Raw genomic sequence first — 144,179 nt, 5'->3', positions numbered from 1 at the left:
GACCTTGCCAAAAGAGAACTTTCCAGCCGGCGTCATCATAAAAGCTAACTCGAAGGGATGGATGGATGAAGAAAGGATGAGCGAAGACACCGGGTGACTTTTTTCACGCAGCTACGTCCCTGTTGATCTATGACTGCATGCGCGTCCACTTCACTGATGGTGTCAAAAAACAAGTGAAGCACACTGAAGAAGAATAATTCAATGGATTTGTGGAGGAGTAATAACTTCAGAAAGTGAGATTTAAATGTTTATTTTGTGTGTTGTGTAACATTAACGTTCGAGCAACGTTGAGTTATTGATGTTGCTATTGCTCTGCACTATTTTGAGTGTTACTATTTTTGTGATTGCACATTTGCACATTACATTTTGGGATTGAACAGAGTTGTTAGAACGCTGGTTTGTAATATATTATTAAAGTTTGACTGACCTGACTGTTTTGTTGACATTCCCTTTAGCGTAGCGTAGGTGCGGCTAATAGCACAGGGCGGCTAATAGGTAAACAAAGTTTTGAAATATGCCGTTCATTGAACGTGCGGCTAATAACACGGGGCGCCTTATGGTGCGGAAAATACGGTACTTACTTAGCAGACGCCTAGCCGATGCTTGCCGCCAAACCCACGGATTAAGTCCTTCGTCGCGCCGTCGATCGCTGGAACGCAGGTGAGCACGGCTGTTGATGGGAAGATGAGGGCTGGCTGGCGTAGGTGGAGCGCTAATGTTTTTATCATAGTTCTGTGAGGTCCGGTTGCTAAGTTGCTAAATTAGCCTTAGCGTCGTTAGCAACAGCATTGTTAAGCCTTACCAGGCTGAGAATTTTTAACCGTGTAGTTACATGTACATGGTTTAATAGTATTGTTGATCTTCTGTCTATCCTTCCAGTCAGGGGTTTATTTCTTTTGTTTCTATCTTCATTTGAGAACGATGCTATCACGTTAGCTCAGTAGCTAAGTGTGCCACCGATGTATTGTCGTGGAGATAAAAGTCACTTTAAATGTCCATTTCGCGTGCTCGACTCTCATTTTCAAGAGGATATAGTATCCGAGGTGGTTTAAAATACAAATCCGTGATCCACAATAGAAAAAGGAGAGAGTGTGGAATCCAATGAGCCAGCTTGTACCTAAGTTACGGTCAGAGCGAAAAAAGATACGTCCATCACTGCCTCTCTAGTCATTCACTGTAACGTTCCTCATCTACGAATCTTTCATCCTCGCTCAAATCAATGGGGTAATCGTCGCTCCGAATCTCTCGCTCCATTGTAAACAACGGGGAATCGTGACGAATACTAGCTCCTGTGACGTCACGCTACTTCCGGTACAGGCAAGCCTTTTTTTTATCAGCGAGCAAAAGTTGCAAACTTTATCGTCGATTTTCTCTACTAAATCCTTTCAGCAAAAATATGGCAATATCGCGAAATGATCAAGTATGACACATAGAATGGATCTGCTATTCCCGTTTAAATAAATAAAAAATCATTTCAGTAGGCCTTTAATGTTTGTTGTAATTTAACCTATTTGTTCTTTAAGATTGATTTACAGCAAGTGTCAATGATATGGCAATAGGAAATATTTTAGTAACAAGCTAATTTAAGTTCAACTCATGAAAAATTAGGAGCAAAAACAAGTGTTGCCGACTTCAGCTGCATCAAGTCTTTGTGAGGTGTGTCTTTTATGCCGGTGTAATCGACATGTCATCTTCAGTATTTGTCCAGTTCATTGACAAGTACTTTGACTTCACATTGTCGATACTAAATGTTTTGTGTTGTCAGTTTTCGGTGTCCCAAACAAATTAATTGAACACGAAATACTGTCATTGAATGTGTAATTTTTATCTACTTCCTTTTTGAAATGTGAATTGCAACCATTCAAGGTGGTCCATGCCCTGTCGCTACACAGACAAGATGGCAATGATTGAGGCTGAATAGAGTCCATTGCTGCATACGTTATTCAATTCAGGTGATGGGGGACACGGCATTGACTTCGTACCCACACATACTTCCAAGTGCACTTCTGCAAGTACGAAAGTGCGCCAAGACACCATAATTGAGATCGAATCAACAGCGCCTCTGCTGGTTGCAGCCAAGTAGTGCACTCTAGACATATTTAAACATCCATCCATCCACCTTCTTCCGCTTATCCGAAGTCGGGTCGCGGGGGGAGCAGCCTAAGCAGGGAAGCCCAGACTTCCCTCTCCCCAGCCACTTCGTCCAGCTCTTCCTGAGGCGTTCCCAGGCCAGCCGGGAGACATAGTCTTCCCAACGTGTCCTGGGTCTTCCCCGTGGCCTCTTACCGGTCGGACGTGCCCTAAACACCTCCCTAGGGAGGCGTTCGGGTGGCATTCTGACCAGATAATAGAACCACCTCATCTGGCTCCTCTCGATGTGGAGGAGTAGCGACTTTACATTGAGCTCCTCCCGGATGGCAGAGCTTCTCACCCTATCTCTAGGGGAGAGCCCCGCCACCCGGCGGAGAAAACTCATTTCGGCCGCTTGTACCCGTAATCTTGTCCTTTCGGTCATAACCCAAAGCTCATGACCATAGGTGAGGATGGGAAGGTAGAACGACCGGTAAATTGAGAGCTTTGCCTTCCGGCTCAGCTCCTTCTTTACCACAACGGATCGATACAGCGTCCGCATTACTGATCCGCCTGTCGATCTCACGATCCACTCTTCCCTCACTCGTGAACAAGACTACAAGGTACCGTATGTTCCGCACTATAAGAGGCACCTAAAAACCTCCAATTTTGTCAAAAGCTGACAGTGCGCCTTATATGGACAATTATTGAGCCACAACAAACTTCATTTTCATAAAGTTAATGGTCTCGCAACTACGGTAAACAGCCGCCATCTTTTTTCCCCCGTAGAAATATATATATATATATACACATACATATACACACACACACATATTAGTGTTGTCCCGATACCAATATTTTGGTACCAGTACCAAAATTATTTCGATACTTTTCTAAATAAAGGGGACCACAAAAAGCTTTATTTTAACAAAAAATCTTACAGTACATTAAACATGTTTCTTATTGCAAGTTTGTCCTTAAATAAAATAGTGAACATACAAGACAACTTGTCTTTTATTAGTAAGTAAGCAAGCAAGCAAAGCCTCCTAATTTAGTCTGCTGACATATGTTAAGTTAAAGTACCAATGATTGTCACACACACACTAGGTGTGGTGAAATTTGTCCTCTGCATTTGACCCATACCCTTGGGGAGCAGTGGGCAGCAGCGGCGCCGCGCCCGGGAATCATTTTGGTGATTTAACCCCCAATTCCAAGGTTGGAGTTCAAATCCCAGCCGAGTCATACCAAAGACTATAAAAATGGGACCCATTACCTGCAGTAACATACTGTGTCATTTTCCATTCTATTATTTTGTCAACATTATTAAGGACAAGTGGTAGAAAATTAATTATTAATCTACTTGATCATTTACTGTTAATATCTGCTTACTTTCTATTTTAACATGTTTTATCTACACTTCTGTTAAAATGTAATAATCACTTATTCTTCTGTTGTTTGATACTTTACATTAGTTTTGAATGATACCACAAATTTGGGTATCAATCCGATACCAAGTAGTTACAGGATCATACATTGGTCATATTCAAAGTCCTCATGTGTGGGGGCGGACCGGTACTTTTCAGAGGCGGTATAGTACCGATACTGATTTATTAGTATCGTGGTACTATACTAATACCGGTATGTCGAAAGCGATGATGTCATGTTATCGATGGGAAAATGCATTTTTAGACAATATGATTTGCCTGAGTGGCTAGGAGACACCGAGAGTAACAAGCGGTAGAAAATGGATTAGAAAGGACAGATAAAAAAATAAACAATTTTTTAAAAATAAATTTAAAACTTTTTTTTTACTTGGGACTTCCCGCGGGCCGTATTTTGGACACTGGTGGGCCGGATTCGGCCCGCGGGCCGTAGTTTGGGGACCCCTGATTTTAAGCATAGTACTGTGCCAAATTCTAACAAAATAACTAGGGGTGTAATGATTTATTTTAACGATTCCATTTGGAATTTGTGGTTGCCGATACGATTCAGGGACAATATATATTTTTTGAAGGTAACTGACTTTTTGCAAAAAAAATAAACCAGTGTGACTGTGAAATAAATGGTGGATACTAGAGATGTCCGATAATATCGGCCTGCCGATATTATCGGCCGATATATGCGTTACAATGTAATATCGGAAATTATCGGTATCGTTTTTTTTATTATCGGTATCGTTTTTTGTTTTTATTAAATCAACATAAAAAACACAAGATACACTTACAATTAGTGCACCAACCCAAAAAACCTCCCTCCCCCATTTACACTCATTCACACAAAAGGGTTGTTTCTTTCTGTTATTAATATTCTGGTTCCTACATTATATATCAATATATATCAATACAGTCTGCAAGGGATACAGTCCGTAAGCACACATGATTGTGCGTGCTGCTGGTCCACTAATAGTACTAACCTTTAACAGTTAATGTTACTAATTTTCATTCATTACTAGTTTCTATGTAACTGTTTTTATATTGTTGTACTTTCTTTTTTATTCAAGAAAATGTTTTTAATTTATTTATCTTATTTTACTATTTTTTTTAAAAAGTACCTTATCTTCACCATACCTGGTTGTCCAAATTAGGCATAATAATGTGTTAATTCCACGACTGCATATATCGGTTGATATCGGTATCGGTTGATATCGGTATCTGTAATTAAAGAGTTGGACAATATCGGAATATCGGATATCGGCAAAAAGCCATTATCGGACATCCCTAGTGGATACTGGATGTGAAGTTCCCTATATATCTGTTATTTATTGTAAGGGAATTAGATACAAATTAATTTAACAGAAAAGCAAACAATTAATGGCCAATGCATTTACATCTTATTTGAATAAAGTGCAACAAACACTTTAGGTTGAATTAAAAAGAGGAACTTTTTCAACAATCGCGCAATTCTTAAGTACAGTAAGTAACATTTTAACAGTTGCTTTACCTGCTAAATTAAGTTCCTTAACCCGGCCATACCTGTTCTCCGCCCTGGCATCACAGATGGCGGACAGTGTCCCAGGTGTGTGAAAGCATGTAAACACCCTCAACCCTGTTGATTGTGTTGGCCCCTCGCTTCCTAATTTGCATAGCTCCCTTGATTGATCTCTTCTATTTCTTTCTTTCATATTAAATTACTTTTCCTTGGCTGTCAGTTGCCGTGTTGTAGCTTCATGGTGTGTTAGGAAAGTCTGTCCGTCGTCTTAAAGTTTTGTTGCGGCCTCATGTTATTGTATTTGTTGTGGCTTTTGCAATTGTGCTGTAGCTGAATGTTTGAGTGGTGATTAATGATATTTTATTGTGGCATTTGTTGTGACCTTTCTCAACCAACATAACTATTCAACATTTTTGTTTTGATGATGCCACAGACAGGCAGACAGACTTGAATAACGTTTAACGTCCTTATGATTACAAGTTTTAAACTTCATATGAAGTGTGTTCTTAAATCCAATGTTTTCCTTTTTCAAGTATCGTTAAATTGACTGATTCCCTTTTGAAACAATCGATATCAATCTTCCAAAAGGCAAACTTGCCAAGCACCCATTGATGTAGTTTAATCTATGGAATATAAATTGATATATCGGTCCTGGGCTCGGGATCTTTCTGTGTGGAGTTTGCATGGTCTCCCCGTGACTGCGTGAATTCCCTCCAGGTACTCCGGCTTTCTCCCACCTCCAAAGACATGCACCTGGGGATAGGTTGATTGGCAACACTAAATTGGCCCTAGTGTGTGAATGTGAATGTTGTCCGTCTATGTTGGCCCTGCGATGAGTTGGCACCTTGAATGCAGCGGAGATAGGCTCCAGCACCCGCCGTGACCCCGAAAGGGACAAGCGGTAGAAAATGGATGATGGATGGATATCGATTAATCGTTACACCACTACAAATAATACATGTAAAAGCTACCATCTTATTCCATGGGTGCAAACTTACACTTGGCAAAGTGGAAGGCTTCAGGGAAACCAGTGCTGCTGTGACCTTCTGACCGTCTGAGTCTTCTCCTTCGATCTCTACCTGGTGAAACTCATCTTTTGTGGTCGAGTCAGCACACGCCTGCACAGGGCGGAAGTTGTAAGGGGGGTTGCTTATTTCCCTCACTTTAGGTTTTCTCTTAATATGTAAATTAGAAAAGGGGTTTACCATCCGCAAATCCAGCTGATGCTCAAAGTCATCTTCCTCTGGATTGAAAAACACCTCCTTCCCAGGTTCAAGCACACAGCCTGATGAAGACAAATCAAGTCAACACATCAAAGAGTAGCATTAGCATGTGAAGCAAATTTTGGCCATTAAAACTTAAGTTCCACCACACTATTACCTTTTCTCTACTTGGATTAAAAGACGCGTCAGTGGATGCATTCAATTTTAAATTGGCGCCTTGTGCAGAATTGACTATTTTTGGAATTCCACCAAACTATCAAAAAATTAAGCAGACTTTTAGGGATAGTCGCTTTTGCATCATTAATAGCTCGCAGAAGGATTTTATTGGAGTGGAAATCACAGTTTGCCCCCAAGGCCTCCCTGTGGTTTAAGGACCTCATGTTTTTCTTAGATTTAGAGAAAATTAAATATAATCTGAGGGGTACACCACAAAAATTTTACTTGACCTGGAGCTGCATAATTAGTTACATAGCTGAATTAAAGACACTACAGGATAAATGTGACACTCACTGTTGACAATGAACCTTTTCACTTAACTCTTTTTTATTTGTTGTCGTTTTTATTCAGTGACACTTCTCTGTAGGTTTGTGATTTTTATTTTATCCCGTTCTAGTCAGTTATTGTGAGTCTATCTGCTTGTGGTGAAGAGGAAGGTAGTATATATTGCTACCCACTGTGACTGAAATGTAGGACGGGGGTGGGAGAGGGTGTTATCATCATACTTATGATTTTTCTGTAAAAAATGTTTTGGGGGGGACCAAAAAAAGGGTTTTTTTCAGTACCTGTATTATGATTTCCCTATTAAATGAATAAATATATACAAATAAAAATAGACGCGTCAGTGTATAAAAACTGCAATTCATCGGACGAACAAAGGGGGGCGTAGTGGTAACAACGTGGTTATTTCCACATGGCTGGGCCTACTTTTAAACATACGTGCAAGACGAATGATTTTAAACACAGCAGTTCAAACTAAATGACGTGTTTTGAAAATCAAACCTCACGTCTATTTTAAGACGAAGAGACAAGCAAGATGTAAGGCTGCATCGAATACAAGAACACTGCAGTTGTTACATCGAATCAGTCCCAAGAGCTTTTAAGAAGTCACTTCTTGAACATAGGAGTAAAAAGAAGGCCACTGCTGGGTGAGCAAGAATTGTTTAAAGTCAATTTAATAAAAAACAAAACGGTAGGCCACACGTGAGAGCCCACGCACGAACATTTAGTCAATTAAAAGCATAGCAGTGTGCTCACCCGCACTGAAAGCCGACACAAAGTCAAAGCTAACGTTTATTTCAACGAGTGTGGTTGAAACACCAAATATGTATTGATAACATCGTGGAAAACAGACGCCATGTTTAAGGGCCAAACCACGTGTGTGGCTGCGCCGGGCTAGTTACACGCGCATGCGCACACATTATAAAGATACACTCACAATATATATACTCAATAGCACGCATAACAGTAATTATGTATCATTACGCATCTTATATGGTATAATAAAGGTTGCGACTAGCTGCCTACACTAAGACTAAAAAAATACAGTTTTCCCACACACATGCATTGGGTAGTCTTACCGTAAAGAAACGTCTGCGTAATCATGCGTTCGTCGTTCATGTTGTATAAATGAAAAGAGATGATGTCAAAGATAATAACCGTTGAGCCACACAGAAGTTGGAGCAACAGAAAACGCGCACTTCTCTGTTAGCTGCTGACCAACGTGTGAATTTCCCCCTCCCACCTTTTCTTTTTCTTCTTTTGCTCTTTGGAGTTGAGGAGTGAGGCAATGGGCTCAGTAGCGTCACCTGTCGTGGGTAATATATATTGCATGTGGGGAACGTAACCGCACACGCGCGCTCTATTACAACCTCACGTTTCTTACCTCATTGGCTTAGTTTTATATTCATAAATGTAAGTTTCTCAATACCCGACCTGGTTTTTTTGTGCTTTTAAAAAAAAAGAATTGGAAATTTACTTTCAAACGCTTTTGACCTCTAACAACCAAAAAGCTGTGAAAAAACTATGATGCTGGATTACGGAACTTGTGTGAGCCTATGGCGTTACCCTTTGTTACATATATATATTTTGCATTCTATTTTAGTTGCTTTATTGAGTTTACAACCCCCTGGCGTTTGCCCCAATCATCACGCACATAATAAACCTCTCAATTTCACAAGGCCAAGTACCAAAAGATTTTAAGATAGCAAGAGTAACTCCCCTCTTTAAAAAAGGAAGCAAATTGGAACCTGGCAACTACCGACCTGTTTCTATTCTCAGTTCCATTTCGAAAGTGATGGAAAAAATAATTTATGAACAGGTCGATAGTTACCTTGCCACTAATAAACTCTTGTACAAATTCCAATCCGGCTTCAGAACTAACCACTCTACTGACACATGCCTTCTCTATCTGACCGACCACATCAAACATGAGGTGGACGCGGGCAAATACTGCGGCATGGTCATGCTGGACCTTCAGAAGGCCTTTGACACCGTTAACCACATTATACTGTTGGATAAGCTCAGAGCAATCGGATTCAACAAAACCTCACCGAGCTGGATGCAATCTTACTTGGAGGGGAGAGAACAGGTGGTAGAGGTGAACGGCACCGTGTCCCCCCCCCCCCCCCCCCCCAGTAAGCTGTGGAATCCCCCAAGGCAGTATATTAGGGCCTTTACTGTTCTAATATACATAAACGACTTGTCATCGGCATGCGACTGTGAATTGTTCTTGTTTGCGGATGACTCTGCCATGCTGGTATCAGACAGGGACAAGTCACAGGTGGAGAAAATCCTCAGTGCTGAACTCTGTAGAACTTGCACCTGGCTCGCTGACAACAAGCTATCCATACACTTGGGTGAAACGGAATCCATCCTGTTTGGGTCCCACATCAACCTTAAGAAAGTCAATGACTTCACTATAAAAGTGGGTGACATTGTTATCACCAGGAAAGTTGAGGTCACCTACCTAGGTAGAGGCTAATCTTTCCCGTGATAAAATGGCAACCAAGGTAATCAAAAAGGTCAACCAATGAACGAGATTTCTCTATAGAATCTCCTCTCTGGTCAACAAAAGCACCATGAGGATTCTGGCGGGAACTCTCGTTCAACCCTTTTTCGATTACGCATGCACCTCCTGGTACACTAGCACCTCCAAAACTCTCAAATCTAGACTCCAAACATCCCAGAACAAGCTAGTCAGATTACTTCTAGACCTCCACCCCAGATCACACCTCACTCCTACCCACTTCTCCAAAGTGGGCTGGCTCAGGGTGGAGGACAGAGTAAAACAACTTGCACTGAGCCTAGTCTATAAAATCCGCTACACCTCCCTGATACCGAAGTACATGTCAAACTACTTCCTTAACGCAAATGACCGCCATAACCACAACACCAGAGGGAGCTCCACTAACCACGTTAAACCCATATTCCGATCTAACAAAGGTCTTAACTCATTCTCTTTCTATGCCACATCAATGTGGAATGCGCTCCCAACAGGTATAAAAGAAAGGGCATCTCTATCCTCCTTCAAAACCGCAATAAAAGTTCACCTCCAGGCAGTTACAACCCTAAACTAACACCCTCCCCAGATTGTTAATAATCAAATGTAAACAATCAAATGCAGATACTTTTTCTTATGGCTTCTGATCTCTCTCTCTCTCTCTCTCTCTCTCTCTCTCTCTCTCTCTCTCTCTCTCTCTCTCTCTCTCTCTCTCTCTCTCTCTCTCTCTCTCTCTCTTTATGTCCACTACTTGCTGTGCATATCCTACCAAGTCAGACCTACACTGTTCCAATATCCATTTCTCTGTTCTCAATTGTTGATGACTGATGATAACAACCAAACCTACCCCCCCCCCCTCCCACACACACACACACCCCAGATTGTAAATAATGTAAATAATTCAATGTGATTATCTTATGTGATGACTGTATTATGATGATAGTATAGATAGTATATATCTGTATCATGAATCAATTTAAGTGGACCCCGACTTAAACAAGTTGAAAAACTTATTCGGGTGTTACCATTTAGTGGTCAATTATACGGAATATGTACTTCACTGTGCAACCTACTAATAAAAGTCTCAATCAATCAATCAGTTTTGTACTGTTTTTGTACTGTTTCTGTAACGTGTTTTGATCATTGTTATTCTTTTGCTTGTATGTAAATGTTGCATATAATAAATAAAGGCTTATACAAAACAAAAACAAAAAACATGTTCCTTGTAGAACATTCTTAATGAAAAAAAAAGAAAGAAAACAAATCAGATTAATTATTTGTTGTTTTATTTCCCCCCAAAATGTTCACCTATTTTATTTCCTTAATTATGGCACAACAGATAAAAGTGATTACTACACTGTCTTTTTTCCTTTCCCTGCAAAATACATACTTTTGAACACAGCATGTGAATAGACTTTTAATAACACAATATAAAATAAGTATTGTAGCTGTTGCTGAGAGTTTGCATGCTTTAAATACGTGTCATAAATAAATAAATATTAATAAATAAGTTAATGATGCAGAGTTATAAAATATTATTAGAAAATGTGTAATTGTAAAATCTCCTCAGCAAAATGTACCGGTAAATGTATTGTGTTAATTGTGTTGCAAACGGAACTATTGTTGTGATGTTGCGACCCCACGGACAGTAAACAAGGCAGAACATGCAAGAGGGGAGGGTGCTTAAGCACGTTGTCTTCAGTTTAGGGATGGGCGATACCACACTTTTAGGATTCGATACGATACCGATACTTTTTCTTGCATTTTCATCGATACCGATACCATTAATTTCTTATTGGCAATTTTTGTCAGTCAAAAATATTATTACTATTATTATTTAAGACAAATCACAAGACAAATACAGACCATTTATACCACATGTATTATGGTCAATATATAATAAAAGTAAAATTAAAATAAATAACATAAATATGAAAAATAAATTAAATATTATATATAATAATAATTATATATTATATATAATAATAATTAGATATTAGGGCTTTCCAATTAACTGTCAAATCCGAATCGCAAGAAGCTGCAGTTATTTTTTAAAGTTTGTGATATAATTAGCAATTAATGAAATATGAAATAGGCTAATGTTTTCGAAATGTAAGAAATCATGTTACAGATTAAAACCAAAATCACATTCAATCATATATTTCAAGATTTTCTTGGAAAAAAATAAAACTGTAATGCAAAGATGAAGAATCTCCAAATTGTATCTCTTTCTTATCTTGTTTTAAATACTCAAGCAATTTTCAACTAACAGTAAATTCCCCTGTGTGGAAATTATTTGAATTTAGGATAATAATTTAAACAAAAATATTCAGTAAAAAATTAAATAAACAATGCCTGACACTGGATATGCCTGGCTGCATCGCTGTCGGCTGGCGGTGTGTGTGTTGCACGTTGACGACGCTCATTCGCTGTCTCCTGTCACGTGACTGGGCCAGCTCTATACTCTGCCAGGTACAGGGGTGTACCAGCACATAGTAAGTTAAGTAAGTCATCAAAAACATCTGAAAGTGATGCTTGCACCCCCCACACGCCGTTTTTTGGTTTATATCGATACTTTTTTCAGAAAAGTGATGCCAAATGAGTAGCGTGTGAGTATCGATATATCGATACCACAGGATCGATACGCACATCCCTACTTCAGCTCCTCGAAAGTTGTAAGTGTATTCGACGATTTGTGTAAAACTTCAAGCAAGTGATTATTAGAACCTCTTTTCGTTACAAGCAGCCAACGAGTTCTCACTGTAGCTCCTTTCGGTACACGGCAACACAGGAAAGTTATTTTATGTAAAACGGGTGTTTATTGACTCCTCCTCGGCGTGTAGGCGTGTTGGCAGTTGTGTGTGAGGTTTGCCCTGGTCAACAGAAGTCTCACTGAGCACTAGTTTCAGCTTGCGCACCATGCCATCTCTTCCAGGCTGAGCTTCGACTACTCTTGCAAGCTTCCATTCATTTCTTGGGGTACACTCGTCCTTTAAAATCACAATATCGTTCACTTGTGAGTTCCTTGATGGGCTATGCCATTTCTGTCGCTGTTGTTGGTTCAGCAGATATTCTCGCTTCCATCTTTGCCAGAATTCATTCGCCAAGAACTGCACCTTTCTCCATCTTTTGTGCAGATACAAATCCTCTTTACAGAACTGGCCTGGAGGTGGCAGTATTACTGCAGATTTCATGGTGAGAATATGGTTTGGTGGGAGTGTAGCTGTTGCTGAGAGTCAGAGGCCCCGTGCAAACAACTGACGTGTGATCAGGGAACACATTTTATGGGCGCTAGAAGATAATTTGCAGAGTTACTCAAGGGCATGGATCAAGAGCGCCAAAGAGCAGTTGGTTGTGAGTTCATTGTGAACATCCCATCAGCAAGTCATATGGGTGGAGTCTGGGAGCGTCAAATTCGGACGATTAGAAGCATTCTGACGACCATGCTTGACAAGTGGGCAAACAGACTCGACACCACAAGCTTGAAGACGCTCATGTATGAAACAATGGCCATTATCAACAGCAGACCTTTGAGTGTTGAGCATCTTCACGATCCAACAGCTCCAGAGCCTCTTACACCAAACCATATTCTCACCATGAAATCTGCAGTAATACTGCCACCTCCAGGCCAGTTCTGTAAAGAGGATTTGTATCCGCACAAAAGATGGAGAAAGGTGCAGTTCTTGGCGAATGAATTCTGGCAAAGATGGAAGCGAGAATATCTGCTGAACCAACAACAGCGACAGAAATGGCATAGCCCATCAAGGAACTCTCAAGTGAACGATATTGTGATTTTAAAGGACGAGTGTACCCCAAGAAATGAATGGAAGCTTGCAAGAGTAGTCGAAGCTCAGCCTGGAAGAGATGGCAGGTGCGCAAGCTGAAACTAGTGCTCAGTGAGACTTCTGTTGACAAGGGCAAACCTCACACACGACTGATTAATCTAGAAAGACCTATTCATGAAATAGTAACATTAGTAGAAGCCAATTAAGACGCACACACATACAGATGCTTGAAACTGGTTTTGATAAAAAGGGAAAATCCCACATTTCAGGTCAATGTGTGATTTGGTGGGAGTGTAGCTGTTGCTGAGAGTTTGCATGCTTTAAATATGTGTCATAAATAAATAAATATTAATAAATAAGTTAATGATGCAGAGTTATAAAATATTATTAGAAAATGTGTAATTGTAAAATCTCCTGAGCAAAATGTAAATGTATTGTGTTAATTGTGTTGCAAAGCGGAACTATTGTTGTGATGTTGCAACCCCACGGACAGTAAACAAGGCAGAACATGCAAGAGGGGAGGGTGCTTAAGCACGTTGTCTTCAGCTCCTCGAAAGTTTTAAGTGTATTCGACGATTTGTGTAAAACTTCAAGCAAGTGATTATTAGAACCTCTTTTCGTTACAAGCAGCCAACGAGTTCTCACTGTAGCTCCTTTCGGTACACGGCAACACAGGAAAGTTATTTTTTGTAAAACGGGCGTTTATTGACTCCTCCTTCTTGGCGTGTAGGCGTGTTGGCATGTTGGCGTTTGGCGTGTCGGTGTGGATGGTGTATACAGCAAGAAGGAGGAGTCAATAAACGCCTGTTTTACAAAAAAGAACTTTCCTGTGTTGCCGTGTACCGAAAGGAGCTACAAGTATTGTTTCGGCATGCATGCTGACCGTATGAATGAATTATCAGTAATAGAAGGGTATAGGATTAAATGAGCAAGAAATGTGTCGTAATTGTCCAAAACAAAGTGATGTCACTATTTGGATTTGAAATTGTAGAACAAGAACAATTTTACAATACAGAAAAAATACACAAATAATAAGCAGTCATGAAATGTATTTTTGTAAATAAAAACTACAAATACAACTATAATAAAAACTAGGATGAATAAAATAAATACAATCAATCAATCAATCAAAGTTTAATTATATAGCCCTTAATCACAAGTGTCTCAAAGGGCTGGACAAGCCACAACGACATCCTCGGCTCAGATCCCACATCAGGGCAAGAAAAATCTCAACTCAATGGGATTACAATGAGAAACCTTGGGGGGGACCGCAGTGGTGCAATGGATGTCGAGTGGATCTAGTTAATAGTGTGAGAGTCCAGTCCATAGTGGGGCCAGCAGGGGATCATCTTGAATGGAGACAAGTCAGCAGCTCAGAGACGACACCCAAATGATGCACAGATGAGTGGTCCACCCCGGCTCCCGACTTCGAACAGCTCGCGGTCATCTGTGGTCACCTGTTAACCTCTCCCATAGGAGAGGGGGGAAGAGCAGAAAAGAAATGGCAGATCAACTGGTCTAAAAGGGGGGTCTATTTAAAGGCTAGAGTATACAAATGATTTGTAAGATGGGACTTAAATGCTTCTATTGAGGAATCTCTAACTGTTACCGGTAGGACATTCCAGAGTACTGGAGCCTGAATAGAAAACACTATAGCACGCAGACTTTTTTGGGGTTCTGGGAATCACTAATAAGCCGGAGTTCTTAGACATATGGTACAATACAATCAGCAAGATAGGATGAAACTAGACCAGGTGTCGGCAACCCAAAATGTTGAAAGAGCCATATTGGACCAAAAATACAAAAACAAATCTGTCTGGAGCCGCAAAAAATTAAAAGCCATACAGATAGTGTGTCATGAGATATAAATTGAATTAAGATGACTTAAAAGAAACTAAATGACCTCAAATATACCTACAAATGAGGCATAATTCTGCAATATGTACATACAGCTAGCCTAAATAGCATGTTAGCATCGATTAGCTTGCAGTCATGCAGTGACCAAATATGTCTGATTAGAACTCCACACAAGTCAATAACATCAACAAAACTCACCTTTGTGCATTCATGCACAACGTTAAAAGTTTGGTGGACAAAATGAGACAGAAAAAGAAGTGGCATAAAACACGTCCTAGAAAGTTATACTTGTAAACAAACTACGGTAAGTTCAAGGACCGCCAAAATTAGTAGGACAAAACGGCGCTCGCCAAATACTCAAATCAGTGAAGCATGTTTAATATAAACAGTGTGCTTTATAACAATTAGGGAGGTTTGCGTCATGTTTGTCCTCCTACGGAAACCATATTAAAACAAAAACTTTTTTTTTTTCCTCATCTTTTTCCATTTTTCATACATTTTAAAAAAAGCTCCAGAGAGCCACTAGGGCGGCGCGAAAGAGCCACATGCGGCTCTAGAGCCGCGGGTTGCCGACCCCTGAGCTAGACTGTCTAGTATTTTATACGTAAGTAGTCAAACCTTAAAGTTGCATCTTAAGTGCACAGGAAGCCAGTGCAGGTGAGCCAGTATAGGCGTAATATGATCAAACTTTCTTGTTCTTGTCAAAAGTCAAGCAGCCGCATTTTCTACCAACTGTAATCTTTTAATGCTAGACAGAGGGAGGCCTGAAAATAATACGTTACAGCAATCTAAATTAAATACAAAATTGTTCCCGGCATGAACTACTTACTTACATATTCTAATCAAACAATAAACTACAAAGTGTGTCACGACCTATCAAACAATAAACCAGAAAGTGTGTCAGGACCTAGCACCCTGGTCTGACAATATTCTTGTGTTTCCTTCGTTTTGTATCATATTCCTTAATTTACTGTTATTTCCTGTCCAGCACTCTTAGTTTAGTTCTACTTCCTGTCTGGCTCCTTGAGCGCTGGTTCCCTCACCTGTCCCTGATTGGTAACCTGAGCACACCTGTTTGTGGTTGCCAATCAGGCATGTTTGTATGCCTATGTCAGTGGTTCACAAAGTTTTTTCACCAAGTGCACCACCTCAGAAAAAACTTAACTCTAAGAGTACCACCTAGTGATGGGTTGATGAGGCCTCATGAAGCGTTTCGACACATTGCAAAACTGTATTGATACTGTGTCGATACTGTGTCACTAAATACTGACATCTGCTGGACATTAAAAATCCCTACAGGCAACCTATGGACCGACTCAACTGACACTGATTTTATGACCTAGTATATACAATAATATAAACCAAGTCATTGTATTTCATTTAGGATTATTTCATATCTTAATTTAAATAAAAATATATTTGTATCTTTTTTAGATAAAGTCAATAAATAATGTGAACATGTACCATGACTAGGATGGTAGAAGGTGGGAATTGAACTCCAGTAACCAGCAACCCTCCAATTGCTAAAACGGCCACTCTACCAATTTCGCCACGCCATCATTCCTGTACCTTTCACTAGTAACAGCATTCCATGATTAATATCAATAAATTAACATTAATAATAAATGGCAGAAAAATAAGCACACGCATGACTGAGGAGCCTGGAGTCATAGTGTAACTTTGTGTGGTGTTTGAGTTGTCCGACTTTTTGTGTGGCCATAAACGCACCAGTGGCTTAGTGGTATGCATGTTGTTGACAAACACCGTTAGGGCCGCTTGTTGTCACTTTCACTCAAAGTTGCATTTCAAAATTACACAGAATAAATGTGTTTATTTTGTTTAGAATTCAGATGGGTTTGATTTGGTGCGCGGCATATATTTGCTGTGCGGCGCACAGTGTGTGCAGAGGACGCTTGAGCAGTGCGCAATTGCGCAGGCGCGCACCTTAGAGGGAACGTTGCTCACAGAGCACAGAGGAGGCGTCAGTGCGATACAGTTCGCGTATTGGTCACATGACCGGAACAGCTCATGAGCGGGCACGTGACCAGAACAGCTCATGAGCGGGCACGTGACCAGAACAGCTCATGAGCGGGCACGTGACCAGAACAGCTCATGATCAGTCACGTGACCAAAACAGCTCGTGTTCGGTCACGTGACTTTCTAAAAGCGATACGCGCACCGACACAGGGTATCGCTCTATGAGCTCGACGCATGCGCCGATGCATCGGTGTTGCCGGACCCATCACTAGTACCACCATATGTCACGGCCCGGGAGCATTCCAATGCGCACTCATCTGTGCGCTCTGCTGATTGCGCCTCCAAGAGCGCACCTGCTGAGGCTGCACCGGTGCACAGCTGCAATCAATCACCGGCAATCAGCACACCTGCGGCTTGATCAGAGAACCACCTTCATAAGCCTGCACAACCTGCTATCCCGGGCCTGAACGTAGCTACCTGTCCTGTATAGTAAGCCAAACCTGTCTAGCTCAATGATATACTCTCTCTGTGTTTCTCCCTCTTCGTGTTTGGTTGGTCCTGTGTTCCCCCTTGTCGTATCTTACAGCAATCCTTCGTTCCCACGTGATGAGCTGTGTCTCGTCTTCCCCTGTGTTCCCCTCTGGTTCTCTGACTGCCCCCTGGATCTTGACCTCCCGCTTGAACACGGACCTTCGACGCCTCTCTGACGCCCCCGACTTCCTGCCTGTCTCTCGGATCTACGAGCCTGCCCTGCCCCTTTTGGACTTGCCTCTTGCTCAACGCTCCGGTAACACTCAACAGCTAATCCCCACACATAGTCACACACCATACACATAGTTTGGATTTATTACACACTTCATGTTATTATTTATATATATTGTGTGTGAATATATATATATATATAGTGCTAAATACTACGCCCATGTTGTCTGTGCCGTCTCCTCCTTCTGTACATAACACCATAATGACCAACATGGTCAACATTACGGGGACGGCGTGGCGCGTTTGGGAGAGTGGCCATGCCAGTAACCTGATTGTTCCTGGTTCGATCCCCACCTACTACCAACCTCGTCACATCCATTGTGTCATTGAGCAAGACACTTCACCCTTGCTCCTGATGGGTCGTGGTTAGGGCCTTGCATGGCAGCTCCCGCCATCAGTGTGTGAAAGTATGTGTGAATGTGGAAATAGTGTCAAAGCGCTTTGAGTACCTTGAAGGTAGAAAAGCTCTATACAAGTATAACCCATGTACATTAAAATACAGTAGTGCAGTACGCCTAAGTATTCATTAAAAACAAAACAGAGGTTTTGTTAAACAATTGTGTTTAATATTTTTGAACATAGGTGTATAGGTAAATATAACACTGTACATATAATCAAATGATTATTTGGTGTACGACTAGATGGAGCCCATATTTTAAGAATCACTGGCCCATGTTACTGACTATCATCTTAGTTACTGACTGCGAGCTGTATGCAAACTGTTTCATGTTTGTTACGCTGCTTGACTATGCTTTTGTGCACATGCCTGTTGCACTAATATAGTGAAATTTAAAGACTTTCTGGCAGGTCGCCTCGTGTCTCCAGGATTTTGAAGTCACAATTACCGCAGCGTTGGGTGTTTGTGACAACTTGAAACCAAATGCTGTTATGTTTCTTTTGACTGACTAATTTTGTAGCCCATTCGCCAGTTTGGTGGCATGCACATCTACATGGGCTCTATTTTTATGTTTTTTAGGCGCTTAAAGTTACTCACATTCCTCTTATTTGTATTCTCCTATCCAGCCTGTGAACACTGCCATCCAGCGTAGGTCAGAAAAAGGTGCTTAAAAAGGGTCATATTATGACATATTTCATTATTTAAAACACTTCCTTGTGGTCTGCATAACATGTAGTCGCGCTTCTTTGGTTTCAAAATTTTGCATGGATTAGGTTTTACAGATCATCTTCGAGCTGATTTATGACCGCCTCTTCAGGATGCGTCGTTTTGTGGGCGGTCTTTTTTACGTGCGTGCAGTTCGACACAGTCTTCTACCCGCCAGCCATGGTGTCGTTTTTAGCACCTCTATATGAAGTCTACTTACAGATATAAGTTACACCTATACACTACTTTGTATTAAAAATGGCAACATCAGAGAATGCATGAGCATGTACGAGCCAGTTTTTCCCATAACAAGAGAATAAAGGGGCAGCGTAGCTCGGTTGGTAGAGCGGGCGTGCCAGCAACCTGAGGGTTCCAGGTTTGATCCCCGCGTCTGCCATCCTAGTCACAGCTCTTGTGTCCTTGGGCTAGACACTTCACCCATCTTCTCCCAGTGCCACCCACACTGGTTTAAAAATGTAACTTAGATAATGGGTTTCACTATGTAAAGCGCTTTGAGTCACTAGAGAAAAGTGCTATATAAATATAATTCACTCACTCACTCACTAAAGAAAACTAAGGAGCTTATTGACTACAGCGTCGGACTACAATGGCGGACTCGCACAAAGCTCTTCAGGTAAAACTTTAGCATACATGATATGGGAAAAAACGTCACAAATTGGGCAAATTCTAAACGTCCCGTTTAGAAGAAGTATGAAGTAGGGCAAGATTGTTTTATAAATATCTACGCTATTCCTCCATGGTTTCATTTCAAATTTAAATTATTTTTTTTCAAATTTATGAAGATCCCAAAAACACAAAAAAAGGTACCGATAAGTAAGAACAGTTTGTTTTGCATAATAGGTCCCTTTTAAGTCTGGAATTAAGGTGGGCTCATTACTAATGAGGCAGACTGTACATGACACCTTTTTTTCTTGGCTGCATAAAAATCATGGAACATGGAGTTTTACTAACACTTGTGAATGCCATTGAAATCCATTAAAAAGGTAACACTTTAAATTTGAAAAGGCCGTATGAATCCAGGCCATGCTTACACATGTTGCCATGGTGATGTCGTGTGTGAACATACGCTGAAACAGTGTCTTCTTCCTGGCTGGATGTTATTAAAAATCTAAAGTTGAAACTTTATTTACATGTTATTATAACCACTGTGACGTTATTCGTGATGTTAAGAGTTCTGTTTAGCACAAATGTCTGTGAGTCACAGGGGCTTGACAGCTGTTTGTGTGTACCTCGTACATATTTATATATATATATATATATATATATATATATATATATATATATATATATATATATATATATATATATATATATATATATATATATATATATATATATATATATATATATATATATATATATATATATATATGTGTGTGTGGTCGGAGAGTGACAGTTTTACAATAACTGTCAAAAAATCAACCAAATCAATTAATAGACGCTACTTCATAAATGTATGTTTTTAATTAAATAGTCACATAGTTCAATGATCACAGTTCAGATGCATTGAAAATCTGTTAGTACCAGGATGTCGATATACGTGTAGTCCCCTTCCGCTGTAGTCACACTCACAAAACGTTTTGAAATTTTGATAGTTATTTCAGAGGGAATAAGCGGTAGAAAATGGATGGATGGATGGATGGATTTCAGAGTGGCATTATGGTCTTTTCATACTCATATAAATGGATGTTTCCAGGTGTCTCAATTAAAGCGAGCAGAAGAGATTTGATAGTTTTCTGGAAGTGTTTTTTGTCATGTTATAAATGTGTGGCGTAAACCTCATCCAAATTTCAAGTGCAATAACATGTTTCACCTGCCAGGGGCGCTAGACTTATTCCAGCCTCACAGGGGCGTTAAGTAAAAAAGTACTTAGGTCGACGGGAAAATACGCGGAAGGCCGGATTTGACAGGGAACGCCCACATTTAAGGCTTGCCCCACCCAAATTGCGCATCTTGGATGAAGTCGCACTCTGACAGACTTAAGTCAAGAGGGAGAATTCTGCACAGCCTGAACCCGCACTGTTGCGCACCTTTTTTGACTTAAGTACACGGGAGAACAGGGCCCCATGTGCTCAAAAAAAGCAACTCACAAACAGCTCGCAACAGCGAACCGTTTCCCATCGTTCGCTTAAGAGTTGTTCAAAAGACTCGATTCGTTCGTGAATCACCAACAGCTCAGCATCTCATCAATCACATCTCTATGTCCTATTGTTTTTATTGTAGGTCCTAAAGTATATGTCTTTTTCTATTGGTTTTGTCTGTCATTCTACTACAATTGCAACTTGAAACTGCCTGATACTATACTAAGCATGATATTGTTTATGGGGACAACAATCCTGCAAGCATATCTTATGCACAACATTTACCAATTCATTAACAACTAAAAGGTACACACAACATCATCAATACATTAAAATGTTTTATATGTGGCCATTTTGCCTACACAGTGATAGACTGTGATTGACTGGTGACCAGTACAGGATGTACCCCACTTCTTGCCGTTAAGTCAGCTCGGATAGACTCCATCTTAACCATTACCCTAATGAGGACAAGAGGTATGGGTGGATAGATTTAAATTAGGGCTGTGTCACACCCCTGACTGGAGTAATGGTAATGTGAAGCCTTTGCTGACAACAAGACTGACACAATGGATGGCAAGGCTCACAGTTCAGCCGAGTATGACACGTTTATTTTCTCGCAAGTGAACAAAAGGTGGCAAAACAAGAGGAGACTATCACCTTTGTAAATACAAATAGACAATATTAAACATCAAACACATCAGGTGATTCAATGTACCGTATTTTTCAGACTATAAGGCGCACCGAAAATCCTTTCATTTTCTCAAAAATCGACAGTGGGCCTTATAACTTGGTTTACCTAATGTACGGATTATTTCTAGTTGTGCTTACCGACCTCAAAGCAATTTTATCTGCTACATAGTGTAATAGTAAGTGTTACCGGTAGATGGCAGTCACACAAGAGATACGTGTAGACTGCAAGATGACGCCGGCAAGCAAAACCAAAACTTTTATGTTTCATTGAGAATATAAAACATTACACACGGCACTCAAAAATCGTTCAAAATGTTTTAGTACGACTTTGGTAAGCTACGAAGCCGCACCGCTTGATGGACTGTCGGCGCATTACAGCTACCGTAGTCAGACGTACTTGGCTTCAACACACGGGTATTATTATGGTGTGTGTATAAGGACCGCAAAATGGCACCTATGGCGCCTATCTGGCGTTTTTTCTTCACTTACTTATTGGTACCTGCTGATAGGGACGACGTGGCGTAGTTGGTAGAGTGGCCGTGCCAGCAATCGGAGGGTTGCTGGTTACTGGGGTTCAATCCCCACCTTCTACCATCCTGGTCACATCCGTTGTGTCCTTGGGCAAGACACTTCACCCTTGCTCCTGATGGGTGCTGGTTAGCGCCTTGCATGGCAGCTCCCTCCATCAGTGTGTGAATGTGTGTGTGAATGGGTGAATGTGGAAATACTGTCAAAGCGCTTTGAGTACCTTGAAGGTAGAAAAGCGCTATACAAGTATAACCCATTTATCATTTATTTATGTCTATGAAGGTTCTGCATAAGTCCTGAACATTTCCGTGCTTAAGCCATTGTAGCCTGTGCCTACGCCATAGTCGATAAGCTTCTTTTTCTCTATCAGCTTGTTGTGGAGCATTCATCCTTCGCTGTTGCCATTTCAAATATAAAGTAGTGTACAGGTGTAACTTAGATCTGTCAGTAGACTCACTATGGAAGCGCCAAAAACTATCGGCACAACAAAGAGGACAGGGAGAATGCGCTGTCAAAGTGGAGCCACGTAAATAAGACCGCCCACAAAACGGCCCATCCTGAATAGACGGTCAGAAAGCGGCTTGAAGATGGTCTTTAAAACAATCTATGCAACATTTTGACCAAATAACCACCATTACAGTACATGTTATGTAGACCACAAGGAAGTGTTTTAGATGTAGAAAATATTTTTATTTATAATTTTATAATGAAGAATTTGTAGTCGCTGTCAGGGTGTTGAGGGCATCTGGTTTGGTGGCTGTATAGGATTAGGTCCCTGCTTTTTGCAGATGATGTGGTCTTCCTGTCTTCATCTGGCCAGGATCTTCAGCTCTCACTGGATTGGTTGGCAACCGAGTGTGAAGCAACTGGGATGAGAATCAGCACCTCCAAGTCCGAGTCCATGGTTCTCACCCGGCAAAGGGTGGCGTGCCATCTCCGGGTTGGGGAGGAGATTTTGCCCCAAGTAGATGAGTTCAAGTACCTCTGAGTCTTGTTCACAAGTGAGGGAACAGTAGATCATGAGATCGACGGATCGATGCGGCATCTGCAGTGATGCGGACTGTATCGATCCGTAGTGGTCAAGAAGGAGCTGAGCCGGAAGGCAAAGCGCTAAATTTAGCGGTCAATCTATGTTCCTGTTCTCACCTATGGTCATGAACTTTAAGGGTTTCCCCTAGACTGCCAAGATACCTGTAACGGTGGGGGTGTGGTTATGGGCGTGGTTATGACGTAATAATTTGCCTTTTTTATGATATACTATATTATATTTATTTAAAAAAGCTACACAAATGTAGACATACATTTAAAAACAAATATGTTATTATTAATTAGAATGAACATATACATATATACACATATATTCATATTTATGTATTGTTTTGCCATATTTTCATTTGTTGCTGCTTACTGTACAATGTACTTTGTGGAGATTTTTTTCAAGTAACTATAAACTTTTAATTCTTTTTTTAAATTAAAAACAATTAGCAACAAATCTAGCATCTTTTTCTAGTGTTATAAAATGTACTCTTGTTAAGAGACTCTTTACTTCTGTCCCTCGATGTCCCTGACGAAAGAAGCTAGCTGCAGGAGCATGACGTCACGTTTGCGTTGCGCTGTTGCTCCAGATGGACTCTCTTCTTAATATTTGCACATTTTTGTAGATGGGGTATATCTGGAATATATTAAAATTACACCCCCATGATGCCTCTCTGGGGGGAAGACCCAGGACACGTCGGGGAGACCATGTCTCCCAGCTGGCCCGGGAACGCCTTGGGATCTCCAGGCAGAAGCTGGACAAAGTGGCTGGGTAGAGGAAAATCTGGGCTTCCCTGCTTAGGCTGCTGCCCCCGCCACCCGACCTCGGATAAGCGGAAGAAGATGGATGGATGGGTTGTCGAATATGTGGACTAATTGTTGCAGCCCTAATTTGAATGCATTTAAGTCAAAGTTTCTACGGACAAATGTGTAAAGTATAAACGTTTGTACATCTAAATCTAAGTAAACAAAAGAAAGGGATTTATAAGACAATATGTCATATTGTTGGTGGTGCATGTTCCCTTTTAATATGTAATTATTGTTGATGCAAAAGTTCAACGACAGGGTAAAATGAAAGTAAAACACAAGTCAATATAGGGATTTATTTGTATGGCTTAGAATAACTTTTTTCCTTGAAAAAATGAATCATTTTCAAACTAGGACCTGAGGCTATGATGTTACACAAAACAATGTCCAGTAGCAAAAAAAAGCTACATTTACTGCAAAAAAACAAACATGATTGGTATTTTAGTGCCCTGTTTACTATAGCCTGTGCATATTCTATTGCTGTTTCACTTTGACCAAACACTACACCTTACTGAAATTGCAGGCAAATACAGTAGTCACCCAGCTGTTTCTATACTTTTGCATTAGCGTTACATCATAGATAAGGGTTGATGAAGGACGTAGCGCTGACTGTTCAGCAGTGATGTTGGATTATTACATCCAGTTCCAAAGCTGCCATTCATGGATACAAAAACAAAGCTTTTTCAAGCATTTTGGCTGTATAATATGACACAATTGTGCAAATAAAGGATCACAAACATCTTCCTGATTTTGCATCGGGAAACATCTTCATGTTACACATATAGGATTTACATTTTCCACATGTTAAACCTTCAAAGACACACATAAGCAGAACCAAAAACTACAGTATTGAAAGAATATGTTCCTAAATAGACAGACTGGTACACCAAAACACACAATTGTTTCACGTTATGCTGCAAGCTGAACATCGACTAAAAACAGCAAGCACGTGACAGCCAGACAAGAATACGGCATGAATCACATTACTATTTCAAGTGTTTCCTGTAGTAGGACCATTCAGTTTGTATGGCGAAAATTCTTTCACAAAGAAATTAGATAAATAAATTAAATAATTTAGGTTACTTTGTAGCGAAAAAATAACTCTAGTCCAGTCCTGTCATCCAGGTCTTTGCAGGAAACTTGCCTGCATTCAGTCCACATTGAATACAAGGGAAACAAAGAGAGACAGTAATGCACATACTGTATGCAAACACACAATAAGCCCTCTGATTGTTCATCTGTCACATCCTCTTGTCCTACATCACATTCTCAAAGAGCTGCATGGATCTCATCATTGTTTCATCCTGTGAGGAGAGTACAAGAAAACATGGTGGAATTTTATACATAACCAGAAATTTTGTACATTTAAAAATTCATAAAAATTGTTATAATATGGAGACACCTTTTTTCTCAATTTAAGAGCGAAGCGTTATGTGGTTTTTTTTTTAACAATTTTTTTTTTTTACACAAGCAATTACTGCTCAGCTTCATTTGGAGCGCCCAGAACTTTAAATATGCGGACAGAGTTGTTTTTTTAATAACACATGTTAAAGGTGCAATTTCAACAGCGTATACATGGGCAAAATGTATTTAATTTGATCATAATTCGTATTAGAATGGTACTGTGTACATGGACCCTTAAAAAATGATGCGATTATGACGTGTGCATGTTTTCATGCATCAGATCTTAAGTCGGAATACTTTAATTTGACATGCACAGCGCATACCGGCTCTGTACTTTTTTGCGTGTCCAATGTTGACATGCTATTATTTATCTATCAATTTTCCTTCTGTTCTCTACTTTTGTTTTGCCTCTCTTTTTGAAATGGAGCTGTGCTCTCCATCTTGTGTTACATACAAGATGCTGTAGTCACAGACGTGACGTCATCAGGGCATGTCTTCATGTTACGGGCCTGAGGCTAGTAGTTAGCACTTAGAGTAGCTGTAAGGCTGTGAATAAAACAGCCCCTCGGAGACTACTGGATCCCTCCTTTATTATTACATCGACACAGAGCACTTCAGACCATACTTTTGTTTTTGCTAGTCTCGGTTTTAGAGCCACAAACTCAACAGTATATCACGCTACTTCTGTTCATTTTTGAATGATGGGGAGACGACAGCAAGACAATCGCTTCATTCCGAGACTATTACATTTAGTCCACCCTCCACCACCAAAGACTAGCTGACGTAAGGGACATGATTTGGACCCAAACTTCGGAAGAAGTATTTCCATGCGCTTCAATCTGAACGACTATCGGCATAAACCACTCCTCTCAATCGGAAGACAATTTTGATCATTTGTGATCGGCTTTTAATCCGATTAATTGTGTCCATTTGCACATAACTACCGTTGATGATGTGCATTTATTAGAAAAAAAGAATTAAGTGACTTTTGATTGCCTAATGAAGAATGAAAGAACTCATACCTCCTGACAGGCTATGACAAACTCCTCTAAAGTCACCACTCCATCTTTGTTTTTGTCCATTTTCTGTGGCAAAAGAACATGATATAGGTCAGTTGATGCAAATACATGATGATGCTGTGGAAACATTGGAACACAACATATCTTTTTAAAACAACAATAAATTAAGGCCATTTCCACACAAACAGGGATACTTTATAAACATACTTTTCTATATGTTTAAGCCTTGTGTCCACACTCAAACGCATACTTTTGTCCTTAAAACGCACAGTTTTGTAAACGCTGACAAAAGTGAAGAGTTTTAAAGCTCTCTCCCCAACTTATGCATGTACAAAATTAATAAAGCAATTTTAGAAAAACAAAACATTTTATTCTCTGACCAAAAATTCATGAATTTGCATTGTCGCTAATACTAAATGTATTGGGTACAAAGAATGTCATGATTAAGACAGACAGGGAGGATAGATTCAGTGTTGTGATGGGACTGAACTGACCTGAAAGAAGATATCCACATGTTGCTGTGGCACATCTCCCTTCAGTGCTGGGTAGGTGTATTTACCCATCATGTCATAAATGGCCTTCACGATCTCTGTCATTTCCTGCGAGATGAAATATGCACAGTAAATTACTTCAGATCACAAAAACAGTATTGGACCTCTTTAATTAATAAGCTGTATTTTTTCAGATACATTATAAATATGTCTCATGAGTCCTAAATGAAAAAAACTTTTTGCAACGGGATCATTCCAACTGTCACCAATTACTGTCTCCATGGTGGCAGCTAGTAGTACATGTAAAAACCTCATTGAAATAGGGCCATCTGCACCACTTTTGCACTTCTTTTCAATTGTGTACGCAGTCTTAGTAGATCACTTGCATCACGCTAATAGTACACACAGCATTGGCGTTGTTAAGCCTATTTTAGGGGGGCTCAAGCCCCCCTAAAATGTTCTTTTTTACAAATACATGCTGACATATTCATTATAAAGTGGCCCGAATATGAGTTTAAATACATAATCATATAACCTGTCATTATTCACTCAGTTTCCCCTCACTTCATAGCGTAAGGTAGAGAGCCCCTTTAGTGCGTCGGTATCCAATCCATTCCACTTGTTCATAAAGAAAATGCCCACATCACTCAAAATCCAGTCCGCATTTTCTCAGCGACCTTGCTTGCGGTCCTTGGACTTGTTCATATAGAAAATGCCCACATCACTCAAAATCCTACTTACGTATAAAATACTACACGGTCTAGCTCCATCCTATCTTGCCGATTGTATTGTACCATATGTCCCGGCAAGAAATCTGCGTTCAAAGAACTCCGGCTTATTAGTGATTCCCAGAGCCCAAAAAAAGTATGCGGGCTATAGAGCGTTTTCTATTCGGGCTCCAGTACTATGGGATGCCCTCCCGGTAACAGTTAGAGATGCTACCTCAGTAGAAGCATTTAAGTCCCATCTTAAAACTCATTTGTATACTTTAGCTTTTAAATAGACCCCCTTTTTAGACTAGTTGATCTGCCGTTTCTTTTCTTTTCTCCTCTGCCCCCCTCTCTCTTGTGGAGGAGGGGGGACACACAGGTCCGGTGGCCATGGATGAAGTGCTGGCTGTCCAGAGTCGGGACCCGGGGTGGACCGCTCGCCTGTGCATCGGTTGGGGACGTCTCGGCGCTACTGACCTGTCTCCGCTCGGGATGGTCTCCTGCTGGCCCCACTATGGACTGGACTCTCACTGTTATGTTGGATCCACTAGGGACTGTACTTAGAGGGGGGGTTACCCACACATGCGATCCTCCCCAAGGTTTCTCATAGTCATTCACATCGACGTCCCTTGTGTGGGCTCTGTGCCAAGGATGTCGTTGTGGCTTGTACAGCCCTTTGAGACTTTTGTGATTTAGGGCTATATAAGTGAAGTGAAGTGAATTATATTTATATAGCGCTTTTCTCGAGTGACTCAAAGCGCTTTACATTGTGAAACCCAATATCTAAGTTACATTTTTTTCAAAAATCAACATAAACATGGCAGCTGTAGTTAATTACGCCTCTGTGCTCGTTAAGGATGACAATGTTAAGGACGAGGTGGCAACAGAGTCGCTCGGTTCCTGGGAATCTCCGAGAAGCACGCGGTGCTCCTCGTTACCGCCGCCACATGTTTTGAAGGCACAAACCAGGCTGGTCGGCATGTGAAACATTTGATAATTGGTCATCCATCTGCACTCGGGTGAAAAAAAAAAGAGAAAGCATGCTCATTAAGAAATAGGAGAACAAGCCATTCATTGTTTCAAATAAATATGTTACAGTAGTGAGTATTAGACCCCTCGTCTTATGTGCGAGTTTTACATTCTGAGCTTTTCTTCTTGCCTCACACTCCAGGCTTGTGGAAAATTCAAAAATGTATGTTAATTCCTTGAACTTCAGTCAATCAATCAATCAAAGTTGACTTATATAGCCCTAAATCACGAGTGTCTCAAAGGGCTGCACAAGCCACAACGACATCCTCGACTCAGATCCCACATCATGGCAAGGAAAAAAACTCAACCCAATGGGATGACAATGAGAAACCTGAATAAATAAATAAATAAACTTGAATTGAGGATGCAAACACAAAGTAGAATTGCAATTCAAATTCCATTAAATTCAAATTAAATCTGCTCCGCCGCTCCCAGTCTGTGGAACGCTCTCCCTGACCACCTGAGGGCACCACAGACTGTGGAGGCTTAACAACCCTTAATAAACATTGATTGATTGATTCATATAGAAAATGCCCACGTCACTCAAAATCCAGTCCGCATTTTGTCTGCAACCTTGCTTGCGGTCCTGCAGGTGTACGAAGCACATTAGCACACATCACTGCAGAACAAGAACCTTGTGTCTGCAATTGTAAATAATTTAGTTTTTAAGTTTTGTGTTTCTTGTAGAATCTATATAAAGTAATATATATTAGCCTATTGTTAAAATAATTAAAAAAACATCATTAAATATATTTGTTTTATTGTATTGTTATATTAATAGCTGTTGTATTATTATAGGATGGCTTGTTAAACATTTCATAGGATTTTCAGAGGGTGGAAAAACCAAGACATTTAATATAAAATGTAAAATGAATAAATACATAAAAAGAAAAAGAAAAAAAATGGTTAAAAGCCATCGTACCGGGGAGCATTTAATTTCGCCCCGTGCATTTTTTTTACCGTCCCCGGGACGACGGGACTACATTATTCTCAAGCCCTGGAAGTTAAATTTTATTGTTTGCATTATTTGTTTAAGCATTGCACTTTGAAGATGGTCCCTCAGCTCTTTGACAGTTTTGTCTCTTTTTCAGATCAGCAGACAGATATTTACAGTATATATAAAAGTTTCTCATTTCTATTCAGACTTCCATATATATTTAATTTCCTTAACGGCTTGCCATAAAATATATATATAAATATATTATATATAAGCCAAATTATCCCGATCCAGATATTACTTTAATTCAAGTAATCAAGTAATATTTCCAGGGCTTGAATTTACAACCATTTTAGTCATATATGTGCCCAAAATGTATTCTGTGCAACTTCAAAATATTTGGGAACAAACAATTATTGTATTGTGAGCGAAAGTCGTGGCATTAGCCTCTATGTTGTGAATTAATAACATAGAGGCTAATGCCATGACTTTTATTGTGTTTCAGTGTATCTTGAAGGATCATGCAAGTAATTGTTTCTTGTTGATGCTGTAAACAAAATGTCACTGTGCAAACCCATGTTTGTTGTTGTACTGAATACAGATTGAAAATAAACCGACTGAAATAATAATAATAACAATGATTAATTTCTAAGTCTTTGTTAGCCGTTTGTGAAGTTTTGTTCTTGTGCGCTACGTTCGCTCGCATCCTGTGCATCTCCTGGGGGCTAAGCCCCCCTGTCCTTAAAAGCTAGTGACGCCCCTGACACACAGTTATAGTTTGCACACACTATTAAGCACTTGTTATTTGAATCTTAGTAGATCAGACCCTTAAACAGCACACTAGGGTTGTCCCGATGCCAATATTTTGGTACTGGTACAAAAAATGTATTTTGATACTATAAATAAAGGGGACTACAAAAAATGTCACTTTTGGCTTCATTTTAACAAAAAATTATACGATACCATACCGCGACCCCAACAGGGACAAGCGGTAGGAAATGGATGGATGGACAATAAATGTAAAGTTCTTGTTGCACTCAAAGAACCATTTTAGAAGATTAACATACAAATTAGAAGGCGGTAAAAACATTGGGCTTTTTTTGTTGCATTGAAAGAACATTTTACAATTTTATATATTACATTTAGCCTGCCGTAATCTAGGATTAGTTTAGAATAGAATAGAAAGCTTAACTGACATTGCATTAAATGCTTCAGGATTTATGGTTGCCACTTTCTCTCTCTCTCGCTTTGAGAAATATACAATCATTAATAAATACTAAAAACAATACTATGACTGAAACTACACAGATAACACATGTAGCAGGTAAACACACATTGTTAGAGATAAAAGACAAATTGTAGCAATTGTTACAAAATTCAGTCATTTCAGCCCGAATGCAGCTGAGATAGGCTCCAGCATACCCGTGCGGGACAAGCGGTAGAAAAATGGATAGATGGATAGATAGTTTGCCCTATGGTTTTAACCCTGCTAATATTTGTCATCAAGCCAAACAGCTGTGTGAGCGTCTACCAGTGACGTGCGGTCACTGGAGGCAGGAGAGGCGGGGCCTCACCTGCCATCATGGAAAGAAAAAAACGTACAAAGAAAAAAAATTAATTAAATTGTTATATGTATTCAGTGATTATACTATAACGTTATTTTCCATTTAACTTCACCAGTTTTAGATTATTTTTATTCAAAATCGCTGAATTTTCACATTTGCCGTTCAAATACTGAGAAGAGACGGTGCGGTGATCAGCAGCCAGTTGAGGCACGTCACTGAGTTGTGCCTCAACATGGATTGCGGACTCGGCTAACTGCTGGCCTGATGTGCAGTGAGACCGTATTGCTATATGAACTATATTATACATTTCCATAGTTTAGTTAGCTGAGGTATATAATGTACAGTGTATTTTGTCAACAACTGTATGTGTGTGACGTCTTTCTTGTGCTGAGCGATCATAAAACTGCTGCGAAGACGCACTGTGAGAGGCTTGCAGTAATCCCGCCTCCTTGTGCCGGTTAATGAACCCCGCCGCAGAATGCACCCCAGGCCCCGACGGGAGCGCCACACCAACCAAAGCCCACACCCAAACCCTCCACGTGCAAGACCGAATCCACCCAAAAAAATTCACTTAACAAGAAGCCAAAAAGTGCAAAAACAACAATGCTCGCGCCGGAGGAACCGCAAACGACTGCAGGGACACAACATTAGGTACACCTGCAGACTGCAGCACGGATTTCATATTTCATTCATTCACAACTCCTCCAACATGAACACCACTGTTCCCGCACTTATAAGTAAAGGTAAGACCATAATAACGTTTTTTTTATTAAATGTGCTTTTTTGTGTGCTACAGTTTGTATGTGTAAAGTTAAAGTTAAGTTAAAGTACCAATGATTGTCACACACACACTGGGTGTGGTGAAATTTGTCCTCTGCATTTGACCCATCCCCTTGCTCACCCCCCGGTGAGCAAGGGGAGCAGTGGGCAGCAGCGGCGCCGTGCCCGGGAATAATTTTTGGTGATTTAACCCCCAATTCCAACCCTTGATGCTGAGTGCCAAGCAGGGAAGAATGCTGGTATGAGCTTTTAAACATAACCCGTTAAAGGCCTACTGAAACCCACTACTACCGACCACGCAGTCTGATAGTTTATATATCAATGATGAAATCTTAACATTGAAACACATGCCAGTACGGCCGGGTTAACTTATAAAGTGCAATTTTAAAATTCCCGCCACACTTCCGGTTGAAAAACTCCTTTGGATATGATTTATGCGCGTGACGTCACAAAATCCACGGAAGTGGTTGGACCCCATCGGACCCGATACAAAAACCTCTTGTTTTCTTCGACAAAATTCCACAGTATTCTGGACATCTGTGTTGGTGAATCTTTTGCAATTTGTTTAATGAACAATGGAGGCTGCAAAGAAGAACGTTGTAGGTGGGATCGATCGGTGTATTAGCGGCTAAGTACAATACTTACAGCAACACAACAAGGACTACTTACTTAGCAGACGCCTAGCCGATGCTTGCCGCCAAACCCACGGATGAAGTCCTTCGTCGCGCCGTCGATCGCTGGAACGCAGGTGAGCACGGCTGTTGATGGGAAGATGAGGGCTGGCTGGCGTAGGTGGAGCGCTAATGTTTTTATCATAGTTCTGTGAGGTCCGGTTGCTAAGTTGCTAAATTAGCCTTAGCGTCGTTAGCAACAGCATTGTTAAGCCTTACCAGGCTGAGAATTTTTAACCGTGTAGTGACATGCACATGGTTTAATAGTATTGTTGATCTTCTGTCTATCCTTCCAGTCAGGGATTTATTTATTTTGTTTCTATCTGCATTTGAGACAGATGCTATCACGTTAGCTCATGCTACAGAGGTTCGTTGATGATGGGTGTCCTTCTCGCGCCGTCGATCGCTGGAACGCAGGTGAGCACGGCTGTTGATGTAACCGTGTAGTTACATGTACATGGTTTAATAGTATTGTTGATCTTCTGTCTATCCTTCCAGTCAGGGGTTTATTTCTTTTGTTTCTATCTTCATTTGAGAACGATGCTATCACGTTAGCTCAGTAGCTAAGTGTGTCACCGATGTATTGTCGTGGAGATAAAAGTCACTTTAAATGTCCATTTCGCGTGCTCGACTCTCGTTTTCAAGAGGATACAGTATCCGAGGTGGTTTAAAATACAAATCTGTGATCCACAATAGAAAAAGGAGAGAGTGTGGAATCCAATGAGCCAGCTTGTACCTAAGTTACGGTCAGAGCGAAAAAAGATACGTCCATCACTGCCTCTCTAGTCCTTCACTGTAACGTTCCTCATCTACGAATCTTTCATCCTCGCTCAAATTATTGGGGTAATCGTCGCTTTGTCGCTCCGAATCTCTCTCGCTCCATTGTAAACAAAGGAAAATTGTGAGGTATATTACCTCCTGTGACGTCACGCTACTTCCGGTACAGGCAAGGCTTTTTTTATCAGCGAGCAAAAGTTGCGAACTTTATCTTCGATTTTCTCTACTAAATCCTTTCAGCAAAAATATGGCAATATCGCGAAATGATCAAGTATGACACATAGAATGGATCTGCTATTCCCGTTTAAATAAAAAAAAATCATTTCAGTAGGCCTTTAACTGCTGCCAATCAAATGGTGAATAAGATACTCTTTAGGGTTCATATGCTTGTAAATCTGACTGTGATGAAGTCAATGCCTCACCAGCCATGAACCTCACCGCACGTCACTGGCGTCTACGTATCTGCATGGGCACAACAGGGGAGCTGAAACTCATTTCGCAGGTCTGGATGATTGTTATTTAAATGTTTACCTAAGTACCCAAGTTTGACGTGCAAGTGGTAATACTGTCTTTCTACCTTTTGTGAGGCATGTTTAAAGCACAGCTTGCAGCGTGGCCCTTCTGTGTTTAATGTGTCACCTTGATCGATAGTTTTGAAGCCGAAAAAACTCTGTATTGCGCTTTACGCACCCTCTTTATTGACAAGTACATTTGCCTTTATTTGCCATTTAGCCTCTCCACACTGTTTCTCCTTGTGTGCTCTGTGAGTGTGCGTACACTGACACACTATAACATGCTCCTCAGCTCCGCACGTCACCGCCGCATGGCAGCATGCGGATGAAAAAAAAGTAGCCTTATGTTTCAAAGGGAGTATAGTACCTTTTTCAAATCATTAGTACCGCAGTACTGGTATACTGTATGACCCTACAGCACAAATGAAATACACTAGATAAAGAAACCAGCTCTGAAGGAGCGAACCAGGTGGCCCTTAATAGAACTAAATGACAATGAGAAACATGTGTGCTGGCAGGACAAGGTACAGAAAGTAAAGGTGCTGCAAAACACAGGGACCAAACAGAAAAATACTGACAAAACAAGAGTACCAGGACAGGGAATGATACTCGACACAGAAAAAAAGTCTGTTTTGGAACGCCTACTTTTTACTCCAAAATGTAGATGGGCCCGCATCAGCCAACTGAAGTCACCTACAGAAGAATGGACACGATTTCATATTGCCTAGTATAAGTGGCGGGCCGTGCATTTCCCACCTAGGCCTTCAGTGATCTTTGACTTCAATGATTACCTCTCAAAATACCATAATTGATGTCACCACATGATCATTGGTGGAGAAATACTATACAGGAACACATGTACGCCCTACTGGGCCTTCAATCACATCAACAGTGTACAAAACTGGTTATTTTCTGGCGCATTTAAAAATAAATTATAACGCATCAGCAATTCAAACATATACCGTAAATTTATCTGCTTGGCTTATGCAACTTCCGGTCAATAAAGTTTGATTCAAAGTACACACTTATCAAATCTATATTACCTGCCCTGACCACATGATCAAATACACATGTAACAATGTTAATTAAATGACAAGCATGACACACTTTACAAAAATAGTTTACAACTTGGGGTTGTAACAGAACAGCTACTGTCAACAACTTGTGATCTGATTGGCTATCGCAACTGTCTCTCAACTCTATGTGTTCTCAAATGTATCCGCTAACAGTCCCGTTGAGTATCCAATCACAGGGCGCGTAAATGTCACGTTCAACGTGAGGCCATCTTGAAGGCCTTACTGACAACAACTTGTGATCTGATTGGCTATCGCAACTGTCTATCACCTGTATGTCCCCGTTCACTTACAGTGCACGGACGCCTGCATTGTTGATTCTGAAGGCGTCTGGCAGATTTTGTACTGCATGGCAACATAAGCTAGCTGAATTATGATTGGATACAAACTAAAACTAAAAACAACAGCACTGAAACTTGCATAATATGACATGAAAAGAATATGAATAATTTTTGATATTTAGGGAAAGTAAATTACAATTTTTTTAAATCTTTAATTATGATCATGATTTCTGGTTACATTAGGCCAGCAGAGAAGGCCTTGCTGGCCCTGACGGCACACAACTGCCTAGTATGTATTTTGGTTACATATTTGTCCCAAATCCCGATATTTTTGCACAATATTTGAAGGAATTAGAAAATATGGCTGCCAGATGCATTGTTCCAGGTTGTAGCAATACCAGCAAAGAAGGGGTCAGCCTGCGTAGATTTCCAAATGATGGGAATATGAGAAAATATGGACATCTCCAATCAAATTGACTCACGCAAAAGCAGAAGTGTAATTTGCAGAAGGGTTTTGGTCAGAGTTTGCATGGAAAATGATTAAGAGTCAAGCCAAATGTGATCCCAAAATTTAGGAACACCCTTCATGCGTGAAAAACGGAAAGAAGAGCGGCGTTCAAAATCAAGAGAAAAATAACTAAAGCCGCTTTTTTCTATTCAGCGTCCTTTTTAACTGATTATTTCCTCAAGATGCTCAAGGAAATGCTGACAGACCACGAGGAACCACAAATGGAAGAGCAGGGAAATCTGGAAACGGCGATCATTTTACTGTTTATTATTTTTTTGCTCATTATAATAACCATATCAGTTTTGACGTAATCATGTACCAGGGTGACAAAAACATGTAATTAAATAATCCAAATAATGCTATGCCTTTCAATGACATCGCACCAAGAGGGGGCGGCATATCGAGTCTGACATCATCCAAAAAAGGCTCTAAAAATCATTGGTGTGGATGAGGATTTTGCCCTACAGCTGTCCTGCGAATCTTAAAGCACTGCTACCCCCAGTCCACATCTCAGGCATACTTGCCAACCTTGAGACCTCCGAATTCGGGAGATGGGGGGGTGAGGTCTGGTGGTAGCGGGGGGTGTATATTGTAGCTTCCCGGAAGAGTTAGGGCTGCCAGGGATTCTGGATATTTGTTCTGTTGTGTTTATGTTGTGTTACTGTGTGGATGTTCTCCCGAAATGTGTTTGTCATTGTTGTTATTGTGGATTCACATTGTGGCGCATATTTGTAACAGTGATAAAGTTGTTTATACGGCCACCCTCAGTGTGACCTGTATGTCTGTTGATCAAGTATGTCTTGCAGTCACTTACGTGTGCCTGTAGAAGCCACATTCAACACGTGACTGGGCTGGCACGCTGTTTGTATGGAGGAAAAGCGGACGTGACGACAGGTTGTAGAGGACAATATAGGCAGTGCCATCGTGGCACACCCTCAATATTGTTGTCCGGGTGAAAATCGGGAGAAATTCGGGAGAATGGTTGCCCCGGGAGATTTTCGGGAGGGGCACTGAAATTCGGGAGTCTCCCGGAAAAATCGGGAGGGTTGGCAAGTATGATCTCAGGCCGTATCACCCGGAAGGCACGACCTAGCCATGCCGTGGAAATCCCAACGTCCAACACCCAATGCCTTGACAGGAGCTTTCTCTACTCGGCTATTACAACATGGAACAGCCTTTCCCCTGTGGTTGTTGGAGACCTTACATCAAGCAGTATTCATGCCTTTAAGAAGAGGCTGAACGAACACCTCCTCAGTTTGTGACTGTAATCCCTTAAAGCTCAAGGACTTTTAATCATCAAACATATAGTTCATATAAACCTTTGATTGGATGCAGATCAGTGATAGGTTCTTTGAATGTATTTTCTTAAACCTGTCTCTGCAAAAGCGTGAGATAAAAAAAAAGAAAAAGGGGGGCATTCCAAGTACAGTTAGTTATCTATCCATTACTCAAAAACTAATTGATACTATTGGATATAACTCTCAAATTCATTTTCAGCAACAAAAAATGCAGAACGAGAAATTTCTGTTGTTGAAATTGAAATATCGGTCACCTGGACGCATACTTGCCAACCTTGAGACCTCCAAATTCGGGAGATTGGGGGGGTTGAGGTGGGCGGGGTCGGGGTGGACGGGGCAGGGGGGCGGGGTTAAGGGGGTGGAGTATATTTATAGCTAGAATTCACTGAAATTCAAGTATTTCTTATAAAATAAAATAAATACTTGACTTTCAGTGAATTCTATCTATATACAGGTATATGTATTTTATATATATATATATATATATATATATATATATATATATATATATATATATATATATATATATACATATAAATAAAATAAATACTTGAATTTCAGTGTTCATTTATTTACACATAGACACACATAACACTCCTCTCTACTCATTGTTGTATTTGAAAGTGCAATGCTTTGCAGCCAGTAGCACAGCCTTTGAAGGAGCGTAGGTATGGACAGTGTAATATTCTGGGTTGGAGTCAATAACCAGGCCAGGTGATGAAGTTACGTCTCTTTACTTCATGCTTCAGAACCGACTCCCACACTTGCCCATGACAAATTTGTGCTTTGTTTTAAAGATGTGATATTTGGATTTACACTATATGAAAAACATTTGAAAATGAATTTTACCTTAGTAACCTCATTATACTATTGGTTACGTTTTATATTCATAAATGTAAGTTTCTCAATACCCGACCTGTTTTTTGTGCCTTTAAAAAAGATTTAGAACTCTACATTAAAACACTCTCTACCTCTAACAACCAAAACGCTGTGAAAACAATGATGCTGTGCTCCAAATTTGGATTATTTACGGAACTTGTGTGAGCCTATGGCTTTACATTTTGTTACACACACACACACATATATATATATATATATATATATATATATATATATATATATATATATATATATATATATATATATATATATATATATATATATATATATATATATATATATATATATTTTGCATTCTTCTTTAGTTGCTTTATTGAGTTTACAAACCCCCTGGTGCTGTTTTGTACTGTTTTTGTACTGTTTCTGTACTTGTTCGGTGGCACAGGGGTTAGTGCATGTGCCTCACAATACGAAGGTCCTGAGTAGTCCTGAGTTCAATCCCGGGCTCGGGATATTTCTGTGTGGAGTTTGCATGTTCTCCCCGTGACTGCATGGGTTCCCTCCGGGTACTCCGGCTTCCTCCCACTTCCAAAGACATGCACCTGGGGATAGGTTGATTGGCAACACTAAATTGGCCCTGGTGTGTGAATGTGAGTGTGAATGTTTTCTGTCTATCTGTGTTGGCCCTGCGATGAGGTGGCGACTTGTCCAGGGTGTACCCCGCCTTAGCCCGAATGCAGCTGCGATAGGCTCCAGCACCCCCCGCGACCCCAAAAGGGACAAGTGGTAGAAAATGGATGGATGGATGTAAGTAAATGTTGAATGTTATAAATAAAGGTTTTAAAAAAAAAAAGACTCCCACACTTGCCGTCAGGGTGCGCAATACAACGTAAACCGTTGGCCAACCAAAAAGTAACCACAGAACACTAGTGTTCTGTGGTTACTTTTTGGTTGGCAAAGCGGACGTGACGACAAGCTGTCCTCACTCAGGTCTGCACGGACCTGGAGGGGGCGTGCATTAAGTCCGGCTGGAAATCGGGAGAAATTCGGGAGAATGGTTGTCCCGGGAGATTTTCGGGAGAGGCACTGAAATTCGGGAGTTTCCTGGAAAATTCGGGAGGGTTGGCAAGTATGTCTGCACGCTGTGTCCTTATAAGAATTTCTAGATGCTGACAAGGCGAAGGCACAATCTCACCTCTCTATTTATGCAGCCATCTTTGTTAATGTCATAAAGGTAAAACGTCCACTCAAGTTTTTCCCTCAAAGTTCCCCTCAGGAGGATAGACAAGCCCGTAACAAAGTCCTGGCAGATATAGAACAGAGCTTCAATGCATATAGGATAAAAAACATAATGCATTTTATAAATGGTACAACTAACCTTGAACTTAATGGAGCCGTTGTTAGTTGTGTCAAAAGCACTGAAAAGGTAATGTGCGTACATGCTAGCGTCTGCAACACAAAAGAGAAACCATGTGAGTTCTAAAGAATCAAAGAGCGGTAATAATGCTTCAAATATTTACCTCCATGGGGAAAAAACTGTGCGTAAATGTGTTTAAACGTCTCCTCGTTTACGACTCCGCTAGGACATTCCTGAGGACAGAAAATTACATAATAAACTGGTTTAAACAATGTCACTGAATCATGTTTATGAATGTTGTCATTCTTCCAGGTCATTGTTGAGATCGATTGAATGCTCTGAGATGTCATTGAAACAGTGTATGTATGTGTGGTGGTGGTGGTGTTACTATATATTACATTCTTGAAACCACGATAGAGGATCTGGAGCTCCTGTTTATTGAAGTTGGTTTGGGCTTCAAGTTGATCGAGACCTTCTGGTCTGTGACAGACCGTTGTCATCTCAAGATCATCATCTGTTTTATCTGTAGAGAATATAGAAAGATGTGTTTACTGTTCATGTTCTGCTATTTGCTAAGTTTTTGTTAAGATGCCATCATGGACATACTTGCCAACCTGACAGGCTGCGACCCCAAGGGGGGGATTGAGGTGGGCGGCGTCGGAGTGGGCAAGGCAGACCGGGGGGCGTGGTTAAGGGGGGAGGAGTATATTTATAGCTAGAATTTACTGAAATTCAAGTATTTATTTTATATACAGTATATATATACATATATATATATATATATATATATATATATATATATATATATATATATATATATATATATATATATATATATATATATATATATAAAATAAATACTTGAATTTCATCCATCCATCCATCCATTTTCTACCGCTTGTCCCTTTTTGGGGTCGCGGGGGGGTGCTGGAGCCTAGTGTTAATTTATTTACACACATACTGTAACACTCCTCTCTACTACTTGCCGTAGTTTTGAAGCAATGCATGATGGGAATCCGGATGTTGTGTGTCAGTGTATTAACGTGCCGGCTGGAATAAACACACGCTGAGCAATAGCTCCGTGCCTGCCTACTTTATGGGTTATAGATAAACCTATGGATAACGGAAACATATATAATAGTCTTCTTCTTGTTGTGTGTGCAGTTGCGCACTGAGCTCCAAAAGCCGTAGATGTTATAATGTGACTGGGCCGGCACGCTGTTTATATGGAGGAAAAGTGGACGTGACGACAGGCTGTCCTCACTCAGGTCCAGCTGGAAATCGGGAGAAATTTGAGAGAATGGTTTTCCCGGGAGATTTTCGGGAGAGACACTGAAATTCGGGAGTCTCCCGGAAAATTTGGGAGGGTTGGCAAGTATGATCATGGAGGGATTTCGTGCGATTTGGGGGGTTGTGATCAGAGCGCACTTACATAGCCTTCTCTGGAGTAAGACAGCTGAACTTGATGTGAGAGGACTTTTGTTTTTTTCATGTCAAATTGTAGTTATTCAGCTGCTCAGTATTCAGTATTCGAGGCTTTTACACAATGGCAGCAAAATACTTGTTACCCTTAAAAAGTGTGAAATAACATCGCTTACATTATTATTAGCTAGCTAGTGAGTTGCTATGCGGTTGTTAGCGTTGATGCTAGCAAGAAATTCCATTTGGGGTTGGTCGTTACATTATATTTGAGGTTGGTTGTCACATGTACAGTGGAACCTTGATGTACAAATCCCTCATTGTATCAACCTTTCCATGTATTAACCACAGACAGAATAAAACGATGGTTGTGTAACCTAGGTAATAATTAATAACGGGGAACGGCGTGGCTCGGTTGGTAGAGCGGCCGTGCCAGCAACCTGAGGTTTCCTGTTTTGATTCCCGGCTTCTGCCATATAGTCACATCCGTTGTGTCCTTGAGCAAGGCACTTCACCCTTGCTCCTGATGGGTCGTGGTTAGGGCCTTGCATGGCAGCTCCTGCCATCATTCTGTGAATATGTGTGTGAATGGGTGAATGTGGAAATAGTGTCAAAGCGCTTTTAGTACCTTGAAGGTATAAAACGCTATACAAGTATAGCCTATTTACCATTTTAATAAGAAATTGACCACTGCTGTTTATTTTGCGGGAGTGATGTCATATGTGAGATCACGTAGTCATGTGACACGGCATGGCCGAACGCGTGTGCTTTAACTATGACGTGTTTCACTGGTAGCGTGGCAGTGGAGACCGACAGACGTGCGTGAGCTGCAGATTAGCAAACTTTCTCTCTCTCCTTTATGCTTTTACTTTTGTATTACTTATTTCATTGATAATACGTTAACTTGTAAGAGCCTCTTACCGCAATAAATCCAGCCAAGAGGAAGCTAAAACATAGACGTAGACTGTGGAATAGTTGAGTGACAAATTGTTTGTTAGCCTTAGCATAGCTACCCTATTCATTCAAATGGCTGTGGTTAGCCGATCTGTTTAATGAAGTCTGTGCCTTGTCTCTCTAAAATGCAAAATATTTAAGCAATGGATATCCAAGATTTGTTTAGAATTCAAGCCATGGAGCAAATGTATAACTTTATAGTGACGTTGATTACGGTCATTTAATGCAAGTGTCTAAGATATTTATGCATTTAAAGCTATGTACTATCTGATTTAAAAATGACTTTTGGTTTTACGTGATTCATATATCCAGTAAAGATATAAATTAAGAATAACAATTGTAAATATAAAGTAATATCTATGTTGTTGGAAAGTGACTATTTTTAAGATGTAATATGGAATGTAATATTTATAGTACAGCCAGTGCTATTTAATTTGAATTGTGTGCACACTGCAAATGCTATTTATAGCTCAAACACTGAAAACTGTATATCACGTGATGATTGATTGGAATTATGGCCCTGTTCTCAGGCCAGGTCCCGAAGTGAGACTTTTTAAGACAATACGGTTCTAATTGTAAACCCGAATTTATTGATGAACCTGATTTGGTTTTTCACTATTTGTTAATCGCCGAGTACAACACAGATGAAGCCCTGAGGGAGTTACATAGGATTTTGCCATATGAGTATGTCTCTGAAGATGACAAACTAACTTTTGATATTTAAGTGCTGTCAAAATGTGTAAATTAAGTATTTAAAATGAAAACACAAACCTACTTTGCAGATTTTATGATTTTGGCCAAGTTGACTGGACAGAACTACTGAGTAGGCCCAGGGGGGGTGTAGCCTCTGCTTGGTTGGTCTGTTGCAGAGCTCCGCTCTACTGATACCCAGAATGCCAGAAGACACTGAGAGTGAGACACCTGACACACCTGACAAAAGCCAAGACCGAAGTGGCTATTTGCCAAAGGTCAAGTTGGATCTCCTCACACACTTCTGGACACCTCCAGATCTTAACACCCCAGAAGTTCAATGTTATGTGGTGGAACACATAGTAAAAAATGAAGATAGCACCATAAAGCACTCCGTACAACGTCTCTGAGCATTTTCAAGAACGTCCCTAAGACCCCAGAGTCTGATTAGGACACGTGGGGTGCTGGAGTGGAACTTCTCATAAAATTCCAGCAGTTTTTGATTTGCAATGATCCTGTATACTTTTTGAGACTTTGTTGCCTCCTGCCGCTGATTTGGTTAAGCACTTGAAGCCTGATAGTCCACCAACTCTCTACCTTCAGATACTTGACTCTGCGTATGGCAATGTGACGTATGGCGAAGAGCTTTGTGTAAAATTTATAGACACCTTTGAAGATGCTGGAGAGAAGCTTTCCATATCTACAATGACTGCAAGTCTGCCTGAATCTGTCAGTTAATTGGGGAGGAGTCTCAGCCAAAGATGTTAACCAACATTTATAAACACAGGTTTACTGTGGTTGTTGGGACAACACACTTCTCTCAGAGCTACAACTCAAAGATGAGAAAAATAATCCACCCTCTTTTGCTGAATTGTTACTTTTGCTTCGGATGGTGGAACCTTGTAAAGCTTCCAAAATACTTTGTATGAAGCAACATCTTGGTAAATCACTATCATGCCCCAACGTTACTAGTAACTTACACTATGCTTGCACAAAAGGTAAAAATCAATGGTCATGTGATGCCCTTGCTACCATTGTGCAATCACTCAACAACTGGCTAACATTCAGAAACAGCTTTCATCCCAGACTGCCTCTCAAACCACCTGTAACCAATTTATTCACATCAGTAAACCAAGTAATGGTCCCAGGGCTGGGTAGTTTCCAACCCAATCTTCACAAAGAAACACACCTTATGCTCCTGAGCCTGGCTACTGTAATGAATGTGGAGAAAACTGTCATATCAGACCCCAGTGCACCACCACTCCGAATCCTGTTGTCGTAACAACAAAGAAAAAAACAATTCATGGAAAAGCAACTCAAGTGGAAAGATTGAACCCCGCTTCCATCTCACCTTTAAACTAGATCCTGTTCTTGTTGCAGGGCAAACCGAAACTATTGTGGACCAACAATGTTCTACCAAATAACTTTTGTGTCAAGAACTGATTCAGTTCATTCCAATTATGTAGACTCAATTGACAAAATGATTAATTGGATCCAGATGTACAGCAGATGTTCAAATAAATGGTTTAAGACTTCAATTACATTCTCGACCCCGGTATCCCAAGTGACCACTATCCTTGTTTCATTCTATAACATGTATTTTTCTTAAAAACCGATAAGGCCTTTATGTAATCTTCTGGAAGTTGAAGGAGCCAATGGACAAGCCATTCCTTACCTTGGTTACATAGAAATGACAGTCACATTCTTAAGTGAGTTCCTGGGAGCTAATTATGACATTGATACACTCGCACTGGTTGTTCCTGATGCACGTCCAGACCAATCACTGGAATGAACACTTTAGACTCCTTTATAGTCTGTTCTCTCCAATTTTTAGCCAATGACACCAGGTTACAGAGCTATTCTCAATTTGTTACAGCTGCTGTACCAGTAGTATCAGGCAGGGGATGATGCAATGGTGCGATTGACCAGTAAGGTTTCTGTCTCCATACCTGCTGGTCACACCATTATCATCGAAGGATCAGTCCATACCACCACACTAATCCCGGATCAGTGGGTTATTGTAGAACATCCTACCACCATATTGGCTGGTGGCCTTGGTGTAAGAATCTGTCTGATCACACTTTCAGTTCAGTCGCCACACAAAGTTGTAGTTATTCTTGCTAATAAATCAGAGCAAGAAATATCCCTTTCCCCTCTCCGTACCATCTGGGAAATTGCCATGTCACCTCATATATTTTGTCAGTTACATGTAAAAATCATTGACCCTCTGAAAATTCTCCAGAATCTTGGTGAATTTTGGTGACTCTCCAATTCCCCAAAAGTGGACGGAACGGGTCCTGAACAAGCTGAACAAAATTTCTGATTTATTTTGCCATCATGATTTGTTTTTTGGACGCACTGATGATGTGAAATATCAAATAAAATTGTATGACGAAACATCTGTCAAACATCAAGCCAGACCCTTCCCTTTTATCCTCATGACATCAAAAGCAGTTTGAAAACATCGAAGAGATCTTTTGGAGGCCGGTGTTATCAGAAAATCAGAGTCCCCTTTAGTAGCGGTCTGCAAAAAGAATGGTGATATTTGATTGTACATCAACTATCGGAAACTGAACCTTCAAACAGTTAAATATGCCTACGCCCTGGGTGCAAAACCTGGAAGTGTCATTTTCGGCTTTAACCGAATCTCACTGGTTCAGTGTCCTCGATCTGAAATTGTCACCGCTGGTTACACCAGGCCATGCCTTTTTTTTAGTTTGTTATTGTTTTTCCAAGTTTAATGTTTTATTCCTATTCTGCACACTTATTTTGTAGTTCCACTTCCTTTTTGAGTGTCCTGCAGCAGCTTTATTTTGTCTCCCAGTGCACAGTTTAATCTTCGCTTTTTAAGTCCAGCTGGTGCTGTGGTCATTGTCAGGAGATTGTTATACGTATGTATGCTGTTGAAGGCTGTTTCCTTGTCTGAGGCTTCCAAGTAAGTTTGTTTCCGCATAGTCCTGGGTTTTTTTGTGCATTCCCTAACGCATTAGTGTTTGTTTGTTGTGCACCTCGCTGCACATGTGCCTTAGTGTTGTTGTCTTTGTTTGTATTAAATATCTCGTAACTTCACACTGTCTCCTGCTACCTTCTGCATCTTGAATCACAATCATTGCTATAATGCAACCCAAGCGTGACAGAAATGAGGATATTATCAAATTAAAATGAGTGACGCTGATAAAAGGTAAGACGGCATTTATAACACCCATTGGATTTTGGGAGTTTAATAGGATGCCCCAAGGCTTGACAATAAATAAATGTTTGGGAGATCTCCATTAGAAATACGTTTTAGTTTTCCTCAAAGACCTGATCATATTTTTGAACACATTGGAATATGGACTTGAAGAATATGGACTTAAACTTTCTCTAGAGCAGGGGTAGCCAACCCGTTGATTGCGATCTACCAGTCGATCTTTGGGACCCTACTGGTCGATTGCGAAAATATTAGAAGAAAAAATAATATGACATCACTGACATCCCCACCCGGAGAATGACCAACAGACCCGCAAACAGGCACACATTTTAACCCCTGAACACAACGGCATGCCTCGCCTCTATCATTTTTTTAACACGCGATTAACGTGCATACGCCTTGGCTCTTTTTTTACCCTTGGCCCATTCCGTAACATGGTGATATGTAATGGCACCTAGTAACTGCGGGGAAAATAGCGAGCATAAATGCACAAAGAAAGTGGGACATTATAGAAATCTCAGGTCCAAAGACATGGCAGGTCGTTCTGAGGAAAAGACTATTTTTTATTTTCAATCGCCGTGAGACAACGACATTGGAACAAAAGCGGCTGGCGCGCTTTGCTTCTTGCAGAGAGGAGGAGCTTCACGTCTATGTTTACGTTACAGTTAAGTGCATTACTGACATATAATGTAAATTGATACTCGACTTGCTTTAGTACATTTGAATAAAAGGCTCAGCAGAAAAAACTACGGTAGAGAGGAAGTTTTAAAGTAACTTTAATCGGAGACTTTCGTCAAAATAAATAAGTCTTTTCTCATACCAATCACACATGTACGGCTTCAAAATAATAGCGCTGCGCTTCACATACTGTCTAACCAACAAAACAATGAAAAATCCTCTTTCATCCCCCATCGGGTAATTACAGTTCACTACACAGTATTACCATCGTTACGGTATATTATTTTGTAACCTGTTCTGATTTATAGTACGCAATTACAGAATGTTTAACAGGTTGAATATTACATTTTGTTAATAAAAACCGAAGATTAGGACATTGTTGTGCTGAGATATGAGTGCATTTAATGTGTGCAACATGTAATGTACAGAATCAGAAACATGTATTCAGGTAGAAAAACATTTCACATTTTACATTACCAAACATCTTTGACAATCAAAGCATGATTGTAACAATCCAAATGTTGTGATAATAATGTGTGGAACTGGTATCTAAACATAGTGTTGCACCTTTTAAGCAAGTGCTTCTATAGGAAAAAAAAAATTCTGTATTTCTACAAAATACAAAATCTGGCAAGACACAAACACACTGCAAGTGTTTTTTTAATTCTCTTTAAAAGGGTGTTTATGTCTTTTATTTTTGAGCTGTTTAAAAAGCATAATGTTTAAGAACCTTTTATGAAAGCAAACAAATTGTCTAATCATGGTATTAAAACTTCAAAATTAGCTGTCTAGTGTGCACTTATTGATGATGAAAAATTACATTTATCTGCGATTAATCGCAATAAATTTGGATATAACCATGGACAAACTAAGACATCTGTACGTTAACTGGGCCGTGTTGTTTTTAGGGGGAGGAGTCTAAACAGATCCAGGTAAAATCAGTGTACTTAAATCTTGGCCAGTCCCACGCTTTCTTAAATAGCTAAAACCATTCCTTGGTTTTGCTGGATATTATCAAAGATTTATCAAGAGATACTCTGCCATCGCCAAACCACTCAATGACCTGACTCGAGGTTATGTTTCCACCTCCAAACCACCTCGTAAGAGATCCACTACTTCACAGGCATAGTTGATTCAAAACAACACTTTGGATAAAAATGGTCGCAGCCTGTCAAACCTCTTTTGAAACCCTGATTGAAAAGTTAACAACTGCTCAATTTCTTAGTTTTGCTGACCCGAAGCAGCCCTGCATTCTACATACTGACGCTAGCGCTACTGTTCTTGGAGCTGCCTTATACCAATAACAAGAAGGCAAGCTGAGAGTGATTGCTTATGCTAGTTGCGGCCTATTGGCCAGCGAAGCGAGTTACCCACTCCACACACTAAGATTCCTTGCATTAATATGGAGGGTATTGAATACATTTTATGACTGTATGCGGGCAACTTTGTTTAAGTGACCGAAGACAATTAACTCACATACAGCCTTACACCTGCAAAGTTGAATACAGCCAGTCACCGTTGGCCCGCTGCCTTTTCCACTGTCACTTTCAAACTACAGTACAGAGCCGGAAACCATAACCTTGACGCAGATGGATTTCCTCGACGTCCTATTTTTAATTCTGCTGAGGATACTTTAAAAAAGGACAGGGACTTTATTTACAAATTCATGCAAGATCATACCTGTCAATGAGGTGAAGTGGAAGGAATTCATCTCTCCTCATTGTTACCCCTCCATTGCGACAGTCCAGAAGAACATTTCATTACTTTGGTTGAGTCATTGAGCATGTCCGTTAATGCAAATGAGAGTCATCATGGATTGCCAGTTTTTCCTGCCATTTCACACTTTGACCTTCAAGAAAAGCAACAAGCTGATCCTGTAATCGAAGGAGCCATTTACCAACTGGAGACAGGAGGGAGAGACACTCCAACAGTGAGCAATTCCAAATGTTCCCCTTTTATTGAGAGAATTGATCTGCTTCGAATTACAAGAAGACATCTGGTATCGAAGAAAGCAAGAAGGAGAACAAATTCTGTATCAGCTGGTGTTGCCTGAAGAGTTACGCTCTATTGTTTTAAAGAGTTTCTACGATGATATGGGTCATATGAACATTGAACGAACACTAGACCTTGTACGCTCCAGATTCTTTTGGCCTCGCTTGTCATCTGATGTTGAGACCAAGACAAGAACTTGCAAACCCTGTGTAAGACGCAAATCACTTCCTGAAAAATCTGCACCACTAGTCAACATCATGACTACTCGTCTCTTCAAATTACTCTGCACCAAATATTTATCACTTGAACCAGGTCGAAGCAATACAAAATATATTCTTGTTCTCGCTGACTACTATAACAAGTTTGTAGTTGCAATTCATATTCCTATGTCTATTTGAAAACTTCATCGTATGCATTGGAATACCAAACGTCTTTACAGCGACCAGTGACCAGATTTTGAATCCAAACACATAAAAGAACTGGTATTATAAAGACCCGGACTATTCCATACCATCCTTGAGGAAACCCAGTTGAAAGATTCAACCACACTATTCTGAACTTGCTTGGGACACTGGAGAACAAAACAGACAGCTACTTGGAAAGAATATGTGAAACCGAGAGCCAACAGCCTTGCAAATCATGTACCTCAAGCCGTTGAACCCAACTATAATGATGGAAAACCACTCTCTGCTGTATCTTCACCGTGCCACTTACCTGACACAGAATCCCCTGCTGTTCAATCAGTCGAAAAAGACTATCCTGAGCCTGAGGAAAAATCATCTAAACCTAAAGAGTGTGAGAACAAGTCACGCCCCCCTTCATTCATGATCGCTTTAGAAAAAAACAGATTTGGTGAAAGCGCGAAAGCAAAGCTATGGAACACGGTTAGTGAGCAAAGAAACCGGTGGCAAATGCCTGGAACATATCAGCTGTACAAAACGACAACACATCCCTTTTATTGCCACTACCTGGTACATGTTGATGTGTTCACTGCATATGCATGTTGGTAAGTTTGAATCAAAACATGTTTTATTCTGTTTTAGACATAGCATTTGTTAGCTGTTGCCAGTTAAGCATTTGCTTTAGCCTGCTGCGGTGCAGCTACGGGCAACATACACTAAAAAGCATGTTGTCTGTTTACTTTAGTCATGGGTAAGTAGGAGAATTAAGCCATCAATCCAGAAGTTGTTCAACTTTTACCAGACCCGCAGATGGCAAGAAAGATACGAAAAGACGCTGGCTTTGCACCAACCTTTTTTTTTAACTCTTCGCGAGGATTATGAATAATTCTTCATCCAAATGGGAATATATGAACATCCCATCAGTTGGCATCACAATGAGAGCGGACATTCTACTGTAAGTGTTTGTTTCATTATGTTTGTTGTCTCTCACAAAGTCTGCCATGAGTTGTAGTCAGTGTTGTTTTTGACGGAAAAAGTGAACGTTGTGATGGGCCGCCGCCGTATGCCTAAATTGAGCACAATACGCATGCATTACATGTTATTATTAAAGAGCCTGTTACTACGTTACATATATACTTATAGCGTGTATGTAAGACTTTGATTGAGGTGTTTGGATGTTCTTAGAGTTTTTTATAAACAGAATAGAGTAACTCCCATTGACTCCATTGTTAGCTGACTTTTGCCAGCGTTTATTAACGATTTTGATTGCATAAAAAAAAGAAAAAATGTGTTGTTGTCTTGCATGAGAATTGTGAATAATAGGCAAAATTCTGAGACTATTTCAACAGAGTTTTGCGAGCAGGGGGGGCCAACTTCACACAGGTGCAAAATTCCTTCCAAAAAGTGCAGTTCCCTTTTAAGCTTCAATTTAATGTAGTAATGACTCTTGAAAGATGTTTTGATGATAATCAATTCACAATACAATAAGTTAAGGTTAGTGATAACCTACTGTGTTCTCCCCTACTTGATACATTAGATTTCACCCTATAAATTTGGTATTTTATTGATGGCAACAAGATGCTCAGTGCCAGGCACTGTAGAGAAGACTGTTGGTTAATATTGTGAAAACAAGATGGCTCAGGTGTGCCTGTGGGTAAATGTTTGTCCCTCGCAATGGAAAAATACTTTCATCCAGACATCTGTTAGTGCACGCAATAAGTTCACAAACATGAACAAATATCCAAAAGAACAGCTGCGTAGCCCCATTCTGTGCCTCGTACTGTTATTTCACTTGTAGAATCTAATCAAATGTTCTACTAAATGTAACACAATTAACCGGATATTGCCACAATAAAACATGTAGAACAGCACTGCTTCTATACTTAGCATATGTTGAGAGTCTCAGGATTTTTTGTATTGTGTCACTCTAGGGGATTGTACACACAAAGACCATAATGGTTCTTAATCTTCAGTACCAATGTCTATTAAATTACTGTGAAAACACATTGGCATCCAACCATATTTTCAAATAATTCATCCAGACACACACATGCAGTGACATATAGTGACTGAGGATAGATTTTCGAGCAATCTGGCATTAGTATTGATACCATTATCAAAAATTACTCTTAAGGCTTGTCAATAAAATGTTAGTTCCGAAATTGGGAGAGAAGCTTGTGCAAATTAAAAATATATAGGTAAATGTGAATGAATCTTTTAAAATGTTTAATAAACACAATTTTGCAAAAATCGAACAAATTGTCCAGTCCCATGTTCCGTGTACATTTCAAAAAGGTACACCTATTAAAGATTTTTAAAAAAAACCTTCCATTTGCGATTAATCATGATTAAATATGAGTTAACTCTGGGAAAAATGTGATCATCTGTTGGGTGTGCATTTTAAATAAGGTACACTTAAAGATTTAAAAAAAAAAAACTTCTATTTGCGAATAATGGTGATTAATTGTGAGTTACCTCTGGACAAAATGTGATTAAGCATTTTAAACATTTGACAACCCTGTGTATACTATGTATTCATACTTGTTAAGGGGTCTTCAGCTTTCATCAGTACAAGAGCTACTTGGCCAAAAGAAAGGAGAGGTGAGTTACTTGTGTTTATATGATTGTAGACTGAACAATATGAAACTGTGCTTTATTTGCAAAGCGGATTGTCACCCAAACAGTGCAAACTGCAGTCATTTTCTTTATGCTATTTTGTCGTAATTTTTCATTAAACAGAGTCATACATGTCTGAATTGAACAGTTATACAAATACTGTAAGTTGCAGCTGCAAAAACGTGCATCCTCTTAGTATCCCTACTTACATACTGCATAATACGTATAATCTTTCACATCTCGTCATTATCAGCTGATGCACTCATGCTTACATGTACGCTTTCGAGTAGCTTACATCAAATAAATGCTCATATAAAAATTATAAGTGATGCCCAATTGCCTAATTTAGGTCCTTCTTTCCTATTGCTGAAACGTCAAGCTGCATTCCTATTGACTGTTGTTGTCATGGACGTCACATGACAATATACAGTGCATCCGGAGTGTATTCACAGTGCTTCACTTTTTCTACATCTTGTTGTGTTACAGCTTTATTTCAAAATTGAATGAATCCATTTTAGTTATTGCAATTTTATGCACAATACCCCACAATGATTATTAAAATAACAATTCTAAAAGATTGAACTATTTGGCTTGAATCCCAGGCATTATTTTTTGGAGAAAACCAGATACTGCACATCACCAGGCCAATACCATCCCTACAGTGAAGCATGGTGGTGGCAGCATCATGGTGTGGGGATGTTTTTCAGTGGCAGGAATGAGAAGACTAGTCAGGATAGAGGGAACGAAAGATGCAACAATGTACAGAGATATCCTGGATGCAAACCAATGCTCCCCATCCAATCTGATGGAGCTTGACATGTGCTGCAAAGAGGAATTGGGAAAGAGGAATGGACAAAACTGCCCAAGGATAGGGGCAGTTTGTGGCGTTGCAATTAAAAAAGACTTGAGGCTGTAATTTCTGCCAAAGGTGCATCAACAAAGTATTGAGCAAAGACTGTCAATACTTATTTACATGCAATTTTTGAGTTGTTTACTTTGAATACATGTTCAAATGTTTAAAAAAAACCAACCTTTTCATATTGTCATTATGGGGTCTTGTGTGTAGAATTTTGAGGACAAAAATGAATCTATTCCATTTTGGAATAAGGCTGTAACATAACAAAATGTGGAAAAAGTGAAGCGCTGTGAATACTAAAGAGTAAAAAAGAGTAAAAAAAGGAAAAAGTAAATCCCTGCTTCTTTCAAAGGGTTCTGTACTCTTATTTTAATGCAATAGTGTGGCGTGAAAGAGTTAAAAAAAGGTGGCAAATTGAAATTGGCAGGTGTTGATTAGATGAGGGTGAGATAGAGAGAAAACAACTTGAAAGTTATGTGACAAACCTGAGGCTGATGCGGGAAGCACGATGTGTTATTTCCCGCTTCTCTGCCTGGAGTGTTAAAACAAGCGTCTTGAAATAACTTGCTTTCCAAATTGCAGCCAAAAGCCGAGAGCAGCGATTGACCATCGTCCTTCCTCACCAGTTTGACCGTAAAAAAGACTGCTAACGTTTACAAGGAGCATGTGCTGGGAGGGAAGTGATGGAGATAATTAGTAATGTGTCAGGTGGCGATAGAGGCCCCGAGGATACAGCGTCACTTGTTACTGACACCAGCTTGTGCTCTTTACACCAACAGTTATGAGCCAGTGTTTGTCTGGATGATGCCTCCTCCTATTGGTCACATGGTTGTTCCTTTTCTCGGGTCTTAACAAAAAGCAACCGCACATCTGTCAATGCTCTTGTGAGAACGTGACACAGGTGGTGCGACAAAGTCGGCAGGAAAAGTATTCTTTACAGCTCGTTGCATTTATGCCACCTTGATGTAGCTTTGGTAATAAATTGGGCTGCACTGCACCATCAGCCACTTTTCCTTTCTCCTCCATTTTCCCTTTTCCGCAATCTTCTAACACAAGGGATGTATGGTTTATTATGTCTTTAAAAAAGATGATGCCTTTCTTTATTTGTAATAATTGTAATAAATAATTAGTAAACCTTGCAATACATTTGGCAACTGAACATGTTAAGTCGAAATCTCTTGCACTGGCTGACTCAAGTCAACATAAGTGGTTGTTGACTTTTAGAGACATAGCGAGAATGGGTGACAATGAAATATTGTTTTTACTTTCATCAGTTTAACATCCTTTTCCTTCATTTGTAAAAAACTTCAATGGGTATTGGATGTTGGTTGCGGAAAAGGGGATGCAAAAACAACGGAGAAGTTTCGGATATCTGGTTCCAGGGTGTTCTGGGTGTTGTTGATAAACGGTTTTCACCTTGCATAGGAGAGTTTTAACTTGCACTTACAGATGTAGCGACCAACTGTAGTCACTGACAGTGGGTTTCTGAAGTGTTCCTGAGCCCATGTGGTGATATCCTTTACACACTGATGTCGCTTGTTGATGCAGTACAGCCTGAGGGATCAAAGGTCACGGGCTTAGCTGCTTACGTGCAGTGATTTCTCCATATTCTCTGAACCCTTTGATAATATTACGGACTGTAGATGGTGAAATCCCTAAATTCCTTGCAATAGCTGGTTGAGAAAGGTTTTTCTTAAACTGTTCAACAATTTTCTGCATTTGTTGACAAAGTGGTGACCCTCGCCCCATCCTTGTTTGTGAATGACTGACCATTTTATGGAATCTGCTTTTATACCCAATCAAGGCACCCACCTGTTCCCAATTTGCCTGTTCACCTGTGGGATGTTCCAAATAAGTGTTTGATGAGCATTCATCAACTTTATCAGTATTTATTGCCACCTTTCTCAACTTCTTTGTCACGTGTTGCTGGCATCAAATTTTAAAGTTAATGATCATTTGCACAAAAAAAATGTTTATCAGTTTGAACATCAAATATATTGTCTTTGTAGCATATTCAACTGCATATGGGTTGAAAATGATTTGCAAGTCATTGTATTCCATTTATATTTACATCTAACACAATTTCCCAACTCATATGGAAACGGGGTTTGTATTTTTGTTTCTTCCTCCAGAAGGTCTTATCATTGTCCATTTGATGTCAGATGAAAATTTGAGCTGTTTGGCCACAATACCCAGCAATATGTTTGGAAGAGAAAAGGTGAGGCCTTTAATCCCAGGAACACCAGGCCTACTGTCAAGCATGGTGGTGGTATTATTATGCTCTGGGCCTGTTTTGCTGCCAAATGGAACTGGTGCTTTAAAGAGAGTAAATGGGACAATGAAAAAGGAGGATTACCTCCAAATTCTTCAGGACAACCTAAAATCATCAGCCCGGAGGTTGGGTCTTGGGCACAGTTGGGTGTTCCAACAGGACAATCACCCCAAACACACGTCAAAAGTGGTAAAGTAATGGCTAAATCAGGCTAGAATTAAGATTTTAGAATGGCCTTCCCAAAGTCCTGACTTAAACATGTGGACAATGCTGAAGAAACAAGTCCATGTCAGAGAACCAACAAATTTAGCTGAACTGCACAAATTTTGTCAAGAGGAGTGGTCAAAAACTCAATCAGAAGCTTACCAGAAGATTGTGGATGGCTACCAAAAGCGCCTTATTGCAGTGAAACTTACCAAGGAACATGTAACCAAATATTAACATTGCTGTATGTATACTTTTGACCCAGCATATTTGGTCACATTTTCAGTAGACCCATAATAAATTCATAAAAGAACCAAACTTCATGAATGTTTTTTGTGACAAACAAGTATGTGCTCCAATCACTCTGTCACAAAAAAAATAAGAGTTGTAGAAATTATTGGAAACTCAAGACAGCCATGACATTATGTTCTTTACAAGTGTATGTAAACTATTTAGATAAACCCACTTAAATAATTTGGTTTTGTTAAAAAAGTTGTGTTTTTTTTAACATAAAAGTGTGGACAAATTCAATGTAAAGTGGCCACATTATGAATTTAAATAATCATATAAGCTATCATTATTTACTTAAAAATCATTATACAGGTGTTAAGTTGTCTTTTACTTCAGAGTATAAATTAGGTATTATCTGATTCACATATAATTATATTCAGCTGATAATACGAATCATAATAATACGTCAATATTATTGTAATTATATATTTATTAGTGCATCTCCACAGGGTTATGTCTTCTCTGTCTTAAACACCTACAGATGCCTCTGTTTATAGCTTTAATCAAGGGCCTTTGAATGCACCACAGTTATTGGCAATGAGATACAAAGGTGCAACTTTTACATACATTTCTCCTATGCTGCTACAAATACACTTATACATTTCTTCTATCACTTCAGTCACGTTCCAATATGTTAGTGCTGTGTGTGAATCCTTAAAGGTAAGCTTTGATAACATTATAACATCTGTGTTCAGGAAGTGTCAGCTTTGCTTTTATTCATTTATTTATTTATTTATTTGTTATCCATTTCGTATTTTTGATTGCGGTGTGGTCTTAAAAATTCTTAGCGTGGCGAAGTTGGTAGAGTGGCCGTGACAGCAATCGGAGGGTTGCTGGTTACTGGGGTTCAATCCCCACCTTCTACCATCCTAGTCACGTCCGTTGTGTCCTTGGGCAAGACACTTCATCCTTGCTCCTGATGGCTGCTGGTTAGCGCCTTGCATGGCAGCTCCCGCCATCAGTGTGTGAATGTGTGTGTGAATGGGTGAATGAGGAAATACTGTCAAAGCGCTTTGAGTACCTTCAAGGTAGAAAAGCGCTATACAAGTATAACCCATTTATTTATTATTTATAAGCAACCTTATTATTGCATTTTCATGGTTAAATTTATATTATACAAACACATTTGGAATTTTATAACTTGCACGTCATAACTCACAGGAAAAAAGTATACAATCTTTACAAAACCCCAGTACATTACCCCTACTTTACCTTTTATTACGACTCCCCTGTTTTGTTCCAAAACTTAAGTAGATGGCATACATATCAGATTTTCAATAGTATTTTAATTCACATACAGTATATTGATCTTCATCTGCATAAAAACTGCATAAAAACTAAAGACTCTAATCCCACAGGTTGTCAGTGTGTTTCGTTATCTCTGTATTGCGCAGCAATACATTCACCATTCGTTCAGACACGTTATTTGTTCACTCTCTTATGCCCCTTCAACCCAGTCTCCATGACAACAGGCTTCTCAAGCATGAGGCCGGGTAGAGAGGTATGATATGTGAGCTGTGTGTTAATTCACATGCAACGCATGTTTCACTCTTTCGCTCCCGTATAAACGTGGGGGCGCATACACATAAACGTTACCCCTGTCCATGCCCGTATCATCAAAGAGTCAGGGACGGCGATTTGGCTCTGCACTTATATACAAGGACATGCTACTTGATGGGCACACTGTAATCTTTTCATCAGTGCATGAGATATGACTCATGCTTCAGTATCGGCAATGGAGGGGCACTCATATTGAAACATCACTACAGTTTGTCAAAGGATTTTCATTAGATTTATTTTTTTAAATTTCACATCATGTGTGATATTAACATCTGTACTTGTATGCAAATAGGCTCTAAAACACATGGGCTGTTTTTGCGTCGTCAATAATACGCAGAAATACATTGCACGTATTGGAAGCAAGCACATGTTGCATGCCTTGCATCAACTAAACCAGAGACTTACGTTCAGTAATGTTCTGTAATGTTGACATACCTCTTGTTGGTCTCCTCTGCTTGGTTTGCATGGTCAAAGTTCCCACCACAGCACCCATATTGTCACCGTGGTAACCAGCCTGGAAAAACAGCCCAGGTCCTCACAGTGCTGTTTTTCCCCCCCTGTCGCTCCTTCTTTGTTTCTCTACAATTTTTCACCCCCTATTATTTCCTCCCATACCTTTCGCTGAGTCGACTCTCCTCTTTGAGATGGTTCCTTTGGATTTCTCACCTCATTCTCCAACACACTCAGAAAACACACATATCCACACGAGCTGATCCTGCCTCCCTGCACCACTCCCTCTTTTCTGTTTCTCCCTCCACTCATCTGTCAGCATATCCCCCCTCTTTCCAGCTCCCTGCCTCCTCACAGCCTCATACAGTATCATTGTGATGTCCTGATAACTGATGCAGCGCTCTGAAGCTAATACATCGGGCCTATTCAACTGGCGGCCCGGGAGCCAAATCCGGTCTGGGAATGACTTCACGCAGGCTGCAGAGTTCAGTTCAAAAGTTGGGAGACAAATATTTTGGCAGAAAATTCCCAAACACACTAGAGTGCTCCTGTTGTATAGAGGAACTTGGACCACTGTAAACACATTGGCAGATCCTTGCATTGACATTTAAAACTTGCTAGAGAACATAGAACACTGGGGTCCAAACTTAACTGAGGTGTTCCTCAAAGCATCCCTTTAAAGGCCTACTGAAACCCACTACTACCGACCACGCAGTCTGATAGTTTATATATCAATGATGAAATCTTAACATTGCAACACATGCCAATACGGCTGGGTTAACTTATAAAGTGCAATTTTAAATTTCCCGCTAAACTTCCGGTTGGAAACGTCTATGTATGATGACGTATGCGCGTGACGTCACGACGGCAACGGAAGTCTTCGTACCCAATGTGTCACCATACAAACTGCTCTGTTTTCATCGAACAATTCCACAGTATTCTGGACATATGTGTTGGTGAATCTTTTGCAATTTGTTTAATGAACAATGGAAATTGCAAAGAAGAAAGTTGCAAGTGGGATCGGTGTATTAGCGGCTGGCTGTAGCAACACAACAAAGAGGTTTTACTTGGATAGCAGACATCTGTGATCGGGTGAAGTCCTTTGTCGCGCCGTCGATCGCTGGAACGCAGGTGAGCACGGGTGTTGATGAGCAGATGAGGGCTGGCTGGCGTAGGTGGAGCGCTAATGTTTTTATCATAGCTCTGTGAGGTCCGGTTGCTAAGTTGCTAAGTTAGCTTCAGCGTCGTTAGCAACAGCATTGTTAAGCTTTGCCAGGCTGAGAATTATTAACCGTGTAGTTACATGTCCATGGTTTAATAGTATTGTTGCTCTTCTGTCTATCCTTCCAGTCAGGGATTTATTTATTTTGTTTCCATCTGCATTTGAGCCAGATGCTATCACGTTAGCTCAGTAGCTAAAGAGCTTCGCTGATGTATTGTCGTGGAGATAAAAGTCACTGTGAATGTCCATTTCGCGTTCTCGACTCTCATTTTCAAGAGGATATAGTATCCGAGGTGGTTTAAAATACAAATCCGTGATCCACAATATAAAAAGGAGAGTGTGTGGAATCCAATGAGCCCTTGTACCTAACTTACGGTCAGAGCGAAAAAAGATACACCCTGCACTGCCTCTCTAGTTCTTCTCTCTAACGTTCCTCATCCACAAATCTTTCATCCTCGCTCAAATTAATGGGGTAATCGTCGCTTTCTTGGTCCGAATCTCTCTCGCTCCATTGTAAACAACGGGTAATTGTAAAGAATCCTTCCTCCTGTGACGTCACGCTACTTCCGGTATAGGCAAGGCTTTTTTTTTATCAGCGACCAAAAGTTGTGAACTTTATCGTCGTTGTTCTATACTAAATCCTTTCAGCAAAAATATGGCAATATCGCAAAATGATCAAGTAAGACACATAGAATGGATCTGCTATCCCCTTTTAAATAAAAAAAAAAAATTTCAGTAGGCCTTTAAGTCCTTTCCTTTTTGGCAGTTACACTTTTTTTTGTGTAATGTGATTTATATAACTAAGATGTTTCTGTCGCTTGGTTACTTCAGATGCAGTCAATAGTCATTTGTTCAACTTCTTTAGTTTTACTAGTGTTCTAGTACTAGTACCGGTAGGTTCCATTTTAAGTCCTCTTTTTGCTTGTAAGAGACTCACATTCTTGTAGCATATTCTTAAAAACAGTACAGTGTTGTCATAAAGATGACCTTTGATTTGCTTTTTTTTGCAGAAGGTCCTTCAAAACACCAAAGCGCTTCTGCCACTCTGACAAAATAAATTGACCAAAATCAAATGTCTACTGTAGAGGACGCTGGGTCTCCGGAAGATACAAAATAAGAAACATTGTGAAGGCAGGAGTCCAGCCCTCCAGTCTTAGCTTTCTGGAAATGTGGTCCCCAAAACAACTTAGTTAAATATATCTCTGCAATACATGGTAGTTTTTTTTTTTTTTTACAACAACTTCTAATTATCTTGCTTTATTTGCATGTGTGTGTGTGCAAGTTAATAACTGCAGGCAGAGTCAGCATGTTCTTTAAAACTAAATGAATAAATACATTTGATTCAGTGTTGGCCAGTATGAGAGTGCCATTGAATATTCATGTTGCACATTCATGCTTTCAGGGAAGCAAGACTGTAGAAATGATGCACATTTATCCACTAATGCAACTCAGTAAAAAGTAGTTACAGTATGTGTGTTTTGTGTTAGTAGTGATTGATTAAATATAGCATTACATCTGCACAATGTAATGAAAACCAAAACAAAGGCTGTATCAAAAAATATCGCCAACACAATGGAACACTTTTTCATAAAAATGAGGTGCAATGAAAATGTGGTGTTAAATATTAGAGGGATCACCTCTTTGTACAGTACCTTAATCTTTCTTTTGCAGTATGTATGTGAAAGGGAATGATAGCCTTAGGAAAGGTCTCTCACTTGTTAAAAATTGATGGTTAAATTTTTTTCTGCAGTTTCAGCTTCTTGAAAAGTGTACTTGCTTCAAGCCTTAAAAAGAAAACATTGCAAAGAAGTACACACATAAGTATTCAAGGAGTTTAAATTGGCCAATCACACATCTCTTATTGCTTGTTATAATGCAAGCTTCAAAAACATGTTTGTGTCATGGCTTGTCACACCAGGCCGTGCTTTATTTTGAGTTTGTTGGCATTTTCCTGTGTTTGATCATTTAGTTCCGGTCTAGCGGTCTTATTTTGGTTTCTTTTCCAGTTTTAGTTAGTCTGTCCTGAAGTGACTTGACTCCTGCCTCAGAGCACTGTTAGGTCCACCCGAGTTTAGTTAGTAATCATAATCAACAGCCTATTTAAGCCAGCTTCACATTTTAATCAGCTACATTCTAGTTGCATTTCGAAATCACGACAACTACTGCTAACATGCGGCTCCGCAAGCTTGACAGTTTGCCTCCACTAATCAAACTTTATTTATAAAGTGCCTTTCATACGACGATGAGGGCGAGGAAGGGGGCGGCACCCTGGGAAGGCCCGCCGGTGACGAAGCAGGAGATGTCGTCGCCGCCGTGGAAGCAGGAAGGGAGGTTGTCATCGCCGTGGAAAGAGGAAGAGACGTTGTCGCCGTGGAAACAGGAAGAGACGTCGTCGCCGTGGAAGCAGGAAAAGACGTTGTCGTTGCAATGGAAGTAGGAGACGTTGTCGTCGCCATGGAAGCAGGAGACGTTGTCGTCGCCATGGAAGCAGGAGACGTTGTCGTCGCCATTGAAGCAGGAGACGTTGTCGTCGCCGTCGAAGCAGGAGACATTGTCGTCGCGGCAGCTGGTGCAGGTTCTGGTGCTAGCCTCGGAGCAGGGACAAGAGCTGGTCTTGTAGCCGGTTCTGGTGTGGGAACCGGTCTTGGAATCGGTGCTGGTGTGGGAACCAGTCTTGAAGTCGGTGCTGGTGTGGAAACCAGTCTTGGAGTTGGTGCTGGTTGTGACTTTGGCGGAGGTGGCCTGGCTGGGGGTTGCGGCTTAGCAGGCCGCAAAACCGGTGGTGGCGGCCGGGCAGGAGGTTGCGGCTTAGCAGGCCGAAAAACCGGTGGCGGCGGCCGGGCCGGAAGTTGCGGCTTAGCAGGCCGAAAAACCGGTGGTGGTGGCCGGGCCGGGGGTTGCGGCTCAGCACGCCGAAGGACTGGAGGCGGTGGCCGGGCCGGGGGCTGTGGCTTAGCACGCCGAAGGACTGGTGGCGGTGGCCGGGACGGGGGTTGCGGCTTAGCACGGCGAAAAACTGGTGGCGGTGGCAGAGACGGAGGTTGCGGCTTAGCACACCGAAAAACTGGTGGCGGTGGCCGGGACGGGGGTTGCGGCTTAGCACGCTGAAAAACTGGTGGCGGCGGCCGAGACGGAGGTTGCGGCTTAGCACACCGAAAAACTGGTGGCGGTGGCCGGGCCGGGGGTTGGGGCTTGGCTGAACGCAGTTGTGCCACCCCACTAGCACATCTCCCAGCACTAGCCCCCCCCTCAAGGCGAGGATACCAGACGCGCTCCTTGCGTTTTGGAACCGTCTTCAGGGGTGGATGGAGGGACGTCAGGAGGAGGGCAGAATCCTCCCCTCTAAATTGTCCAAAATGACTATTTGCACCCCCCACTTGAGACTGGGTGGGAGCACAGGGGGAAAAATGTGTGCAATGGGCGGAGCAATAGTCACTGGAGGCGGAACCAAAGTCACTGGAGGTGGAGATTGAGTCCTGGATGACAATGACAAACCTGGTGAGCGGGTCTGTAAAAAAATGTCTTGATAATGTTTTATCTTGGAATTAAAGTCCTTAGGAGGCGGCTGACAAAAAGAAGCAGAAGATAGAAAAAAAAAATCTTGATCTATGATGTCATCAGAAGTGGGCGGAGTTACCTCCTCAGGGGGCGCCAATGGAATGATGTCATTGTAGCCACTGTCCAGGTGACTGACAGCCCAGTCGGAGAAATGTTTGGCGAAGTGGTCAATTGGGTTGCCAAACATCTGAGGAGGGGAAGCTTGGGCTGTTTGAAGCTTGCTTCGGTCCGGGGGAGGAGCTTGCGGGAGGAGCTTGCGGGAGGAGCTTGCGGGAGGAGCTTGCGGGAGGAGCTTGCGGGAGGAGCTTGCGGGAGCGGCGCGTCCTGACGACGAGGGAAAGACCTTCTGGCCGGCTTCCGTCTTTGCCGGTGCGCCCGGTACTGCGGTGTAGCGGCGATGTCTTCCGACCAGAGGGAGTCGATGGGGATAAGAGCCTCCAGCTCCCCACATGAGATTCGACCTCTCCTCCGTCGAATAGCTAAGCGTCTCGACTTCCATCACTCGCAACACCATACGCGTACCTTCATCCAGCTCCTCAATGGCCGTTGCGGGAGAATTGTATTCTGCTGGCTTCCTACTGTGACGACTGGGTCGCATGATGATGCGTGGTTGTTCTCCCAGGAATGCAGACGGCTTCGGACACAGCGTGCAGATAGGAAAATTATTTATTTAAGAAACAAATCATACGGGAACAAACAAAAACGTGCTCCTAGCACTTAAGACAAAAACAAAGGGGCTATCGTGGGAGCTAGCAAGAAAAATAGCCTAGCGTGTAAACTAGCAGGAATAGAAATAGTCGTAAACTGTTGCATCAAGCAAATTAGGAAGCCAGGCCGACTCACTGGCAAGGCAGGCTTAAATAATGTCAGTGATGACTAACAGGTGCGCGTCCGGAAACACACGCGGCAGGTGAAAACAATAAGCAGCCATGGCAACAAACTCAGGTGCACAAACAGGCACTCAAGGAGTCCAAAACAAACAGAAAATACAAGTGCCTCGAAAACGTAAACAGAAATATGATCCGAGCAGCGAATCATAACAGCTGGTATCCATACTAATCAAGAATTTTCTTATTGAGAGATTATAATTGAACCATTTGTGAACAGTACCAGAGAAGCCCGCCAGGGGTTTGAGTCTTTTTAAAAGAATGAGGTGCACTAAGATCCGGTAGAAGTAAGACTGACAGTTTATGAGAGTCAGCACTCAACCTGAGATCATTCACAATCTTTAAAAGGGCCATCTCTGTACTGTGGTTCACCCTAATTCCAGACTGAAACTTCTCTATAATATTACATTTGTTTTAAAAATCAAACTGTTGTTTAAAAAACTTTTTTTTCTAAAATTATTCTTAAAAATGGTAAGTTTGATGCAGAATTAATAAAATTGTCAGCAACTAAATTGCTCTTCTTTAGCAGGGGCGCCTCACCACTGCTGTTTTAAAGGCAGCAGGAAATACCCCCAATTTAAGCGAGCAAATTAAGATGTTTAAAATTTTCTCTTTCAAAGAACCATAAAATATTCCCAAAAATTTGGTTGAAATTTAATCTAAAAGACGTGGTGGGTTTCATAAGAGAAATAAATCCTGTCAAGCGTCTCAGCTTAAACCAGGACAAAACTGTCCAGCGTTTCCTCAGGTAAAACAGAAACTCAGATGGACTAAAAGCGGTGTGAGAAGATAAAATGTCACATCTGATCGTGTTTATTTTTTTATACTTGACAACTGCAAAACATGACACGCCCTTTTTAAAGCTATCAAAGAAAGATGAGAACATAATATTGCAGCACTTAATTAAAAAGGTAAGTCTGGAATGGAAAACAAGAATGGCAAAAGGAGGCGAAAGAAGAAGGTAGAGCTGGACAAAGAACATTGAATAGCTGTCAGGGATTACGAACCTATTTAATTGTTGTGCAGAGCTGGATAGAGGTGCCATTGTTATGATCCCACATAACAGTTTGGATATTATCAGCGGGAAAAAGAACCAGCCCCCCACCCTGCGGGACCTCGACAGGTACAAGCGGTAGAAAATAGATGGATGGATATCAGTTTCATGTATTTTGAATAATTTCCCGACCAGCGCTTTTATTTTTCGTACCTATTTCCTATCTGTCTTTATTTTCCAGCCACTTTACCTCTGGCTTGAGCACCTTCCCCCAATTTGTTGTTAGGAGACTCATGTGCTGTCATTAATCACGAGGCTTCTTATGCTGAATCATTTGTGTGTTTCTGCTTTGCACCTCCATGCTGCAGTCCTTGTTTTCGCCATTGAACACATGTTTTACCGGCACTACGCCTGCCGTCTATGCATCATTGGGTTCCAGACCGACAAAGACTATAACAGAATGATTCAGCCAACATGGAACCCCTCAGGGATTGTTGTGGGCTCTTGGTGGCGCCAGATGACTGCCCAACAGGATGCCCCTGGAAGCAAGATGTGCCAACATAGTTGCCATGTTGGACAAGCTCTGTGGCTCATCGCCTCGTCCTCCAGTCGGTCCTCACCAGACACCACCACTCGCTTTACAATAGTGCCGCCGGACAAACTGCTGATCCGCCACTGGACCTCCAAGCCCGTTTAGGAAGCGCCATCCTCACACTCCTCTTCTTATTTGTCAACAGCCATGGAGGTGGTCATCCTCCAGGCCCCCCTACCCACTCAGGACCAGGGTAAAAATCTCCCCGGTCGCTGGAGTGCACGTGCTGTGCATAATGCGCTAAACGGCTGACTGAATGATTGTGTGAGTGTGTTTGATTTAATGTGAACAACTTTATTGGGCCATCGTGATCCGTTCGGCAATTTAATTGCTTTGATGTGACGAGACTAAAATTTATCTGCGACATGTGAAGCTTATGAACCCGTAAAAATCCATACATTTGCCGCAGTATTGTACAAAGCACAGGGTGCAAATCAAGGGAAAAAGCAGTGTCTATTAGATTGGAAATTAGGGTCTAATAGACTCAATGAATGAACCAAGAATTAACTTGCAAACCGAAAGACCCAACTAAATTAGTCTATTTTCTGTATTTTTCACTTACATGTCAATCAATCAATCAATCAATGTTTATTTATATAGCCCTAAATCACAAGTGTCTCAAAGGGCTGTACAAGCCACAACGACATCCTCGGTACAGAGCCCACATACGGGTAAGGAAAACTCACCCCAGTGGGATGTCAATGTGAATGACTATGAGAAACCTTGGAGAGGACCGCATATGTGGGTAACCCCCCCCTCTAGGGGAGACCGAAAGCAATGGATGTCGAGTGGGTCTGACATAATATTGTGAAAGTCCAACACATCAGCGAGAGTCCAGTCCATAGTGGGGCCAGCAGGAACCATCCCGAGTGGAGACGAGTCAGCAGCGTAGAGATGTCCCCATCTGATGAACAGGCTAGCGGTCCACCCCGGGTTTGGAGCAGAGTAGAAAAGAAAAGAAAAGAAACGGCAGATCAACTGGTCTAAAAAGGGAGTCTATTTAAAGGCTAGAGTATACACATGAGTTTTAAGATGAGACTTAAATGCTTCTACTGAGGTAGCATCTCTAACTTTTACCGGGAGGGCATTCCATAGTATTGGAGCCCGAATAGAAAACGCTCTATAGCCCGCAGACTTTTTTTGGGCTCTGGGAATCACTGATAAGCCGGAGTTCTTTGAACGCAGATTTCTTGCCGGGACATATGGTACAATACAATCGGCAAGATAGGCAGGAGCTTGACCGTGTAGTATTTTATACGTAAGTAGTAAAACCTTAAAGTCGCATCTTAGGTGCACAGGAAGCCAGTGCAAGTGAGCCAGTATAGGCGTAATATGATCAAACTTTCTTGTTTTTGTCAAAAGTCTAGCAGCCGCATTTTGTACCATCTGTAATCTTTTAATGCTAGACATAGGGAGGCCAGAAAATAAAACGTTACAGTAATCGAGACGAGATGTAACGAACGCATGGATAATGATCTCAGCATCGCTTGTGGACAAAATGGGAAACATTTTAGCGATATTACGGAGATGAAAGAAGGCCGTTTTAGTAACACTCTTAATGTGCGACTCAAACGAGAGAGTTGGGTCGAAGATAATACCCAGATTCTTTACAGAGTCACCTTGTTTAATTGTTTGGTTGTCAAATGTTAAGGTGGTATTTTTAAATAGATGTCGGTGTTGAGCAGGACCGATAATCAGCATTTCCGTTTTCTTAGCGTTGAGTTGCAAAAAGTAAGCGGACATTCATTGTTTAATTTCATTAAGACACGCCTCCAGCTGACTACAATCCGGCGTGTTGGTCAACTTTAGGGGCATGTAGAGTTGGGTGTCATCAGCATAACAGTGAAAGCTAACACCGTATTTGCGTATGATGTCACCTAGCGGCAGCATGTAAATACTAAAGAGTGCAGGGCCAAGAACCGAACCCTGGGGAACTCCGCACGTTACCTTAACATAGTCCGAGGTCACATTGTTATGGGAGACACACTGCATCCTGTCAGTAAGATAAGAGTTAAACCAAGACAAGGCTAAGTCTGTCATCCCAATACGCGTTTTGATACGCTCTAATAAAATATTATGATCAACAGTATCGAAAGCGGCGCTAAGATCAAGAAGCAGCAACATAGATGAAGCATCAGAATCCATCGTTAGCAATAGATCATTAGTCATTTTTGCGAGGGCTGTCTCCGTAGAGTGATTTGCCCTGAAACCGGATTGAAAAGGTTCACAGAGATTGTTAGACGCTAAGTGTTCATTTAGCTGCTGTGCTACAATTTTTTCGAGGATTTTCGAGATAAACGGAAGGTGGGACACCGGCCGGTAGTTTACCAGGAGATCAGGATCGAGGTTAGGTCTTTTGAGTAGAGGATGAATAACCGCTTTTTTGAATGCTAGGGGAACAGTGCCAGAGGAAAGTGATAAGTTTATAATATTTAACACTGATGGACCTAGTAATACAAAAAGCTCCTTGATAAGTTTCCCAGGAATTGGGTCAAGTAAACATGTTGTTGGTTTGGTCCCATTTACACATTTTGACAATTCCTCCAATGTTATTTCATCAAAGAGAGAGAAACTATTTTGGAGGGCGGTATCCGTCGTATATACAGTGTTAATAGAACCCAGTTGTAGCTGAGATGCATTGTCTTTAATCTCTTTTCTAATGACTTCAATTTTCTTATTAAAGAAATTCATAAAGTCATCTGCTGAGTGGGTGGAGCTACTGGGAGAAGTCCCTTGTTGGGTTAGCGATGCTACTGTACGAAACAGAAATTTAGGATCATTTTTGTTGAGGTGGATGAGATTTGAGTAATATTTAGCTTTAGCTGAGGTAAGCATGCGTTTATAAGTTATTAAACTATCACACCATGCTTGATGGAAAACCTCAAGTTTAGTCGCACGCCATTTGCGTTCCAGCTTTCTACATGATAATTTATGGGCTTTAGTTTCTTCTGTAAACCATGGGGTACGCCTTTTAGGGGCCCTTTTTAGCTTTAGCGGTGCTACAATATCAATGGTGTCGTGCAGGGCGTCATTAAAGTTGTTAGTGAGGTTATCAATAGAGCCCACATAATTTGGAAATGGTGCCATTACCGAAGGCAGTAGGTCAGTAAGAGTCGTCGTTGTGGCAGCATTAATGTTGCGGCTGCTACAGTAGTTATTATTATTATTATTAGTTTGTTGACAATGAGTCAGAACTTCGAATTTTATAAGGTAATGATCGGACATTACTTTAGTGTACGGGAGTATCGTAACTTTAGAGGTGGTGACACCCCTGACAAGCACTAGATCTATCGTATTACCGTTGCGATGCGTGGGTTCATTTATTATTTGTGTAAGACCACAGCTATAATTTATAGTCTGGAGCGCCACGCATGGAGGGTCCGATGGTGTATTCATATGGATATTAAAGTCCCCCATTATGATTATATTGTCGACGTGCGTCACTAGATCAGCAACAAACTCTGACAATTCACTGATGAAGTCCAAATAGGGCCCAGGGGGGCGGTAGATAACAGCCAGGTGGAGAGGCAGCGGTGTGACAAACCTCAAAGTGAGCACCTCAAACGAGTTATATTTATTATTTAGGTTAGGTGTAAGATTATAGTTTTCATTGTATATTAGTGCGACACCCCCTCCCCTTTTAAGAGGTCGGGCAACATGTGTATTGGTATAGCCAGGAGGAGATGCTTCATTTAGCGCAAAAAAATCGTCTGGTTTGAGCCAGGTCTCGGCGAGACCAACGACGTCAAGTTTGTTGTCTCTAATGACTTCATTAACTAATAGCGTTTTGGAAGATAATGATCTTATGTTTAAAAAGCCCATATTATAGGTAGTGGGCTGTTTTGAGGATTGTTTGTTGAAATTATCCAAAGTAGCAATATTAATAATGTTGCGTTTATTATGCGTATTGCACTTTAAATAGTTTCGACCATATCTAGGAATTGATACGACGGGGATATTTAGATTGTTTGCTTGATGTTGCGATAAACTGGACGCATCATAGTTAGCTACCTCAGTACAATGTATGTCTGCCTCTGACATGGTCACAAAAGAAAAAACATTATGTGAGTTGTGTTTTATTCTAAGAGAATTGCTATGTGTGCAGGGATTATCCAGCCTGACGCCGGCTAGTTCTAGTTTAAATGGCTTCTTACCCGGAGACTCCACGCTTCTTTGGTTAGCTTTTCTCTTTGTTGTTAGCCCAGCTCGGCATCCCCGCTTCTGCTTCCGCTCGCACCGCCTATGTCGTCTCCATTGGCGGTCACCGCTAGCACTTGACTCCGCTGCTACAAAGGCCGCTCGATGTAGTCCACGAAGTATTCCCATGCTAGCGAGGAGGTCCACCGTACATGCATCTTTCAGTCTATAACGACCCGATCCATCCACATCCAGAATTGTCTGTCGGTCATATGTGATCACAGAGTGTTCACGCTTTGAGCCAGCCATGAAATTGACAGAAATGACGGGTGTTTTTTGCCAAATTGCTCTACACTCCCAAGAGCGTTAGCAGAGCCGCTGCATTCCCATGCGCCGCCATTTCCATTTTCTCCATGTTCTCGACTGTGTTCTATTCTAGCTGTATTGAAGATTTTTGGGGTCGATCTTGTATCGTGTCTCTGTAGACTGCGTAGGTTGCTATTGAGTATGCTTTATTTATATGTTTTGTGAAAATATGGTTCCTATCTCCAGTTTGCTTTCATTGGAAGCCAATTGTTCGTCAACACCTCTTGCACATTCACAACACTGGTTTACAATAATCCCTGGCATCTATTGTTAGGTGTTTAATATTTTTGTTTGCAACATGACATTATGTTTATCACAGTAGGAATTGTAGGATCCGATCACATTGGCTGCAGTTTGTGCATCGTTCTTGTTTTCTGTTGTATTACTCTTGCGTGACGTTGTTTTCTCTGCACTTTATAGCTCATTGCCTTCTCGCCACAGGAACAAAAACAACAGCTTTGCATTCAGTGGGGCTATCAGACACCAAAGCAGTTCTCTTGACAGATGTTTGCCATCTGAAACTGCATTTCAGCATGGTCTCACCCTGCACACAGCTGTGCCAAAGCTGCTGCACTGCAGTCTATAACTTCATTATATTTTCATTATCTCCTTAACAGCTCATGTGCTGCAGCACACAAACCAACCACGTGTGACCTCATCTGGAATATAACTCATGTCAACCATGACTCCATGTCCAGATTGTCCTTTGCATGTATCACCACCAGGTCAAATGCACATTCATTTGACAGATCAGCCCAGCAGGCTGTGGAGGCGTGTGGCCATGAGCACTAAAGATACACTCTACTGTGATTAGTGCAGCCGTGATTGCATTGACACTGAACAGCAACAGAGCTGAAAGGCAACCCGATAGTAGTATATCACTATCACCCTACCCCTAAAGCCTTGTGTAATGTAAAATGGATAAAAATGCAACGTTAGCCAATTGTTCTCTGAATATTCCACCGTTGAGAAACATTGTCTTGTTATCATAAGACATTATGATCTTTGAATTACAAATCTGGAAAGAGGCAATTAATTTATAAAGCTCCATGATTAATTTTTTCGTTAAAGTTATTGTAAAAGTATTGTTCAACAGATTGGGAAAAATGTATAAATAAATGTTGAACCTCGTGGACAGCCAATACGGATACAGAGCTACAGCATCGATGGCATTAATCTAAATCAGGGGTGTCAAACTCATTTTAGATCGGGGGACACATGGAGAAAAATCTACTCCCAAGTGGGCCGGACTGGTAAAATCCCGGCACGATAACTTAAAAATAAAGACAACTTCAGATTGTTTTCTTTGTTTAAACATAGAACAAGCACATTCTGAAAATGTACAAATAATAATGTTGTTGAGGTTTTTTTTACACTTACATGTTGCGGTTAATGGTACTCTATCTTTATTAATCATTACTTATACTTTCTTAACAAATTATGTGGTAATGTTCATCAGTCAACTCATTGGTGTTAATTTTCAATCTATCAAGATAAGAAAATAATATAAAAATCAAATTGCAGGATGTTATTTATGTAGTTTGCTCATTTTCCTCGACTGGTGTACTAACATCATCTGGTTTATTTTTTTTTAGAACATATTTAGCATAATCTACAAAGATACAAAGACTTGCTATTGTGACATCTAATGGACACATGTAGAACAGTAGTTTCTTTCATTCAAACATTTCGGCTTATTTTTATACTTAGCAAACTCATCCCGCGGGCCGGATAAAACCAAGCCGTACGTTTGACACCCCTGATCTAAATAATGGAGAAAATGACCAATGCAATAGATAGATGGTGAACAGTGTGCAGCTGCAATGTTTATAGACTCAAACAAATAATCATAATATATTAACTAACACATTAGAACAGTATGCCATCAGAGGGTTGGTCTTGAATTGGGTAGAGAGCTACTTAACTAACTGGAAGTAATAGGTTAGAACACAAGTCAACAGCTCTAAATATATCTTGTGGCGTACCCCGTGGATCAGTACCAGGACCAAAATTGTTTATTCTCTAAATCAACGACATTCGTACAGTTACAAAGTACTTAAAAGTTAATACCAACCACATTTTGTTCAGAAGAGAACACAAATTAAAGAGATATTTTTACACGGTTTGACCTGTCACGGCCAGGTCAAACTTCCTTTTAGTTTTGTGGTGTTTTATTCCTGTTTAGCGCTCCAATTTTGGTTCTACTTCCTGTTTTGTGTCTTGTCCTGCAGTGACTTTCCTGCCCTGCCTCTGATTAGTGATCAAGATACTCACCTGCGTCTGATTGTTAATCAGAGGGCTTTATATGCCAGCCTCTTTTCTTAGTGGATGCTAGATCATTACTTGTGTTACCGCTCGGCCAGAAACTTGGGGGTTCCCGGTTTGAATCCAGCTTTTGCCGTTGTGATAACTCAATGACGACAACCTTCTTATTTTTATACGTATACTTTACTGAGGGAACACAATAACAAACCGGCCACTGCCGTTCACATAACAGACTAAACACCGGAGCCCGCGCATAGAGCAATGCATGCTGGGAATTACCGTAAATACACTAAAAGAGTGTACCATAATAATGCGCAATGCAAAAACAGAACATTTACAATCTCCCACTTTTCTTTTTAGTTTTTTTTTTTTTTTAACACAAAAAATCACAGTCTATTATTAATGTCCATAAGTATGAAAATGTAAGAACATGGTGATCAACAAAAAAACTTATACAAAAAAAAACTGTCCACAAAAGAATAGTCTCTATTCCAGTTTCCACTCTCCAACACTGAGTGCCTTTAGGAGCTGAAGTGCGGATGCACCTCGTTTTGTCAAACAGTCAGCTAGCTGCTCTCCAGTAGGTGCCCAGAGAATCTGTTGAATTCTTTTACACTGAAGAAGTTCTTTGATGCCACTTATTTCAAGGCGGAGCCTTTTCTCTGTCACTGACTTAGTAGACTTGATGGCGTCTGCAAGGGAGTGGTTATCAGTGACACACACTATTGGTAAGACATGTTGTGATACATTCCCTGTGGTAAGTTCTGCATGAAGGTCAGATAAAGAAATGGCACTGTCAACAGCATCGGCAAGGGCAAGAGTTTCTTCAGCAAGAGTGCTCCGTACGACTCTTCTGATCTTTTTTGACTGCCAATACACAGGGGAGAATCTTCCTTCCTCACCCATCAGCAGAATGAGATGTCCCCCTTGAGTGCCTCCATCTGTAAGGTTTCCCAGCGAGGCGTCGCAGAACACTACTAGCTTTAGAGAACTGTCTTTTCCCAGGTTCTGAAACTTCAGTGTCACATGTTCTGATTTCAATTTTCTCACCACCTTGTTTGTGTCATGTAAAGTCTGCACAGTAGAATGTTTTATGTTAGCTGCAAGGACACATGTATCAAACATAATATCCGGTCTACTTTGTCTGGCAACCCACAGAAGTTGACCTATTTTTGATCTCAGGTCATCAATTTCACTTTCAGTCAAAAGAGCATCCCGTCTCATGGCTCTGGAGATGTCTATGTGAATTGGCTGGAGATTCTGTATGTAATTGTCTTGATGCATACATGTTACTCCATTTGCAGTGACATACTCCATGCCTACATAGCGAAAGCTGTCATGTTCTTCTCTGCTCACTTGAAAGGCTGATTGCAGGTGAGGGATTACAGTTCTTCAAATCCTCTCACCACTAGCCTTGCTTTTGGAACTATGCCATCTGGTGTGTCTTTGAGTGTACACACCCATCTTGGGGAAATACATTTTTGTCCCATGTTTTTTACTTCATCAAACACACCGTGTTTCTCCCAGTTACTGATTTCAGTAAGTTTAGCTGATTCAAATGACACATCCTTTGTAACAAGTACATCCTCGTGATCAGATGGCTGTTCCACCCTGTCCAATGACTGAATCTGCAGCGTGTCAACCTGTGAAAGGTCAGCTGACCTTGTTGTGCCAGTGAGGTTAACTGGCTCAGTGTACTCCAGATTGTACCAGTTCTTGTGTTTTCCAGTTGCCTTTCCCGCTCGACCTAGCACTTTTGCTGTGTGTGAAATTCCAGTGTCTCTTTCCACATACTTAATGAATTGTCCTGCCTTTAGATTCATACTACGGTCTGTTCTTATGATAGAAGGTTGTCTGTCAGATGGATCATTATCTTGCTCATTGCTGTCTCTGTCATTATTAGAGCTCCCTGCCGTATTCTCTGTGTTAGGCACACTGTCTCCATCACTAGATACAGTATTGGGTAGATCTTCAACATGTTCAATGTCACATTCTGCTGCATTAAGTTCTGTCTGGCTTTCTTGGCTGTCACAAGACGTGTCAGTGTAGTGATCTGTGGCCTTGCGCAGTCTACAGCGATGCACCCGGACATAGGAGCCTCCATGTCTAACAAATATTACCACCCCGTCTCGTCCAATTACCACCCCAGGGCCTTTCCATTCATTGCAGTCCATTCTTTTGTAGTACACTTTATCTCCAGTTTCGTAGTATTCATCTGTGCTGCGAAGCTGTGTGCGCAGAGCTCTCCTGATTCTCTCAGAGCACTCTGCCTCAGTAAACGCTGTCCTTGCTTCATGTAATGCTGAAATGTGCTGTCCTACCCATTTACTCATGGTAGTGCCCTCCAGGGCAGGTGGTTTGTCAACCAGCACAGAAGGTAGGTTCGGGTTTTGTCCAAACACCAGCTGGTATGGACTAAATCCATGCACATTGTGCATTGTATTCTTTGCCATCAAGGCCCAATCTAGGGCTGTTTTCCAGTCACAAACACTGCTTTTCTTCACTTTTAACAGGATCTCTGTAAGGGTCTGGTTATGTCTTTCCATCAATCCATTACTCCATGGACTGTAGGCAGCAGTGGTTTTCACTTCAATATTAAAGTTCTCAGCCATGTCCCTCATTTGCTTGTTATTGAATTCACCTCCATTGTCACAAAAAATCTTAGCTGGGGCTCCATGAACACTCACCCAGGAATGAATAAAGTGCCTCACAATTTCACTGGATTTTTTTGTTGTAACAATGCTACCAGCACTGAACCTGGTGAAGTGATCAGTCATGTGGAGGTACCACACATTTGGTTCTAGCTCGTGTAGATCTAATGCCACAGTTTCATTGTATGTTGAAGCCATTGGTAGACCAACTGATGGCTTTGGTTTGGGCTTGTTGTACTTGAGACATGTTTCACAGCTACTTACGATGTCATTCAGAATAGTAACACTCTCATCATCATTACTTCCAGCACTAATTAGTAATTTTTTGAGTTTATCAACTGAGGCATGTCCAAACTGCTTGTGAAGTTTCACCAATACTTTGAGTTTTTCATCTTTACTCATGCCATCTCTATGGCCAGAACTTCATCAGTTTGGGGTTCATTCTCACGGGTGGCTGTGCAATCTCTGTCCACTATGTTTACACAGTAGTGTCCTGAGGATGTAATCTCAAGAGGCACTGGTTTCTGAAACATTGTGGCTTTATCATTCTCAATGTCAAGCACTGCTTTTGCCCTCTTAAGTGACGTTTTACTTAGTAGTAAAGGAATGTTCACTGAGACCACCTCAGTCTCTATGTGGCACCTGGTTTGTCCTATTTTTGCTGGGACTTTTACTTTTTTTATGGAATGAACAACTTGTCCATCACCAAACTTAAAAGCTCTTCTACTCTGTGTATTTTCAATTTTTTTCTTGTCACTCTCCTTCAGTGTATGAATGTAATGCGTGACTGCTCGCCGTCTGTTCGCTGTTGCAAAAAAGCTAAGTAGCGCTCTATCTGTGTGCTTTTAATTGTTCTACAGCTTTCTTTATCACTTCTCAAACATTTTTAGTGGTACTATTTAACTTGCAAATCACCCGATCTCTGTCCCACCACCCTTTCCTCAGCTAGCTAGCTGCTAAGCTAGCGCGGAGAAAGGCAGCGCCGGTCAGTAAGAAGCTACTCCTACAGACCGCGACCACTTCCCTGAGGACAGCAGGAACTTCACTCGGTGACAGAAAACACTGTGAGTAATGGCTTCCTGCGCGTCTTGCACCATACTCACGGAGAGGTTGGCTCTGCTAGAGGGCCGTGTCCGCCAGTTAGAGCAGAGTAATGTCGTAACTTTAGATGTTGCGGACACATCTGCTAGCGTTAGCTGTAGCGAGCTAACTAGCCCAGCTTGTAGCAGTCCTAAGCGGCCTACAAGCTACGGTGTACCGGTTGAGACGCATAATAGATTTAGCTCTTTAGCTAGTCCTACACCCCAGTCTACCGGGCACCACACCTTAGTTATAGGGGACTCCATCACCCGAAACATAAAGCTTAGCAAACCAGCCACAATAAAGTGTATCCCCGGGGCCAGAGCACCTGACATTGAAGCTAATCTTAGGGAGCTAACTCGCAACAGGCCTAGTAAACACGTACGACAGGCTAATCGCACCACTAATTATGCGAATATAGTTGTACACGTTGGCTCCAATGACACTAGAATGAGACAGTCAGAGATTACAAAGAGAAACATAGCCAGGACTTGTGATCTCGCCAGAAAGATGTCCAGGCATCGAGTAATTGTCTCTGGCCCCCTGCCTGCGAGAGGCAATGATGAGAGATATAGCAGATTAGTCTCGCTTAACAAGTGGTTGGCTAGCTACTGTAGGCAGCAGGGACTAACGTTTATTGATAACTGGCCCTCTTTCTGGGGCAAACCAGGCTTGCTGATGAGAGACGGCCTTCACCCTAACCAGGAAGGCGCCATCATCCTGTCTAGAAACATAGACTACTATTTAAGTCTCACTTGACTGACTACACTAGAGCAAGCCCGGTCACAGGCAATTACAATGTCTGTTAGTCCGGGTGAGGAGTCAGTTAAGCTAGAACTAGCCAGCGCCAGGCTGGATAATCCATGTACGCATAGCAATTCTCTTAGAATAATACACAATTCACATAATGTTTTTTCTGTTGTGTCTGTGTCAGGGGTGGACATGCATTCTACTGAGGTGGCAAATTATGATATGTCCAGTCTATTGCAGCACCAAGCAAACAATCGGAAAATTCCCGTCATATCAATTCCTAGATATGGTCGAAACTATTTAAAGTGCACTACGCATAATAAACGCAACATTGTTAATATTGCCACTACGGATAATCTTAACAAAAACTCGTCAAAACAGCCCAATACCTATAATATGGGCTTTTTAAACATAAGATCATTGTCTCCCAAGGCGTTATTGGTTAATGAGGTCATTAGAGACAACAATCTTAACGTCATTGGTCTTAGCGAAACCTGGCTCAAACCGGACGAATTTTTTGCGCTCAATGAGGCATCTCCTCCTAACTATACGAATGCGCATGTTGCCCGCCCTCTTAAAAGGGGAGGGGGTGTCGCACTAATATACAATGAAAATTTCAACCTTACCCCTAACCTAAATAATAAATATAAATCGTTTGAGGTGCTTACTATGAGGTCTGTCACACCGCTACCTCTCGACCTGGCTGTTATCTACCGCCCCCCTGGGCCCTATTCGGACTTTATCAGTGAATTCTCAGAGTTCGTTGCTGATCTAGTGACGCACGCCGACAATATAATCATAATGGGGGACTTTAATATCCATATGAATACCCCATCGGACCCTCAGTGCGTGGCGCTCCAAACCATAATTGATAGCTGTGGTCTTACACAAATAATACATGAACCCACGCATCGCAACGGTAATACAATAGATCTAGTGCTTGTCAGGGGTGTCACCACCTCCAAAGTTATGATACTTCCATATACTAAAGTAATGTCCGATCATTACCTTATAAAATTTGAAGTTTTGACTCTTTGTCAACAAGCTAATAATAATAATAACTGCTATAGCGGCCGCAACATTAATGCTGCCACAACGATGACTCTTGCTGACCTACTGCCTTCGGTAATAGCACCATTCCCAAATTATGTCGGCTCTATTGATAAACTCACTAACAACTTTGACGATGCCTTGCGCGAAATTATTGATAGTATAGCACCGCTAAAGCAAAAAAGGGCCCCTAAAAGGCGCACCCCATGGTTTACAGAAGAAATTAGAGCTCATAAATTATCATGTAGAAAACTGGAACGCAAATGGCGCGCGACTAAACTTGAGGTTTTCCATCAAGCATGGAGTGATAGTTTAATAACTTATAAACGCATGCTTACCTTAGCTAAAGCTAAATACTACTCAAATCTCATCCGCCTCAACAAAAACGATCCTAAATTTCTGTTTAGTACAGTAGCATCGCTAACCCAACAAGGGACTCCTCCCAGTAGCTCCACCCACTCGGCAGATGATTTTATGAATTTCTTTAATAAGAAAATTGAACTCATTAGAAAGGAGATTAAAGACAACGCATCCCAGCTACAACTGGGCTCTATTAACACAAATACGACTGTATATACGACGGACACTGCCCTCCAAAATAGTCTCTCTATTTTTGATGAAATAACATTAGAGGAATTATTACAGCGTGTAAGTGGGATAAAACAAACAACATGTTTACTTGACCCACTTCCTGGGAAACTTATCAAGGAACTGTTTGTATTATTAGGTCCATCAGTGTTAAATATTATAAACTTATCACTTTCCTCCGGCACTGTTCCCCTAGCATTCAAAAAAGCGGTTATTCATCCTCTGCTCAAAAGACCTAACCTCGATCCTGACCTCATGGTAAACTACCGACCGGTCTCCCACCTTCCGTTTATTTCCAAAATTCTCGAAAAAACTGTTGCACAGCAGCTAAATGAACACTTAGTGACTAACAATCTCTGTGAACCTTTTCAATCCGGTTTCAGGGCAAATCACTCTACGGAGACAGCCCTCGCAAAAATGACTAATGATCTATTGCTAACGATGGATTCTGATGCGTCATCTATGTTGCTGCTTCTTGATCTTAGCGCCGCTTTCGATACCGTCGATCATAATATTTTATTAGAGCGTATCAAAACACGTATTGGTATGTCAGACTTAGCCTTGTCTTGGTTTAACTCTTATCTTACTGACAGGATGCAGTGCGTCTCCCATAACAATGTGACCTCGGACTATGTCAAGGTAACGTGCGGAGTTCCCCAGGGTTCGGTTCTTGGCCCTGCACTCTTTAGTATTTACATGCTGCCGCTAGGTGACATCATACGCAAGTACGGTGTTAGCTTTCACTGTTATGCTGATGACACTCAACTCTACATGCCCCTAAAGCTGACCAACACGCCGGACTGTAGTCAGCTGGAGGCGTGTCTTAATGAAATTAAACAATGGATGTCCGCTAACTTTTTGCAACTCAACGCTAAGAAAACGGAAATGCTGATTATCGGTCCTGCTAGACACCAACATCTATTTAATAATACCACCTTAACATTTGACAACCAAACAATTAAACAAGGAGACTCGGTAAAGAATCTGGGTATTATCTTCGACCCAACTCTCTCGTTTGAGTCACACATTAAGAGTGTTACTAAAACGGCCTTCTTTCATCTCCGTAATATCGCTAAAATTCGTTCCATCTTGTCCACTAGCGACGCTGAGATCATTATTCATGCGTTCGTTACGTCTCGTCTCGATTACTGTAACGTATTATTTTCGGGCCTCCCTATGTCTAGCATTAAAAGATTACAGTTGGTACAAAATGCGGCTGCAAGGCTTTTGACAAAAACAAGAAAGTTTGATCATATTACGCCTATACTGGCTCACTTGCACTGGCTTCCTGTGCACTTAAGATGCGACTTTAAGGTTTTACTACTTACGTATAAAATATTACACGGTTTAGCTCCAGCCTATCTCGCCGATTGTATTGTACCATATGTCCCGACAAGAAATCTGCGTTCAAAGAACTCCGGCTTATTAGTGATTCCCAGAGCCAAAAAAAAGTCTGCGGGCTATAGAGCGTTTTCTATTCGGGCTCCAGTACTCTGGAATGCCCTCCCGGTAACAGTTAGAGATGCTACCTCAGTAGAAGCATTTAAGTCCCATCTTAAAACTCATTTGTATAATCTAGCCTTTAAATAGACCCCTCCTTTTTTAGACCAGTTGATCTGCCGTTTCTTTTCTTCTCTCCTCTTCTCCCCTGTCCCTTGCGAGGGGGAGTTGCATAGGTCCGGTGGCCATGGATGAAGTGCTGGCTGTCCAGAGCCGGGACCCCGGGTGGACCACTAGCCTGTGCATCGGTTGGGGACATCTCTGCGCTGCTGACCCGTCTCCGCTCGGGATGGTTTCCTGTTGGCCCCGCTGTGGACCGGACTCCCGCTGATGTGTTGGATCCACTGTGGACTGGACTTTCACAATGTTATGTCAGACCCACTCGACATCCGTTGCTTTCGGTCTCCCCTAGAGGGGGGGGGGGGTTACCCACATATGCGGTCCTCTCCAAGGTTTCTCATAGTCATTCACCGACGTCCCACTGGGGTGAGTTTTTCCTTGCCCGTATGTGGGCTCTGTACCGAGGATGTCGTTGTGGCTTGTACAGCCCTTTGAGACACTTGTGATTTAGGGCTATATAAATAAACATTGATTGATTGATTGATTGATTGAATTCTCCAGCCATTTTTCACCACAGACTGTTCTGGTGCATGCAGTGTCACTTACAGCTGAACCTAAGGCTTCTACCATGAATATTTCAGCATCAGAAACTGACTCTTTAGAAAACAATGTAACATTGCACTCTTCAATTGTTTCTGTCTCTGCATTTTCCTCTGTCATTTTTACATGTTCAGCCTTATTTGGGCAGTCCTTAGCCCAGTGAAATGTACTCTGGCAAATAGCGCACTTAGATCTTCTGCCAAACCTATCCAGTGGGTTTGAGCCAGTCAATGGCGCCCTCCTTTGGTCGGGTTGGGAACGAAATTTCCTTCCGTCTCTTTTCCTTTGATCCACATAAAAAGCAACATCTTCGCGCATGTGAATTCCCCCGCTGCACGTGGGCGGCTGCACATTGTCTCCAAAAACTTCATGCTTGCAAATGTAAGTGTTGAACAAGCTGTAAGCGCAAGCTGTTTATCTTTAACATCGAGACTGGCTGTATCCAACAACTTGAATGCCAAAACAGCGTCGGGAAGAACCATGTCAAATTTGCGCATTTTGTTGTACCTCTGCTCGAACTGAACGATGTAATCCACCATGGAAACTTCGTTTTCTCTCCGAATCTTGTCAAAGTCCGTGTATGCATCATAAGCTCTGTCCTTTTCTTCTTTTAAGAATACATTATCCAATGCCTTTGCAAGGGTCTTCATCCCGTCATCTTTGTTCAAATCATCCGCAGGTATTTCCAAAGCTGTATCTCTAGCTCTCCCCCTCAGTGAGAGAGCAACAGCTAATGCTTGTTTCTCCTTATCCAGATCGGTAACACGTATCCACATTTCAACCTAATTTTTCCAGCTCTCATATGACTTATTTTCTTCAAACGCAGGAGGGACTCTGTAGTTAGCGTTCCTCTGCTGCCATTGATAACTCAATGACGACAACCTTCTTCTTTTTATACGTATACTTTACTGAGGGAACACAATAACAAACCGGCCACTGCCGTTCACATAACAGACTAAACACCGGAGCCCGCGCATAGAGCAATGCATGCTGGGAATTACCGTAAATACACTAAAAGAGTGTACCATAATAATGCGCAATGCAAAAACAGAACATTTACAGTTGTGTCCTTGGGTAAGATACTTCACTGACCTTGCTCCCAGTGCCACCCAAACTGGTGTAAATGTAGCTTAAATGTACATAATGGGTTTCTCAATGTAAAGCGCTTCAAGTCATTAGAGAAAAAGTGCTATATGAATGTAATACACTTCACTTCATACTTCACTTCGTAAGTTTGTAACTTTAATGGTTTGTTTTACCCATACCATGGCATGCCATGCCTTGATAAGGACATTACAATTTGATATGTTTCATGTGCACATCCTTGCTGCACTCTCTTGCATTTTTGTAAAAAATATAATTCATACCTGCACGTCATCTTTTGTTTTTGCATCTTGGGGGTCACATCTATCGCTACACACCAAATCTGATTTTTTTTTCCGGAACGTGACAAAGATCCGATTTTTTTTTTGCCAGTCTAAATGCTCCAAAGTTTTTCAAATCTGATCTGTTCGCATCAGATTCAGGCCACATCAGGAGGCAGTCAAATCGGATTGGAATCTGATCTCTTCAAATGTGACTTCAGTCTAAATCGTAATGTGACCCGAATGCGACCCGTGTGTGACTTTTTCGTCAGTTTTGGGCAAGCTACGTCATTCGTGTGCGCGGGGAAAGTCGCAGGCCACCAGCGGAAGTGGATACTTCATCCCAACATCCGGTTTCGGTGAGAAAAGGTTTTTTTTTACGGCCAAATTTTCGGTGCATCACTAGTCAACAGCGCGCTACTAACAGGCTATATGTAATATATCAATACATATATTTATATATTGCCGTGTTTGCTTACATGTTTCGTGCATTGCATAAGTTGTTTACTTTAGTGAGTTGAAATATGAAGTGAATGTAGATCCACGCTGATGTCCGTGTTGCCTCTACTTAACTGCCATAAAAAGATTAAAACCCTCCCAAATATATTACACTATATATACATTCATACATTATTATTACTTTAATTTATTTTCATGTAAAACATTTTTTTATTGTATAATATATGAATATAAATATGTTCTGGACTGCTCGCTAGTGTTACCATATCTGAGTTATTGTGCAGAGTCATGGGGAAATAAATACAAAAGTATGCCTCATTCCTCAACCTTGTCACAAAATAGGTCTGCTGACAGGCAAGTCTTGAGAAATGGTTCCCATGGTCTGGTTATGTCTAGGAACCCATTCAATTATTTAATCTGTGTTTGTCGCCTCATTGCGTCACCAGCAGGCTCCATGTTCTATGAGATAGGCACATTCTTTGAGCTGGGCAACATACGGTGACGTCATGATGAGACAAAATAACTGCCTGGAAAATCAAGGTGTGGATGTCTTTCTTGAATCATAAATTATGCACTATACAATACCGGTACATCCATTTTGGAAAGGCTTAATTTTGTCTCAAAGTGTGCATGTTCCGTATATTAATGCTTTAAAAAGCAAGGTGTAAATATCTAAGATTGCAAATGCTGTTTTCTTTCTGTATTTTTAATAACTTTAGTAAATTATTCACAGTAAATCAATGAGGTGAGCAAAAATGATGGAAACTAATTAACACTCGCATTAATATTTAACATTTTCCAATTAACTATGTTGCTACTGGATATGTATACAGTAGATATGCACGTACACTCACCACCAGCCACACAGAAATACAATACAAGAGAAAAACATGTTTGAAGGGGTGTCATTGGTCATCCGTTTACTTTACTAGTCCCCGAGGGGAAATTCAGAGGGTGTCAGAAAGGTTAACAACAGTTTGATAGCCTTAATTGGCTATTCGGCAGCCCTCAGTTAGCGCAGAGCAGTTATTCACCACTGCAAACTACAATTGATTGAAAATATATGATGCACATACAGTATAAATGTTATACTAAGTCAGGGGTGTCCAAACTTAGACTTACAAGGACTGCTCACAAAAAAAATTACCGAGTAAATAAATATAGTTGATTTTTACAATAGAGTCCATTTGACACACACACACTTCCCTGTTCATCTGATCTGAAACTGAACCAATGAAGCACACGCCTCCATATTTCAAGTGTGATGTCAAGCAGTGAACAGCAGATGGCAGCAGAGCTATGTATTGCTTCACCACATCATTAATGATAAATAAATAGAGGCGTTTCCAATAGTTTTGCCTATCTTGCAATTAAGGAAGGTATCCAAACTAAAATACAGCTTTCACCACCTTAAACTTGAACCACAAATTAAATAAATGATAACTTATCTAATAATGCCAATCACAACTTATTTGGAAAATAAGTAGAAAGGTGTAGGTTACTTAATGTTGTGGCAGAGTAATAGTAAGCAAGAACATAACCACTGACACTATATGTACATTCTGAAAAATAACTTGCAATGCAAGGTGAGATAGGCAAACAAATAAATACAAAAATGATGGCAGTTACATAAAAGCACATAGTGATGTAAAAAATAAAATAAAAGGAGAAACACATTGTCCATTAAAGTTCACTGCTTTTACAGCAAAGAACAGAAAAAGACCGATGGCAAAAGAAAAGGATAAAGGGTAAAATACAGGGCAACTGTAGTATAACCTTAGGCGTTGAATATGTTTTATGCAAATGAACGGGCCAGTGAATTGGAATATTTTACATTTTGGCTTGAAGTGATGTATCCTGTTTAAATCTCAAGTGTTGTCCCCAGTGTGAGCTCAGCTGCGATGTAGTTCTCTTTGTAATGCTGGATTTTGCAGGCTAGTATTTGGTTTAAAAGCTTCATTCACCAAGATCGAGCACTATTGCTACACTCTGGCAGTGATGGGCAGTAGCAAGCTACATGTACTGTAGCTTCATATTGCTGCATGACAATGTTTTAACCTTCTCTATTAATTAAATATATTTAATATTGAGCCTGCTAATCATTCTGTAATAGATGAGTTGACCAGAACATGTTATAAAATAGTTGACACAATATTTCAGCCAGCCAGAAAAAACAACAACACCCATATTCCTAAACTGATGTAATAGCATTTATTTAGGTGCAATTATCACAGAAAGCATTACAATATATCTCTGACAAAGCATGATCGTAATGGAACACATTTTTTATTTTGTTAATGTCAGGGTTTCTCCTAAATTGCCAAAATGCCTGTGGCAGTGGGGATGTTTCTCCAATCCTTTTAGTAAATGTTCTGTAATAAAAACGATTGGCAACAAATCTAGCATCTATTGTTGGTGTTATTGGTGACAGTACTGGTGTTTAGAGACTGCTAAGATTCTGTCGCGCCATGTCTGTGATGTAAAGCGCCGCAGAGAGCCTGGCGTCACAATTAATTCACGTTGTTGGGAGCCTTTCTCTCATTAAAAGCCGCCAGTGTCATCTTAAATTGTGAAGATCCCTGTTCGCGGGTGTATCTCAAATATATTAAAGTACGTCCAAAGCGCGGACATGCTGACAACCCTGTGCGTATGGCTGGTGTTAATGTGTATGTTAGTGTGTTATGATGGTCATTTTTCCCATGGTCTTTGAACACACCGTCGGCGGAGAATGAACAAGTGTTGTGTGTCTAGGAGTGAAGCACGAAGGCAGACGTGTGTGAACAGAGGAAATACTTGCTGGAATTGGGCCCGATGTTAGCATAAAATTGGCCATAAAAGCTAAAAAGAGCATCAGACTTTGTTGGTTTTCTTCTGGATGCTACAACACATTATATGACTTTATTTTATTAGGTGTGGCGGCTCATATAAAGCCCGTGGATTAAGGAGAAACCCTAAACGTAGTTAAACCGGATGTATAGCGTAGCGCTTTTATATTGAAGCCGGAAAAATGTGTGAATGTTTTGAGAAAGTGTCTTGACATCTTTGGATGTCGGATCAAGTGTTGGCAATAAAAAGTCTTCTTTTGCCATGCTGCCGACCGTCTTTCATTTCTGTTGAGCTTTTATGTCATCTTACTTACTAAAGCAGTCACAGTAACAATCTAAATGTTATGTTATCACTCCACCTTGACCGTAATCTGAACACGGAAGTGAAGCACCACCCACCTCTAGAACAACGCGCACAGCAGGCGTTTGCTGCAGGGATGTCGCCTCTTCTCACGGCCAAAACTAGTCCTTTCTTGTCAGGAGAACAACTAGCTATGGCTTTAAAGCTGGTATTTCCATAAGGTAGACTTTATTTTGTCAATTGCTGCTTGCTTGTGGCTCATCAGTAGCAAGCAAACTGCAGCCAAGTTCCCCCCACTACGACACGGCCTGAGTGTCAAAAAGGAAGTGTTTGCGTTAACCGCCCATTAAAAACATTTGTGCCGTTATTGAAATGTATAGATAACGCGTTATTATCACGTTAACTTTGACAGCCCTATTTAATAATAAAATCTAAATTTGAATGGAACATTTAACATTGAGCAGATACTGATAACTGTGTTAGTACATCTTGTTTTTTTTACCCATCTGAGTCACATTTGCAAGTATTAGACCGTAGATTTTGCATACAGTTGCAATTATACACAGTCGTGTATAAGCCACGGTGTTTTGGCTAATCAGGAAGCAGTCTTTGCTATTAGGCTGAACGAGCCAGTCTTCTATTTTGTTGAGCCCTACAAAGAGTTTATACTATAAGTGTTGTACTTATTACACCCCAGCCGTTTGATTGTAACGTGCATCAGTTATAGTTTTCATTACCAAAGTTGTAGGTGTTGAAATCGCCCTGCAACATTGCTGATGCTAATCAGTAGCATGTCTGTGGCATATCCAATGTAAATTAGCATCGAGCTAGCGCATTTTTTGAAATGGAGCCTTACTGTAGTTTTAAGCACCATGTTCTTGCTTTGTTGGCATGGAAAATTGTAACATTACCAAAGGTAGTCCAGCTGAGTCCGCTGTGAGTGCTTGTTTCCCCATCAAGTGCTTGCGCCGGTGCAGTCTGCATGTGCAAAAATAATATCGGCATTTTATGTGAATCAGTACCCGGTAGTACTAGTGAAATTAGGTTGATAACAAACAAACGTAAGTCAGTAAGGCTGTAGCCTCACAAGACCGCGTACGTGACGCAGGAAAAAAAACAGTCAAGCGGATCACTAGGCTGTCAAAGAATTCTGATTCATTCAGACATCCGCCAAAATTAAACTAAGGCAAAAAAATTACTTGGATGTCTACTGCGCGCTGAGTTGTAGGTCATTTCCTCCCCCGGTTGCGTATTGTTCGCCTCTGGGTGGAGTTCCCCGGCGCGGTCTGCGGCCGTATGGGGCTGTGGCGCTGGAGGTGGTCGGCGGCGCATTGGAGTGTTTGGTTGGCCGGGGTGGATGTCCAATGGCTCGATTGGCCGGGCTGTGGATGAGTTGGGGTCGTTAGGTTGGCAGCCTCGGTGTGTGTGCGTTGTTGCGATTTGCGGGATCGGTCGCTTTTTTGTTTCAGTTTCGGCGGCCGTGACTGTTTGTACTGCGAATGGGCGGGGTGGTGGTGATTGCTGTGGTGTTACCAGCGGTTGGCATTGTTGTGTTGGGTTGGAGTGGTCGGGGGACTGTGATTGGTGGCTGTGCGCTTGTAGAGTTGTGGGGGCTGGCTGGCGTTGGCTTGCTGGCTGGTTTGTGTGCTGACATGTGGACTGGATGCGTTGACTTCTTCCCCCATTGAGGGGCTCCGTTCCCTGGCCGCGACTCGTATGGGTGAATGGCCGGAATGCAGTGTTCGCGTTAGGCATAAGGGCTGTGCAGTTTTTCTGTGTAGGGTTGGGTTGGGTTGGGGCGGGCGGGCGGGCGGGCGGGCGGGCGGGCGGGCGGGCGCTGGCCTTGTTTGGCAGGTGGTGGACTTGCGTGGCGTCATGTTAAACTAGTGTGGTGCGCCATGCCATATGATGAACATTACAGCAGATAGTAAAGAGAGTACCACACAATCAATATGAAAACAGTTTGTATTCAAACTTGATTAGAGCGGCAGAGTAACATTGAAACATATAGAGATAAGGCTTTCAGGGTCAGGAAGTATATCAGCATTATCCCTAAGCCCAGCTCTTGTTAGCCTTGAATGTTTAAATGATGAAGATGAATATGGATGCTGCAACCATTTTAAAAGGTGCCTCGTGTCACTGTGCATGTGGCGTGTGCAAGCAAGACAGCACAAAAAAATAAAAACAAAATAAACGAGTGTTCTTTACATTTTCCAGTTTACCTGCCATGCTTGCGTGTGTGATGATGAATGTGTGTGGAAACGTATTCATGTCTTCTTCCATGCATAAAAGGTGATCACGGGTGAGCTGCTTGAAAGGAAGACTTTCAACCTGGGACATCACCTGAGTCATGCAAACAAGGGAGAAAGGGTATGCTTTACATATTCATGCATCTTGTACATACATGCAGTACATTCACACAAACATACACATATTTATAAAAGCAAGAGTTAATCGGATTCTTTACAATAAATGCATAGTTAGCAACATACTTCCAGAAGCAATTGCTAAAATGCTATTGCATAATGGGTCAAACAATAATGCATTTAGGACAGGGGTATCCAAAGTGCGGCCGATTCATTATTAATGAGGTATTGTCAGGAATTGGAAAGCGATGCTTGCAGCGTGACCCCAAGATGCAGAGAACAGCAGATGGAATGCAGGGGAAAAAAAGCTAGTGCAGCTAGAAAGTGCACACAAAAGGTAAAGCAACACAGGGGTACAAAGCAGACTAGCAAAGGTTGCAGAAAATCACTACACAGTGAAAGATGATCCAGCGACAAACTAAGGATAAGGCTGGCATATAAAGAGCGACTCTGATTGGCAACTTGGAACAGGTGTGTCCTGCTTGCCAAACAGTGACCAGTGTGGGAGGTAGTGATTATGGTGCGTTCCATTTGTACTGGGAAGTCGGAATTCCTATTCGGAATTTGAACTGGAACGGCCCCTCGATGTCGGCTTTCTGACTCGGAAAGTCGGAGCATTCTCACCACCCCCGAATTGGTTACAAAGATGACAGCTCTGGATGTACACAATGATGTCCGCTTCTATAACTTCCGTTATTAGCACCTCTGATTGTTTCTTGTCACAGCATATCAGCCATATACAATGTATTATTGTATGTTTAAGGGACAAACGGTAGAACATGGATGGATAGATACTGTATATATGGTAATGTCACTGTAGTGTAAACTACATTTGGTATATATGCTATACATCGCCAGCAATAGCGTCTTTTTCCTTTTCATCCACCGTGTTTGAAGGTTGCAGAAAGAGTACATCTTTTCCCATAAGTTGTTTTATATTTAGATAAAACAAGCGCACAAATAGCTTCCGTTGATGTGGCCTCTATGGTTTACGACATTGTAACTGGAACGCTCACAACTTGGCTGTGAGGTCATTCCCGGCTCCGACTTTCAACTTCTGAGGTAACTGGAATGCAGTAGGAAGTAGGAACAAAAAAATAAGACTCAGGAAAAACAATGCAAGTCCAAAAATTGTCACTGAGCGTCTTAACACTAACAGCTATTTTCATTGTCACCTAAAACACAAAGGCTAAGATAAATTTTTTTTATTTCAAATATCATAGCATATATAAATGTACATTGATTAGTTTTTTGCATCTTTAATGTACAAAATGTATCAGGGGCCCTCACATTGTTTAATTTTTTGTATGCCGCACTCGGTTGAAAAAGTTTGGATACCCTTGATTTAGGAACTTCACATTCAATCGGACACAATCAATATAGCCATTACAGTCGTAATATTTGTGATATGTGCCAATATTACGTCGGACATCAGGTACAACAGAGATAGGCTGTTGACTTGTAATGAGCCGCAGATGCCTGGTGTGACGTCATAGGTCAACCTATGTGCCCCCCCAACCCCAGTGTACGGGAGGCACACAGCATATGGCCAATAGTCGCATTAGAGAGAGTGCATGGACCCTGGGGTATATCAGTAGGTGGGAAAATAAAAATAAACAAACAATTTGAGAAATCAGACTAATTTAGTGCATGGAAACATAGTGAATGTTCAAGGCAGACGGATGAGCTGTTTGCTGATGTCAACCAGGAGGATCGATTAGCCCATGGTGGTAGGTTTATGGTATGGACAGATGCATGTTATGGACAACAAACACAGGTTCGTTTTAGGATGCCATTTGGAATACATAGATATCGTTATTAGATCCTGGGTCCCATTATTGTGCCCTTCATCAACGACATGTTAGAACAATCTGTACACAATCTCTTTAAGCTGAAAACATCCCAATACTTGCATGGTCGGCATGATAATGCACAGCCCCATGTTGCAACAACCTGTACACAATCACTGGAAGCTGAAAAAAAAACAGTGTTTGCATAGCTAGCATACTTGCCATACATTTCAACCATTGAGCATGTTTACGGACGCTCTGGATCGGCATATACGACAGTGTGTTCCAGTTCCAGCCAATATCCAGCAACATTGCACAGCCACTGAAGAGGAGTGAACCAAATCTATACTATTCCACAGGCAACAATCAACAATTTGATCAACTCAATGCGAAGATACAGTATGTTGACAGAAATGGTCCCACTTGATACTGAAGAGTTCTCTGACCGGGGTCCCCCAGATACAGTAAAACTGCACATTTTGAATTGCATGCTATACTTGTGCAATACTTATGCTGTTTAATCAGCATCTTGATATGCCACACATATGAGGTGGGTGAATTATCTCAAACAAAAAGTGCTCAATAACACAGATTTAGACAGATTACTCCAAAATATTTGAATTAGTCTTTTTGTGTACTGTACATTGACAAAGTTGACTAAGAATAACTTCCACATCACCAACATGTTTGTGTTTAATCAAAAGATTGGAATCTTCAAAGTGTCTGATTATTCATTGATCAGATGAGTAATCCAAAAGGATGGAGACCCTAATATTAAAGTATGTTTTATGAGCTTTTGACGATGACTATTTATTGGTGTTATTATAAGGATGTAACAAGATGAACATTTCATATCACGATTATTGTGACCAAAATAATTACGGTATTGTTTAAAAAGTACTTATACACAAATTAAAATATAGAAAAATTGTATTTAATTTTTTAAAAAATAAAATAAAGAAGCCCACAATATATTTTCTTGGAAGAAAAACATTATTGTTTATATTAAATTTAATGCTTGATATTAAATTGTTCTGGCTTCTAAAGAGTCATATTTTTTAAGTGTTAAATATATTTTGCTGATTAATCTGTAAAGGTTTTAGAGCGATTTTAACGATAAAGGAAAAACAGGCCTTTAATGCATCACATGCATAAAAAAATGACAACATAAAGGAAGTAGTTGAAAGCTTCAATAATTATTTTGTAAATATTGGACAAAAATTGGAAGAAAGGATTCCAGACCCAGTTTCAATTGAGGACTATAATGATACCATAGAGCGAAATCCCAACTCCATGTTCCTCAGTAATGTGACACAGGAGGAAATAGTTACAATCGTGAAAAAATGTAAATCTAAGACTTCAACTGATTGTAACAGAATTGATATGGAAACGATAAAAAAGGTTATTGAAAAGATCTCAGGACCATTAATGTATATTAGTAACCTATCATTTCAAACAGGTACATTTCCAAACAAAATGAAAATAGCTAAAGTTGCACCAATTTATAAGACTGGAGACAAACATCAATTTACCAATTATAGACCTGTTTCTTTACTTCCACAATTTTCTAAAATCATTGAAAAACTGTTCAATAACAGATTAGAGAGTTTCATAAATAAAAATAGAATACTCGAAGAGAACCAATATGGATACAGAGCTAATGTTTCAACTTCAATGGCTTTAATTGAAATTACAGAAGAAATTACCAATGCAATAGATAGTAAAAAAATGTGCGGCAGCGGTTTTTATGGAATTTAACTAAAGCATTTGACACAATTAATCACAATATTTTAATCAAAAAACTAGAACGTTATGGCATTAGAGGGTTAGTCTTGAACTGGATAAGAAGTTATCTAACGAACAGGAAACAATATGTGAAGCCAGGCGAACACATGTCTACAACGCTAAATATATCCTGTGGTGTACCTCAGGGATCAATACTAGGACCAAAATTATTCAATCTCTATATAAATGACATTTGTAAAGTTACGAAAGATTTAAAGTTAGTATTATTTGCGGAAGATACAACAGCGTTTTGTTCAGGAGAGAACACACAGAAGATAATACAAATAATAACAGAAGAAATGAACAAATTAAAAAGATGGTTTGACAAAAACAGACTATCGTTGAATCTCAGTAAAACTAAAATAATGCTATTTGGTAACAGTAGAAGAGAAAGTCAAACACAAATACAAATAGACGGAATAGAAATTGAAAGAGTAAATGAAGCCAAATTTCTAGGTATAATGATTGATGATAAATTGAACTGGAAATCTCACGTAAAAATTATACAACATAAAGTTGCAAGAAACACGTCAATAATGAATAAAGCAAAACATGTTCTAGACCAAAAATCCCTTCATATTCTCTACTGCTCACTAGTGTTACCATATCTGAGCTACAGTGTAGAAATATGGGGAAATAATTACAAAAGTACACTTCATTCATTAACGGTGCTACAAAAAAGATCAGTTAGAATAATACATAATGTTGAATATAGAGAACATACAAACCCTTTATTTATTGTATCAAAAATACTGAACTTCCACGACAAAGTGAATTTACAAACAGCTAAAATTATACACAAAGCAAACTATTGCCTGCTACCCAAGAATATACAACAATTATTCTCAAAAAAAGAGGAGAAATATAATCTTAGAGAGAAATGTAATTTAAAACATTTGTATGCACGCACAACACTTAAGACCTTCAGTATATCAGTATGTGGAATTAAATTATGGAATGGATTAAGCAAAGCAATCAAACAATGTACTAATATGATCCACTTCAAGAAACTCTTCAAACTTAAAGTGTTTACAAAGTACAAAGAAGAAGAATACTGAATTTATTTAATTCATCCATTCTTTCACTCTCAAAATAATCTTACTTATCTCATCATATGAAATGTAATTTACTTCACCAATTATTATTTATTTATTTATTTTATTGTGATTACTTATGGAGTATATTGTGAATAAATTGAGAACAGGAAGTGAACAAAAGTTTTAGATACTGTTATGTAAAAGAAAAGGGGTGGGATTAAATACACTCTGCTTCTTCCTACTCCTTTTCGAACATGTTGAAAAGAGAAACTAGAAATTGTGATGTATCATGTTGTATGCTTGCATGTTCGAAATAAACACAAACTCAATTCAACTCAACTCAACTCAACATGAGTTCACTTGTAGATACTATTTAATTTTTACTCTGATGGATCAATCACTCTTGTAGGTTCAATGTGCACAACTAAATAGTTCAGTTACTCAGACAGCAATGTGTTTACACAAGTTTAAATTAAGGTATGTTGTTTCTTAATGGGAATAGACATTAATGTCTCTTGTACTCATGGCAGTATTTAAAAGGAAACTGCACTTTTTTTTGGAACTTTGCCTATCGTTCAAGGTCATTATGAGAGACAAGAACACACATGTCTTTATTTTAATTAAGATTTTAAAGATGACAAAAAAAACCACCTGGAAGATGCAGCAAATGGGAGTCAGCGTTGTAACCTTCAAAACCCTCTAAAACAACTTCAAAGCCCTCCATCAACGTTTTGTATACACACTGCAAGTGTATATATAATTGAATAAGATGTTCATAACAATGTGTAATATGTACATTTTAATATTTGGGGGCCGACTCCTTCCGTGCATTGATTTCAGTTTCAACAGCAGCACACTTCTGACGTCTGGCAACAAATGTGTGTTCCTAATTCCGGAAACAAAGGCGGTGCGTTGTAATCATAGCAGACTAATTAACAACTATTTTTGTACAAATGCGGATTCACAACCTAATCTTTCTGAAGCTGAATGAACAGAGGATGAACTGCTGGTTATAGAGGCCAGCACAAAGAAGAAAGTCAAACGTTAGAGCAGACGAAGCCGATAGAGTGAGGTGAAAGTGATACAAAGCTGCAAATGTGGAATTTGGAGACAAGCTATTTCGACACAAATGGTGTGCTTACCCCATATAAACCAGAAAAAAACATCCCCAGCCAGCTGGACCAATCAGACAACTGTCCATCGGGTGAGTCACACTTTGATATTGATTATAATACACGCAGCACGTCATGCAAATTCAGTGCATACGCTGTTTTGCTAGCGGTGTACAAACAAAACATGAAATGTGGGCTAATACTTTACAAATACTGTAATATGATTGTTCAAGTTTTTCAGTCAGTACAGATTGGTGTCCTATCCCATTGAGTTGTGCATTACAAACTCAAACGCGTTTCGTGCTGAGGTAGAAGCTATCTTATCTCTGTCCGTAGGTAGCTTTTATGGATAATACCAAAGCACGCCAATGTGTTACTACACTAGAATGAAAGTTCCTCGGTATTCTCTCTTACAATAACAATGTCACCACAGTTTGGTTATTATACAGGGTACAGAACGTAAATTAAGTATTGGTGATGGTTTTTAAATGCATTTTTAAAGTGATTTAGAGGTAGAATTGATTGTTCCCATTAGCTACATTGCTAGCTACCTAGAATGAGCTGATTTTTACATATTAGACTGAAAAAAAACAAAAAAACCTTCGTCTTCTGGTCTCTAATAATGATTGTGAACGAAAGGTAGAATTCCCCCAAAAATGCAGATCCCCCTTAAACCAGACAGTGAGCTGGCGCTAACTTGCTTCTCCAGCAAATGAGTATGAGCACCGGTCGGGGAGTTTATCAAAGTTTTGATTTAAATTTTGATTTGTTGAGAGTTTTACCGAGGTTTAACATTATCCCATTCATCATTAACACCATCACAGGTGCCATATTGTAATACGTAGATCTGTTTTTAAACCCCTCGAATATTCGTCGCGATTATAAAATCAGCAAAAATGTTGCCTAACTCGTATTTAATAACACTACATTTTGACAATTCATCAGCATATGCCACATATGGAAAGTGAAAGGTTATATTACCTTTTGCGAGGCCACCTGAAAGCAATCTCTGGACAGACTGGATTAACTTGAGCACCCCCTGTCGGCAGCGGCAGGTACAGCCCGCCATCCTCGGTTACAATGATGCTTGAAAAAATGGCTTCTTCAAATATATTAAAAAAAAAGTGGATTTACTAAATTTTTTTGTGAATAATTTTTGAGGGTCTGTATACTCTCAAGAAACCTGCCTCAACAGTTGGTAGAAAGGACACCAAAGTCCTCGATGGAGATGGAGAAAAAAGTAGACAAAAGAAAGAGGAAAAAGTGCTCAAATGTACATGTTGTATATATAAAGCCTGGAAAGAGTTTTTCCTCTGGAACAAACCTTGTGGTCGAGAAAGTTGGGAAGACAGCAGCTAAAACCTGCAAGCATTACAGCTAAAATGCAAGTTCCACAAACAAAAAGCACAGAGATTTTACCTGAAGACAATTATTTTCTGCAGTAAAAAGTAAGGAATCTCATCTTTATCTTCTTAAAGCATCTTTGTTATATGAGCCATCCCTAATTCGTATCATGGTTTCTCCTGAGATACGAGGTTTTTCTTTTTCTGCTTTTCCGAACTGCAGGATGCTAAGGATCTCTCCTCTGGTGCCTGTAACAGATTTGGACTGCAGAGTGCACAGCACTTAACCACCTCCGCCTACGTGCTCCCTCCTCCTCGCGTCCATATGAGTGGCCTCCCCCTCTTGGTATGTCTAATCTTTAGAATCTGTTCCAATGATGTCCACCATCTTGCAGGTCCTAATGTGCAGTTTGGTGCTGGTTTTTGAGGCTTGAGTCCTGAGTCTCTTTTTTTGTTTGTTTTTTGGTCATGAGAATTATGTAGAAGCTTTACTGTAACCTTTAATTCGTATATAGGAAAGTATTAAAGCCCAGTGAACCTGAAATGCTTTCATTAGAATAATAAGACATGATATGTTTGATATTTTGCTGTGTAAACATGAAGCAGTGCGGGAATAAGATAATACACTGCATGTTTGGCTTCAACTAAATAAATAAATAAATATATGTTTATAGTTCAATATTGGGAAAATATTAGAAGCTATGTAGATGTAGTGCAGTTTTAGACTACAAACTATCTGACACATATTAATATTCATTATTCCAAACTGAACATTAATAAGAGCATAGTTCTTTATAAAGCTCCTGTATTAAGTCTTATTGGAATGCATTTGTATCTAATGTTGTGGCCACGGAAAGTGCTACAGTAGGAATATTCTAACAATTAGTTCTATCAGGAAAAGACGAGTTATGTAATCTTGCAGTTTGCTTGTAGAGACAAAGCTCTTTTTCTCTCTCTCTCTGCACTTGTGTTGGCAATGCTCTGGCAGAGATGGATGCTATACACCTTTTTTCTTTGTATTTTATTATTATATTTTATGGCATACATCTATCCCATCATAATCACACGGGACTTTTTAATTGGAAATGGTATGAAATAAATTAAAAAAGGAAACCCACTAAAATAATAAAAACAATAGGACCACGATAATATTGCTGTAAAGCAGGGGTGTCCAAACTTTTTATAATGAAAAAAAGTATTTTTTGGTAGTTAAATATTTGGTAAAAAAACAAAACAACAACCCATCCGTCCATCCATCCATTTTCTACCGCTTGTTCCTTTTGGGGTCGCGGGGGGTGCTGGAGCCAATCTCAGCTGCATTCAGGCGGAAGGCGGGGTACACCCTGGACAAGTTGCCACCTCATCGATAAATGCAAAAGTTTGTGTTGTAAGCAGTGGCTGTTCTAGCTTCAATGGAGCCCTGGGCGAAGTCCCCTGCATCATGAGTGAGACAGCTGGTTGAGGTAGTGACACCTCGGTTTGTTGTGCTGTTTAAAGTCAAAGTATTTCATTGCTGACGTCCTTCTAATAACAATTTTATATATGTTCCCACTTCGTGTCCATATATAAAACTGCTACTTGTTGGAGGTGACAAAGTGTATTGTTAGTATTATTAGGGGTGTTGTGGAATAGTCAACTCTTTGACGATTCAATTCGGAAGTGTCTGATTCACTATCAACAATCAACCTCGCAGTCAATTATTGGACATCCAACCCCTTTTTTTTCTCTGGAAAAGAAGCGAGTACAGCTGGTATGTTGGGAGGATGTTGCGAGATGGACCGGAACCCACCGTCGGACACAGCCAAAGCTGGCCGTCCGCCCTGGTGAGACTCACCGGAAATTGGACACATAATGTATCGGGACGGACTGCTTCAGTCCAGAAGCATAGCTTCGACCAGTTTGCTCAGGCTTGAGGCCTCCCTCAATGTGCTCCTGGCAACGGTAACAATCCTTTTGCAGGTTCCTCGACACCGAGTCGTTTGATTTGGGCCTCCAAAGGCTGGCAACCAAAACTTAATACATATTCATACTGACCTCCGTCAAGCTCATATTGTCATTGATGGCATGTCAGTAAGGCTATCCATTGTATTTGCACCATAAAGTAGCAGTATTATTTACATTTAGGCTATTTGTGCCCATTGGCACCTTTTCAATTTGGCCCTTGGAGGCAAAATATTTGAGCACCGCCCTTGACAGTCAAGTTGAATTGTCTACTCGGCGCTCCGCCAATACCCGGCCGATCCAATACTAAGCATTCCAATCACTACTGGGTTATTTTGTTAACAGTATCTGAATGTTTTAGCCTATATAGCCCATTTGCTGAAAAAACAACTTTAAGATACATGTCATGGAAAAATATATCACTCTTGAATCAACACAGTAGTTAATACTATGATCAATGTTAATTACAAAACTAAATGTGGGATATAAATAATAATGGAAGTATAATTGTTTGTATATAGTATATTATTGGTACAAATGTTTAACTAACACATGTACAGGAATATACTGTATATAATAAAAGGAATATATGTCCTTACTTTGTATATAATTGAAAAGTGTTTATGTTGTGTAAAGGAAATTTCATATTTTTAGGAAGCTCATCTTGTATTGAAGATTGTTTATAGGGATAGGCGCAATAAGTGTTGAACTTCAGCCTAAACCCTTTCGGTCTGTAACATTGTCAATTTATGAATGTACAACTGTTTGTTTATGTAAAACTGTTTAGTTTATTTTGTTGACCACTGACCGAAGAAAAAATAATAAAAACTAAAATAATAAAAACTATTTCTTTGAGGTGGAAAAGTTGCAAATGAGATTTATTTACTTATGGGGATCACCTGCATTCAGGATTGGCAGCCACCCACCTCCAAAGACATGACGCAAAACACCCTTTAATGGAAACAAATACATTATCGAAATTTTAGAATAACCTTTTATTTTGCGAAAAACTGCAATGGAAACAAAGCTAATGATGTGCGGATCGATACTAACATATTGATACCGCCGATACGCAGGGCCGGCCCGTGGCATAGGCCGTATAGGCAAATGCTAAGGGCGCCGTCCATCAGGGGGCGCCCCTCCAGTGCCACAAATGTTGGAGAAAAAATAAATAAATAAAAAAGTTGGTACTGTTATTTCTAAATACAAAAAATAATCCCACGTTAATTAAAATGCAAAGTAAAGGCTATTTAATAGAAATATTATTTGTTACAACATTACGCCCCCCTCCCCCCACACGGTACGCCCCCTCCCTTCCCGTATCATGACTCTTTATGGACGTCACCGCATCAAAAAATCAACAAACTGTCAGGTGCCCAGGGAAGAAAAAAGAGAAAAGAAGAGGAGGAGAAAGGAGAAAAAGACAGAGGTAGCAGGTAGGTAACGTTAGCCTACATGAAATTATTTGTCTGTTACAGAATGTGATAGTAACCTGGCTTTTTAGCATTAAGCTAATGTTACATGATTCGGCAATTGCAAATCAATAAATAGCTAGTTCTGTTTTGACGTCGGGTTAATATTGTGGAGGGGGCTAAATTGTTCTGGAAAATAATAATGTAACGTTAGGTAATTACAGTACGCCCACCTTACATTCCTCAGGGACATTTGTATTAGATCTTTTAAGCAGGTGTTTTTTGTTTACATTGTTATTGCCTTCTGGTTAGCTAATGTTTGCCCTGCAGATAATAGTCACTTTTCGACCCCTTTATGTATTAGGTATAGTTGTAAGCCTAGTGTAGTGGTAGGCTATGCCTACATATCCCAGGGTGCTTTGGGGCTGGGGCGGACTTCCTGAATGACTAGTAAACATGACAGCAACGCTACCTCTCTGTGTCCCTGAGCCATTCTTTATACATGGTGTCAGAGAGTGAAAAAGAACTCAAAAGTTATAACTTTATACTCCTGTGAAGCGGTGGATGTTATCTCTTCATGAATATAGCCTGGAGGAAGCTCAGTGCTGACAATAAAAACGGAGATAAGTGAAGAAAAGTTGCTAAGCTAAAAAAAAAAAAAAAAAAAAAAAGCCTGCGACTTGGCTGAGCTACACAAACCTTTCCTGATCGACAACTAAGGGAATATACAATGGCATCTACACAAATATCACACCCAGAACCATTTGACTTCTCAAATCCGTCAGGATGGCCAAGATGGATCAGAAGGTTTGAGAGATTTCGTGTTGTATCTGGATTAACAGAGAAAGAAGAGGAGTATCAGGTGAATTCACTTCTCTATGCTATGGGAGATGCAGCAGATGATATTTTGGCAGTTTTACCGTTGACTGATGAAAACAAAAAGAAGTATGATACAGTTAAAGAAGCATTTGAGCAGCACTGTGTGGGAAAACACAATGTGATTTTTGAAAGGGCCCAGTTTAACATGAGGTTCCAACAAGATGGAGAGAGTGCAGAAGCATTCATCACCACTGTGCACAAGTTAGCAGAACATTGTAACTATAGAGATCTGAAGGAAGAGCTAATAAGAGACAGAATTGTGGTTGGAATAAATGACAGGAGGCTGTCAGAACAGCTACAGATGGACTCAGAATTGACCCTGGTGAAGACAATACAAAGAGTGAGACAAAGTGAAACTGTTAAGAAACAACAGACATTAATGTACAACACTGCTGGAGAAGGAGACTCCAAGATAAATTTAGATGCTGTTCAGACAAGGTTTCAGCGCCTGGGGAAAAAGCCTCAACACTCAAACAAAGGCCAAAGGTCAGACACTCAAGGAGAAAAAGAGTGTGGCCGATGTGGAAAAGGACGCAGACATGCATGGAAAGACTGCCCAGCTAAAGATGTAGAATGTCGCAAGTGTCGCAAAATTGGACATTATGCAGTGGCCTGTTTCAGAGGGAAAGCAGTAAACACAGTCACAGAGTGCCAGTCAGACGGTGACAATGATCAGGAGGACTATGCTTTTCTAGGTGAGGTGCAAACACAGACTACAAGGCCTTGGATGGAAAATATACTACTCAACGGGGAAGCCATTAATTTTAAAATCGACACAGGAGCTGACGTGACATCCATACCGGAAAGTGTCTTTAAACCAACACGAGATGGCAAGTTGGAGAAACCACTTAAGAAACTGTTTGGACCGGGACGCAACCCCCTGAATGTAAAGGGCTGTTTCCAGGGGAAAATGCTGGCAAAAGGCCTCTTTACAGACCAACATGTTTATGTTGTGGCAGGACTGACACAACCACTTCTGGGACTACCAGCCATAGAGGCCATGCAACTGGTTCACAGAGCAGAGGCTGTCACAGCGACACAGCCTGAAACAGATTTCAAAGCAGCGTATCCAGCGGTGTTCCATGGGCTTGGTGAGCTGAAGGAGCCGTACCGCATAGAGCTGAAAAAAGGAGCGACACCTTATGCTCTCTCAACACCCAGACGGGTCCCACTGCCACTGAGAGAGAAAGTGCGTGAAGAACTGGATAGAATGGAAACTATGGGAGTCATATCAAAAGTGACAGAACCAACGGCTTGGTGCTCTGGAATGGTTGTGGTTCCAAAACCAAAGCAGGACAAACTCAGGATCTGTGTAGATCTCACAAAGCTAAACAAAGCAGTGAAAAGAGAACGCCATATTCTTCCTTCCGTCGACCAAACACTTGCGATGATGTCAGAGGCAAAGGTTTTCACAAAACTAGATGCTCGATCTGGATTTTGGCAAATCCCATTAACCCCAAAATCACGACCATTAACCACATTCATCACTCCTTTTGGGAGATATCTGTTCAACCGCCTGCCCTTTGGGATCAAATCCGCTCCAGAACATTTTCAAAGAAGGATGTCACAAATGTTGGAGGATTTTGAGGGCGTGCTGTGTCATGCAGATGATGTTCTTGTGTATGGCCGTGACAGACAGGAACATGACCAAAGACTGCACAGTGTGCTCCAGAAAATGCAGGAGGAAGGCCTCACTTTGAACGAGAAGTGTGAGTTTGCTAAGGAGCACATGATCTTTGTTGGTCACAAGGTTTCGGCAAAAGGCATCGAGCCCGACCCAAACAAAACAAAAGCGATTCTTCAGATGCCAGAGCCTGAATGCGCGGAGGATGTGCGCCGCCTAATAGGCATGGCAAATTACCTGTCCAAATTCTTGCCACAACTGGCTACTGTCACCGTGCCCCTGAAAGACCTACTGAGGGAGAAAAATGAGTGGGTCTGGGGGGAACCTCAACAGACTGCTTTTCAAAAGCTGAAAGAAGGACTGAGCTCACCGACAGCACTTGCTAAATATTCAAATGCAGCAGAGACTCAAGTAGCAGCAGATGCATCAGCATACGGAATAGGTGCTGTTCTCACGCAGAAACAGGCTGATGGCTCATGGCAACCAGTGACGTTTATTTCAAGAGGACTGACAGATACAGAGAAGCGCTATGCGCAGATTGAAAAGGAGGCGCTGGCAGCAACATGGGCGTGCGAAAGACTGACCTCCTACGTGCAGGGTCTACACTTCACACTCCTGACAGACCATAAGCCCCTGGTCCCACTGTTGAGCACCAGAGGTTTGGATGATCTGCCACCAAGGGTTCTGAGATTTCGTCTGCGACTCCTGAGGTATGATTATGACATTGTTCATGTCCCAGGGAAAAACCTCATCACTGCAGACACGCTGTCTAGAGCGCCGCTTCAGGACAAGATGTCACCTGGTGACTTGGAACTTGAAAGAGAGGTCCAGGTGTTTGTGAATGCTGTTGTGTCCTCACTCCCCGCTACAGACACACGATTGGAAGAAATTAAACGGGCACAACAAGCAGATGAAACATGCAAAACAGTGTCACACTACTGTCTGACAGAATGGCCGGAAAAACACACGCTGAGGCCAGATGTTGCCCCCTACTGGAAGGTCAGAGCAGACCTGTATCTTGCAGATGACCTTCTCATGAAAGGCGAGAGACTGGTGATACCACAAGCACTCAGAAGGGAGATCATGACTAAACTTCACGAAGGTCATCAAGGAATCTCCAAATGTCGCTCTAGAGCCAAGGAATCGGTATGGTGGCCTGGAATCACTGCCCACATCAGAGAGGCAGTGGACCAGTGTGAAACGTGCCAAAAATATAGAATCCAGTACAGAGAGCCGCTGATGGAGACCACAGTACCAGATCGCCCATGGCAAAAGGTGGGGATGGACCTGTTTGAATGGAGAAAAAAGACTTACCTGCTTATTGTTGATTATTTTTCTAGGTACATCGAGGTGGCAGAGCTCAGAGTTACGACATCTGAGGCCACCATTGGAGCTGTGAAAGATGCTTTTAGTCATCATGGTTACGCACAGACCGTGGTTTCTGACAATGGGCCCCAGTTTTCGTCGGAGGCATTCAGAGCATTTGCAAAAGAGTGCAGCTTCACACATGTCACGAGCAGTCCTCGCTACCCACAAGCGAATGGTGAAGCGGAGCGTGCTGTTCAAACTGTCAAGAAGCTGTGGGAAAAAGACACTGACCAAGTCAGGGCACTACTGGCATACAGAGCCACACCGCTAGAGCACGGATTCTCACCAGCGCAGTTACTGATGGGGAGGAACCTGCGCACATCGCTGCCGCAGCCTTCAAGCAAGCTGGACCCTAAATGGCCCGAGCTGCAGGAGTTTCGCCAGAAGGATGAGGAAGGGCGACGCAAGCAAGCTGCAAACTACAACCACCACCACCGTTCCCGTGCGCTCCCAGAGCTCCCGTCTGGACAGAAAGTGTGGGTCACCACGGAAGCGACCCCTGGGACTGTATTGGGAAATGCCCACACACCAAGGTCATACTTGGTAGAGACTGACAGGGGCGTTCTGAGGAGAAACAGAATCCACCTCAGAGCCACAGGTACTCCTCCTGGACAACCACAAGTCACCAGGTCAGGCAGAGTGACAAAGGCTCCTGAGAGACTTGATTTGTAGAACTCTAAAGTATTTCAAGTTCTTGTTTGTGAAAAAAAAAAAAAAAAAAAGAAAAAAAAAAGAAATGTAAGCGTTTTGTAGAACTCTAAAGTATTTCAAGTTCTTGTTTGGGGAAAAAAAAAAAAAAAAAAGAAGTGTAAGCGAAAGATGATTGTAATACTATGTCAGAGTTATTCATTTACAGTGGTCTAAGTTCATCTAAAATGTTTGAATAAGTTTGCTTATTAGTTTGTGTTTGAATATGTTGTTGCTGAACTAAGAAGGGGAGGTGTAGTGGTAGGCTATGCCTACATATCCCAGGGTGCTTTGGGGCTGGGGCGGACTTCCTGAATGACTAGTAAACATGACAGCAACGCTACCTCTCTGTGTCCCTGAGCCATTCTTTATACACCTAGTTGTTAAAGTGCACATCATTAATGTTAATTAAGCAAAATCACATGAGAGGGAATGCTGTTTTTTAATTTGAGAACTGCTGTGATTCGGTTATAGATAATCATAACATAACATTCTCATATAATATGTTAATTTGCTTTCTTTAGGTAAAAAAAAAGGTCAAAGACAAAGCTATTCGGTTTCTTGTGAGTATATACACTTCACTGCCGATGTGGGGGGGCGCCACCTAAAATCTTGCCTAGGGCGCCAGATTGGTTAGGGCCAGGCCTGCCGATACGAGATATTTATGATGTCATATCGATTCTCAAATCCAAATATATTTTGATACTTTAGTTATTTAGGTAATGTATATCATTAACAGGAACACAGTGTAAAAAAGTAACTAAACTTGTGAATGAGGCAATGTGCCAAAGTTGGATGCTTTTTTTGAGTGCTATTTACATTTACCTTTCACATTAATATATTCATGTAACTGAATTGGGAATTCGTTTTTATGCTAATGGTAGATCTTAATACATTTATTTTAATGATATTATTATTTTACTCTTTTCCTTTTTTTATGGTTTGAAACGCCATTTTCATGTACTTTGTAGGAGTTTGTCCTGTTTTCTCTGTAAAACCTGCAGGTCAGGCCATTCTTTGTTTAGTTACGGGGTGTTTTCCTTTGTTTTTGACTTCACTTCATGTCTTGTGCTCTAATTTTATCTTCCTGTTTTGTTTGTATTCTTTTTTCGGTAGCTTTACTCCCTTTCTGAGCACTTCCCTCCTCACTTCAGAGTTTGAAATAAATAACTATGTGTTGTATTCTTTATGCTCTGAGACATGTTATTTGAAATACACAACTTTTTAGATTTTAGCAGACACATTAATTATGTTTGAACAGAGTATCTGTATCGGATCAGTATCGCTGATACCAGCCTAAATTTGATTTGGGATTGAAAAAAAAAATCAGTGGTATTGCGCATCACTACTAACTGAACTTGCACTCCCGCTAGTGGCACTACCATAACACTAACTGTCCCAAAGCTGCCATCAAATGATGTCATCCTATTTAAGTGAAATACACACACAAAGATTGACCAAGAATTGTTAGAAATTGCGGCTGTGTTATAATATTAAAATAATAGAACAGTGTCAATCACTACTGAACATTTTTGTATATATAAAACATTTTTATTTTATACAATTTAACAGCTGGGTTACAATAACACTCATAGTACTATTGGGTCAATGACTGAATGTGGCTGCCAATATGGAGGATTATATATTCAGGATGATATACTTCTCTAAACTCAACATTCAAACCAAACAGAGGTGATTATGCAAAGTAAATTTTCATGGAGGATATACTGTATTTCACATACAAATACAATGGAAGGTAAGAAAACCTCCAAATTAAAACATATATATATCAAAGCATATAAATGGCACCAAGAAGGAATTAAAAACATTTTGATGGAAATGAACTACTACCTTCTTTTTTTGTTACCATCTTAATGAGCAACTGTTATTAAAAGATATTTGAGCATATGCATTTAAGTAAAAAATGAAAAAAAAACTCCAAAGGCATTAATTCCTTACCACTGATGGGGACTACTTTAGCTGTAAGTTACTCTTAAAAAATATAAAACAACTACGTTCAACAATCAGGAGGCAATGGAAAAAATGTAACAAATCAAATTTGACTATGAAAGTCCTTAAGGAGATAACAACCCTAGTTACTAGCGTACTTATTAGTATATATTTTTCAACTTTTTCTTCCTACTTTATGACTTTTTGCACTTTTTTTGCTCAATTTTTGCTAAGTTGTTTTGTTTGATTTCATTCCAACACTATTCTGCAGGCATGGACACCCCTGAACCAAACAACAAGAGTTACCACAGCACAAGTTCTATTTTGATCAAAGTATATAAATACTTTTGAACATGCTGATGCTAGAAAACTATTCTGTTGTTTCTTTTTTTGACTCACATTAAGTAAAATGTTTTCTTAGAGTGTTTCTTCCTTAGTTGAAGCAAAACTTCCACGTCAAAGCTAATAAAATACTTTGCAAATAATGCATAAACACAAGGAATTATGTGTTTAAAATTGACACTCAACTAAATGGGCCATTCATCCGAATTTGTGTAATTTGCTTGATGTTATTACTCTCCCAAAATAAAACAGAATACATTTCTGTCTTTTAAAAAAAATCTAAATCTGATAGTACACATATTGAACACTTCAAAATGTATAATAGCCCATCTCAGTAAAATGTATTTCATTTTTGTACAAGGCTCCTAAGCCAAAATATGACTCATTTGAGTGACAGGACTGAAAGTAAGGAGGGAGTTTTTAGCATAGAGTTATAAAATACAAGGACAAGCAGTAGGAAATAGACGGATGGATGAATGAAATATACTGTAACAATACGGCGTTTAAATCAGTGTTAATTTTGACAGCAGTTTTTGATTTCGTTTTAGTCCTTGTTTTTGACGGAAATGTATTTTAGTTTTAGTCATATTTTAGTCATCTAAAGTGATTTACTTTTAGTCTAGTTTTAGTCGACTAATTTCCTCAACATTTTAGTCGACTAAAATTACAGTAAATGTTGTCGACTAAAATATAAAGTACAATGCATACTTAAAGTGATCTTGAAACCATTTTTATTAAGGTTATTGCAGAGCATCTCACAAAGTAAATTCACCAGACCTGCTACACGATGAATATATCAATAAGTACATTACAAACTAACCTTACTACGTGTTATTTTAGCTGAAATTAAGCATTTTTTTTTTAAAATGTTGAATAATATAAAATTACAAGGGTCATTTAAAGAAAGAAACTACCGTAGTTGTATTCTATATTGTGTATAACTACACTGGCGGTACACAATTGGCATCTTGGCCACTGTCCCCTTTAAATACTGCAACCAGTACCTGTCTTTCTTTGTGTGGTACCTTGAAAAATGACAAATCTGGTCTTTTGGGTTGTCATGTTGTGCAAATGAATTGAACAGTGTGCTGAGGACATAGATTAAGGTACACTGTATGGGTATCTTTCTTATTAAATTGGTGGACAAGCTCGCCCATGGTTTACAACAAAAGTAGTGGTAGCGTAAGCGGTCTTGATTCTGCTCTACCATCTTTAACAGCAACAGTAATTAAGTACAGTATGAATAATTTTGAAATATTACCTGTGGCCTACCTAACCTTGCGTAGATGTCCGAATGGTTAGCCTGCAGAAAGTGCGTCCTTGTGTCTTCTCTTTCTTCCAGGTGTAGAAGACATATTGTATTGAGGTGTGTAACAATACAGTAGGGATGTAACAATATGAGAATTTCATATCTTGGATGAGGTGGCGACTTGTCCAGGGTGTACCCTGCCTTCCGCCCGAATGCAGCTGAGATAGGCTCCAGCACCCCCCGTGACCCCAAAAGGGACAAGCGGTAGAAAATGGATGGATGGGTTATTGTGACCAACATTGTCATGTTTATCCTTATTATTGTGGTTATGTTGACAGTACTTAAAAAGTACTTGTATACACTCTAAAATCTTTTGAGCATGTAATATTTTTAAACATAAATCGACAAAGTTAGAAAAGCCACTATTTTGCATGCCTTATGTTTTTTATTCTTCTCTGATAGTGTTTTAATCTTAATATTTTATCTGTATTAAATACTATGCTTTTATTGTTTTAAATATTGGTTTGTACTTTAGAACTTTACAATGTATTTAAATCAAAAGTACCGAGGATGTCGTTGTGGCTTGTGCAGCCCTTTGAGACACTTGTGATTTTGGGCTATATAAATGAACATTGATTGATTGATTGATTGATTGATTGATTGATTGATGAAGATTCTAGCGGGAACTCTCATTCAACCCTTTTTCGATTACGCTTGCACCTCCCGGTACCCCAGCACCTCCAAAACCCTCAAATCTAGACTCCAAACATCCCAGAACAAGCTAGTCAGGTTACTTTTAGACCTCCACCCCAGATCACACCTCACCCCTACCCACTTCTCCAAAGTGGGCTGGCTCAGGGTGGAGGACAGAGTAAAACAACTTGCACTGAGCCTAGTCTATAAAATTCGCTACACCTCCCTGATACCGAAGTACATGTCAAACTACTTCCTTAACGTAAATGACCGCCATAACCACAACACCAGGGGAAGCTCCACTAACCACGTTAAACCCAGATTCCGATCTAACGAAGGTCTTAACTCATTCTCCTTCTTTGCCACATCAATGTGGAATGCACTCCCAACAGGTGTAAAAGAAAGAGCATCTCTATCCTCCTTCAAAACCGCACTCAAAGAACACCTCCAGGCAACTTCAACCCTTGACTAACACCCCCCCCCCCCTCCACATCCCAGTTTCCCGGATTGTAAATAATCAAATGTAAATAATCAAATGTATATACTTGTTCTTATGCTTTCTGAACTCACTATGTTCTCTGCTCGCTGTACATATCCTACCAAGTCAGACCTACACTGTTTCAATGTCCATTTCTCTGATGATGCAATTGTTGATGACTGTAGTGCTGATATCAACCAAACCTAATACCCCACCCCCCATATATATATATATATATATATATATATATATATATATATATATATATATATATATATATATATATATATATATATATATATATATATATATATATATATATATATATATATATATATATATATATACAATACAGTCATTAACTTGTGTGATGACTGTATTTTATATATATATATATATATATATATATATATATATATATATATATATATATATATATATATATATATATATATATATATATATATATATATATATGTATATATATATATATATATATATCGTATACATATATATATATATATATATATATATATTTATATATATATATATATATATATCGTATACATATATATATATATATATATATATATATATATATATATATATATATATAATACAGTCATTAACTTGTGTGATGACTGTATTTTATATATATATATATATATATATATATATATATATATATATATATATATATATGTATATATATATATATATATATCGTATACATATATATATATATATATATATATATATATATATATCGTATACATATATATATATATATATATATATATATATATATATATATATATATATATATATATATATATATATATATATATATATATATATATATATATATACATATATATATATATACATATATATATCGTATACATATATATATATAGTTCGTTAGTGGTAAGGAATTATATTCCCCTGCTTACATTTGATGACACATCATTCTTCACTCTGCCTTCATTATCAGAGACCTATCATTAAAATAACATGTATTTCTTCTTTTTTATTAAATCCACATTCTTCGCCCACCTACTGTATTTGTATTATACTTGACAATTGCCATCCTACTGTGCTCAGCTTGGGGACAATTTGACTGCACAAAAACCAACCTGGACTTGATTCAAACAAATTGTCAGTTTTTACACTCTTCTGCCGCACGACTGAAATAGCTATTCAGAAGAAATTAAAAAATATTTTTCTCTTTTTCCACACCACCTACACAGTTGCATACTGTGTGCATAATGTATTGAAACACTGTAAGGCCACTTGCCCTACAGACAACTGCTGAATATTTCAATGCCTTCTACTGTTCAAAACTATTCTGAATTGTTAGTTCATCAAAAAACAATATTATTTTGTTGACTCGATTGTGGGATTTTAGCTCATGGGAGCTTTTGCAACACAACACAATCCACTCTTCCTACATGATAAAGGAATCATATATTTCAGTTTTATTAGGCTTTTCTAAAACATAATAGATGAGTGTAATACTATCCTAATAATAACTGACAGTGACTATAGACCACTCATATTAGAACAGCCAATCAGTACTAAAACCTGAATAGCTAGTTATGACTGCCATCTAGTGGACACAACTTTCATTTCATTTTCATCTTTCCTTGCCATGTTTTCTTTTCCAAAGCCTGCAGAAATCACCTTCGGCTGTATTCCAAAAATGAGTGTAGCTTGTTAACTTGCTGCCCTGTTTTCTAACTTAAGGCTGTCGAGAATTTTGCCTTCATTAAAGGCCTTCCGCCCGAATGCAGCTGAGATAGGCTCCAGCACCCCCCGTGACCCCGAAAGGGACAAGCGTTAAACAATGGATGGATGGATGGATAAAGGACAACTGTTAATCTAAGATAGAAATAAATACATACTCAAACAATTATTAATTACTTTATTATAAGTGGAATTAAATACAGGCATGTGTTATTAAATGTGCCATTAACTGATTCAATGTAAACTTACATTTTATTTATTAATTTAATCAATAATGGATTTCATTATGTCATGATTTAAATGATTGATTATTTCGTGATTTAATAAAAAATGTGTGGTTTCATTATTACGCGTTTTAAGGAATCATTTAATGATTGAATTAAATAAAGAAACAATTAAGTAATTATTGAAGATACTTTTTTTCTTTTTCTCTGATTTTGACGGCCACATGGGACAACATTAAATCAATACATCAATTACATCAAAATTAGTTAAATATGTCGTGAAATAAACTAAATACATGATTAAATCATAAAATAATGAAATCAATGATTAATAACATTGTGAAATAACTTATTCAAACATGGCATTATTAATTAAATCATGAAATCCCAAAATAACTGAATTGAACATAATCTTACATTAAATCAATTGATGACACATTTACTACACATGTATGTATTTAATTTGAATTATAATCATACACACATTTAAGTAACTATTTAAAGATGTATTTATTTAATTTTGTCCCATTTGGACTCCATAGTCCAGTGGCGTCAAAGTCCTGAATGAATTATCTATGGCCCCCAGGATGATATTTGATTAGTATTCGAATCGGCCCGCAGGCCACAGCCGCCTGCTGCTGTTTTGCAACTACCAATACTCTATCAGTGTTGCTAGGAATTTTCAAAATGGTGTCCCAGGGACCCCATCAAGTCATAAAAATGGGGTCCCACATTAAATGGTTGGGGTCCCACTTTTTTGTAACCGTTTTGAAAACAAATGATACATGTATGCATTATCCTGTTATATCTCACATTCTATATTGTGTTTTGGAAAAAGGTTGTCATAAACGCTACTTAATTCATTAAAAAAAATAATACAAAAGAAAACAAATGTTTATGCATATGGAAATGTATTCAGTCATAAACATTCATTCACTTTCTTCTTCCCTTCATGGATCTAAACTTTTCTGCTGCCGGTATTTTTTTCTATACTTTTATTGTAATATTTTCAAAATGTGTTTGTTTTATTTTTGGCCAAAGTAAGACAAAGAAAACAATCTGAAGTTGTCTTAATTTTTTTGTTTTAATGCCATTATTTTAATAGTCCGGCCTGCGTGTGCACAGATGTTCCTCCATGCGGCCCCTGAGATGAAATGAGTTTGACACCCCTGCCATAGTCTGATGCATTGCACAATTTAAATACATTTATATTTTAGTCAGGAAAGTAACACCTTTTCCAGTTGCTCTTTGGGTAGAAAACAATGATCAAATACCATTATTTGTTAAATGAATAGGATTTTATTCACAGGCTGAAAAGGAAAATTAATTCAGCTTTTTTGGACTGTCCTATTGTCAGAAAAATTGTATGTAATATATCAAAAAACTTTCCACTCTATTGGGTTTTCCTGTGGGCACGATGAGAGATGTCTTTGTTGTGCCAAGCGGGGCCTTTGGAGGATGCAACAGGTATACGATGGAAGGAGACGGGGGGTGTTAACCATTGTCCTCAGCTTGCCGGCACAGCTGGACCAAGAACTTCAAAGCGGACAGATGGCAAGATCTTCCCAAACTTCCTGAGGAACTGTCTCTGACCTATTTGGTAACCGAGGGCAACGCTATTTACGACCCGCTGCCCTCTTGATGTAGCTGGACCCAGGATGAGCCCAGGCCAGAGACATCCTCATCTTTTTTGTCTTCGATGTGACCAAGCACAATGACTGTTTTGCATACTTCCTATCCCTGCTGTGACACGTGTTGGTGCGTGAACATTGAATGTCTAAAATAAAAGAGGAGACGAGAGCTTCCTTCGGGAGAGCATGGGTGACACTGTAGAGGGTACAGTGTCAACATGGCATCTCCTCAATTGAGTCCAAATTTGATTCTGTCTCTGTTTGATTCTTTGTCTCTTGTCTGTTTTAATAGATGTCAAACCGGGTTTGCACCTAACACCTATACTAGATTAAGCCACACAATTATGCAGTTACAGCTTGTTTGACAACCATTAACCCATGTAGAATGTTTCTCTACATGTGTATAAAAACAGATTATTGTGTTTCAGACAGTTTCCCAACAAGCAGTGGTGAATAAATAATGACATATTCATATGCAGTTAATCCCTGCAGTCATTCGGCTGCCAGGGTCAAGTCAAGCATTTGAATAACACACATTCCAACACATAGTTGGTCACTCATTCACTTTCATGGTCTTTTTCCTCCTCAACCATTCCATGGTTGAGGAGGAAAAAGACCCAGATTGCAAACTTTTAACCAATTTTGTCTCCGAAGAGACTACTTGGGAAGCCAAATAGAAGTTATGAATTAAATTTGTCATGACGTATTTCTTCAATGGCAATGTCATTGTGATTCAGCCCCACTCGAACTGACACAAACATAATAATATAGGGCTGTAACAGTACACCATAATCACGGATTGGTGCATTCCTCAGTTTTAAGGTCACAGTTGTGTTTATTTTTGGTACAGTAAGTACCAAAAGTAACACAATGCAAAACATAAGGTTACTAAGGTTACTTTTTTTCCTTTTTTATTGAGACAAATATTATTTATGTATTTAATATTTGTATGCTTACTATTGTATGTTGTTTATTCATTATTTATTTGTTCACTGTTCTGTTACAGAGAACAAGAAAATTGGATAAAATTGCTATGCTATGAAAAGGGGTAGGATTAAATAAGCTCTGCTTCTTCCTACTCCTTTTCGGACGTGCTGTAATGAAACAACTGGAATTGTGTGATGCATTACATTGTATCGTATGCGTGTTCGAAATAAACTGAAACTGAACTGAACTGAACTGAACTAAAGCTTTTGTGTTTAGTGTTATTTATAATGAACCAAAACAAATATTTCCAGGTAATTCTCCATTAAACACAAATCTACAAAAAATAATAAAAGTACAGATACAGCATACATAAAAATTGAAGCGGGTGCACTTTCATGGATTGTGTTCGTTAAAGAAGCTAAAACCAGTCCTATGCAAGGGTCGTGAGCTAGATGACAGTTTGGGGTTTTTTGTGTTGTTTTCCTGTGCTTAACATTCCTTCTTGACTTTTATTTTTGTTCCACTTCCGGCTTTGGTTGTCTTGCACGGACTTCACCACTGTTCCTGAGCTCTGTTCTCCGCACCGGCTCTTTATTAGTGATCAGGGAATTTACCTGCCTCTGATTACTAATCAGGAGTGTTTATCCCGCAGTGTCGCTTCCTTGCGACTGGTTTGTTGTTTATTGTGACTAATATTCACGGTGTGCCTTTTGTTGTTTTTGTTCATAAACCTCCTTAGATACAAGTGGTCTCTTTCTGTGAGCATAATTTGAGTTGCAAGCCTCCTCGCCACTAGATAACGTAGCAAATGCTACAGTGAAAGCGCAGTAACTTGGCTCATAGTACGTGCTGGATCGAATGAGACGGGAAGACGGCAATCAGAAAGGACCAAAAAGGATTTCAAAGTCCTCATCAGAAGGGATGTATACTGAGTACCATCTTTATTTACACCAATTACATAAGTAACTGATAAGAGTACCGATGAATACGATAAGGAAAATGGATATTGGTATCGGTATCAATAAAATCCTAACGATATCCAGTACAGGCCAAAAGTTTGGACACACCTTCTCATTTCAAAGCGTTTTCTTTATTTTCATGACTTTTTACATTGTAGATTATCACTGAAGGCATCAAAACTATGACACCTGTGAAGTGAAAACCATTTCAGGTGACTACCTCTTGAAGCTCTTCGAGAGAATGCCAAGAGTGTGCAAAACAATAATCAGAGCAAAGGGTGGCTATTTTGAAGAAACTAGAATATAAAACATGTTTTCAATTATGTCACCTTTTTTTTGTTACGTACATAACTCCACACGTGTTTATTCATAGTTTTGATGCCTAATGCCTTCAGTGACAATCTACAATGTAAATAGTCATGAAAATAAAGAAAACACATTGAATGAGAAGGTGTGTCCAAACTTTTGGCCTGTACAGCCCTTTGAGACTTTTGTGATTTAGGGCTATATAAATAAACATTGATTGATTGATTGACTGTATATCTCTACTCATTAGTCTGCCGGAATGTTTTACATCATTATTATATCATTTTATTAAACAATTGTAGTTGTTTGTACAACTATTGCAATGCTTTTCAAACAATATATTCATATCTAAAAGTTTGTATTTCTTTTTTAAAGACATGTTACATGTTAAAATTGTGATGTTTTTTGGGGGGTGTCAAAAACAGATTAAATTGATTTCAATTAATTTCAATGGTCAGGGCTGATTTGAGATTTGAGTGTTTTGAGTTAAGAGCTCGGTCATAGAAAAAAAAATATCTCATGAGGTATTATTGTGTAAGAGCTTTTTGATAAAGCAAATTATTGTAATATATAATATTAATCTTTATATATATGTCCACTGAGATCTTTGATTGTCTTTGGGTCCACTTCCACGGCTTGTGGAGATACATTACAACACTGACTGTACACTTTCTGTCCCTCACTTGAAATGCCTATCGTGTGGGAAAATCATACGCACTTGCACAAAATTGAAGTCTGCATATGAAATAATTAAGCATGAATACATGTACATTTACATGCACATGATTGAAGGAAGTGTCAGGCTTGGTCAAAATGATATGCAGAGTAGGGAATATTTTGACAGGCTTTTATTTTGACAGCTTCCTTTCACCTCCAGAGTCAGGGTAATACAATATCTATATTAACAAAAACTAGTCGGCGAAAAAGGTTCCAAAAATTGGAACAACCGAAAATCACTCCGAAAGGAGGAAGACACAAAAACAAAGACAAACTATAATTGGCGCCGTATATGCTATAAAATTTATTAACACAAAACGCTCCAACAGGAGGAAGAAACAATGGCTATGAAAGAATTCTACACTTATCTAATCTAATAAAGTTTAACAAAAAAATGTCACTCAAAAATTTGAGGAAAGAATGAGTCGTAAGAAAAAACTGATAACCCACCACTTCGGCTGAAAAACCTAAATAACAAAAAATCACTCTGCTGAGGAAGAAAAAAGGAAAACTCAAAATAGCAACGAAGGAATTCAGGATCAAGGAATATAAACACAAGACGAGGCAAGGCAAGGCGAGGCATGGAAATGGATGCTAGAGATGCACGAATACACGACACAATCTGGCCAAGAACAAGGGGAGGCGTGGGCTTATAAGACACATGAGGGTAATGGGAAACAGGTGGAAACAATCAAAGTTCAGGGATGACGTCAGACTGATGACACAAAAGGAAGGGCAAGTGATCTGACACGAGAGGAGTTACTTTTCAAAGTAAAACATACAATTCACAAGACAGAAGAAACCAAGACAAGACATCCCTCACCGCGGCGTGACAGGAAGAACACAACAGACTTTAATGGAACAAATTGTGTGCCTAATTGGCATAAAAACCCCCAGCCAAAAGTTGCAATAAGCAGATACATAATTGTTAGTTTATTCACCGTGACTCATTAAGAACACCAATTTAGTGATTTTGCATATTTAAATTGTTCATCTCAGTCTCCTTAACTGTGTCTTTGTGCTCCGCAGACACTTGAGAAAGTCGTTGTCCATTAGAGAGGGTTGATCTTTTGTACACTCGCAGTTTTCTGCGTGACGATCCCTTGTAGAAAAGCAGCTCTGCATAGGCCTTACGAAAGTCCCTATTCAAGGCGGGGTAGAGGATGGGATTCAGGAGCGAGTTGAAGTAGCCTAGCCACAGGAGAACAGAGTGAAGCGTGGTCGGGGGGTTCATGTGTTCCTTGATGCCTGTGCAGGTAAAGAAGGTGAAGTACGGGAACCAGCAGATGACGAAAGCTCCAAGCACAGCGGCGAGCGTTATGGTAGCTTTGTGCTCTCTGGCTATGGCTGCGGTTGACGCCGTGCGGGCGAATGACGGCGTGGCGGCACGTATTCGTTGCACCTGTGATCAAAACGACACTCAAATTTGTATTGTAGAAATGATACATATTGCAACACTGTACATTTTCCAGTGTGTTCTATTCAATTAGAGCCCCAGTGGGCCGTGGCAGTGTGTGAACTGCCCTGCATTAATGGGACTTAATGGCATTCTGCTCTAGATGACTGAGTAATATTTCTGTTGAGCTGTAAAGATTACAGGTGACACTCAAACAATAGCAGATAGCAGACGGTCCAAAAGCAGTGAACATTTGCAAATAAACAATATGTTACAGTTGTACCTCACCTGAAGAGTGCCACAACTTAAGAGTGTTTTGGGATAAGAGCTGTCCCATTTGCGTTAAGTTGCAAGCAACTCCATTAGCTGGTGGAAAAAATTCCACAGTGAACCCCGTAAGATCCGCCCCAAAAACATCTAGGGCCTCATCGATTAAGAGTTGCGTGGATTTCCTACTCGAAATTGGCATACATTCGAATCCAGAAAACATCGTGCGCAAGAAAAAGTTCAGATGCATTTAAGTTTTCGCACATATTAATCCAAGCACATTTCTTTGTTACATCCCAATTGACGAGGAATTGACTGCAGATGTATGTGTGGCTGGGCACGCCCGGACCGCGCCCAGGCCACGCCCCCTTATAGATGCATAAATCATATTGAAATTAGCCATGTGCCTGAAATTTGCAGACTCTGCCCAATCTGAATTCAGAAGGAGTGCTTCTTTCTCGTTTTTCGAGCGAACGAAATAGGGTTAAGATTGTGAGCTGGTCATCTAATTTTTACTTGACTTGACAAAACCCAGGATGATACAGCGAGACCATGCAGCTAACCGTGGTTTGTTTTTCGCTAAAGGAGGAGAAGACGCGGCAGACACAAAGTAAGGAAGCCGGGTCGAAAAATTTTCTGGTACGAAACGTTGGCTAAGGTAAAATTTACTTCTCTCTCCAATGCTAGATCTTACACGTATACATGTGTATATTGACAATAAAATGCTTTTCTATTCATTATCATGTTAGTACTTTCACTACACTGCTGCTTTAAACCATTGTAAAGAATAGAGGCCTGAGCTGGCTAATACAATTAACTATGCTATGGGCAACATAATCTTTAGCGAGGCTCGCGAACATAATTACAAATTATAATACTAACTGGTCCTTTACCAACACAGTATGCACAGGTCCATTTGAAAGTAGTTTTTAGGAAGATTATTCTTTATTTGATGCTATTGTCTCACATTAAAAGGCTAAGCTAGCGACACAACAAATCAAGCTAACATTGCTAATGTATTATTCACACATTTCTAACATACTGTTATTACTTAACGTTTCATTGTTTCCTCCATAGCCATAAATAGTAGTCACCGACCCCGCCATTAAAATGAGCTTTTATGGAAAATACATATTTTTGTGAAAATTTGTGGTTGAAGTAGGACTAATCTTTGCACACACTCGGATTGACTTCCTTACAGTTGCAGGCACATTACCATGATTCATAAAAGTTAAAAGTAAGGCACTTTTTACTTCAGAGTAGGCTAAAAGTTTGTGTAGTGACTTGTTAAAAGTTAAAGTTAAAGTACCAATGATTGTCACACACACACTAGGTGTGGCGAAATTATTCTCTGCATTTGACCCATCACCCTTGATCAACCCCTGGGAGGTGAGGGGAGCAGTGAGCAACAACGATGGCCACGCCCGGGAATCATTTTTGGTGATTTAACCCCCAATTCCAACCCTTGATGCCGAGTGCCAAGCAGGGAGGTAATGGGTCCCTGTGCTGGTTAAAGCAAACAAACAACAGAGCATTTTCCTTCATTGGTTTTCATCGTCGACATGATGTTGCAGCACAGTCGGTTTTACATAAGTTTCAAATGGCTGAGTCACGCAAGGATGTTTGGGTAAATGTCTACCATGAATAGATAATCCGTTGATGTCACATATGGAAATTAAGTCACAAAAGGAGCAAATTCCAAACGGGCCGTTCGAGGTAGTATGAAGGAAGGCAAGATTGTTTTATAAATATGTCTGCAATGCCTCTATTTCAAAATTTTGGGACTTATGCATATCCCAGATACACATAAGAAGGTATCATCAGGTAAAAAAGTTGGTTTTGCACATTAGGATCCTTTTAAAACAAATCTTTTTGAAGTGGCTTTTAAAAAACAGGCCGAGCTAGACATTTCTATACTATTTAGTACTGTTAAATTTTGTTTATTCAGTTTTATTTGTTTTTATCAAACTCTCAGATGTTTTTATTTGTTTTATCATTTAAATATTTCCTTTGCTATAATCTTTGAATTTTTACAGCACTACGAGGCAGCTTGAGACGTTGTTTTTAAAGGGGAATTGCACTTTTTTATTTTTATTTTGCCAATCATTTATAATCCTTATGTGAGACAAGCACAGATATGTTTTTCTTTTTTTTGCATTCTAACTAGAGCCTATTGGAGTCTCTCTATTCTGCTTAAACAGCACTTAAAAAACAACATCCAAACACCTCCATCAAAGTTTTATATGCATGCTGTAAATATTTATGTAATTTAGTAACAGCCACATTTAAAATGGGAATATTTTAAGCATACGGCGGCGCATCAATTTCACAAACACAATAATTGTAAAAATGCATCACAACGCTGGCTTTTTCCTTCGTCAACACACTGATTACTACTCACTGCAGACGCCATGAGAGCCAACAAACATAATAAAACATCACTTACTGTACAATGTCTTATCTCACTAGGATGCCGACTATTAGGATGTTTACATATTCCTGATAAGATAAAGGATGAATCATAATCCTCACGAAGAAAAAGGTACGTAGAACCAAGCGTGTTTTTGTTGATTTTTTTTTGCCATTCCCGGGTCTAAATTGGATGCCAAAGTTGACCAACTTGTCAAATTATGTCCTCATCCTGAGTGAGAGGCAAAATGTATGATCTAGAATGTAGTTCCACGAGCCCCGAGACAAGAAAGCAGCTCCCCAGCCATTGATGTCAATATAGCAGCACAAGCTACTTAGCTCTCTGTAATCACGGTACCAATATAAATAGTTTGTCTGCGTTAGCACTTATTATAATAACAATATCACTAATATTTGGTTAATATTCAGGTAATGAAATGTAAATGGAGTATTATTGGCGGCTTTTGGATAGTTATTCAGAGGGCTCTATGGACGGAATAGAAGACCTTTCATAGACTCCATTGTAAGCTGACTTTTTTTTTAACCTTTATTTATGAGTTAGAATGCATAAAAAAAATACAAATGTCTAATTATCTCTCATAATGATTGTGAACAATAGGCAAAATTCCCAAAACAAGTGCAGTTCCCCTTTAAAGGTGTCTTTGTAGCTAGTCGAAAACAATTCAGTGTCTGCTTGGTTGGACTCAGACCCAAATAAAGGAAGAAATATATGAATGTTTGCATATAATGTAGGTATCTATCTTTAAATGTGAATACTGTGAGTAAATTTTACGCAGCCTAAGACCAGTCTTAGACTTAGATTGGTCCGACTTAGTCTTAGATTTACAGTAGATTGGTTCAAATTCTTAGACTTAGATTGGATCTAAGTCTAAGACTAGATCTGATCAATCCAAGCCTGAGAGCATAAACTGACGAAGCCTACTTGGGTGACAGGCGAAACGTCTTCCAAAACAAACTGAGCAGTCCAGATGCGAACGATTGAATGGCCTGGATGAATGAAAACGTCCACAGACATTGGTTAGTTAGAACTTTGCTAATTAAGTTACTCACCTGTTGTCGTGCCACTCTGAATATGCAAAGGTACATCCCACAAATAATCAGCATTGGCAAATAAAATGAGCACAGGACATAAAAAATGATGTAATTGTTATTCCATTCAAACTGGCAGTAACGTCCCTCTTTGTCCTCTTCGCTGGCATGCCAGTCCAGGTGCTGCACTCTGTAGTCTGCCGTGTTCCAGCCCAGGTGGATGGACACAAATGACACCGCCAGCGACAAGGCCCAGATGGCGACAAGGGCCACCGTCACTCTCGGGGCGGTGATTCTGGACAAGTAGCTGAGGGGTGCTGAGATGGCCAGGTATCGATCGACGCTGATTGCCAACAGGCTCAAGATGGAAGCGGCGCACAGCATGACATCCAGGGAAATGTAGATGTTACACATGGTGCCTCCGAGCGGCCACTTCCCGCCACGTAGCTCCAGCGTAGCCGAGAAGGGCAGCACCAGCAGGCCCATCAGCAGATCCGTCACCGCCAGCGACACCACAAAACAATTAGCGATGCGCCACAGTCGACGGCTGAGGCCCACGGCCAAACACACCAGCACGTTCCCGCCGATGGTCAGGATTATGAAAGACACCAAAACTAACCAGTGGAGGGCTGTGGAAATCATGATGAGCCCCTTTGGTCTGTGTTCTCTTGGTTGGAAAGGCTTTGTCATCCACTTAACTCCACAGCGTGTTTATTATTTGATTATATACTCCTCTTCTTGTGTATGACGATCATCATGTTCATAGGTCACTGACTAGAAAGGTCCATCCAGACATTTTGAGCTCAACAAGGCCCTGGTGGAAAAAAACAACAACTATTTACTGCACATTCACACACACTACCTTCCTTATTTCCCGTCCACTTACAATTCATACATCTTGTAAGCAGAGGATAATTAGATTAAAATAGTCAACATCTTGTGATCAGGTCATTGCATATACGCCAGTGGAAAGAGTGGAAGAAATGAGGGAGGAGACTCCAACTGATGGGCTCAGTGGCGCATTTCACTTCAAAATACACCCGAATGTGGTTTGAGATAATATTCTTACCAAGAGATGCATTCATGTAAAACATTTAAAAAATATGTGAAATGGTGTCAAATGTCAAGCAATTTACTGCGATTAATTCCAGTTACTCTATTTTCAGACTATATGACACACTTAAAAGCCTACTGAAACCCACTACTACCGACCACGCAGTCTGATAGTTTATATATCAATGATGAAATCTTAACATTGCAACACATGCCAATACGGCCGGGTTAACTTATAAAGTGCAATTTTAAATTTCCCGCTAAACTTCCGGTTGAAAACGTCTATGTATGATGACGTATGCGTGTGACGTCAATCGTTGAAACGGAAGTATTCGGACACATTGTATCCAATACAAAAAGCTTGGTTTTCATTGCAAAATTCCACAGTATTCTGGACATCTGTGTTGGTGAATCTTTTGCAATTTGTTTAATGAACAATGAAGACTGCAAAGAAGAAAGCTGTAGGTGGGATCGGTGTATTAGCGGCTGGCTACAGCAACACAACCAGGAGGACTTTGACTTGGATAGCAGATGCGCTATCTGACGCTAGCTACCGACCGCATCTATGATCGGGTGAAGTCCTTCGTCGCTCCGTCGCTGGAACGCAGGTGAGCACGGGTGTTGATGAGCAGATGAGGGCTGGCTGGCGTAGGTGGATAGCTAATGTTTTTAGCATAGCTCTGTGAGGTCCCGTTGCTAAGTTAGCTTCAATGGCGTCGTTAGCAACAGCATTGTTAAGCTTCGCCAGGCTGGAAAGCATTAACCGTGTATTTACAGGTCCATAGTTTAAAGGCCTACTGAAACCCACTACTACCAACCACGCAGTCTGATAGTTTATATATCAATGATGAAATCTTAACATTATAACACATGCCAATACGGCCGGGTTAACTTATAAAGTGACATTTTAAATTTGCCGCTAAACTTCCGGTTCGAAACGCCTCTGAGGATGACGTATGCGCGTGACGTAGACCGGCGAACACGGGTATGCCTTCCACATTGAAGCCAATACGAAAAAGCTCTGTTTTCATTTCATAATTCCACAGTATTCTGGACATCTGTGTTCGTGAATCTGTTTCAATCATGTTCATTGCATTATGGAGAAGGAAGCCGAGCAAGCAAAGAAGAAAGTTGTCGGTGCGAAATGGACGTATTTTTCGAACGTAGTCAGCCACAACAGTACACAGCCGGCGCTTCTTTGTTTACATTCCCGAAAGATGCAGTCAAGATGGAAGAACTCGGATAACAGAGACTCTAACCAGGAGGACTTTTGACTTGGATACACAGACGCCTGTAGAGAACTGGGACAACACAGACTCTTACCAGGATTACTTTGATTTGGATGACAAAGACGCAGACGTGCTACTGTGAGTATGCAGCTTTGGCTTTTTTTTGCGTATGTACGTAACTTTTTTAAAATATATAAGCTTTATGAACCTTGGGTTAGGTGAATGGTCATTTGGGCTGAGTGATTGTGTGTGTTGATCATGTGTTTGAATTGTATTGGCGTGTTCTATGGAGCTAGGAGCTAGCAGAGGAGCTAGGAGCTAGCATAACACGTACCGTACCGTACGTGCGCGTCACGTACGTAACTTTTTAAAAATATATAAGCTTTATGAACCTTGGGTTAGGTGAACGGTCTTTTGGGCTGAGTGATTGTGTGTGTTGATCAGGTGTTTGAATTGTATTGGCGTGTTCTATGGAGCTAGGAGCTAGCAGAGGAGCTAGGAGCTAGCATAACAAACACGCAGGTGTTATTATGCAGGATTAATTTGTGGCATATTAAATATAAGCCTGGTTGTGTTGTGGCTAATAGAGTATATATATGTCTTGTGTTTATTTACTGTTGTAGTCATTCCCAGCTGAATATCAGGTACCGTGAGTATGCAGCCTTGGCTGCTAAACATTCGATAACTTGACCGTATGTGCGCGTCACGTACGTAACTTTTTAAAAATATATAAGCTTTATGAACCTTGGGTTAGGTAAACGGTCTTTTGGGCTGAGTGATTGTGTGTGTTGATCAGGTGTTTGAATTGTATTGGCGTGTTCTATGGAGCTAGGAGCTAGCAGAGGAGCTAGGAGCTAGCGTAACAAACACGCAGGTGTTTTTATGCAGGATTAATTTGTGGCATATTAAATATAAACCTGGTTGTGTTGTGGCTAATAGAGTATATATATGTCTTGTGTTTGTTTACTGTTGTAGTCATTCCCAGCTGAATATCAGGTCACCCCCGGCTCTCACAGCATCTTCCCTATCTGAATAGCTTCAACTCCCCACTAGTCCTTCACTTGCACTTTACTCATCCACAAATCTTTCATCCTCGCTCAAATTAACGGGGAAATTGTCGCTTTCTCGGTCCGAATCTCTTTTACTTCATGCGGCCATCATTGTAAACAATAGGGAACTTTGCGTATATGTTCAACTGACTACGTCACGCTACTTCCGGTAGGTGCAAGCCTTTTTTTTTATCAGATACCAAAAGTTGCAATCTTTATCGTCGTTGTTCTATACTAAATCCTTTCAGCAAAAATATGGCAATATCGCGAAATGATCAAGTATGACACATAGAATAGATCTGCTATCCCCGTTTAAATAAAAAAAATTCATTTCAGTAGGCCTTTAATAGTATTGTTGATTTTCTGTCTATACTTCCAGTCAGGGGTTTATTTCTTTTTGTTTATATCTGCAGTTAAGCCCGATGCTATCACGTTAGTTCCATAGCTAAAGTGCTTCGCCAATGTATTGTCGTCGAGATAAAAGTCACTGTGAATGTCCATTTCGCGTTCTCGACTCTCATTCTCAAGAGGATATAGTATCCGAGGTGGTGTAAAATACAAATCCTTGATCCACAATAGAAAAAGGAGAGAGTGTGGAATCCAATGAGCCAGCTTGTACCTAAGTTACGGTCTGAGCGAAAAAAGATGCGTCCTGCACTGCACTCTAGTCCTTCACTCTCACGTTCCTCATCCACAAATCTTTCATCCTGGCTCAAATTAATGGGGTAATCGTCGCTTTCTCGGTCCGAATCGCTCTCGCTGCTGGTGTAAACAATGGGGAAATGTGAAGAGCCTTTCAACCTACGACGTCACGCTACTTCCGGTACAGGCGAGGCTTTTTTTTATGAGCGACCAAAAGTTGCGAAATTTATCGTCGATGTTCTCTACTAAATCCTTTCAGCAAAAATATGGCAATATCGCAAAATGATCAAGTATGACACATAGAATGGATCTGCTATCCCCGTTTAAATATAAAAAATTCATTTCAGTAGGCCTTTAAAATAATTTCATTTTCTCCAAAACTGACAGTGCGCCTTATAACCCGTACAAATTCATTCTGGTTGTGCTTACCGACCTCAAAGCAATTTTATTTGGTACATGGTGTAATGATAAGCGTGACCAGTCGATGGCAGTCACACATAAGAGATACCGGAGTCGTGTTTAAAGAGAGCTGGGCCAACTCGGTTTCTCCTCAATGACGTTTAAAAGGCACGCACGTGACTACTGGACGTCATGACTGCTACCAACTTTGGCTGCTGGTATGTGTTTGCGGCACTTCCTCGTTAATTTTTGACGTTTAAAAATGCCCTCCTGTTCAGCAAGGGGCTGCTCCATCCGCGAGAATTGTGGAAAGCTTTTACATCGCTTTCCCCACAACAAAGAAGACAAGTATGGTAAGGGAAGGTCGCCATCAACATTGGAGAGTCACCAACTACAGCATCTCGTGCGAGGTAAACACGACACAATGACTGCCTTTTGTTCAGGACAGAACACACAGAAGCTGATGCAAATAATAGCAGAAATGAACAAAAACAGACTAAAACTAAAATAATGCAATTCGGTACCAGCAGAAGAGAAATACAAACACAAATACAAATAGACGGACTTTGAATGAATAAATGAAACCACATTTTTGGGTGTAATAGTAGATAACACAATAAACTGAAACCCCCATAAAAATATATAGCAAAGTGCCAAAAATACATCAATAATGAATAGAGCAAAATATGTTCTGGACCAAAAGTCACTCCATATTCTCTACTGCTCGCCAGTGTTGCCATACTTGGGTTTTTGTGCAGAAAATAGGGAAATAAGTACGCAACCCAAAACCAGTGAAGTTGGCACGTTGTGTAAATGGTAAATAAAAACAGAATACGAAGATTTGCAAATCCTTTTCAACCTATATTCAATTGAATAGACTGCAAAGACAAGATATTTAACGTTCAAACTGGTAAACTTTGTTATTTTTTGCAAATAGTAGCTCATTTAGAATTTGATGGCTGCAACATGTTTGAAAAAAGCTGGCACACGTGGCAAAAAGTTGAGGAATGCTCATCAAACACTTATTTGGAAAATCCCACAGGTGAACAGGCTAATTGGGAACAGGTGGATGCCATGATTGGGTATAAAAGCAGCTTCCGTGAAATGCTCAGTCATTCACAAACAAGGATGAGGCAAGGGTCACCACTTTGTCAACAAATGCGTGAGCAAATTGTCGAACAGTGTATGAACAACATTTCTCAACGAGCTATTGCAAGGAATTTAGGGATTTCACCACCTACGGTCCGTAATATTATCAAAAGCTCAAGTTTGCGGATGACACCACCCTCATCGGGCTCATCTCGAATGGCGATGAGTCCGCCTACAGGAGAGAGGTAGACCGGCTGACGTCCTGGTGCAGCCTCAATAACCTGGAGCTGAACGCCCAGAAAACAGTGGAGATGATCATGGACTTCAGGAAAGTCACAGCCCCACCATCCCCCCTCACCCTGATTGACTCTCCCACCCCCGTCCCCATTGTGGACTCCTTCCGTTTCTTGGGCACCATCATCACCCAGGACCTCAAGTGGGAGCTGACCATCAGCTCCCTCATCAAGAAGGCCCAGCAGAGGATGTACTTCCTGCGGCAGCTGAGGAAACTTAAGGTGCCGACCGAGATGCTGGTGCAGTTTTACTCAGCCATTATAGAGTCCATCCTGACCTCCTCCATCACAGTGTGGTTCCCCGGCGCCACAGTCCAGGATAAGAATAGACTGCAACGCATCGTACGTGCTGCGGAGAAGGTGATTGGCTGCAAGCTCCCATCCCTCCAGGACTTGTTCTCCTCCAGGACCAGGAGGCGTGTGGGTCGGATCACAGCTGACTCTTCTCACCCTGGACACACACTATTCTCCCCTCTCCTCTCAGGCAGGAGACTACGCTCCATCCAGACCCACACCTCCCGCCACCTGAACAGTTTTTTCCCCTCGGCCATCAGGCAAATGAACAAGAACTCCTAACAGCAGCTCCTTGAATTCCTTGAATTCCTTCTAAGTCTATCTGATAGCTCAGTCACAGCTCTTTTTATACCAAATATGTGTTACATGTGGTTTATGTCGCACGTTTGCACCAAGAAAAATTCCTAGTTTGTGAACCCGTTCTCAAACAATGGCAATAAAACTATTCTGATTCTGATTCTGATTCTGAAAAGGTTCTGAAATAATCCGGAGAAATCACTGCGCGTAAACAGCAAGGCTGATAACCAACATTGAATGCCCGTGACCTTCGATCCCACATGTGGTACTGCATCAAAAAGCGACATCAGTGTGTAAAGGATATCACCACATGGGCTCAGGAACACTTCAGAAAACCACTGCCAGTAACTACAGTTTGTCACTACATCTGTAAGTGCATGTTAAAAAGTCTACTTAGCAAAGCTAAAGTCATTTATCAACAACACCGAAAAACGTTGCCGGCTTCGCTGGGCCCGAGCTCATCCAAGATGGACTGATGCAAATTGAAAAGTGTTCTGTGGTCTGACGAGTCCACATTTCAAATTGTTTTTGGAAACTGTGGACGTCGTGTCCTCCGGACCAAAGAGGAAAATAACCATCCGGACTGTTGTAGGCGCACAGTTCAAAAGCCAGCAACTGTGATGGTATGGGGGTGTATTAGTGCCCAAGGCATGGGTAACTTACACATCTGTGAAGGCGCCATTAATGCTGAAAGGTACATACAGGTTTTGGAGCAACATATGTTGCCATTCAAGCAACGTTTTTTTTAATGGACGCCCCTGCTTATTTCAGCAAAAACGTCAACTGAGACCCCGGACTGTTGAACAACTTAAGCTGTACAACAAGCAAGAATGGGAAATAATTCCACCTGAAAAGCTTCAAAAATTGGTCTCCTCAGTTCCCAAACGTTTACTGTTTGTTGTTAAAAGGAAAGGCCATGTAACACAGTGGTAAAAATGCCTCTGTGACAACTTTTTTGCAATTAGTTGCTGCCATTAAATTCGAAGTTATCAAGCACTCAGCATCAGGGGTTGGAATTGGGGGTTAAATCACCATAAATGATTTCTGGGCATGGCCATTGCTGCTGCCCACTGCTCTCCTCACCTCCCAGGGGGTGAACAAGGGGATGGGTCGAATGCAGAGGACAAATTTTACCACACCTAGTGTGTGTGTGTGACAATCATTGGTACTATAACGTTAACTTTAACTCAAGTAAAAGTAAAATGTAGTCATCAAAATAATTACTTGAGTAAGAGTAAGTAAGTATCCCGCGAAAAAACGTATAATATAACTTTTTTTTTAAAGGTTTTTTTGACTACAATTGTAGTAGTGTAGATGTGAATGTGCGTGTGTAGAACATAACATTCATATACAGTTTGTTGCAACATGTTTTCTCTAGTTAGGAGTGGAATTATTTTAGGCTGAAATGAGAACATTTCTAGTGACACAGATGACAGCACATGATATAAATGTTCTTTTTACTATTTTGGAAATAATCATTGAAGTTTTGTTCAGCCTTGTCTGACACCATGTCACTTTTTACAGTCAATATGTTTATATGCACTAAATTAGTCTAATTTGTCAAATAATATAGTTTCTTCTTTTTTCACATTTACATGTGAAGTTCTAGTTTCCATGCTCTTATCTAAAGTGACTGATGGCCATATGCAGTGTGCCTCTCGTACACTAGGGGGCAATTGTGGTCATTTCAGCTTGTTTAGCTTTGTGGGAATGTAAATACAAAAGAAGAAGAGAAGGCCACATGCTAATAAGCTTTTTTTTTGATTGATTGAAACTTTTATTAGCACAGTACAGTACATATTCCGTACATTTGACCACTTAATGGTAACACCCCAATACGTTTTTCAACTTGTTTACGTCGGGGTCCACGTTAATCAATTCATGGTAAGCTAGCGCTAGTAACTTTCCAGCTCCAGATCTAACACATAACTACAACTTTCCACTGCTATTAGAGATATTACAAGTCAAAGTGATGAAGCTTAGTGTTACGCTCATGACTTGGTGTAACTAAACATTACCCTATAAGATGAAGGCAATTGCATTTTATTGATATTTGAAATGTATTTAATGTTGTAAATGAATATTTAAATATACTAGATGTAAAAAAGGGAATAAATATTCAAAATAAGATCATTAAATGAAATCTAGTTTGGTTACGCCATCATGAGCGCAATACAAGGTTGTAAAAGTTTCAACTACAATTCTAAATAAGATGTCAAAAGCAAACTGAAATCAAATACACACAGCTAAAAGATTGATCAATACCTATTTAAATTTAGTAATACATAAATATGATGATTTATCAAAATATAAAAGAAATATATCTGAACAGAACGCTCGTAATGGTTACACCAAAAAGTAACGCTATGAATCGCGTTTTTCCAAGTTTTTGGGGCATTTTTATGCTATTTCCAAGCATCTCCTTTTTATTATCGTTGATTTTAAATGGTCAAACTAATGCATATTATATATGCATTCCCTAGTAAACAAAAAAAAGTCATATTTATTTTGATTGTTACATTTTGAAGTACATTTGTGCAGGTGGGTGCGAATGTACCCATTACCAGAGCTGTACACATATAGAACATGCTATACGTTTACCAAACAATCTGTCACTCCTAATCACTAAATCCCATGCAATCTTATACGTCTAGTCTCTTACGTGAATGAGCTAAATAATATTATTTGATATTTTACGATAATGTGTTAATAATTTCACACATGAGTCGCTCCTGAGTATAAGTTGCACCCCCGGCCAAACTATGAAAAAAAACGCGACTTATAGTCCGAAAAATACGGTATATATATTTACAGCCCGGCCCCCGACCAAATTTTTTTTTAATTGTAATTTTGAAAAATGTATCTGAATGTGCATGAACTATTTCTGTTCAAAATTGTTTGAAATGTCACATGTTAAATGTTTAAATATTAACTGTCAGTTTGCTGTACTGTGCCAACCGTACTACTATATGAGTACGTATGTTCTATTGTTTAATTGAAAATAAAACAGCAAAGTCCATTTGGCTGTCATCTGTTTTAGTTTATGAGACACAATTGTGTCAAAGTCATGATTTTTTATTTCATGCTTGAAATAAGAAATTCTTACTTTGAAAAAGCAGTTTTATACTTGTGAGTGTTGATGACACAGCTTTGCAACAGTTGATATTTTAGTTTCAAGCATGTTTTACTCAATATAGGTCATACAATCTCAGCAATAAGCTGTAATATCTTACTGAGATAATTTAGGACCAAAACACTTAAAACAAGTAAAACACTCCAAAATAAAATCTGCCTAGTAAGAAGAAATATCTTATCAGACAGAAAATAAGCAAATGTCACTCTTATTTGAGATATTCAATCTTACTTAGATTTCAGTTTTTGCAGTGTGATGATTAGCCTGCAGAAGACGCTTCAAGTTGGTTGTACTTTTAGCAGCTACAAAGGAGCCAAGGGGTTTACAACATATCTTCTTGTCTACCGTTGCAAAGGTAAAATGTGTCCATATGTCTTCTCTTCTTTCCAGGTGTAGAGGACATATTGTAATGATGTGTGTAACAATACAGTATAGATGTAACAATATAAGAATTTCATATTACTATTTTGTCCACTAGCGACGCTGACATCATTATTCATGCGTTCGTTACGTCTCGTCTCGATTACTGTAACATTATTTTCGGGTCTCCCTATGTCTAGCATTAAAAGATTACAGTTGGTACAAAATGCGGCTGCTAGACTTTTGACAAGAACAAGAAAGTTTGATCATATTACGCCTATACTGGCTCACCTGCACTGGCTTCCTGTGCACTTAAGATGTGACTCTAAGGTTTTACTACTTACGTATAAAATACTACACGGTCTAGCACCATCCTATCTTGCTGATTGTATTGTACCATATGTCCCGGCAAGGAATCTGAGTTCAAAGAACTCCGGCTTATTAGTGATTCCCAGAGCCCAAAAAAAGTCTGCGGGCTATATTGCAATAGCCAATCAGATCACGAGTTGTTGTCAGTAAGGCCTTGTAGCTGGCCTTACGCTGTGATTGGATACTCACTTGGGAGTACCAAGCGAGTATCCAATCACATGTTGCGAAAACCGGAAGTGGCACTGGAGCCATACAAAGCCACAGAAAACTTACCCGTACTCACAAAGAAGGAGAGCAAAATGTTGATTAGGTGGCAGGTATATATTTGCAAGGCCATTTTCAAGAAGGATACTCAAGAGAAACTACATCTTGTGAGACGAGGTCGGCCGACACCGGAAGCTATCCCGGCGGTGAAATGGTGTTTGCCCGCCACTTTCACACGAATCAAACGACTACGAACGATACCACAGGCTTTTTCGGCGTCGAATGGGTGCTACAAATTGTGAGTTCAAATATTTTATTTTTTTATGTTTCATTTGTTTTATACAATTCTTTCCGTTTTGACAGTACCACGTAAGATATGTTTTATTGCTGAAGTGGGTTTATTGAATGTTGTACACTGTTGAGGGGGTTCAATGTTCAGTAGTGTGCAAGTGTGTTTCTGTATAGTATCTCCAGCCGTGTCCATGTGGTGACATAAATTACAATATTTGGAGAGGTGAAGTCGGACTAAGTAGGACATCACTGAAGGCCTAGGTAAGAAACGCACGGCCCGCCACTGGTAGTTATCAATCTCAGTTTTTATATAATTTTAAATTAAAAGGGTAATACTAACTGGCTGGAGTTTTGCCGCCGTCTTCATTGTTAGCGTTTATCGTTACATCCCTACAATATAGTCTTTTTTCCCGGTCAAAAATCCAAACACTTGGTCTTAGTAGTTGTAGTTCCTGTTGGATCCCTGCCGCGATTTACTCCCGCTCCTCTCCTGCATGCTACTGTGATTGTATGGATTCCTAATTTGTCCCACCTGCCTGAGACAAAATTAAATATGATTGGATTCCGTCAACATTTTCATCACTAAATTGTCAATTAATTTTGTCATTGTTTTCGTCAATGTGCATTTGTTGTGATTCATTATTGTCCTATTTGAGTCAGGGGAAAATATATCGCTGACAATAACTAAGACAAACGTTTTTAGTCAAAAAATCAACACTGCCACCGGCTTGTTATTCCTAGCAAGGAAGAATGCAAGGCTCTGTTTGATTGCTGGAATGAAGTCAAACGTCACAAAAGCCTACATTGTATTGGGGGATTTTTTTTTTGTATGACTGGCCGCACAGTAGGATTTCTTGGCGCAGGGGTCATCGGGTGTTGTTCTGGCTTATGGGGCCATGGTGGTTTTTTTGGTGTGTTTGTTTGTGTTTTTGTCATCTTTTCAAAGTGTTGGGGTGTTTTTTTATGGATGTGGTTTGGGTGGTCAGTTGTTTCGCTTCTGGTTTATGTGGGAACTGTACTTTACTTTAAATTGTGCTTATCAATCACAATCCCTATGTAAAACAGAACACATATGTCTTGCTCGCAAAGTCAGCTAGGAATGGAGCTACTGGAAGTCATGAAGTCATTGTGTCTATTGCGTGTCTATTATGCCCATTAAACCTTCTAAAAAACATCCAAAAATCGCCAACAATACTCCATTTACATTCCGTGACCTGAATATTAACCAAGTATTTAGTCATATTGTATTATAAGCACCAACGTTAAGGACCTGCTTTTAGCGGTGCATTAATAATAATAATAATAATAATAATAATACCTGGGATTTATATAGCGCTTTTCTAAGTACCCAAAGTCGCTTTACATGTTAAAAACCCATCATTCATTCACACCTGGTGGTGGTAAGCTGGTGATTGTAGCATTGATCACAGACAGGTAACTAGCTCATGCTGCTATTTTGACATCATCATCTGGTGAGCTTCTCTCTCACCTCTGGGCTGGTAAACGTTATTCTGGATTATAAATCATGCCTCTCACCTGGAAAGTAGAAGGTTGAGGCCATAAACCGAGAAGTTGGTCAACTTTGACATCCAACTTATACCCGGAGATGCGAAAGACACGAAAGGACGTCCACCTTTTTTTTTAACCCTTCGTGAGGATTAGGATTAATTTTTCATCGAAACGGAAAGATATAAACATGCCATCAGTCGGAATCCCAGTGAGAGCAGACATTGTACAGTAAGTGATTGTGCTATTGTGTTGTTGTCTCTCAGGAAGTCTGTTATGATAAGTACTAGTTGTTGTACAGTGAGCCTTTCATAATGTTTTGAATTTTATTTTGAATTACATTGGAAATAGAGAACGCTTTGATGCGTCTATAAAATGAATGCACTGCAGTATGCTTGAAATAAGCAACTACTATATTACATATAATGTATACTTACAGTGTGTACACAAAACCTTGATGGATGTTTTGGTATGCTTCTTTAGAGCACTTTATAGGCGGAACATATTGACTCCTATTGAGTTCATTGTTGTCTGATTTTTGCTAATGCTTATTTTCTAGTTAGAGTGCATGAAAAAACAAAAATCATATGTGTTCTTCTCTTACATAACGATTGTGAATGACAGGCAAATACATAAAAAAAGTGTTCCTTTAAACTAGCCAGTGAGTTATTGTGATCATTTTTGGTTAAAAAAATTTAACGACGTGCAAGTTGAAAACAGGCTCTAAATTTACTATCAATGCAGTATTTCTTTGTTTGCATTAACATTTCAAAGCTTTTGTAATAAATAGCTTCACAGCCAAACTAATCATTTCCTTACATGTCCAAAACAGAATCCAATGTTGGAAATATTTGCTTCAATTTGATGACAATGGGATTAACTGTTGTTTCCATGGCGACTACAGCGACTCATTACTGACATAGTTCTCAGAGTTCAGGGATGAACAATTTATGCCACACTTAAGAAGGAAAATATAATTCAAAATATAATTCCAAACATTATGAAAGGCTCACTGTACAGCAGGAATCAAAACCGAAGACAATGCAGAGTGAAGTTTTGATGTGGTTTTCATTCATCTCACTTTTTTGTGTTGATTTAATTCATGAAACCCTATATGAGTTTCAAATATAGGGCTAACTATACATTATACTGTGAATACAAAATGTACTATACAATACATTGTTTAAAACTGAATTATCCTATCCCATGCAAGTCCTGTAAATGTTTAACCAGAATGCACATGTGACTAAGCAACACATTTAATAATAATTATATTCATATTTGCTCTAAAAAAATGACAGAGTGGTGTTGTTGTTTTTGCATGGCTTATCCTTATTTTACTAGTCACAATCTCACTACAAGTGATGACTCACCTCATATTGTGCAAGCTTCATCCCAGGTCATAAATAAAGTCTACTGCCAAGGAGAAACTGTGTATTTGCTCTCTCTCTCTCTCTCTGACTTTTTTCCTCACCCCATTTTTTTTTCTAATTTACTGACCATATAATGCAGCCAAGCAAAGATGCCCACCCACCTGTGGAACACTCATTCATGGCTGGGGTTTAATCAGTCACTATGTTTTTCTGCTTTGAAAAAATGCTTTTTATGATCAGACGTAACTAGGTATTGTTTTTTATAGTTATCAACCCGTCTTATATTTACTAAATGTTTTTAAAAGTAAGACTTTTGAGCCGCCCTGCGATGAGGTGGCGACTTGTCCAGGGTGTACCCCGCCTTCCGCCCGAATGCAACTGAGATAGGCTCCAGCGACCCCCCGCGACCCTGAACAAGACAAGCGGTAGGAAATGGATGGATGGATGGACTTTTGAGCCATTTAAAACATTTAGAATGTTTATTTTTCACAATTTTAGTACAAAAAGTAATAGAATGAAACACAGTGTTCAAAGCTGCTGAATAAATGGATAATATATAAATGTACTATAACCCAGAGGTTATTTCAGCTAGTTGTTATCCATGTGGGACGGAAATCGTAAAAATCAGAGTTTGCGCATGTGGAATATGAACACACACTTTGTACACATTAATCTCAAGTTACACCTTTGCTAAACTACAGGATCAAATGGATGATTACAAGGTGTTTATAAAAGACCACAAACAAGAATACACATAGGAAACTAATTAGAGCTGTTGACCCTCAGTCCAACAGGGAGCTATAAAAACAATATTTAGGCACAATGAGAAACCCAGCAAAGAAAAAAAAACATAAAAGAAAAGTAGAACACACACGTTTGTGCAATGTTTTTAAACAATTGCATTTTTTTATATTGAAGCTTGATGTGTACAGTATTATATGACTCAGTTGTTCCACCTGCTGGACATGAGTGGTTACTGCTATTGTAATTAATGCATACTGTAAATCACTGCAAAACAGATTTACAAGCCTTGCAATAAATCCTCAGTTCAATGTTTTATTTATGAATGTGGGTTGGCAAGATATTAAGATTAGTTGCAATTATTTAGAGACTCCCTGTCTATCGCCAATGCTTCATTAGAATGCATTCCATACGAGACTGAGGTCTTTTGAAATCCTACTTGTGTTAATTAAAGCTGCTTATTATTGTACTTGTTGTGGTTGCAGACTATATTTTCCTGCTGTGTTGACTGTCAATCAGTCTCTCTCATGATGTTTTTTTTCAAACCAGACACGAGCAAACTCAAGGTAATGTTTTTGACTAACAAGCTTCAGTCTTTCAAAGGCAGATGCCTGGCCTGCTTCACATCGTTGCTGCACTTCAGCATCGAAGAACTTTTATCCTCTTTCTACTATCCATCCATTTTATACCGCTTGTCCCTTAATCATTTGAAAATAGTATAGAGTAACAGAGTAAAGTCACTCCCATCCAGATATTTACATATTGTATAGTGTAATAAAACTCTACAATGTAAGTATTTATGAGAGCACTTGTAAATTTGGAAAAAACGCGCAATAACGCCAACGTCCAACAAACATTAAATGCAAAAAAATATTGCCAAACAAAAATGCTGAAAATCCCTGCAAAATACGCACACACCGCCAAAACCACTGCATGAAAGAAATGCCACAGCTTCACAGAAAAAAAACAGAAGTTTGCCAGTCTACCAGGACGTTATCCAGGTCTACCATAAAGTTAGCCGAGGAGATCAAAGATTGGCTGAGAAACAAGGGTGTGGAGATGTCCCCATTCTCTATAGAAGAGATCAAATTTGGTATTTTTATAAACGACTAAATTTTAGTCAACATTATTATGCTCCAGGCAAAATGTTTTCTACATAAATGTCGATTTGTGAAAGTAAAGCCTACATTTCAAATCTTGGCGGATGATTAAGAGTACACAAGCTCTTAAATTGATATCTTTGCTAAAAACATTTAAAGTGATTTAGGTAGCCCTTTTTTAAAAATGATTATTATTTGTTTCATATTTTTCATTATTATTATTTATTAACATTTAATACCCTATCTGTATTTGCTTTTGTTTTCTTTCCTTGACATGTTTTGCCGATGTCGTGATATGCTCAACCTGATGTGTAAATTGTTAGTTATGTTGAAAGTGACTTGACTTTTGTGTGCATTATAAATGTATGTTTGTTGTTCAATAAAATAAAAAATAAAAAAAAGATCAAATTATAGGGAGTTAGCCAGGCTACCAGGACGTGAGCAGGTCTACCAGGAAGTTATTCACGCTACTCGGAAGTTAGCCAAGCTACTATGAGGTCGGCAACTACTATGTGTAACCAGGTTAAAATTATATTTTTATTTGTACGGTTGAAATGTCACCAAATCCTGATTATTCATGGTTCAAATATGTTTAGGATGTGTTTTTATTTTCAAAATTCATGCCTGAATGTTGTATTCAGACCAAAGTGTTGTCACTTTAAGAAGTCTTATGACCTTCTTCCTGTGCTCCTCTCAGTTCGCGCCAGACTCGCTGAGAGGAGATAATATATTATTTTGCTCGTCACATTTGAACATTTATTTCGGTTTTTGGACAATATAAACCTTGTTTGATACATGTACAAATGTTAGTATCAATGATGTGAGCATGCAGTCAAAGTGTCAATCGAATATAAACATTGTAAAAACTGTGAAACCTCTGTACTGTGTGGAGGAGACTGCATGTTACGGAGCCTTATTGTCTTTTGTTCATGTGTACAGTTATGTGCTTTATGTTCGCTATGATTGATCTGGCATGTGTTTACAAGTGCTATTGCTGGTTGTATTAAGCATGTTACCAAATACATTGAGCATTTATAAAACCCAAAACCCGTGAAGATGTCACGTTGTGTAAATGGTAAATAAAAACAGAATACAATGATTTGCAAATCCTTTTCAACTTACATTCAATTGAATAGACTGCAAAGACAAGATATTTAATGTTCGAACTGAGAAACACATTTTTTTTTGCAAATAATAATTAACTTAGAATTTAATGGCAGCAACACATTGCAAAAAAGTTGGCACAGGGACATTTTTACCACAGTGTTACATGGCCTTTCCTTTTAACAACACTCAGTAAACGTTTGGGAACTGAGGAGATCAAATTTTGAAGCTTTTCAGGTGTAATTATATCCCATTCTTGCTTGATGTACAGCTTAAGTTGTTCCGTTGTGGTATTTTAGGCTTCATATTGCGCCACACATTTTCAATGGGAGACAGGTCTGGACTACAGGCAGGCCAGTCTAGTACCCGCACTCTTTTACTATGAAGCCACACTGTTGTAACACGTGCCTTGGCATTGTCTTACTGAAATAAGCAGGGGCGTCCATGATAACGTTGCTTGGATGGCAACATATGTTGCTCCAAAACCTGTATGTACCTTTCAGCATTAATGGTGCCTTCACAGATGTGTAAGTTACCCATGCCTTGGGCACTAATACACCCCCATACCATCACAGATGCTGGCTTTTCAACTTTGCGCCTAAAACATTCCGGATGGTTCTTTTCCTCTTTGTCCCGGAGGACACGACGTCCACAGTTTCCAAAAACAATTTGAAATGTGGACTCGTCAGACCACAGAACACTTTTCCACTTTGCATCAGTCTATCTTAGATGAGCTTGGGCACAGCGGAGCCCGCTGCGTTTCTGTGTGTTGTTGATAAATGGCTTTCGCTTTGCATTGTAGAGTTTTAACTTGCACTTACAGATGTAGCGACAAACTGTACTTACTGACACTGGTTTTCTGAAGTATTCCCAAGTATATGTGGGGATATCCTTTACACGTGACGTCGCTTTTTGATGCAGTATCGCCTGAGGGATCGAAGGTCACGGGAATTCAATGTTGGTTTTTAGCCTTGCTGCTTACGTGCAGTAATTTCTCCAGATTCTCTGAACCTTTTGATGATATTACAGACCGTAGATGGTGAAATCCCTAAATTCCTTGCAATAGCTCGTTGAGAAATGTTGTTCTTAAACTGTTCGACAATTTGTTGACGCATTTGTTCACAAAGTGGTGACCCTCGCCCCATCATTGCTTGTGAATGACTGAGCATTTCATGGAAGCTGCTTTTATACCCAATATAGGCACCCACTTGTTCCCAATTAGCCTGTTCACCTAAGGGATGTTCCAAATAAGTGTTTGATGAACATTCCTCCAATTTCTCAGTCTTTTTTTGCCACGTCTGCCAGCTTTTTTTAAACATGTTGCACGCATCAAATTCCAAATGCGGTAATATTTCCAAAAAATAACAACGTTTTCCAGTTCGAAAGTTAAGTATCGTATCTTTGCAGTCTATTCAATTGAATATAGGTTGAAAAGGATTTGAAAATCTTTGTATTCTGTTTTTATTTACGATTTACACAAGGTTAGACTGACCATATGTCCTCTTTTGCGGGGCTGTCCGGGCGGGGTTTCTTAAATGCCTCAAATGTCCGGTATTTTGAGTTAGGGTTGCGTAGGCTGACCATACTCTGAAATTCCAAAAAGAGGACACATATATGCGTGCCAAGACGGGCATTACGCCAAGGCCGGAAAATTTGCCAATGATACTCGAACTTGCTTTATAAATAATATATTTATTTAAATAAAAACATTTTCTCCTCTGTTGACAGCAGTGTTGGCGCTAGGAATTTTCAAAATGTGGTCCCAGGGACCCCATCAAGTCATAAAAATGGGGTCCCACAGTACATTTTTGGGGTACCACTTTTTTGTAAGCGTTTTGAAAACAAATGACAAATGTATGCATTATCCTGTTATATCTCACATTCTGTATTGTGTTTTGGAAAAAGGTTGTCATAAACGCTACTTAATTCATTAAAAAAAATAATACAAAAGAAAACCATAGTGAATGCTTTTGTAAATGTATTCAGTTATAAACATTAATTCACTTTCTTCTTTCCTTCATGGATCTAAACTTTACCGCTGCTGGTAGTTTTTTCTATCTTTTTATTTAATAAGTTGTAGGTGTATTTATGTCAGTATAAAAGTGTAAAAAGTGTATTGCTTCGGTCATGAAATGATGATAATGGTGTGCCAGGGCATACATACATTTTATATTTAACGCTTAAATCTCTGGAGTCTACATCAACTTCAGATCTATTCCTCATTTCAAAATGTTTTAGTTTTTTTATGTTCTTTTTTTGTTTGTTTGTTTTCCGCCCTTTTTTGTCAAACAAAACAATGTTTTTTATGGCAAACACACAAAATATGCAAAATCTTCCACCAAAAATATTTTTCAAAGTGGAATATTTGATGTGAAGTAATCGGAACCTTGAATAGGTCAATAATTCATAATAACATTGATTTTGATTCAATATTATGTTTTGAGCAATGACAGTTTGAAAGAAAAAAAACAGCTTTGTTTTATTAGTCAACATTGCAACTTTTTCTAAATTACATTTAACTTTTAAGCTTTTTTATTTCACTTTTGTTATGTTTTTGTTTATTATAATAGTATTTTTAGAATGTGCCGTGGGCCTTTAAAACATTAGCTGTGGGCCTCAAATGGTAAAAAAAAAGAAAAAAAATCTGCATCCTTTCTGATTTCAGTGCGTTAAAAAGACACAAAAAGTGTGTTAACGCCAACACTGCTTGGCAGTATAACAAAATAAGTCACACTTATATTCTGTAACATTCACAGTTTTGGAAAAAAGTGCAGAGGTAGAAATATTCAAAATAACCTCTTGTATATAATCTAAACATAAATAATGCCTCAAAACAAGTTAATTAAATTTAAACAAAAAAGAGCAGACGAGCTCTCGCCCTGCACAGCTGTTTTGTGCTTTGTAGTGTCGATATGGGCTTGTAGATCTTTGGCCCCTTTATTTGCCACAGATATATACGTTCCTGCTTTGCACACAGTGCATTCTGCTTCCCATGTGTCACGGCCAGGACGAAAACACAGGTACTTTTCCCGCAAATCATCCGTGAAGTTGCATTTATGTTTCGGCTTCTCTCTTGTGTCCTGTCTGTCTCTCGACTGTCTCGCTCTCTGTCTCTGCCCCTCCCTCACGAATGTTGCTGCGTGCGCACACCTTCACAATTTGTTTTGTTTTTAACCCCTTCTTAACTCTGGACTTACATTGAAAATACACGCAACCCTAGGCTGACCATACGTCCTCTTTTCCCCGGACATGTCCTCTTTTGCGGGGGTGTCCGGGGTGTCCGGGCGGGGTTTCTTAAATGCCTCAAATGTCCGGAATTTTGAATTAGGGTTGCGTGTATTTTCAATGTACGTCCAGGGTTAAGTTAAGAAGGGGTTAAAAAAAAAACTGAAGGTGCGTGCACGTAGCAACATTCGTGAGGGAGGGGCAGAGACACAGAGCGAGAGAGCTAGTGAGTGGAGAGACAGGCATGAGAACAAGAAATGCCGAAATGTTAATGCAACTTCACAGATGATTTGCGGGGAGAGTATTTGTGTTTTTGTCCTGGCCGTGACACATGGGAAGCAGAATGCACTGTGTGCAAAGCAGGAACGTATGTATCTGTGGCAAATAAAGGGGCCAACGATCTACAAGCCCATATCGACACTACAAAGCACAAAACAGCTGTGCAGGGCGAGAGCTCGTCTGCTGTTTTTTGTTTAAATGTAATTAACTTGTTTTGAGGCATTATTTATGTTTACATTATATACAAGAGGTTATTTTGAATATGTCTACCTCTGCACTTTTTTTTTCAAAACTGTGAATGTTACAGAATATAAGTGTGACTTATTTTGTTATACTGTCAAGCAGTGTTGGCGTTAACGCACTTTTTGTGTCTTTTTAACGCATTGAAATCAGAAAGGACGCAGATTATACATTTTTTTAAATTTTTTTTTACCATTTGTGGCCCACAGCTAATGTTTTAAAGGCCCACGGCACATTCTAAAAATACTATTAAAATAAACAAAAACATAACAAAAGTGAAATAAAAAAGCTTAAAGGTTGAAATGTAATTTACAAAAAGTTCCAATGTTGACTAATAAAACAAAGCTGTTTTTTTTCTTTCAAACGGTCATTGTTATGTTATTATGAATTATTGACCTATCAAAGGTTCCGATTACTTCACATCAAATATTCCACTTTGAAAAATATTTTTGGTGAAAGATTTTGCATATTTCGTGTGTTTGCCTTAAAAAACATAGTTTTATTTGACAAAAAAAGGGCAGAAAACAAAGAAACAAAAAAAAACAACATAAAAAAAACTAAAACATTTTGAAATGAGGAATAGATCTGAAGTTGATGTAGACTCCAGAGATTTAAGCGTTAAATATAAAATGTATGTATGCCCTGGCACACCATTATCATCATTTCATGACCCAAGCAAAACACTTTTTACACGTTTTTACTGAAATAAATACACCTACAACTTATTAAATAAAAACATAGAAAAAACTACCAGCAGCGGTAAAGTTTAGATCCATGAAGGAAAGAAGAAAGTGAATGAATGTTTATAACTGAATACATTTACATATGTATACACATTTGTTTTCTTTTGTATTATCTTTTTTAATGAATTAAGTGACGTTTATGACAACCTTTTTCCAAAACACAATATATAATGTGAGATATAACAGGATAATACATACATTTGTCATTTGTTTTCAAAACGCTTACAAAAAAGTGGGACCCCAAAAATTTACTGTGGGACCCCTTGATGGGGTCCCTGGGACCCCATTTTGAAAATTCCTAGCGCCAACACTGCTGTCAACAGAGGAGAAAAAATACTTTATTTAAAAATAAAAAAAAATTTATAAAGCAAGTTCGAGTATCATTGGCAAATTTTCACCTAGTCCCGGCCTTGGCGTGCTGCCCGCCTTGGCACACATATATGTGTCCTCTTTTTGGGATTTCAGAATATGGTCAGCCTACATTAAACTGATAAAGCCAGGCTACCAGGCGGTTAGCCAACGCTACCAGTTTGTTAACCAGGCTACTAAAGGAAGTTATTCGGGTTACTAATGGTGCGTTCCATTTACCTCAGAAGTTGGAAGTCAAAGTTTGGAATGATGTCACAGCCGAATTGTGAGCGTTCCAGTTACCAGGTCGGAAATCAAGATGGCCAATTCCACAAAAGCAATTTTAGCGCTTGTCTTGGCTAAATATAAACAACTTATCTGAAAATATGCACTCTTTCTGGAGCCTTCAAACACGATGGACAATGAAGAAACACAGACGTGATTTCTGGCAGTGTAGAACGTATAAAACACATTAAATCAGTGGTTCTCAAACTTTTTTTGTCATCCCCCACTTTGGACAAGGGGGAGTTTTCAAGCCCCACCTGCCCCCATCGCCCCAACAGAACGCTAATGCCAAGCTTAACATTTTCAAATTTATTGAACATCAAATAACATCAAGTTGTAGACATTCAAACTCAATAACATAAAATAACATCAAGTTCAATAATAAATAAAATAACTGTGCAGCTGTGGTATAACTTGCATCAAGTTCAATGATAAATTAAATAACTTGCATCAAGTTCAATAATAAATAAAACAAAAGTGTTATAACTTGCATCAAGTTCAATAATATATCAAACAAAGTGTCATAACTTGCATCAAGTTCAATAATAAATCAAATAAAAGTGTTATAACTTGCATCAAGTTCAATAATAAATCAAATAAAAGTGTTATAACTTGCATCAAGTTCAATAATAAATCAAATAAGTGGTGAACCTTAGCCTCAGGGTGGAGTCAGATGTCAGTACAATAAACTGGTCCTCCTCAGCAGACATGAAATCAGCAGGTGCTGCAGATAGATTGTAAATGAATAGGCTTACTTTATTTTTCATTACATAATAAATGCAAATACATCTGTTTGACAACAATCATCTGGACACAACAATCTGGACTAACATTCCAGTTAGTAAGTAGCATGCAACACAGATAAAATGCATGTATAATATATGAGTATAATATTCAATAAATACCAACCTGCTGCATTGAATGGATCCATAACCCAGTTGTACTGAGCACTGTTGATGGGGAAGTATTTGTGAAACATTTCTCTCAGGGAGGAGATGTGTTGCTTGATGCAGGGGATCACTGTGGTGGCACCAGATTCGGTGGTTTCAGCAACCTTACCCAGGTTCTCAAAGGCATCAATATTTTGTTGGTCGAGGCGCCTGCATGCCCCATCCCTCGAGCTTTCGGGAGAACGCAGTGATTTTGTCTGGCAGTTGGGGTATGTGCTTATCCTTGCCTTGGAGCTGAAGATTGAAGTCATTCAGCTTGCCAAACATATCACTGAGGTAGGCCAGCTTCAACAGAAATTGTTCATCACTGAACTTGCTTGCATGCGCTCCTCCTCCAAAAAGATCCGAATCTCTGCCCTGAGCTGAAAGACGCGCGACAGCACTTTGCCCCGGGAGAGCCACCTTCCTTGACTGTGAAACAGCACGGCTGTATGATCAGCTCACATTTCCTCACACAGTGCAGAGAACAGTCGCGCTTTTAGTGGTCGTGTTTTCATCAAATTTACCGCGCTCACAACATCTGTTAAACCTCATTGAGTTCGGGGTTGAGCTGCCTTGACGCGAGTGAATGACACAGTGTGTCCAATGCGCATTTGGCGCAACCCTCTTTATTAGAGCCTGCAACCCGTTTCTTGACACTGCCATGGTCTGTGCGCCATCAGAGCAAAAGCCCACACTGTTTTCCCATTTAAAGTCGTGTTCTTTGAGGAAACTGTCCATTATCTTGAACAGCCATCGGAAAGTTTGTTCCGCTTTGCCCCGCCCCCATTAGTTACTGTTGCTATGTCTGTCAAACTTTCGCTCCTACCTAGAAAATTAAAGCCTACAGGAAAAATAAGTAATTTACATTTATTTATATAGCGGATTTTACAGACAGAATCACGAAATGATTTACAGTGTGTATAAAAAATGAAAGCATAGTAAAAAAAAAAAAATCTAAGAATATAATTTCAAAAAAAAGACATTTAAGTGACATTTCCTCCCGTTCCTCGCGCCCCACCTGTCATGTCTCTATTCCCCACCAGTGGGGCGCGCCCCACACTTTGAGAAACGCTGCATTAAATAAATGTACGTTATGCTACAGTAATGTTACCATGTATAAACGTTCAACAATACATTGTATATGGCTGATTTTGTGCGACAAAAACAAATCAGAAGTGTTGATAACATATATTAAAAGCGTAAATCGTTGTTTACATCCAAAGCAGCCATCTTTAAAACCGACTTTGGGTCGGTGATAATGCCCCTACTTTCCGAGTAGAAAATTGTTGAATTTGTTGAAATGCAATCTAGGAACTCGGAAGTTCCAATTTCCCAGTAGAAGTGAAACACACCATAAGAAGTTAGCCAGGCTACCAGGCAGTTAGACAGGCTACTAGTAAGTTAGCTAGGCCAACAGGAGGTTAGCCATGCGACCAGAAATATTAGCAAGTCTACTATAGGAATTTAGCCAGGCTACAAGGAAGTTAGACAAGCTACTATAGAAAGTTAACCAGGCTGCCAGGAAGTTTGCCAGGCTACTAGAAAGTTTGCAAGTCTACCAGAAAGTTAGCCAGGCTAGCAGAAAGTTAACAAGGCTACTTAAGGAATTTAGCCAGGCTACTCGAAAGTTTGCAAGTCTACCAGAAAGTTAGACAGGCTGGCAGGAAGTTAGCCACGTTATCAAGAAGTTAACCAACCGAGCAGGAAGTTAGCTAGGGTACTGTGGGAAGTTAGTCAAGCTACTAGGGTTTTAGCTAAGCTACTATAGTAAGTTAACGCGTTAACTTGAGGTATATGAGCAAACAGTTGTAGGAACGAAAAGGTAAATTCTTCATTATGTCTTTGTTCAACATTTAAAGGAGCTGTATGCAACTTGATCAAAATCATACCAAAAAATATAACACGACCACCATGTATGTTAACATTAGTGGGTCACTGAACAGATGAACCAAATACAGGTTAAACTTTGTTAAACACTTTCGTGCGGGCCGGTGTTTGTGTATTAAAGTGTTTGTGGTTTTGGAGCGTTTGGACATTGCCGCGTGTAATAAAACACATACACGGTGAGGAACTGCACTGCATTACATGTTTCTAATGCTTTTTATACAGCAAACAGGGGTGTAAGTACATGTTACGCATTTATAAAACCAAATCAAGCAAGTTGAAAGTCTAATATTAAAGCCCAAAGCAAGCACTTGCTCTGTCTTAGAATTCCACCATCGTGTCTCATCTATTGTCGCCTGTCATATCACATTTTCATCGCAGTGGAAGCTGATCTCTCCTATCTCGCTGGATTACTGTGCCTCTAAAGCCCCTTTGGAAGACACTTGACCCTGAGAAGAGGAGTGACAGTAAACCCCAACTGCCCTTCTCTGCCGTCCTCCCGCCCTCGCCGTCCTCAGGGAACACTGCCAGTGAGTCTCTACGTCAAAATGACTCATTAGTCTTGTCTGTGAATCAAACCGGCAGCAGCGGTCCCATAAATAGAGGTGAAATAGGGTAGTCTTCCCACATCTTATTTTTGGTATGTGCGAAAAAAAAATTATAGTGTTTTAATGGGGCGGTATAGCTCGGTTGGTAGAGTGGCCGTGCCAGCAACTTGAGGGTTCCAGATTCGATCCCCACTTCCGCCATCCTAGTCACTGCTGTTGTGTCCTTGGGCAAGACACTTTACCCACCTGTTCCCAGTGCCACCCACACTGGTTTAAATGTAACTTAGATATTGGGTTTCACTATGTAAAGCGCTTTGAGTCACTAGAGAAAAAGCGCTATATACATATAATGCACTAATGCACTAATGAAACAAGTTCAGAAAGGCCTCAGCAAACAAATGCTGACATGTACACTAATGACATGACAACAAATGTTTTCAGCTTTGAAATACTAGTACAGTTTCTTATTAGAACTGATCAAATTCATAATAGAATGTGACTGATTAACACTACAATGTTAAATAAATTGTACAACAAATATGTTCATTTTAAATGCTTTGATAAATGCACCATTTATTTTTTAGTAAAGTATTTTAAGATGGTGCATGATTAGCAAATAAATGTTTTACTGGATTTAGAACACACGTGAGTCATCACAGTTGTGATAATACAGCAATGATGCAGTGACACCACAGTTCAGAAAAGATAACAACAATAAGAACCAGCAGAGTATTTAAAAATCCTTTTTTTTTTTTTTTTTTTTTTTCAGTTCAGTTTCAGTTTATTTCGAACATGCATACGATACAATGTGATGCATCAAACAATTCCAGTTGTTTCATTACTGCACGTCCGAAAAGGAGTAGGAAGAAGCAGAGCTTATTTAATCCTACCCCTTTTCATACCATAGCAATTTTATCCAATTTCCTTGTTCTCTGTAACAGAACAGTGAACAAATAAATAATAAATAATTATATACCATAGTAAGCAAACAAATATTAAGTACATAAATAATCTTTGTCTCAATAAAAAAAAAGGGGAAAAAAAGGGTTCAAGATGTTCATTACAATTATTGTTCTGTGTACTTTGTGAACACTTGTAGTTTGAACAGCCTCTTAAACTGAATCATATTGGTGCTTTGTTTGATTTCTTTGGTTAATCAATTCAATAATTGAATTCAACATACTGATATACTAAAGGTTTTAAGTGTTGTACGAGCATACAAATGTTTTAAATTAGATGTTCCTCTAAGGTTATATTTCTCCTCTTTTGTTGAGAATAATTGTTGTACATTCTTGGGTAGCAGGTTATAGTTTGCTTTGTACATCAGTTTAGCTGTTTGCAAATGCACCAAATCATTGAATTTCAATAACTGTGCATTCTGCGGCCCGCGGGCCGCATCCGGCCCTTTGTACGTCCCTGTCCGGCCCGCGTGAGGCCAATTATAAATTACAAAATAAATTTAAAAAAGTATCTATTTCGAGTGTGCAATACAACAGTGCTGCTTTTGTTTTGAAAAGCGTTATTTGTATTACTTCCGTGTGGA

General features: G+C 39.9%; 4 protein-coding genes across 6 annotated transcripts in view; 1 reads left to right on the top strand and 3 right to left on the bottom strand.

Annotated features, from left to right (window-relative positions):
• The window catches only part of npm1a (nucleophosmin 1a), a 12,648-nt gene extending 4,637 nt beyond the window's left edge, over positions 1-8,011 (bottom strand). The window contains exons 1-3 of the mRNA XM_062048104.1: positions 7,799-8,011; positions 6,204-6,283; positions 5,997-6,116 (exon numbers count right to left, since the gene is read on the bottom strand). Of these exons, the coding sequence (XP_061904088.1) occupies positions 5,997-6,116; positions 6,204-6,283; positions 7,799-7,838 (240 nt within the window). The 5' untranslated portion in view covers positions 7,839-8,011. The remainder of the gene's footprint in view (positions 1-5,996; positions 6,117-6,203; positions 6,284-7,798) is intronic.
• Positions 8,012-24,146: 16,135 nt separating this feature from the next.
• On the bottom strand, positions 24,147-93,623 carry kcnip1b (Kv channel interacting protein 1 b). Of its 3 annotated transcripts, XM_062048105.1 has the most exons (9): positions 56,855-57,016; positions 56,675-56,753; positions 39,515-39,639; positions 39,280-39,349; positions 39,138-39,208; positions 38,955-39,062; positions 26,782-26,886; positions 26,291-26,353; positions 24,147-25,168 (listed from the first exon to the last, which is right to left on the bottom strand). In XM_062048105.1, exons 1-9 carry the CDS (start codon positions 56,999-57,001, stop codon positions 25,121-25,123), a joined length of 816 nt encoding a protein of 271 aa, XP_061904089.1. In that variant the 5' UTR covers positions 57,002-57,016; the 3' UTR covers positions 24,147-25,120. The 3 variants fall into 3 exon arrangements, with proteins under 3 accessions (XP_061904089.1, XP_061904090.1, XP_061904091.1); XM_062048106.1 differs by lacking the exons at positions 56,675-56,753; positions 56,855-57,016 and adding an exon at positions 93,010-93,623; XM_062048107.1 differs by lacking the exons at positions 56,675-56,753; positions 56,855-57,016 and adding an exon at positions 53,360-53,380.
• A 3,530-nt stretch (positions 93,624-97,153) lies between these two features.
• Positions 97,154-100,743, top strand: LOC133650622 (uncharacterized protein K02A2.6-like). Its single transcript, XM_062048098.1, has 2 exons — positions 97,154-100,502; positions 100,568-100,743. Exons 1-2 carry the CDS (start codon positions 97,455-97,457, stop codon positions 100,604-100,606), a joined length of 3,087 nt encoding a protein of 1,028 aa, XP_061904082.1. The 5' UTR covers positions 97,154-97,454; the 3' UTR covers positions 100,607-100,743.
• A 12,725-nt stretch (positions 100,744-113,468) lies between these two features.
• Positions 113,469-118,268, bottom strand: hrh2b (histamine receptor H2b). Its single transcript, XM_062046656.1, has 2 exons — positions 117,648-118,268; positions 113,469-113,906 (listed from the first exon to the last, which is right to left on the bottom strand). The coding sequence occupies exons 1-2, from the start codon at positions 118,266-118,268 to the stop codon at positions 113,469-113,471; spliced, it is 1,059 nt and encodes a 352-aa protein (XP_061902640.1).
• Between the last annotated feature and the right edge of the window lie 25,911 nt (positions 118,269-144,179).

This window comes from Entelurus aequoreus, linkage group LG05, assembly GCF_033978785.1.
Source record: "Entelurus aequoreus isolate RoL-2023_Sb linkage group LG05, RoL_Eaeq_v1.1, whole genome shotgun sequence".
NCBI lineage: Eukaryota > Metazoa > Chordata > Actinopteri > Syngnathiformes > Syngnathidae > Entelurus > Entelurus aequoreus.
The sequence above is the reverse complement of the archived record's forward strand: the minus strand, read 5'-3'. Positions and strand labels throughout refer to the sequence as shown.

Coding starts and splice junctions, on each gene's coding strand:
- kcnip1b (XM_062048105.1), bottom strand. CDS start 57,001: ATGAGTGGAGGGAGAAACAGAAAAGAGGGAGTGGTGCAGGGAGGCAGG. Junction 56,754..56,854: donor GAGAGTCGACTCAGCGAAAG/GTATGGGAGGAA, acceptor CTGTTTTTCCAG/GCTGGTTACCACGGTGACAA. Junction 25,169..26,290: donor TTGTCATAGCCTGTCAGGAG/GTATGAGTTCTT, acceptor CTCTCCTCACAG/GATGAAACAATGATGAGATC.
- LOC133650622 (XM_062048098.1), top strand. CDS start 97,455: ATGGCATCTACACAAATATCACACCCAGAACCATTTGACTTCTCAAAT. Junction 100,503..100,567: donor CAGATCGCCCATGGCAAAAG/GTGGGGATGGAC, acceptor TTATTTTTCTAG/GTACATCGAGGTGGCAGAGC.
- hrh2b (XM_062046656.1), bottom strand. CDS start 118,268: ATGATTTCCACAGCCCTCCACTGGTTAGTTTTGGTGTCTTTCATAATC. Junction 113,907..117,647: donor TCAGAGTGGCACGACAACAG/GTGAGTAACTTA, acceptor TTTTGATCACAG/GTGCAACGAATACGTGCCGC.